This window comes from Chenopodium album, chromosome 14 (genome assembly GCF_948465745.1).
Source record: "Chenopodium album chromosome 14, dcCheAlbu1.1, whole genome shotgun sequence".
NCBI classification, from domain to species: Eukaryota; Viridiplantae; Streptophyta; class Magnoliopsida; order Caryophyllales; family Amaranthaceae; genus Chenopodium; species Chenopodium album.
In genome coordinates, this window is record NC_137847.1 from 22,805,624 (window position 1) to 22,949,802 (window position 144,179).

Here is a 144,179-nt window from a genome sequence, read left to right on the forward strand (position 1 = left end):
AGATGATATGGCTATGTATGTGTGAAAGAAGTGTGTGAAAGTGATACTAAGGTGAGGCTGCAAAGGCTATGGTGATGGAAAGAGATGTGAGAAAAGTCGAAATGGTGGCTCTTTAGGCTAGGTAGGCTAAATGATGTGGGTTCAAGCCCCCAAGTCTAGCTCTAGATGGATAGGGTCATAGGGATAAGCATTGGATATTCTTCGACTCGATCATGCATATGAATGTGGTCGCACCTCAATGTGAGGTTGCCTACGTATCCGTTAGGTTTCAGGTCGAACGTAGCTCTAATCGAAGTTTGCACAAGTTTGTGTACACCTAAAAGAGGTCTTTCAAGGGTTGTAATGGTTAAGCTGATGGTTTAAGGAAGAAAAGGGTAAAAGGCTCAAGACCCGAGAGAAGCCCCTAAAATATGCAATTATGTATTGGACTTTGCAAGTTTTATTTTTCATATATTTTTTTGTTTTGAATTTCTTTTCGCTCTTTTTTTTTATTCTTTTGAATCAATGTAGGCAATCTCAGATCATGCGGTCCATCACTCACTTAGAATTCATGTTTCTCAGGCACGGTACCAAGCACTCGATGAGAGACGCAATTTGAGACGTGTTCATATCGAAGACATTGGAACACTTGCTTTTAGACATTGTTTTTTTTCCTTTTATTATTTGAACTTGCTTTCTGACTGTTACACAAATTGCACACCTTCCCATCCCAGGGTTAAGTGAATGTGGGTTGAATAAATAATAAGGTCAATTGTTAGTCGAGGCTCAAAGTGGTTGATGAAAAAATGGATATGTGATTGAATGGTTAATAGGGAATGACAGGGTTGCAAAGGTGCCTCAAGTCACTGGTGTACCTTGTGTTTAGTTCGATAATTGATTTTTTTTTTTTTTTTTTTTTTGTGAAAATGATCGAGATGTAAAGAATACTCAATTTATTGATGAAAATGGTGAATAAGCTAACAAAATTATCAAATTATAGACAGGGAATCTATGCTAGACTTGAATTAGGGAAAAGGAAGCTAAAAAAAAAAGAAGAAATCATGAAATATCGCGCGAAGAGCTCGCAGTGCACCTTGTCTTCATTGCTGCTTGTCACTTCTTTCCACCTGGAGGGACAGGAAGTTTGTTGGCATCTACTAAGTCTTGAATGGCGTCCTTCAAATTCCAGCATTGTTCAGTAGAGTGACCCCTTCCTTGATGATACTTGCAATGGGCATTGGGATTCCATTTGGCACTCCTTTCTTCAGGTTTTGGCTCTAGAAATTGCCCAATAGGTGCGATCAAGCCTTCACTACTAGAAATAGGCCTATTTTCGACGGACTCGTAAATCCGTCGTAAAAATCGGATATTCCGACATATTTTTATTCCGTTGGAAATTTCCGACGAATTTTAACAATCCGTCAGAAATTTTCAACGGACTCATAAATCCGTCGTAATGTATTGCCTTTCTAATAGAATATTCTGTCGGAAATTAGAATATTCCGTCGGGATAATTTTTTTTTAAAAAAAAAACACCTAAACCCTAAACATCCAACCCCCCCTATATTTCAGTAGGAGCCGCTTTTCCTCCTACTTCTTCCTCTTTTCATTCTTTCTCCTCTTATCTTCTATTTCCTCTCTTCTTCTGAATCTCCGCCTTCTCTGGGATCTTCTCTGATTTCTCATCAAGCTTCCTCCTTCCTCCTTCCTCCTTCCTCCTCCCTCTTTTTCGGTCTTCTTCTCCATCTCCCTCCTCTTTCTCTTCTTCTCCTTATGTTCTCTTCTTTCCTCTCTTCTCCTTCATACATGAAATACTCAAATTCAATATGGAGTTTTTTTTTTTTTGACAAGCATTACGGAGTATAAATTTTTTAAGGTTTTTAGGGTCAAATTCGACCATCAAAAACTCTAGATCTAGATTTTTTATGGTCGAATTTAACCTTATTAACCTAAATTAAGTGAAGTTCGAAGCCAATTACATAATTTAAGGTATGTTTTGGTGTTTTTTTATGTTCTTTCTTTTGTTTTTAAGTTTTTTTTTAAAAAAAAAAATGGGATGTGCTGGTAGTGGCGGCGACTCGTTGGTGGTTGTTTGGTTGTTGTGGGTGGGTCGTCTTTGGGTTAGGTGTGGGCTATGGTCTGGGTCAGTTTGAAGGTTAGGAGGGTGGGAGGGTGGGTCGATTTTAGGGTTAGGTGGGTGGCGGCTGTGGTTAGGGTTCGGTCGAGTCCGGGTTAGGGTTTGGGTGTTTTAGGTCGGGTCTGGGTTAGGGTTTGGTTAGGGTTCGGTCAGGTCTGGGTTAGGGTTTGGTGGTGGTGGCAGTGGGTGGCACTGGTTATTGGTGGTCTGATTTAGGTGGTAGTTGCGGTGGTGGTGGTCTGATATGGTTGGTACTGGTGGTGGTGGTGGTGTTGTGGTGTTGTGGTCTGGGTTAGGGTTTGGTTGGGGTTGACAAGGGCGTTTTGGGTGGTTGGAGGTGGTGATACGACGTGCCGGTGGTGGCGCGACGTATTTTTTTTATTTTCATGAAATTATTTTCCAACGGAATTCCCATCGGAAATTTCCGATCGAATTGTAAATTCCGTCGGAAATTTCCGACGAATTTTTCCGGTGCCAGAACTTGTCTCACAACGGAAATTTTCGTCGGAAATTCCGTCGGAATAGTGTTTCCGACGGAAAAGGTCATTTTTCCTACAACAGCTTTTGTGACAACCATTTCCGACGGAAACGTGTTTCCCAACGGAATTCAGGGTGTTTCCGACATATTTTTTCCGTCGAAAATGGCCGGTTTTCTAGTAGTTCTTGACCGTAGAGGCGATCAAAGGTTGCATCGTAAGTCATTCCTAAAGGAGTGTAACTTTTCTTGGGCAATGGAGCATCAAGAGCTAACACCTCATTGAGATCAACTTGGCTTATATTGTTGGTAGTATTTTCGTGCTTAGAAGACGAAGAAGAAGGAAGGTCGATCTTCTTGTTTTTCCAAGTGTTATTATTGTTACTACCAGCAGTCTTTATTAGCTCATCCTCGATATTGATGCCGATGTAATATACAGCTTCGAAAGTGTTCAGTGGAAGAAATTTGAGATGTTCCCTATACTTGTGAGTCAGATTTTGGATGAAGAGGCGAATCATCTCTCTTTCTTTGGGAGGATCTACCAAGTGTGAAGTCGTTTCCCTCCACCTATTCAGATAAGCGGTGAAGCCTTCATTCTCTTTCTGTTTGAGAATGGAGAGTTCACGTTCAGAATTTTTGGTTTGAATATTACACTTGTAACGATTCATGAAACTGTCGGTGACATCTTGCCAAGTTGCAGTACGCTTGGCATCTAGGGAATAAAACCATTGTTGGCAAGCATGCTCTAAGGAGAGAGGGAACACCGTAAGGAAGAGTGTTACGTCCAATCCCTTAAGAGCCATGGTTGCAGAGAACTGCCTTCAAATGGAATATTGGATTGTCAGAAGGCTTGAACTTTGGAATATCAGCAGTGGAGAACTTTTCAGGGAGCCTATCTTTCACATCCAAAGGAGTGGGAGGCTGATCCACATAAGTGAAATCCTCAGGAATCTTACTCATCTGTTCCTTCAATTTGTCAAGGGTAAAAACAGTGACCTTGTTTTGTTTCATAGTAGTGACCCTAGTGGTAAGGGTTTTCATGATGGCAGACATTGCCTCGATGGAGTTGTTGACGTTCTCAATATCTTCCTTAGTGGCCATTGGAACAAACTGAAAGTAGTTTGAAGGTGAACGCCTCTTAAATGTAAGAGATTGTTGCGGTGATGACTCGAACCGTATTAATCTACCCCTACTCCTTGACCAAGTACTAAAATAAAACAATTCACTTAATTATTTGACTCATTACTCAAGATAGTAAAGGAAGGGGAAAAATAGACATTTGAAAACATGTGAGGAAAAAAAAAAACTCCACTCGTTTTTTTATTATGACGAATAAAAGGGGTGCATGAACCTAATATACTATCATAAACGACATGGTGCATGACTCGAGTCGGAAAATAAATATAGTGTGTGGACTATATTTGACTCGTGAGTGACTAAGTGATGTTATAAGACTCGTGGTATGATCATATGGCTAGACATGTGAACAGTAACCAAAATGACTGACGCGAGGACCAAATTAGCACGGAAGACTAAAAAAAATTGTAGGCATCGTTCGAAGTGCGCCTACGTTAAAGCATGTTGTGAATATGCTTGGCACTCATAGGAAGTGGGAATTAACATATACGATTAGGGACAAGGAAAGTAGGGAGCCGCCAACAAGTTTTTAAGGAACTTGTAAACCGTTCACGGATCATTTAAGGCAACCACGAATAAGGGACAACGATATGCAACAACGATTGACTCGTGAAGGTTACACCCCATTCATAATCCATGAGATTACTAACTCCATATGGTTCGGAACCACGAAAGGAGGAACGGGGATGATGGTACGAAGTGAGTCATGGAGTCACATTCGCCGTATTGGCCTCTACTCGATTCTTATAGTGCAAAGTGATTCATGCGATCTCAAAGGCATCCAAACAAAGATTCAATTCGCTCAAAACTATTATTATGCTAAATTAGTTGAATATTAATGCAACACATAATTCTAAAATATTTGTGATCACTTAATTAAACAACAAGATTAAAAAGGAACCTAAGCCGGTCGTCCAAATTATCTTATTAGTCGTGATTTTTCAATTACATATTCCCTTTAACATGCAATATGGTAATCTATAAATATATAACAGAATAAACATTAATATTGGAAGAAATTCAACAATAAATTGTTAGTCAAATCAAATATAAATTAACCTAATCATGATACTAGCAATATAAAAATAAAATAAGTTCCTACATGCCTCAGCAGGTATTTACGTTCTTAGAATTTTCCAGATTTCGCAGTATTATTTCGATTCTAGTTGTGAAAGATATTTCTCAAATTTCCTACGTGTAAAAATCCTATGTCTTTGACTCATTTCGGATGGTCTATCCAATGAGGACTTTTTTTATGCATATGACAATAATGCTAATCAAAATTACGCACATGAAATACTTAGAACTTTTCGAGTCTCATCCACTCATTCTAAATCATTGTCGAAATAAATTTCAGGAATTAAAATAGAAATCCTCCCCAGTGGAGTCGCCAAAAACTGTAGGGAATATTTCAAGCCATTAACCCCAAGCTTGAACCCCACTATGATCATACACTTAAGCATGGTGGCGTCCAAAGGGAAGGAAGCTAGAGCAAAAAAGTCGCCAACAAGTTTTAGGAACTTGTAAACCGTTCACAAGGTGAAGATTACACCCCTTAACGATCCAGGAGATCGTCAACTCCAAAAGGTCTTGAACTAAATAGGGTTTGGGGATGAAGGTACAAATCCAGCCTAAAAGAGATTGAACTTGCCCTAATAATAGGCCTCTACTTCATTCTTCTCGTATTCATGTGCGCTTTCTGACTAGCATGCAAACATTAGGTTAACCCTAAACCCGTTTATCTATGTTGGTTGAATTTAATGCACAAGCAAAACTATTATTGGCGATCACTTGGATTATAATCATATTAACCCTAAACAAGATTATTAATTATCTTATTAGGTGTGATTACAAGTACAAATTCCCTTTAAACATGCAAGAGAGGGCGTGATCAAGCAATAACAATAATAATCAAGCAACATAATAACAATCATCATAATAATCATAACAATTATAATCATGTTAATAATAAAGCTTAAATATAATAGCAAGATCCTAGGCATGATACTAACAAGATTAATAACAAACCCTAGCATGTCACTAAGCAATAAAGATCAAAGCTTTAGCCCTAACATGATACTAACATGATATTAGAAAAGAGTAAAAGGCACCCTAAACATGATACTAAAAAGCAATAATAACATCCTAACATGATACTAGGAATTAATAAAATTTAAACATGCTTTCTACAAGAATAGAGCAATAAGATTACATACTTTGATACCTCGTGCCTCTTTCTAATAACAAAATACACGCGATAGTAACTTCAAGGAAAATATAAATCAAAACAATTAAATTAAATAATTGAAATAGAGATTTGGGACCAAACCCTCAGAAATTATAACCTTTCACGTCTAGGGCAAAGGCAACTTCGAACTTGACTAGGTGTGTCTAGTGCTAACGTATGAGGAATTGTGAAGAGGGAAGGTTTAGAAAAAGAATAGAGAGAAGGAAAGCTTCTAGCTTTAGAGAGAGATGATGATTGTTGTAGATGATTGTGAATTCTAAATGAATAAAAACGGAGGTTCAGGACCCTATTTATAAGAAAACAGTCCGGAAATAGGTAGAATTTAATAAGGAATAAAACTCCACTCTGTCGTTGCAAAACCGACCTTGTCGCCAGGCGACAGGGTCTGTCGTGTGGCGACAGCCTGGATTTCTACGCGCTTTCAAACACGGAGTCCACATATGAATCAAAATTGATTTGTAAAGTCCGTATGAAAACTGAAATCGTATTTTCCATAAAATAATATTTTATTCCAAATAAAACTTATCAAAATATAATAATTAATTCTAATTCTATTAGGATTAAAGAGAACCTTCTAAAGAATTCTAAAAGACTATAATTAATTCTAATAACTTTAGGAATAATAATTAACATTGGGCCCTCCCCTAGATCATTGGGCCTCATATAAAGATCAAACCGGGCCTAGTTAGTATTTTGGCCATAACTTCCTCATTATTCATCGGAATAGAGTTGTTTTCGAAAACAGAAAGAAAGAATTTTATAAAAACTAACCGCAACACTTGACTTTTCACACTTTCACCTCGTTCGATAATGATTCGACGCAAAAGGTATTCATCACTGGGTTTGGTTTTGGGGAGACACATTTGAGTTTCTACAACGCGCGTTCCTTAAAATTGCTACGTCATGAATAAATTGTTCGTAACTTCAATAAAAATATAAATCAAACTAAAATTAAATTAAATTAAAAGTAGAGTTGATTTGATCCAAACCCTCAGTTAATTATACCTTTCACGCCTCGATTTAAGGATGGAACCTCGGGTTAAGTATGGACTCCTTGGAGTGCTTAAGGAAAGAATGATGTAGATAGGAATATAATTTTAAGGCTTAGAGTATGAGAAAGAGATAAGAGAATGATTTTTTTGGTGTAGAAGAGAGGAAGAGAGAATGATTTGGTGCCCTGAACTATAGAAAGGAGGGGGGTATTTATAGGAAAAATGAGTAGAGGGAACACACGGAATCCTAAAAAGATAAAACCCTAGTTTTGGGGCGCCGTGACACGGCAGAGGTTGCCGCGACACGGCAAAACGTGCCGTGACACGGAAGAAAATGCCGTGTCACGGTGCAATAACTGCCCTAAAATGATAAAACGCGTGTAAGTTTTACGTGGAGAAAACACTGGAAAATTTCGTGACACAGCACATGTACCGTAACACGGTAGAAAATGTCGTGACGCGGCAAAGTCCACCGTAGCGCGGCACGTGGCGCCATGTCACGGTATAATTTTTTTTCGAAATGCGTGAGTAAATTCGGAAAATACACGAAAAAGGCACCGTGCCACGGCAATAAGCATCGTGTCACGGCAATATGCACCGTGCCACGTCAGCCTTTGCCGCGTCGCGGCATTTTAGCTAATGCGCGGTAATTCCAGTTTTTTTACGCATTTTTAAAACTACGATAACTTTTGATCCGTAACTCGGAATAAGGCATATAATATATCATTGGAAAGCTTATAAAGTCTAATTTTCAACCCAATTAGAATTAGGTCAAAATCACTAGTAGATTTTAAGATATGACCGTTTTAGTAAAAGGGTGTCGATTTTGGGCCTAGTTTAGTATTTTGCTCATATCTTCTTCATTTTAAATCGGAATTGGGCTTATGATATATTGTTGGAAAGCTTATTTCAAGTCCTATCCAACCAAATAATAATTGGATCAAAATTATAGGGTCACAAAATCAGTTTCTCTCGGTAGTGATGTGGACACGAAAAGTGGAAAGCAAGCTATGGTGTAGGGAAATGAGCTAGGAATCACTAGGCGAAAAAAGGGGTTGGCCACCGGTTCAAAACCCCCCTTTGCCACCGGTTTTGAACCGGTGGCCAGTGGGGGTGGCAAAACCTAGGACAAAAGGCCACCGGTTCAAAACCGGTGGCAAAATTAAGTATTGCCACCGGTTAACCGGTGGCAATAGTCGTTCCCGCAATATTTTTTTTTTGTTTTAACAACTATTGCCACCGGTTAACCGGTGGCAATGAACAAATATATATATATATTTTTTTTTTTTGTTTTTTTTACTTGAAATATAACTGAACAATCAAATCAAAAAAAAAAAATGACAGCATCTAAATATAAATCGAACAATATCATTCAATTTAATCGAAAAATTACAACATTTAATTTAAAAAAAAAATTCCAATATAATCCAACAATTATTACATCAAATAAATCAGTAAAAAATTACAATATAAATCATAAAAAATTACAACATCAAAATCACAAAAACCCCATACAACATCTAAATCAAAATCTTGATTCTTCACTTTCACATCCAAATCAATATACCTGCATCAATTAAAACAAAAATATAAATTGGATAATAATAAAAAAAAAGAACACTAATCTCGGAATAAAAAAAAACAGAACACTAATCAGTTTAAATTAAGCTGGTGAAAAAAAAAACAAACACTAATCTCGGAATTAAAAAAAAAAAAAAAAAAAAGAAAGAACACTAATCAGTTTTTTAAAACCCAGAAAAAAATCCAAAAAAAAAACGATAAATATCCTAAAAAACACAGAAATCATAAATTATTAAAACTAAAAAAAAAATTGCGAAAAAAAAACCCAAAAATCATGCATGTACCTATAAACTGTCGAAAATCAATCACAATTAAACGCAAATCAATCAAACCCGGCAAATCAATTAACCCCAAAACTTTCGAAAATCAATTAAACCCAGAAATTTCGAAAATCAATTAAACCCAGAAATTTCGAAAATCAATTAAACCCAGAAATTTCGAAATCAATTTCGAACAATATTACAACAATCAAATCCATAAAAATCAAGGCATTTACCTGTAGATCCATAAACATGCACAAATCAAGGCGAAAAGTGGTGTTGATGATGTAGATATGTCGGTGTTGTTGATGTTGGTGTTGCTGGTGTGGTGGTGGCGTGGTGGTGATTTCATGGGTTGATGGTGGCGAAGGAGGAGAACGGAGGATAGAGGACGAGAGGGAACAGAGAGGACGAGAGGGAACAGAGAGAGGACGAGAGGGAACAGAGAGGACGAGAGGGAACAGAGAAGGAGGAGAGGGAAGAGATGAGAGAGAAAGAGAAGGAGGAGAGGATGAAGGAGAAGAGGAGTTGAGGTCGAAAGAGAAGGAGGAGATCAGAGGTGGATGTTTGGTTGAGGAGAGAGGATGGAGAGAGGAGAGAGGATGGAGGAAACGGCTGGGAGAATAAAATGGTAGGGTTTGGGTATATAAAGGGCCGGTTTTTTTTTTTTTTAATATACTTAGTTATTGCCACCGGTTCAAAACCGGTGGCCTTTCACATTTTTGCCACGGGTTTGGTTGAACCGGTGGCAATAACTCTTTGCCTCATCCCGCCACTAATTTTTGCCACGGGTTTTCAAAAACCGGTGGCCAATGAGCGTTGTATTTTTCAATTTTTCTACTAGTGAATTGGATTGGTTTATGAAATGTATTGGGAATTGTAGGCATCGTTTGAAGTACGCCTATGTTAAGCATGTTGTGAATACGCTTGACACTCATAGGAAGTGGGAATTGACATAATACGATTAGGGACAAGGAAAGTAAGGAGTTGCCAACAAGTTTTTAAGTAACTTGTAAACCGTTCATGGATCATAAAAGGCAACCACGATTAAGGGACACCGATTGACCCGTGAAGGTTACACCCCATTCATAATCCACGAGATTACTAAGTTCATATGGTTCGGAACCACGAAAGGAGGATCGGGGATGATGGTACGAAGTGAGTCATGGAGTCACATTCGCCCGTATTGGCCTCTACTTGATTCTTATAGTGAAAAGTGATTCCTGCGATCTCAAAGGCATGCAAACAAAGATTCTATTCGCTCCAAACTATTATTAGGCTAAATTGGTTGAACATTAATGCAATACATAATTCTAAAATATTGGGATCACATGAATTAATAACAAGATTAAAAAGGAACCTAAACCGGTTGTCCAAATTATGTTATTAGTCGTGATTTTCAATTACATATTCCCTTTAAACATGCAATATGGTGATCAATAAATATATAATAGAATAAATATTAATATTGGAAACAATTCAACAATAAATTGTTAGTCAAATCAAATAATAATAAACCTAATCATGATACTAGCAATATGAAAATAAAATAAGTAATTAAAATAATTAATTACTCATATTTCGCGCGTTCCTTAAAATTGCTACATCATGAATAAATTGTTAGTAACTTCAATAAAATATAAATCAAATTGAAATTAAATTAAATTAAATTAAATATAAAGTAGAGTTGATTTGATCCAAACCCTCAATTAATTATACCTTTCACGCCTCAATTTAAGGACGGAACCTCGGGTTAAATATGGACTCTTTGGAGTGCTTAGGGAAGGAATAATGTAATTAGAAATACAGGTTTAAGGTTTAGAATATGAGAGAGAGAAGAGAATGATTTTTGGTGCAGAAGAGAGGAAGAGAGAATGATTTGGTGCCCTGAACTATAGAAAGGAGGGGGTATTTATAGAGAAAATGAGCAGAGGGAACAGACGGAACCCTAAAAAGATAAAAACCCTAAAAAAGGTTGCCGCGACACGTTAGCAACATGCCGCGACACGGCAAAACATACCGTGACACGGCACACTTTAGTGTGACGCGGTGAAATCTGGTGTGACGCGGGATGGAATTGACATAAAAGATAAAACGCGTGAAGGTACGGACGCGGGAAATACATGGAAGCTTCCCGTGTCACGGTATGTGTACCGTGACACGGTACAACATGCCGTGACGCGGCAGCTTCCACCGTGGCGCGGTAAATGCCACCGTGTCACGGTTAACAATTTACCTAAAATCGCGTCCAAATACATATATGTGAGGAAAACACGGATAAAACACGGGAGCAAAGTCCACCGTGGCCCCTGTTCACGGTGTACTTTTTTTTTTTTTGAAATGCGTCAGGAAATGGGGAAAATACACGAAAAAGGCACCGTGTCACGGCAATATGCACCGTGCCACGTCATCCTTTGCCGCGTCGCGGCATTTTAGCTGCTACGCAGTAATTCCAGTTTTTTTACGCGTTTTTAAAACTACGATGACTTTTGATCCGTAACTCGGAATAAGGCATATAATATATCATTAGAAAGCTTATAAAGTCTAATTTCCAACCCAATTAGAATCAGGTCAAAATCATTAGTAGATTTTAAGATATTACCGTTTTAGTGAAAGGGTGTCGATTTTGGGCCGAGTTTAGTATTTTGCTCATATCTTCTTCATTTTAAATCGAAATTGGGCTTATGATATATTGTTGGAAAGCTTATTTCAAGGCCTATCCAACCAAATAATAATTGGATCAAAATTATAGGGCCACAAAATCAGTTTCTTTCGGTTTTGTGATGTGGACACGAAAAGAGGAAAACACGTTATGGTTTAGGGAAATGAGCTAGGAATTGGATTGGTTTATGAAATGTATTGAATGGAAACATAGATTTAAGCACTCCAAAGATTAAATACTCAACCCAACCAATAATGACGGTGAAAGGTTGTTTATCATCGGGTTTGGTTTTGAGGAGACATTTTTAGGTGTCTACAGGAATGAACATGGATTTAAGCACTCCAAATATTAAATACTCAACCCGACCAATAATGGCGGTGAAAGGTTGTTCATCATCGGATTTGATTTTGAGGAGACATTTTTAGGTGTCTATAACAATATATTGTCAGAGGTCTTGTTAAATTTGTCTAATTTGTCTCAATTTATATTTTCATAATACTTTATCTTTATATTATATATTATAACATTATTCTATTCTTTTAAATTTCAGCTATTTATGTACAACTACTCTACTTATTTATGTTTTTTACTATCACAAAGTGTATTAAATGCACAATAATTTATGTTCCCATGCAATTTTTATGTTCTCAATATTTTAATTAGATTTTTATATTATTATAAAATGGAAATTATCGATTTTCAATGCTTTAGTTAGAAAAACATAATAGTATGAAACTATAGTTTAACATTTATTATAAACCCAGTCTATATATGCATGTAATCATGTACAGAGCATACTATCATATTTTGTCGGGGGAAAAAAAAAAAAAGAAAAAACATCATTAAATCGGGCTCAATTATTCCTACCTACTGGGTGTAGTATATACTTTTAATATACTTAATTGGTTGATAAAAATAAAATTATACCCATATATCATTGGATTTTCTAAGCACTTATGTAAGCTAAGATGTAGTTTTAATATACTCCCTCCGTTTCATAATGATCTTGTTAACGTAAACCGATACAAATTTTTATCCATCATTGTGGAACGGAAGGAGTATTTATTAGTCTAATCGACGCTTTCGTTATATTTAATGTTTAATTCACTATATATGCGAAATAAGAGAAAAAAAAATACAAAATATGTTATGTATTTTGTCTATATTATATATATTAAAAAAAAAAAAAATTAATATAGTGAAACATGGTGTCTGACATAGGATCTAAACTAATTTGGATTGTGTTTCATATTGTGTTACTATTACATAATACAATATATTTTAAATTACTCGAGTTATTCCTTTCTGTTTTTTTTTTTTCAAAAAAAAAAAAAAAGAGTAGGATTCACCTCCATCCATGATCCATCCATTCCCATTTTCATCTATGAACCTATGTGACTACCATGATACATCCACTTCCATTTTCATTTATGAACCTATGTGACTACGTTTACCAAAACAAGCAAAAAGTAAACCCTAAAAATTATTTGATTACGTACTCTTTTTTCCTAATATTGTAATATGGGGATATTTCACGAATTTAAGGTGAGAAAAGAGATAGAGGGACATAAAATCAAAGACTCGGTGATGAGAGAGTTAGAGAGAAAATATGCACATAAAAAAAATGTTGTAATATTTGTTAAACTTTTAAAAGTAGTATCAAAAATCTATTAATTATTACTAAAATAGAAGTTGTTAACGTCACCATTGTCCACGTGTCGCTTTTTCAATAAAAAAAATTCCGCCTAAATGCAATGATGATGTTATTTTATTTTTTATTTTTTATATAAAGCTATCATATTTAACATTTTTTAAATTTAAATATTGAAACACTACTACAAAAATTGGAAAAGAAACCCGTTGTAATATGTCTGATAGACCGCCTCAGAACGGGTCTCTATCTCCGGAGTCTCTTTGATAAAGAGACTCGTTCAATATAGGGGGTCTGTTTATAAAGATAAATAGACCCGTTGTCATTGATAGCGGGTGATTGATAATTTAGAAGGAAAAGAGACCCGTTATTTACCATTTTAAATAACGGGTCTCTTTGCTCTCTAATTTTTTTAAAAAAAACAATTGCTTTGATGTGGTATGCATTTGAATTTTGAATTTCGTTTTCCGAATTATACAAATTGGCGGAAATTTTGTAAATTGTAATTTACACTTCAAGACCACCGGGATTAACAATGGTCTACATTAAAGTTGATGTAATAATAAAATCAACTAACATACAATTCCAGAAAAATAGACAAAAAAAATTTTAAGCTACTCAGATTTACGATTATAATTACTATAATAAGGCTTGAGTACTCCTTTTTCTGTCTTCGTTGTTTGACAATTTTGTGTGATAAAATCATGCAAATCTGACAAAACAAAAACAAATTAATGAATCGTTAGTATTTAGAATTCTACCAAAAGATATCATTATTCAGTACCTAATAGTCATTGGTTGTGTTGTAAAAAAAAAAAAAAAAAAAAGAAAAAAAATAGTCATTTATTAGGAACAACAATACCGTCACCGTCCACAATTATAAAATAAAGCAGCAACAATGAAGATCTAATTTTTTGGATTTAAAAATTACAACTTGATTAATGACTTTTGCATCCCAAATTAAGAAATTAATACAACTTGCAAATTAATTCAACTAAAGATCGTTGATTGCAGTACTATTCATGAATATGCATATGAATTAACATCAAATCAACCAAACTTGACAACAATGAAGATCTAGCTAACACGGAGTAGTATAAATAATTACTCGGCGGCGACGACAAAGAACCATCAATAAAAAATTTCTCTGCATTAAAGTCAGCTGAATAATTTTTTACAGCTTTGTAGATCTAATAGTATATGTTAAATAATATGAGTACCTCGCAAAACAAAAAATTACTTAATAAAACCCATATTACCGTAAATCTGAAGATATTTTTGGAATTAAAACGATGACTGTTGCCAACATTTCAATTGCTTCCTATGAGCATTTTTTCCACATCTTCATGTAACTTGGTAAAATTCTGAAACTTGAGAAAGATCGTGCAACTATTAAAGGGAGAAAAACCCGTTTGGGATTCCCGCGTTTTACCATTATTAGAGTTTTTACTGAGGTTTAATTCAATGGAGGAAGAAAAACAATTAGTGGTTCGTGGAGGCGGATGTACCATACGCATGGTGCATCCGGTCCAAAAAAAAAAGTGGAAAGAACATTGTATAGAGATGTAAAGAACATCTAGCGAAAATAAAAAGAACATTTAGTTAAAGTGAAATGAACATGTTATAGAATTGTAAAGATTAAAGAAATGAACATAATACTATCTTATAAAGAACATCATATCATCTTCAACCTTTGTAACATTATTCTCAAATTCAACATTTATCCAGATTCATCAAATTTCAAAATAGAAAATAAACAATGAATTTTATGATTACAAAATGTTCTAATACAATCCTAAAGTAACACAATTGAAGAAAAATAAATACAAAATTTCATTCAAAAGTACCTTCAATCTTTGATTAACAAATCCACATATTCACCTTCATTAAAAATCACTCCATTAGCAAAACAATGATCAAAAGCACCACAAAACTCGATCTAAATGCACTGTCATCGTCTTCTATCAGAAGAATTTCTTTCTCTCTATAAATTTTCTATTTCTCTCTCTAAGATGTTTATTCCTCTTTTTAAAATATTCAAACAAGTGAAATTAAATATGAAGAAATATATAAATTTCTATTGAGATTGGGAAATAATTACCAAAACTCTTACAAATAATTCATTTAAAGATTGAAAGCTAGATGTTCTTAAAAAATACTACTCTGTATTATGTTCTTTCTTCTTTTTTTTTTTTTTTTTTTTTTTGAAATAAAAATAATATTCATTACATTACATTATCATGTTCTTTATTAATATTACGGATGCTCTTTACATATATACAAAGAACATAAAACTAGATGTTTTTTTTTACAAAATAGTTATATGTTCTTTACAAAACAAATATATGTTCATTACAAAACAATCATATGTGATGTTCTTTATAAAACAAAGATATGTTCTTTACAAAACAACTATATGTTCTTTACTGAACAACTATATATTCATTCCGCCTTTTTAAAAAAAAACTGGATGCACGGAGCATGGTGCATCCGCCTCCATGATAAAAATTTCAGAAGAAAAAGGGAGTGACGGCGGATTAGTTTTAAAGAGAGGTTCAGGGTTTTAATTTTGAGTTGGGTTTGAAGAGAGAGAATGACTTTTTTTTTGAAAGGGAGAGAGAGAATAACTAACACTTCCTAGTTCCTACCACAAGTATAAATAAATAGCATGTGAGTGAATTTTTAGGGAGAGAATGATGAAAATTAAAGGTACTCATTATTTAATAAAAAATAAATTTAGAGACTTTCTTTTTTAAAAAAAAGAATAAAGTTAGAGACCCGTTAACTCAGAGAATGGGTCTCTTATTTAAATGTCGTGGGACCAAATATAATGAAGAGATCCGTAGGTTTGACAACGGGTCTTTTATATCTCTTTTTTTTTTCAATTATTAAAATTATGGGCCTTAGCACACATAACAGACCCGTTATAATAAATACTGGATTTCTTTTATCAAACAGACCTGTTAGTTAAATAACAGGTCTTTCATAGGGGTTATTTATCCAAGTTTTGTAGTAGTGGAAGCTTCTACATTATAATTAAAACATATCAATTTATCGTACGAAATAAAAACAATTTTAAATAGCACACTAATAAATGACCTCTTACATTGAAGTATGAATTAGACAATGTTGAACAGATAGTTAGATATTATATCATAATTTTAATGAAAATAAAAAATTTTAAAATTACAAAATATAAGTAATTCTTATTCATATTCATGTATAATAGCAATTTAATTTTAAAATGTACAAATTTATAATAGATTTTATATAAATCGTGTATCGCACAGGTTCTAACCTACTTGTTACAATATTGTTACAATATAAGAGGAACGGGTAAAGTAATACAGAGTAAAAAAAAAAAAAAAAAGCGGTCCATTGGTGAGAATTGAACATGGTGGGGACAGAAGAAGGTGAGACCTACAAACTACAACATTGGAAAAAAAAAATTGCAAGAATAAAAGGGAATATTTTACAAGTTAACTTCAACTTAGAATGAATAACACCTTCCTCGGACACTACCGGAGCAAAATCTACCAACGTCAGTACGTCACTACCGAAAACAGTCATCGACGACCAAATGTAATAAATTTTAAATTATTAAATTGAATCAAATATGATGACTCTAGAAATATTAAATTTATTTAAAATATATTTTTAAAAAAAAACGTAACAAAATAACAGATTATTTGACGGAGTTCCATTACTCATTTATTCCAGTTTTTTAAAATACATTCATTTTACTTTTACATTATTTATGTTTTTTTTTTTTGATGGGATATTACTTTTTTTTTTTTTTTGAGGAAGGGATTTTACATTATTTATGTGTTATACTTTCTATGGTGATAAAACTTAGGGCTCGTTTGGCATTGTTGTGGTTTTCTTTTTTGATTTTTTGTTTTTCAAAATCATATGTACATGTCGTAAAATGAATAAAAAATTATTCAAACTTATCAAAAACCTGATAATTTTGAAAACTGACAACAAAAAAGTGAAAACACCTTTTTCTTATTTCCTGTTTTTGGTTTTTGTTTTCAAAAAAAAGAAAATTGAAAACCAAAAAGGATTTTGTGTTATAATAAAAGTTTTTAATTTTTGTGGTGTTTTAGTCGATCTTTTTGACAATTTGTGGTTTTATAAGTCAAAAATCCTTTTTAATATTTCTGTTTTTTTCCTCTCACACTCATTACTTTACAATAAACTATAACCTTATGATGTATCTTTACAATTTTTTTAATACTCCAACTACCCTACTTACCTCTTATTTTATACAAGTATAAGTTAATTAAATTGATTAAAACTATATGCCGATCAAAATATTAATGCCTTGTTTGGTTGATAAATAAATTTATGGAAAGTTTGATTTCTTAGGAAATGAATGACACTTGTTTGGTTGAAAATAATGTAGGAATTAAGATTTTCTAAGAATTCTACTTCTCACAAAATGGAGAAATTAACTTATCTAGTCCCCCCTAAGTAAGTAGAACTTTGAAAGGAAAGTAGAAATTCCTACTTCCAGCCAAACAAGTTTTGAAAATTGCTAGACATTATAATTTCATAGGAATTGAGAGTTTGTAGGAATTTCTACTTCCTACATCCAACCAAACAATTTTTCTTCTAATCCCGGTTTGCCAAACCCCTTTTACCACCAATAAGGCATTAAGCCTTTTATCTCACACAAATAGTATTTAACTATTTACGCATTTTTATCACTCTTTCTTTCATTTTTTTTTTGTACTTACATACTTAATCTTTCACTTTATCCACTTTTTTTCTTAAAAAAGTTACACCCAATCATCAAGTCAACATTCTCTTGTCAATTGCCTAATTTAAGTGCATATAAAATTTCTTATGAACATTCGAAAAATGGTGATATTATTCTATAATTTTTTTTTTTTGAATATTTGAAAAATGGTGATATTATTCTATAATTTAAGTCCGCATTAATACGATAAACTGATAAAGTTATACTATAATATACCCACCATTATTTATTTTTAATTAACTATTAGAATGGTATGTCTCATTTCCAATCCCTACCTTTTTAAAAGTATGACTAAACTCTTACAAATAGTGTTGAGACGATTATACCCCTAAAAATGTTTATTTACATATTTACCCTTTTTAAAAGTATTACTACACTTTTATGAATAGTGTTGAGACGATTATACCCCTAAAAATATTAATTTACATATTTTCCCTTATTAATGTTAATTATATTTTTTTAATTTTTAAAAACAGCGTGTAGACATAAATACCCCCTAAATTTTTTTTTTTTTTTTTACATATTTTTGTCTCATTAGCGCTATTAACAACGAGCTAAAGCTGTAACATAAGGCCAAATCGAAAGAACTTCCCGGACATAGCTAGTTATGACGCGCGTTACCCACCCTAGTAATATCAAAATATGCTTTCCATCCTTTTTTTTTTGGTGTTTAGAAAGCCACAAGGGCGGTGGGTGAGAATCAATCCCAGTATCTCCTGAAATCGAGAGGAAAGCTCTAACCACTTGAGCTATCCCTCACTCTCAAATATGCTTTCCATCTTTACTTTATTATATGATGATTTTATTTGACGTACTCATTTACTATTTCCATTTTCCATTCTTATTTTTTTTAGCAACAATATATGTGATGATTTATTGATTTACACTCATTTGATACCATCACTATTATATAAAAACTAAAAAGATCCATTTGAGTATACACATTTTTTTTTTTTCCTATTCATATTCAAATTTTTAATCTCTCAATTCAAACCAGGTATCTCAATTAATCTATATTTATATTAATCATTACGGAGTAATTAAATCTTTTATTCTTCAACCAAGATATTTCAAATGCATACTAATCTACATCATAATTAATAATAAAAAATTTATCACTAAACCAGAATTTTATACTTGTATATTTTTATATTTAAGTAAAATTTTAATAAATGAAAATATGTTGACCCGGGGCAATGACTAGCCTAAAAATTACAGTAGTGACTACATCAAAAGAAAACGTAAAAGGGTAAATATCCCATTCCTTTCCAAAAACCAAACCAAACAGAAACAAAGAGATAGTTCTATTATAAAAACCCAGAAAATTGTTGCCATATTCATCAATTTCACAAAAAATAATTTTTATCCAATTTAAGCTAAATCCATAAAGCTTAGTGAATATTGATCAACTTATTTATAACAATTGCCGACATATCCTGATATTTGTCCTTGTTTAGTGAAATTTTATTTCTTAATCCAAATATCAATTACACCAAAAAAACTCACATGGGTTTTAATTATTTCTATACTTCATTATTCCATTTCCTTTTCTTTTCCTCTAAATCATAAACTCCATGAAATTATCTCTTGCAAACTTTTAATCACTATAATCCCAAAATTAATTACTTTTTCTTGTTTGGATCCTTTTTTTCGGTTAATTTTTGTGGGTAAGATGAGGGTATCAAAGAGTCAGATTTGGCAGCCTTGTAAAAAGAAGAGGTTTTTGCTGTAAAATTTACCTCAATTATAATTATATTGAATAAATAAATAATTAATAATTGTAGGAGAGAGAAAGAAGAAGGTGGTGAAAATGGCGTCGAAGGTGGCAAAGGGATCAGGGAGCGTTGGAGGGAGTAGTAATGGAGGAAGAACAAGAGTTGGGAAGTATGAACTTGGAAGAACTTTAGGTGAAGGAACTTTTGCTAAGGTCAAATTTGCTAAAAATATTGAAAGTGGTGAAAATGTTGCAATCAAGATTCTTGACAAGGAGAAGGTTCTGAAGCATAAAATGATCGGTCAGGTAGTTTTTTTGCTTGTCTTTTAATCTATTTTTGATAATTTTGATAGAAATAGTTGACTTTGTTGTTGGGTTGATTTGGGTTTTTGATTTATTTCTGGGTTTTTTTGGTTTTGCTGATTTTTTGAAGTATTTAATTGATTGGTTATGTCTGTTTGTTTTTTGAAATGGAATTCCGTTTATTCAATCGTAAAAGTATTTGGTATGACTTATGCTTTGTATGACTATCAATTATGATTGACTGATGAATTCTTGTAGCTTCTTTCAAAAAAAAAAAAAAAAAAAAGATGAATTCTTGTAGCTAACCATTTTCATGATCGAGTGTTTTTTGAGGAATTATTTTTTTTGTGAAATGACTTATTCTGGTTGAATCTATTTGATATGTAGTTCCTCATTAGTGTTGAACTTTAGTGACTTTTTGGGATTGTAATGTCGCTGAAAAGGCAACTGCTGCATCACTTTCTGGTTTCCAAGTGAAAAAAAAAAGGGAGTTGGGGGGTGGGGGAGGGGTTATGTTTTTAGGTTGATGGTGCCTGGTGGCGGGTTTTAAACCGGTGTTGAAATTAACTCTCTTTAGGGTTGTAATGGCAAGGAAAGAAATCTGTTTTAGTGAAAGGGTGTGCGTGTGTTGTGAGGGGTATTGAAAGAGTGGGGGGGGGGGGGTCTTGAGTTCATAACTTTCTAGTGCTTTACTAGCATTGAAGTTCTGAGACATTTTGGGGTTGTAATGTCGTTAAAATTGCTCTGTTGTATGACATTCTGGTTTTAAGTGAATGTATTTGTACAAGATTGCTGGAAATTATTGGTTGGAGCAATGATGCTGCTGAGATAGCAACTTTGTATGGGCTGGTTTATTTGATGGCCTAAGCACATCCAAAACTATTTTCTGGAGAACTTGTTTTCCCTTTGAAGCTTTGACCCATTTATTTACAAGCTGAGAGCTTTTATACTTGTTATAATTTTCTGGTTATACTTTGCAATTCTTGTTGATATAAGATAGCTTCCCCCCTCCCCTGAAGGCTTTGTGGTTGCCCCCTTGTTACTGTATTGCATAATTGAACGCTACAGAGTTTGAATCCCTCCTCTTTAGCTTTATATGTTCATGACTCATCATTGAATGTTCTTTGCAGATAAAGCGTGAGATCTCAACCATGAAGTTAATTCGTCACCCAAATGTTATCCGTTTGTTTGAGGTTGGAAGCAAATAAGTACCATACCATATCGTTGAGTTTTTTTTTTCTTCATATTATCTTTCAAGGGTTTTTGGTCTTATTCGCTGTAGATTCTTCAAAAGTGCTTATTGAAGAACTAGTTGATGATTGTTTAGATGTAGACTGTTTAGATTTTGCCTATAGCTTATCCTAGCTGCGATTCTTGGATACTAATGACCAATTTTTCATTATTCTTCTCTATTTGCGATCGATTTATGTTCTAGTGGTACTTGTAGGTGATGGCTAGCAGGACAAAGATTTACATTGTTTTGGAATTTATCACTGGTGGAGAACTTTTTGACAAAATTGTAAGATGTCTATGCCTTTTACTTATTTAATGACACTCTACTGGCAATTATTGTGCTCTGTCAGTCTGATTATTGAATAACTGTTCTGTCTTTTGATTTTTAAAATTCTCATTCTTTGAATTAGGCAAGCAAGGGAAGATTGAAGGAGGATGAAGCAAGAAAATATTTCCAACAGCTGATAAATGCTGTTGATTATTGCCATAGCAGAGGCGTCTTCCACAGAGACTTGAAGGTGAGTAAATTATCTGTTTTGGTGGTAGGAGGCAGAGCTGTTAGCAGCTATTACTCTGTATGTGGGAACTTAGTTACAATAGTGACAACTCTACTATGTAACAACTTTGAATTTATTCCATTATTGTTCTACTTGTAAACAGCCAGAGAACCTGCTGCTGGATACAAAGGGCGTTCTTAAAGTCTCGGATTTTGGTTTGAGTGCTTTAGCTCAGCAAGTTCGTGTAAGTGTGTAGTATATTACTGTCTCCATTAGGATTATGAGAAGTGTTCCCTGCTTGGGCTTCTATATGCTTTATCAGAAGTGGACTTATGTGACTCTTTCATCATGCTTCTTTTAGGAAGATGGATTACTTCACACAACTTGTGGTACACCAAATTATGTAGCTCCTGAGGTATGATGCTTTCTCGCAATACATATATTTTGCTAATTCTCCTCAGTCTGCAAATCAGTTCTGTCAGGATTGGTTGTAGTGTCATTATTAATGTAACTATTTGTTCCGGACTGAGGGAATATTATTTTACTGCTATTTTTATGTCTTAATCTTTTGTAGGTTATCAACAACAAAGGCTACGATGGAGCTAAGGCTGATTTGTGGTCGTGTGGAGTCATTCTCTTTGTTCTTATGGCAGGTTATTTGCCTTTTGAAGATGCTAACCTCATGGCATTGTATAAAAAGGTATGGTTTTGATGGACAATTTTTCAAATTTACTTTTTAATTTGATGCTCAAATAATTTAATTTCTGAATCCAGTATACTGCACGACAAAAAAAAACGTTTCTTGTCCTGAAGTGATTAGAATACAACTCCCTCCAATTTTCAAGTTTTCCCATATTGAATTGGCATGTTTGCCATTGTGCAATTTTGAGTCTTAATATTTTTTATCGTGTAATTGTAAAATTATAGAATAAAAAAAAAATTATTTTGAAAAATATAGTGAGACTGATGTAATGGGATCCTACATAACTGTATTTTTATCATTTATAAATAGCAAATAATGCTCAAAGTGAAGATGAATAGTATCAAAAGTCAAAATGGAACAATTTTTATTTTTTATTATTATTTTTTTTATAATAAAGTATTAAAGTGTCCTGCTAATTGTTATTAAACGTGCATATTTTAAATCATTGTTAATGCTACAAACCCTACAATAATTTTAATTATCAAATTTATACAACTTATATTGCTGGAAAATCATATGAAAATTGGGTTCCTATAAAATAGTGTGCCTGGTGTAGTAGCTATCATATTTACTGATCAATTTACAGATCAATTTACAGATTTGGGAGATATGCAGTAAATAAAGGAGCATATGGATGCTGATTATTTCTGATTGAGCTATATGTCTCAATGTTTTTGTATATAAATTGGTTTATATTTATTTTTAATCTGAATTTTTTATCATGGAACTTATTTTGGTTATATAATTTTAATGTTTTGGTTAATTGCAACTAGTCTACATTAATACGTAGTATTGTCTGTTGAAAAAAAAAAAAAAAAAAAGATTTGTTTTTTGGTTAAGGTTTGGTTATTGTTTTCATATTTCATGTATAGAGTAAAGCTGGATTTGGTTTTGAAGTAGTTTTTTTCTTAAGATTTTTACGAGTGTTTCTGTGAAATTTATTTTTATTCATATGAATTAGTGGTGAAAAATACCTCGGTAATCATTGTAGGTCTGTAGACTGTAATAGTTTATACTCTTCTTAAGTTCTTAACAATGTCAGTACATCTTGGATGTTTAACGAATTCGCTGAGAAAAATTCTCTCTTCTGTTTTCATTTTATTTATTTATGGGTTTTTCAGCTTATGCCTGTTCTATGTGCTATGTCTCATGTTTGCAGATATACAAAGCTGATTTTGCCTGTCCACCTTGGTTTTCCTCGAGTGTGAAGAAATTGATCCAACGAATTCTAGATCCTAATCCTTCAACGGTTAGTTTAACTAATTATTTTTGCTTTTATTTACTTGCTACATCTGTTGCTATTCTGATTCTTTGGTGTTTGATGGTGTCAACTGTCAACCAGCGAATTACAATTGCTGAAGTGATTGAACATGAGTGGTTTAAGAAAGGTTACAAACCCCCTGTTTTCGAGGAGCCTGATATTTCAGTTGATGATATTGATGCTATTTTTGACCAGTCAATGGTTAGCCTCCTGTTTCTTTCATGATGCTCTTTAATCTTTTTGACTTTGTATGGCTCTTCTTATGTACCTATCATTCCATGGGCTCTGTCTGCAGCTCTCTGGAAACCTTGTGGTTGAGAGACGGGAGGAACGAACTGTGGTCCCTCAACCTCCTGCTGCCATGAATGCATTTGAGCTCATCTCCACATCTCAAGGTCTAAACCTGGGCTCACTCTTTGAAAAACAGATGGTAAGTCTTCATTTTTTTTTTTTTTAAAAAAAATAAAATTATAAATTTAGAGCAGCTGTTGCGATACTGAGAAAATGAGGAACATATACTCGTAACAAGTGTGCATAACTTTATGTATTTGGGTGTTGATTCTTCAATAATATCCTGGTTGATGCTTTTCCTTGACTTCCTATTGCGTATTGCCACCCTTAGCACTCACTTTCATTCTATATATCTTATGGAAAATGTTGTAGTAAGCAGTAACTAGCTGAACGGTATCCTGAGTAGTAAATAAAGTTGAGGAGATTTTAAATATATATGTTTTTGGTTGTAGGGGCTCGTGAAACGTGAAACAAGATTTACATCTAAAATGCCAGCTAGTGAGATTATCTCAAAGATTGAGGAGACAGCTGTGCCTTTGGGTTTCGGTGTAAAAAAGAATAACTACAAGGTAGAATGGCTTCCTTTCTCATTTTCACTCTGCAATCTGAATACACTGTTGTAATTTCCTGAATGTTTGTGTACTGCCAATAGTTGCTACGTTTATTTTCTATCGCTGTTTAATCCTTTACTTCATAGAAGCTTAGGAGTTCATCTAATGCTTAGTTCACAGTTTATTTGAGTTGTAGCTTTGACTCTTTATATCCCTCTTGTTGATTCTAAGTCACTTATGATGAAACCCCCCTTATGGTGATTCTCAGATGAAACTTCAAGGAGAGAAAAGTGGACGCAAGGGTCAGCTAGCTGTTGCAACTGAGGTATCACTCTGAAAGTCTCTTTGTTTTGGAAATTATAAATATTACTGTCCTTATTTTATAAATGGCAAGTTCCATGCTAAATTGTTAATAAAAGAAATTAAATGGTTTTAGTCCTTTGAGGAACATTTTAATTTGTTTAAAATAACACGTTTGTTCTTTGGAATATTTAATTATCCATTAAGCATTTTTAATTTAACAATTTTCCTTAATCGTTATGCTTTATGGGAACTGTTATTCGGAGTTTTAATGTTGGAACAGTAGAAGTGCCATGTTTTTTGAAAGTTATAGAACATTAATATCTAGCTATGTGTATCACTGCATCTTAGCACTTTTATTGTCTTTGTTCAGATTTTGGAAGTGGCTCCTTCTCTATATATGGTGGAACTTCGCAAGTCTCGTGGGGACACCCTGGAGTTTCACAAGGTATGTCTGTTAAAGTATTTTTACTTTTAACTGTACTGTTAAATTGTAAGAAATTTATATCTTTGGAAATATGAGCCTTTTTTCCCCCTGATAAATAGCATGAGTCTTTTCTTATACCAACACAAATAGCAGCAACTCATAGGCGATAGCTCTATGTTCGTGGGCAGATCTCAAGTAATTGTGCACTTTTATTGTTGACTTAGAGCAATTCTAGCAAATTGTGTGAATTGTAAGTGCTTGTTTGATTGCATTGGGAATTAAACTCTTATGACAGTTTACATTGGAAAATGTTTGGGTGACCCTAAGGGTTGCCAACCCTTAATAATAATATATGTGCAATAAATTAGAATGAGAATTAGCATAATATTAATGTTTCAATGTATTCTTGACCAATGAAAAATTAGGTGATCAATAGTATCACTGTATGATCAAATAGTACCATTGAACATTCAACTGGTACTATGTATGTATGTAGTGATACTATATATTCATTCAGTGGTACTAAGGGCATGTTCTCTTCAACTTAATTTCATTTCAGCTCAGCTTAGCTCCAATCAATTCAGTTCAGTTAGTTCCTAATTTCCTTCTCTCATAAAATATTCATTTCAGCTCTATTCAGTTTAGTTTCATTCAGCTCCAATCAGTTCAAATAGTATCACTACATATTCAATGGTATTATATAAGTTTTCAGTGGTATATTTAAAAGTGGTCCCATTTACCCATCTCTCTCCTCCTTTTTCTCACCCCCATGTGTTTTTCAATATTTTAGTATTACCTCCGTTTCATATTATTTGCAACAATTAGACATTTTTACTCTCTACATTATGCCAAATCGTTGCAAATAATATGAAATAGAGGCAGTATTTGTTATGCATTTGCAAATGCATATCAAAACTACTTTAGTACTTCCTCGTGTAGCCTTTACCCATATATTATTATTATTTTATTCTATTGTGTCTAGGAGGGTTTGCAACCCTTAGGGTCTCCCAAACATTTTCCGTTTACATTTCGTAGGAATTAACATCTTGTATTACCTAGGAATTTGTTACACTTGTTTGGTTGACATAAGGGAAAGGGAATTTGCATTTTATGTGAATTTTATATAACCAATGGAGAGTTAGGTAATTAACTTCCCATAATATAGAAACTCAAAATTCTTAGGAGTTAGGAAGTTGCAATTCTTCCATTTTGCAAATATCATGTTAACCAAACAAGGGATTTAGGTAATTCTTATCAATTTTGTTGCCTATGGCAAAGAAGAGCAACAAAACTAGCACTAAGAATCCATATGGCACTACTATGAAAAGGACTTGACCTTATCTTCGGCATTATTAACCAACTCACAGTAGTTGCAACCATTTTTTGTTTGCTACAGTTATGTGTTTAATCATAGTTGTGTGTGTGTGTGAGTTTTTTTTTTTTTTTTTTTTTTTTTTTCGGGGTTTGCTTTCATGCCTCGGTATCATTTGCACTGACTCTAATCTAATAATTATAGTTTTACAAGAGCCTTTCTACTGGGCTGAAAGACATTATCTGGAAGACGGGAGAACAGATCAAGGAGGAGGAGGAGGAAAAAAGCTAATTCCTACTTCATGGTATTATTTTAATTATAATTATTATTTAATGTATATTAGACTAATTTGTAGCCTTGTAGGGAATGTTAAGTCAGGGAAAACATAATTTAGCCGTTTTCCATCTTCCACAACATACTGTTGCCTTGCTTTGTCCAAATTCTGATGCCTTTTTTTTATTCTTTGACAGGCGCCGGCCGCCATTCTAAATTTCATACTAAGTGAAAAGGATTATGATGTTGATGCTGGTATGAGCAGATGATCTCATTGCTTCATTGCCTTGTAAACATAATGGGGTAGGCTTTCTTGGGAATTTTTTTTTATTATTTTTTATATATTTTTTTTGCCGGTGTGTGGGTGGGCTAAAGTGAGTGAAGATTGTTGTACAACAATAGAGTTGTGGAACTTGAATGTTTGAGATTGCTAACATTGCCTATAGGATCTGTATAATTTGCACATTCTCTCTTACCATAGAAAAATGAGACCTCACAATCAAGGCATTTGACATCATTAGTGTACATCATCCTTTCCTACTAAATTCTCTCTGTTCCTTAAAAGAATGTCTTATTTCCATTTTTCACTTGGGTTGGGTTAATGTAGAAAACAGATACTTCGTAAGGACAGTATTATATTACTTTTTTTTTTTTTTTTTTTTTTTTTTTTTTTTTTTTTTTTTTTTTTTTACTTTAAACATTTTTACAATGCACACGAACTAGCTCATATGAGTCCGTGGTCTGTAGGTAGACGTCTTTGGTTGTCGGATTTTTCGGCTTGCATTGTACCTCTTCTGAATTCTGATAGTCCTATGAATGAATGCTAGTTGCCCTGTGGGGGTTTGCTTCAAAAAATAAATAAAAAAATTTTAAAAAAAAATTAAAAATTAAAAAAAAAAAAAAAGTTCGAATTAAAAAATGGATGAAGTATGTACTATATATTACGGACCTTAGGGTCTTGGTGTATGTGTATAATCTTCTATGAGTATAATAATTTTGTATATGAAAAACATGTCATTAATGACTAATGGACGTTAACATCGTTAGTCATTAAGGCTAATAAGGTTACGTGGCAATAAGGGTGAGCAAGACCGGGTACCCGGTCAAATATCTCGGACCCGGAACTAGATCCAGTCACAACCGGGTCTTGAAATTTGGAATTGGTCCCAATTCCGATTATATCAAGTCCTATTTTTCTAGAACTGGTCCCGGAACTGGTGGGTACCGATTCATAATCGGATACTCGATTTCAGCGAAAATAAATTAGGAAAAAAAAAACTGCACCGAACACTTGTCTGAGTTGTCTCATCGCACCACCCACCACCACTTTTTCCCCCCAATTCAACTTCACCATGCCAGACTACACCATAATGAATCCATACCAAATGAAAAAATACCCCAAAATTCTCAAAATTTCAAATCAACTCAAGATTATCAGTGACGCATAAAAAACTCTTGCTCCCCAATAACCGACGCATAAACCGCGATGCCCAAACCCCTTCCTTGTGCCGGCGAGCCCAATTCGCCCCTCCCCCTACCATCTCCACCCCTTTTTCCCCCTGGAACCACCATCTTAAAACCCTAAAACCCCAAAATCAAAATTTAGTGTTTCGATTTTGGGGTTTTAAGTTTTCGATTTTCAGGTTGTTGGTCTGGGAATTCGTGGTTGTTTTCGACAATTTGGGCGGCAGTGACGAGGTTTTGGGGTGGTGCCTAGGTTTTTGGGTAAGGTGGAAAGGCAAGGAGGGGGGTTTTGGGTTCAAGGCGGAGGGAGGAGGGAATTCGGCTAAGGTGGTGGTGGGGGAATTTGGCTATGGTGGTGGTTGGGTTTTCGGTAAGGTGGTTGCTGGGTCGGGGTTGCTGCTGGAAGGGGAAGGGGGGATGGTCGCCGGCCAACCGAGAAGTAGACTAGGCACTGGCTAGCTAAGGTGGGAGTTGGGGTTGGGCTGCGGTGGCTAAGTTGGTGGTGTTATTTTTTAAAATAATTTTTCTAAAGTTAATTAATTAAATAAATAATATTAATAAGAACTAATTACAAGTTGCCACGTGGCACAATTAACGTTAATGACTACCTTAGTTAAAAAAAATGGCATGTTGTGACATTTTCATAAAACTGAAGGGTATATGGCGAATTTGAAAGTTTTTTATGGTGTATGGTAAATTAAGTTTTTTATGGTATATGATTGCCTCGTGAATCATGATCTATAATAATTTTGTATTCTTCCTAGGATGATTTTAGTAGAGTATTCCATCTGTAATATATCACTTCCTCTACTTTCCTTTGTATTTTATGGGGGTTGTTAAATAACGCCTACATTTTTATCAAAATCGCCCACAAATTAGGGATGAATTTACGTTCTTACCCCTACTTAAAATCCTAAACTCTTTCTCTCTTTCACTCTCTAACATCACCTCTTTCTCTCTCCTCGCTTAAAACCTCTCAAGAAAACTTAAAATCACCACCACCACCAACCAACACCACCATTGCCGCCGCTACCGCCGCAAAACAACATTCACCACTTTAAATCACCACCACCACCGTACATTGCAACCACCACCACAAGGTCCACCACTTCAATATCACCACCACCACCGCCCATAACTTTGAGAATGCCACGGTCGAGGAACGCAGCACGCGCGAGGGAGGAGGAAGCAGCCCAGGCGGAGCGGGTATATTTTTTTCACCGGAAAAGTACTCAAACCGCCCTGTCTGTGCGATTCAACCGTGGTACAACCGTCCAAGTTAGACGATTTGACCATGGTCAAAACGCCCAGGGTATACGGTTTGACCATGGTTCAATCGTGTAGTTTGGGCGGTTTGACCACGGTCAAACCGTATTTTTTGGGCGGCTTGTCTACCGTAAAACCGTATTGCCTGGGCGGTTTGACCACGGTCAAACCGTCTTACTTGGGCGGTTTACGTAATTAAAAAAAAAATTAATTTAATTATATATTTATTTTGCATATTAATAAAATTATATATTTGTTTATTTTAAGTGCATATTAATTAGAAATATGTTTAGGAAATAAAATTATGTAATTGTTTATTTTAAGTGAATGTTAATTAGAAATATGTTTAAGAAATTAAGTAATATAATTGTTTATTTTAAGTGAATATTAATTAGATTTATTTGTAAGAAATAAAATTACGTAATTGTTTATTATTAGTGAATATTAATTAGATTTATGTTTAGGAAAATAAAATAATGTAATTGTTTATTGGTAGTGAATATTAATTAGATTTATGTTTAGGAAAATAAAATAATGTAATTGTTTATTTTAAGTGATTATAAATTAGATTTATATTTAGGAAAATAAAATAATGTAATTTTTTATTATTAGTGAATATTAATTAGATTTATAGAATTGAGTATTAATTATTTGTATTACATTTTTTTATTAAATAATAGCCACAGACCGTTAGAAGGCTAAATATCGAGTTCACACGTGTCGAAGGATCGGGTCCTCGACATACTCGATCTCGTGGTGTTGATGCTTCTGTTAGGAGGGAGAGGGCAGCTTCTCGCACGGCGGATGATGTCCTGGGTTGGCCTTCGGATGCTCAGCACGAGCTAGATCAGGTCATGGATGATTATGATTCTGATCATCATGACACGGAGGATGCCACGACTTCCGAGAGTGGGCGAGGAGGATTCGAGCACGGGGAGTCGTCGTCTGGGATTTTCGTGAGGAAAGGTAGAGGAGGGAGGTTTGTGGGTTCTACGACTACGACTTCGAGCACCGACCGTACTCGTAGGTCTCGTGGTTCTCGAGACTCAGATACGTCTTGGCTTGTTCACGAGGCGATGCCAGGTGGTCCAGCTGATGGCAGTCTTATCCCTAGCTATGCAGCTCACGTTGCTTCTCGTGTTTGGGTCGGGGATGATCGTGATCCGTTGAGGTGCCACAGTAGGATTCAGTGGTGTAGGTCGTTGCAGGAATGGGAGACAAAGCTGAGTGCGGATTTACGTGCACGCCTTAGTGTCATTGGACTACAGCACTTGCCGTCTATCATGCATTTGCACATTGATTGGCCTCTGATCTCTGCGTTCGTTGAACGGTGGCAGCCGGATAAGAACACTTTTCATCTCCCCTTTGGTGAGATGACGATCTTGCTACACGACGTCGCTTATATTCTGGGGATCCCCGTTGAGGGTGACTTGGTTGACACGGTTAGCGACAGTGCATCTCTCCAGGTTGACTTTCAGGAGTTGTTGGGGCTGAGTAGGGATGCGCTTTTGGTGAAGCCGAAAGCTATTTGGGAGAACGGTGCTGTAGCGGTGACTAGCATCTATGAACGGTGCAAGTTGTTGGATCGGGTCCCAGACGTTGAGTTCATGGGTTCTTTGTCACACAACTTGGTAGCACCTTGTTCGTTGACAAGAGTGGTCACCGCCTTCTTCCCTCCTGCATTTTAGAGGTGAAGAAGTCTTATGACGATCTTCACCGATATTCTTGGGGGTCAGCTACACTTGCTTTCCTGTATCGGCAGTTGGGTATCGCCTCCCGTATTGAGTGTAAGGCTATCGAAGGTTGTCTCACGCTGCTGCAGGCGTGGATATACGAGTACTTTCCATGTTTTCGGCCTTGTCAGGGAGCTTTAGTGGTACAGCCAGGTGAGGCACGGGCCTCAATGTGGGATCCACACTCAGAGTCGAGGGATCACCAGCGACTTATATCTTTCCGTACCCGACTTGATAAGATGACTGATGCTGAGGTAGTATGTGAACTTAGCTTGTGTATAATATATTATTATTTAACGTCTTCAAAACTAATGTAACATTCTTCTTATGATTGCGTGTGCAGGTTAACTGGCGGCCCTATACACTTACCCCCGCACAGGACGTCCCGAGAACCACGTACATGGGATGTATACAGTTTCGGGACATCGTCGAGCCGTATAACCCAGACAGGGTTTTACGGCAACTTGGTCATGTGCAGGGGATACCGCGGCCCGGTTTTAGGCCTGACAGCGCGTACAGACCTGCTAATGTCCGGTCGTATAGCGTTACTTTTCGAGGTCAGGGGTTATGGGATAAGTTTGGTCCTGGGAGCTGCTGTTTCGGCCTGTCGTTCCATCCACCTCTATTGGATGGACAGCCCACATGCACACCTGACTACTTGGCCTGGTTTTACACGTACTCCCATCCTCGGCTTATCAGTGATACCGCGGTTCTTGCCCTCCCACCAATTCCAGGGAGGACGAACACTGATTACGTAAGTATTTGTTACTTGTTTTCCATAGATTACTGTGCAACTTAATATTGGTACTGATTATTTTTTGTATTTTTCACAGTGGATGGGTCGCTCCATGCATGTTATACGACTATTCATTGCTGAAAGCGGCGGTGAGGTTACCCAGACAGTGGTTGAGGCCCAGGACCTTATTGCGGCGTGGGACGCAATGATGAGGATGTAGTTGATTTCATTTTCTTATTTAGAAACTAACTTCATTTGTTTAGGTTATGTTGTAAAATTTTTTAAATTTATTATTTGAATTTAAATTTGCATAATACATTGCTTAATTCTACAACTATGCAAAGTTCTACAACTAAACATTGCAAAGTTCTATCACTAATTTGTAGCTAAAGTATGCCATGTTGCTATCCGACCTACATATCGTTGATCCCAGTCTTGCACACTAAAATTGCCCACGTCGTACCAAAAACCTGCTACAGGAGGGACTGGAAAATTAGGTGACATGTCCAATCGAACATAGTGATAGTTTGCCACTGTGAGGAGTGCAAACTCCCTATATGGGCCCGTGGCAGTGGACGGGGCACTCCATGGTAGCACAGTGATGCATGGATACACACCTATTCTATCTACGCCAGCACCGAAAAGCATAATGGCAGTGTTGAATAGGTTAGCGATCGGAAACAAGTCCTGAAACACTACCATCCAATGTTCCCTTGTGCATCTCCCACCAGTCCATCTGATACGACGAACCTCGTTCTCCAGTTGATCAGCATAAATTTGAGAGTAAATGTTAGGATGCGCGGCAACCTCGTTTGCAACCATAGTCCTGGCCAACATCCACTGCTCCTGGTCACCCAAAAAGAAATCTACAATACATCGAAATCCGCAATTTCCGTCACCTATCGGGTCAAGCCAACCTTCCAAAAACGGCAACATGAATTTCGGAAAATGATCGATGTATAAAAAATCATCGATGTTCATCTGACTACCTGTAATAATCACCAGGAAAGTATTTTAGCATTATAAAAACCCGACAACATCCGCACTAATTAAATCCCAAAAGAATTAATTAAATGTAAAACATATTAACAACAACAACAATAATAATAATAATAATAATAATAATAATAATAATAATAATAATAATAATAATAATAATAATAATAATAAAGCATATACCAGAAGGCGTTTCCATGTTTATTGATGATTGTGATCAACCACGTCCGGAGCTAGATGTAGAAGTAGCACGACCCCTACTTCGACCGCGACCTCGCCCACGACCACGACTACAGCCACCCGGAATATGCTCGAAGCCACTTGGATCACGCCTGGTAGATGAGGACCACTGTTGGCCTTGTGGTCAACCCCTGGTTGTCTCATTTATCTCGGGCTCTTCATAATCTACATCTTCAGGGTAAAGCTCCGCAAACAACACTCGGTTCACACTTCGCACAAAACTGGCATCACGAAGTAGTACCTCATCAACCAGGGATCTAAACTGCGTCGTGTCTTGTTCCAACTCATCCTCAAAGATAGGAATGTCAACACCGTCTCCAATGACTAGGGTTTTCCAAAAAGGATGGACTTGATCCAAATACAACCCCGTACCATCCTGAATCGAGGTGTGTATAGTACAAGCGCATGGGAGTCCGTGTGTCATCAACATCGCACAACCACAACGCTCGTACACATCATCAGATAACTCTCTCATCCCGTTCACCTCCTGCTTAAGAATTTTGAGAGCATGGAAGGAAACATAGCCACTGAGATTGTGCAAGGGCATTCCCCTGTACTCCACTCCAATTCGTCGTCTGGAGTCCTCCAAATGATGACGAATTTGAATAAGCAAACCCTTAGTGGCGCGGTGTACACGCTTGAAGATAGAATACATTGACCCTTTGGAGCTTCCGAGCCACTGTTTAAGCACAGAATGTTGACTCTCCACTCTACACGTGTTCACGTTGCCAAAGTGCAGCACCTTATTTGTCCAAGCCGGAATAAACTTGTTCTTGTGCACAAGCCAAGTTTTTTTCACATAATCCACAATGGTATGCCTTGACCTTCCCCAAGTATCCTTCATTTGTTGCAACTCAAATTCATATTCATCCTCAGTTGTCGCATTCATGATTTTTGACCACCTCCCATTCCTAAATTTCTCGGCAGTCACCATGTCTTTCTTACACAAATGGTATACCTTGGCCAACACATCTTTATTGATGTGCCACCTACATAGCAAGTGAGCTGTGTTTGGGAATATCTCTTTCACCGCCTTCATAAGTCCCAACTCTCGATCAGTTAGTATCACCTTAGGAGTCACTTCAAAACCTATATACAACTTCAATTTCTCCAAGACCCACTTGTAACTCTCATAGGACTCTGTCTTCATTAAAGCATACGCGATCAAAAAGTTTTGATTTGTCGGTGTGATCCCAACAATCTCGAAAAACGGCATGTTGTATCTGTTTGTCTTGTAAGTGGAATCCATCCCTATGACATGTGGATATGTTCGTAACATATTCGCCATCTCTGGATGTGCCATAAAGGCGTGGGTGACAACACGTGTGTCGGGGTCAGCAGCTACCCAACTAACTTATTTGCGCTCATTGGCCAAGTGAAGGAACTGGTTGACGACATCTCTCCCTTCACTAGCATCAACCCTAACACGACTTCTGAAATTGTAGATGTGTCTCATGTTAGGGTTCTCAGTGGGAAACGCATCTTTCACTGCCGCCATTATGTGACTAGGTTTAGCACATGCTGAACTCATTTGACTAACCAATTGCTTCGCAGCCGGACTTAGACCACTCACTTGCCGATGACCCTCTCGATATACCATCATTGGGTGGTTATGCAAGCCACGCAAACCTGATGAAGGAATGATTTTCCACCCTTGATCGTCCACCATACATGTGACCTTGATACGAAATGGACACTTAACACCCTTTCTTTTCGTGTTTTTCCATACAGCATTCTCCATATCTCTATCTTCGGCTGTGTTTCTATGGCCACGATCGCACTTAAGATACTTGACCGGTCGACCATCTCGTTGTTTCTTATACGAAGACTTTGTAAGGAAAAAGCCATAACGTATGGAAATGTTTTGTGCCCATTCAAATGCTTCTTCAAAAGTCGGGAAGATCATTGACGTTATAAAATATGAACTGTAGTCGATGCCATCGCCACCATAATCCGGTAGTGATGCCTATTAAACATCCCAATAAAATATTTTTAAAATAATAATCAAAATAATAATAATCATAATCATAACAACAATAATAATCATAATCATAGTTATAGTAATAATAATAACAACAAGAACAATAATAATAATAATAATAATAATAATAATAATAATAATAATAATAATAATAATAATAACAATTAAATAATAATAATAAAAACAATATTAATTAAAAAAAAAACAAACCGGGCATGGTCAAACCGCCTGGACTACACGGTTTGACCGTGGTTGAACCGCCCGGATTGCATGGTTTTACCACGGTTTAACCGCCCGGTTTGCCCGGTTTGACCACGGTGGACCGTTTTTTTGGGCGGTTTGAGTTCCGGCGAAAATAAATTACCTCGCGAAGTGGATCCGGCGGAGTACACGGCCTGCCGCTATCACTTTCCGTCATGTTGGCGCTGGTGGCGACGGTGCAATGGTGGTGACGGGCGGTGGTGGTTGTGTTAGGAGAGAGAGGAAGAAAAGGGTAATGTTGGAAGTTTACATAAAAATGTGGGCGATTTCGATAAAAATGTGGGCGATTTCGATAAAAATGTGGGCGTTGTTTAGCAGTTCACTATTTTATTACTTGTTTAATTTTCTTTTTTAGAAAATTTTAACAATATTTTACTATTTTAGTATTTTCCTCATTAATTTAACTCTTATATTATATTTTAGTATTTTTTTATATTCTCTTTTCTCCTCTTGTACTCACCTTTACTTTTTTAAGATTTTTTTATTCTTCAACCGAACTCACTTCCATCATAAAATTATACTTTTTCCTATTATCTTAAAACTTCGTGTTCGGAGAAATGGAGCAACTAATAACATATTGAGACAAAACTACTACTAGCTAGTTTAGGTCTCATGCCATGCATGCACAATAATTTTCATAATTATCCTCGTTACTAAATTTTATGAAGTATATAGTGACAAAATTGCATTACAAATTTAACAATAATTGTACATCATTATTTTTATACTTATACCAATGTCAAGGTTAAGTTTGTGGGGTTTTATATTAATAAAATAAATATCTAGTTTGATATGCCTGTCCTATTATTAATACTATTTTTGTAAATGTAAAAAATAAATGTATACTTGTACATATACAGAGCGATTTCCCTCAATAATGTTAAAATAAAAACAAATTCCCATTATGCACTTATTTAAAAACAAATTTCCAAAATACCGTCCATGTAGGATTGGTATTTGGTTTGGCTTAAAACCGCTAGCGACATTAGCGGTTATGGTTTTTTTTTTAAAAAAAGCAAAGAGACCAGTTATTAATGAAATTAGGTCTCTTTGAACAATGATGTGGGTGCTCTCTTTCGTGATGTTGGCTAAAGCATTTGTTTCAGAAAAGAGACCCCCTTTTTTGGTTGACAGGTCTCTTTTTGACTCAAAAAGGTAAGGAAGAAAAGAGACCTGTTACTTGAAAAAGGGGTCTCTTTTCTATAACCGCTAATAACAATAGCAGTTTTATGCTGAACCAAATCAAAAAAATTACACCGAAAACCGATCCTACATGGACGATATCTCGGGAATTAGTTTCCAAATCGACGCACAAAGAGAAGTTATTTTTTTTTTCTAGCAATATTGTGGGAAATTACTCTACATTTATATGTTACCACCATGAATTTTTTCTAATTGAAATAAACTTTATTATATTAAAAGTAATAAAGTTGAAACAAAGGGGAAAAAATGATAATATTATAAAAATAATTTTAGATAAAAGTATTAATTCAATATTTACTAATCTTTGTTCATTTTTTCAAAGAAAATAAATAAAATAAAATATTTGAAGACGTGTAAAAATATTCCAGTTCCTTAAGTGTATATGGAAAAAAATATTATTGTCCAATTGGAAAGAATACATTATATATTTTAAATTATTTTCTTCATATTTTGCAAAAAAATAATGGAGAATTTTTTTTTAATATGACACATGTAAGTCCTAGTTTCACTTTTAATACTACCTTTGTTACTTTTTAGCTACAACAAAAGGGTATTATTTAATTGTGAGACATAAAAATTTCTTAGTCGCAACTAAAAAGAAACGGAGGTAATATAAAAATTATTGATTTGAAAATATAATATAGAAAAAATATGTTAAGGAATAGTATTTTGGTGATATATTTAGATATTTGCTATAATATAAATGGCGTGAATCATTTTTATTGTTTGAAAAAAAATTATGGTGTTCAAATAGAAAGATTTAATTATAATTATATATGGTAAATATATTTTGAAGGAGATTTGATGAATAGAAAAACAACAAAAGAAAAAATAAAAGGCGATTTTGGAGGGAAACCACAAAACCAGGAAGTGATACGTGTCATTCTTGGTGTTTGTTTTAGTATTATGTTATTATTAATTAGTTTATCACTATATTTAAAGAAAAATTTTTGTATACACCTGGTTTACACTAATATTAGTGTATATCGAGCAGTATAAGGATAACTTTGAGCTAATTTAAGGGAAACTTTTTGCTCTTTTTTGAGTAACTTTAAACATAAAACAATTTTTATATAAATAGACAACAAGAAAAGTTTTTTAAAGATAATTTAATTACGTTCAATCACTAATAATTGATTTTTAGTCATTTAAAATGTGATTCTTTACTAACTTTTGTTTATTTTTTAAAAAGTTTGTCATATTTACATATAAAAATATACATCTAATTACAAAATAAGATGAAAGTATTGCATAGCTTTAAATAGAAGAATAATATTCTTGTTGAATGTTTAAAAATGAAATATCTATACCTATTAACCCTTAAAAGCCAAATTGGTGAAAAAATGGGTATCTCCTTATGAACAGAGTGCTGACGATTCTACCCCTAAAAAACTAAAAAAAAGTTTATTGACGTCTTTACCCTTTTACTAATTAAGGCAGGCTACTTTTGTTTTCTTTGAATCAGTCTTTTTTCTTTACTCACTTCTCAGCTTTCTCTCTCCTCACCTTTGTCCATGTTCTCTGGTAACACAACAACTTTCTCGCCTCCTCCAATCTCATCTCCCTGGCGACGACTGCACTTGGTGGACAATTACAGGGGTTGGTACGACGGAAATTTAGCTACAACAGTCGTATAGTTGTAATGAGTCTTCTTCAATCCTGTGTTTGATTGAGTTTTTGTCGATTTTTTTTTTCAGGTCTCAAGTTTCAGGAATTATGGCTCGAGTCTGAGTCGGTTTTCTGGATTTGGGATGAATTTCAACTTTATGGTGTTTTTCACAGGTTCTGATTTTTGAAAAAATATCTTCTAGGGTTTTTTAGGTAGTTTTGTGGTTGAATTTTGATCTGGGTTCTTCAATCCTATTTTTTGTGTATGCTGCTTGTCCTTGTTGATTGAATCTGTTTCTGAAGCGGCTTTTAGGTTTTCACTCCTCCATAGAAATAGCTTTTGAGGTTAAATTATTTTCTTTTTATTATTAAATCATCGAATATGCGACTTTCTTTTTTTTTTTTTTCTCCATTGAAGCAGCTTCCGAGCTTTTTCCGTTACTCCATTAAAGCAAATTCTGAGCTTTCCCATTTATTGAAGTAGCTTACAAGGTAATGTGTTTTTCAATCATCAAGTTTCCATTTTGAAATCGGATTTACTCTTTGTGAATTATTATCAGATTTACTTCGATCTATTTTGAGAAAAAAATGGAAACCAATTTTATTAATATTTGTGGGTTGAATATTTTAGGGTTCAATTTGATCGAAAATTAATGTCGGGACCTCTTGATCAATTTGCTCGCTTGCATTCTGGGTATGTCAAATTCTGATTTTATATACTCCTTAAAGCGGGTTCAGGGATTATAATTTGAGTGTTTCATTGTTTCTGGGTTTGTGTAGAGCTTCAAGCTCAGATCTTTAGGTAGTGTCAGTTTCATGATTTTGTTAATTCCTAATTTAGGTAGTGTCAGTTTCCAATAATTTCCATTGCCCTCAATTTTTGTTGTCAACTAGAAGGCAAGAAACACTGTAAATGGTAAAAAAGTAAAGTGTTTTTATGGTACTTAAAAGTGGGGGATATAGATTTTCGTGGGAATTATTTTGTATCAACTCAACAATTATCCTTAGAAATGATAAATACCCATGAAATGCATACTTGGAGCATGAATCTTATACTCTGTATGATGTATGCAGGACCTGCTGTAAAGTGTTAAGCTACGGTAAATTATCTTGTGCATGTTATTTGATCCTTGCATAGTTGGAGCATTATATATAATAGGATGTGGCTTCTATCATACTTTTGTTTTTGACACACATGGCTCTTTTTAGCTTCTTTAAAGTAATTAATCATACATATTCTACAAAACAAGCTCTTCCCTTTATTTGTGTTGCCCTCGATTGTTTATATTATGCTTCCTAAATTTATACTCCATAATTTTCTTGAAATTTATCTTGCATTTATAGTGTTTGGAAAGGGTACTTGTGAATTGTTTGATTTCTTTCTGATTTTTCCCCCTGATATTTATAGTTTGGGGGCTTTGGGCAGTCTGAAATTATGTGAGGTTTGTGTTAATTTGTTAATGGGAAATTACATGTTTGTTTGGCCTGCTTCTACCTCACATGCAACTTCATAGAGCCATATTTCAGTTTGAAAAGTTTTTTGGAGTATGATAGCCCATTAGCCCCCAATTGCAGCATGCTGGTGTAACTGGTGCGGATTAATGTGTACTTTTTTTAACCATTGAACACTGACATCAACAGCATAATCCTACAGGAAGCTCGCAGACAAAGTTGCTGCTGCTGGTTATTATGCTGTTGTCCCTGATTTCCTCCACGGGGATCCTTACAATCCTGAAAACACCGAGAGACCGATACAAGCTTGGATAAAGGACCATGGGACGGTAAGTTTGTGTTTGTGTTTTATTCTGGTCTAAGTTAATGGAAGGTAAGAAAATTTTAGAACAAAATATCCGTTTGTTCTATGATTGTTTTTGGCTGATTTGTTCATTTAATACAGTATGGATTGGCCAGCTATGACCTCGTAACTAAAAGGAAGTAGCCAGTAGCTTATAAGCCTAACTCTAATTACTTCGTACTTTTTAATTATTTTTGCTAACGTCTGATCATTTCTTATAATTGCATTCATGATAGCATGGTTATAGACAATTCTTGCTTAGTCCGTTAAATTATTGCCACATTAATTCAATCTCTATGTATAGGATATAACGTGATTTTATTAGAAATTCTAATTAGACCATTTTGGCACCTATTTTAATCAATCATTGATGCATTGACCCAATCTTAAATTAAGGATATGACATGAATGTACTAGGAATTTCCTTATAATATTTAGATTATTATAATATCTAATCCCTCTCTATGTAAGTTGGGTCACTTAATTATATCTAATTATAAACCATTTTAGATAATTAGATATAGTTAAGTGACCCAACTTACATAGAGACGGATCAGTGTTCTTCGAAGTGGTGGCCACTTAATTTTTCCTACATTTGTTTCTGAATATTTTGAAATGAATCAGAATTTTATTGATACAATGAATGTTCTTGTGAGGATTCTGAGCAATTTCAGTATGGATTGTTTTCATGAACCCTGTACAACTTCAGGGTAGAATGAAGTATTTTGTCCCAGAGCTCGAGTTTTGAGATCAAAATGATGGATTTTATTCTTAAGTATGTAGTTATTTTGAAATGAAAATGATCTGTTTTTGTTGGTTGGCCTCCTTTAGATCATTCCAAAAAAACACGTTCGCCACCACTTTGAAGAGCACTGATCCGCTTTTTGTCAAGGATGGATGGTGCTCCCTAATTATGAAGGTTGATCTCAGAACTTAACCACTTATCAAGAACTTTCCTCTAGCCTTGAGAAGATGTTTAGTTGCTTCACACTAGAATATTTTCCGTTACCTGTAATAATGATCCTTATAGCTTTGCTCCAGCGATTTAAAATTGCCTATGAATTAGTTTCTTTACAACATTCATTGTCTCTAAAGCCTCGTGGTATTATAAAGAAGATTTGATCGGATTTCAAATGCTTTCAGGTCAATGTGGATCAAACATGACAGAAATGAAATTGAGGGATCTCCTGCATGGATCAGAATATGTTCTCACATACGAGGACAAGGATGGTGACTGGATGCTTGTTGGAGATGTCCCATGAGAGTAAGTTTCTTTATTTGAATTGTTCTTATACACTAATCATGACAGCATCCCAACCACCTAAACTGAATGACCAGCCTAGATGAGAGGAATGTAACTTGATGATTATAGTAGGGACTAAAATATTCGTTGAATGGATTATATAATTACAGCTTCAAACTGCTTATATAATTATCAATTAAGACTAAGCTTTAGAAAATCTGATGTTTTGTTGTAGATCTATCATATGTTAAACTTGAGTCTTGAATCTATGTTACTGTAAATGGATTTTTTGATGTAGATATGTGGGCATGGTATAAGATACAATGCAAATCTGTAAAAATCTTGGGTGCTTGAACTTAAAATTGAGAAATTTTCTTGTGAATGAATTGAAATTATATTAATCGTTTGTATGTAACTGAGCTATAATGTTAGTATATTGAGTAAAATATTTCTGGGTCGCTGAGTTTTTTTCGATTTAATGCAATTGAGCAATAGAATGTCACATTTTACTCTAGATTATCTTAAATTTCCTCGGATATTGTTGGATTTTGCATATGGTTTGACTTTGTGTGAACATGAAAAGGCTCAGATTTGTACGCTTTGGTCTTATATTATACTCTGTATTAAGAATTTATGATACTTTGTATCATCATAAAGGTTTTTGTTAATTGGGCACTGATGTGTAAACAAGATGAGAAACCTTGTTACAAAAGATGAATTAAAGAAGGTCAATCGAATTTTAAGTATTGTTTTAGGATGATCAGTTTAGTTAGGGGAACACTCACCCTAAGCTAAGGATATAGCAAAGAGGAACTCTCACTCAATTGCTTGGGGTAGTTTAGACAAGGGAACTCTCACCAAATCACAAACTACAAGTCTTAACCTTGGGAACTCTCACCAAAGTTAGTACTCTTCAAATCTGAACACTCAAATTTGGACACAAAAAGTGAACTAAACACAAGTCACTTCCATTAAACAAACTCACGTTTTAGGCAAAATTTCTTGGATGATTTTTCATTCATTCAAAGTATGCTATATATAGCATTTACATCATTCACTACAACCTTTCACTTGCCCATTTTAATTAACAAAACAAAATAAACAGAACGAAATTAACTAAGGGAATAAGTGGCTCATAACCGTCCAACTTAACTCCCATTACACACATAATTAAACTACCAAATTATGCTAAAGACTAGGCTTGAAACAAGGGAAAATGACCAGCCAAAATAAGCATCCAAAGAGCATCAAACACACGCCCAAAACAGCCCCATTCTTCAAGCTTGTAACTCCCATTTTAATTCCTTGATTCACGCCCCTTTATTCCAGCAACAACTCTGAAATAAAACCCACATAACCCCCAAATAATGAGGTGCAATATTCAGCCAACAAATCCCATAACTTACGCCTAACAAGTGCCACAAATCACGCCTCTTTAATCAGCCCCAATAAGCTTGAAAACCGTCACTTGCTAGATGCTTGTTACAAGGTTAATTACACTAAGTGAAGTGCAACCCTTTGTAAGAATATTTGGACCAAAACCGTGCATAGGATTAAAGAAAGATTTGGACAAAAATAATTCTTTATCACCTTGAACACTAACACCGTTTTGAACCTCTTCATCTTGGACAATTGACCCTTGACTATCTTGAACATGATCATTAGAGTCTTGACCATATTGGTCATCCTCCTCTTCTTCAAAAGGAATTGCCCTCAATTCGTCATCATCAAAGTAAGGAGCAAGATCACCAACGTTGAATGTACTTGAGACACCAAATTGGCCCCCCAAATCAACTTTGTATGCATTGTCACTGATCTTCCCCACGATCTCAAATGGACCCTCGGCTCTTGGCATTAGCTTGTTCTTTCTTTTGCTAGGAAATCTTTCTTTTCTCATGTAGATCCACACTAAGTCACCAACTTCGAATTGCTTCACATTTTCAGTCACCTCACACACAATGGCAAGCCTATCAAACTCTTTGATATAGTCTTCTACAGAGTCACCATTCTGTTGCAAAGTACTCCACTTCACATATTGACTTTGCTTGTAATTGTGAGGAATGAAACGATCTCTCATTCTTTTCTTCAGCTTTTCCCAAGTGGAAATGTGAGCCTTACCCCTAAGGGTACGTGCCCTTTGCTCTCCTTGCAACCAACTGTCACCATAGCCCTTCAGTTTGACTTTGGCTATCTTGTACTGTTGGACTTCCTCATGGATGCCCTTGTACTCAAAGTATCTTTCTAAGGATTTCTCCCACTCCAAGTACTTCTCAGGATCAAGTGAACCATCAAAGGATGGAACGTCCACTTTGAGACTCCTATCTTCCCTCCTAGGTGGAGGTTCTTCACCTTGTTCTCTTCTATCTTGCTCGTTCATGAGTCTTGCCATCAAGGCAGCAAGATTCCCTTGTAGATTGGCATTGGTTTCGGCCAACCTCTCTTGACTAGCAATGGATCGATTGAGAGCATCCAAAGCCAACCTCAAGTCTTGATTTTCCCCCATGGTATGTAGGTATTCGGCCCCTTTGGAAGAATTTGAGAAAACTCTCCCCCTACCTGACGCGCCAAATGATGTGTAAACAAGATGAGAAACCTTGTTACAAAAGATGAATTAAAGAAGGTCAATCGAATTTTAAGTATTGTTTTAGGATGATCAGTTTAGTTAGGGGAACACTCACCCTAAGCTAAGGATATAGCAAAGAGGAACTCTCACTCAATTGCTTGGGGTAGTTTAGACAAGGGAACTCTCACCAAATCACAAACTACAAGTCTTAACCTTGGGAACTCTCACCAAAGTTAGTACTCTTCAAATCTGAACACTCAAATTTGGACACAAAAAGTGAACTAAACACAAGTCACTTCCATTAAACAAACTCACGTTTTAGGCAAAATTTCTTGGATGATTTTTCATTCATTCAAAGTATGCTATATATAGCATTTACATCATTCACTACAACCTTTCACTTGCCCATTTTAATTAACAAAACAAAATAAACAGAACGAAATTAACTAAGGGAATAAGTGGCTCATAACCGTCCAACTTAACTCCCATTACACACATAATTAAACTACCAAATTATGCTAAAGACTAGGCTTGAAACAAGGGAAAATGACCAGCCAAAATAAGCATCCAAAGAGCATCAAACACACGCCCAAAACAGCCCCATTCTTCAAGCTTGTAACTCCCATTTTAATTCCTTGATTCACGCCCCTTTATTCCAGCAACAACTCTGAAATAAAACCCACATAACCCCCAAATAATGAGGTGCAATATTCAGCCAACAAATCCCATAACTTACGCCTAACAAGTGCCACAAATCACGCCTCTTTAATCAGCCCCAATAAGCTTGAAAACCGTCACTTGCTAGATGCTTGTTACAAGGTTAATTACACTAAGTGAAGTGCAACCCTTTGTAAGAATATTTGGACCAAAACCGTGCATAGGATTAAAGAAAGATTTGGACAAAAATAATTCTTTATCACCTTGAACACTAACACCGTTTTGAACCTCTTCATCTTGGACAATTGACCCTTGACTATCTTGAACATGATCATTAGAGTCTTGACCATATTGGTCATCCTCCTCTTCTTCAAAAGGAATTGCCCTCAATTCGTCATCATCAAAGTAAGGAGCAAGATCACCAACGTTGAATGTACTTGAGACACCAAATTGGCCCCCCAAATCAACTTTGTATGCATTGTCACTGATCTTCCCCACGATCTCAAATGGACCCTCGGCTCTTGGCATTAGCTTGTTCTTTCTTTTGCTAGGAAATCTTTCTTTTCTCATGTAGATCCACACTAAGTCACCAACTTCGAATTGCTTCACATTTTCAGTCACCTCACACACAATGGCAAGCCTATCAAACTCTTTGATATAGTCTTCTACAGAGTCACCATTCTGTTGCAAAGTACTCCACTTCACATATTGACTTTGCTTGTAATTGTGAGGAATGAAACGATCTCTCATTCTTTTCTTCAGCTTTTCCCAAGTGGAAATGTGAGCCTTACCCCTAAGGGTACGTGCCCTTTGCTCTCCTTGCAACCAACTGTCACCATAGCCCTTCAGTTTGACTTTGGCTATCTTGTACTGTTGGACTTCCTCATGGATGCCCTTGTACTCAAAGTATCTTTCTAAGGATTTCTCCCACTCCAAGTACTTCTCAGGATCAAGTGAACCATCAAAGGATGGAACGTCCACTTTGAGACTCCTATCTTCCCTCCTAGGTGGAGGTTCTTCACCTTGTTCTCTTCTATCTTGCTCGTTCATGAGTCTTGCCATCAAGGCAGCAAGATTCCCTTGTAGATTGGCATTGGTTTCGGCCAACCTCTCTTGACTAGCAATGGATCGATTGAGAGCATCCAAAGCCAACCTCAAGTCTTGATTTTCCCCCATGGTATGTAGGTATTCGGCCCCTTTGGAAGAATTTGAGAAAACTCTCCCCCTACCTGACGCGCCAAATGATGTGTAAACAAGATGAGAAACCTTGTTACAAAAGATGAATTAAAGAAGGTCAATCGAATTTTAAGTATTGTTTTAGGATGATCAGTTTAGTTAGGGGAACACTCACCCTAAGCTAAGGATATAGCAAAGAGGAACTCTCACTCAATTGCTTGGGGTAGTTTAGACAAGGGAACTCTCACCAAATCACAAACTACAAGTCTTAACCTTGGGAACTCTCACCAAAGTTAGTACTCTTCAAATCTGAACACTCAAATTTGGACACAAAAAGTGAACTAAACACAAGTCACTTCCATTAAACAAACTCACGTTTTAGGCAAAATTTCTTGGATGATTTTTCATTCATTCAAAGTATGCTATATATAGCATTTACATCATTCACTACAACCTTTCACTTGCCCATTTTAATTAACAAAACAAAATAAACAGAACGAAATTAACTAAGGGAATAAGTGGCTCATAACCGTCCAACTTAACTCCCATTACACACATAATTAAACTACCAAATTATGCTAAAGACTAGGCTTGAAACAAGGGAAAATGACCAGCCAAAATAAGCATCCAAAGAGCATCAAACACACGCCCAAAACAGCCCCATTCTTCAAGCTTGTAACTCCCATTTTAATTCCTTGATTCACGCCCCTTTATTCCAGCAACAACTCTGAAATAAAACCCACATAACCCCCAAATAATGAGGTGCAATATTCAGCCAACAAATCCCATAACTTACGCCTAACAAGTGCCACAAATCACGCCTCTTTAATCAGCCCCAATAAGCTTGAAAACCGTCACTTGCTAGATGCTTGTTACAAGGTTAATTACACTAAGTGAAGTGCAACCCTTTGTAAGAATATTTGGACCAAAACCGTGCATAGGATTAAAGAAAGATTTGGACAAAAATAATTCTTTATCACCTTGAACACTAACACCGTTTTGAACCTCTTCATCTTGGACAATTGACCCTTGACTATCTTGAACATGATCATTAGAGTCTTGACCATATTGGTCATCCTCCTCTTCTTCAAAAGGAATTGCCCTCAATTCGTCATCATCAAAGTAAGGAGCAAGATCACCAACGTTGAATGTACTTGAGACACCAAATTGGCCCCCCAAATCAACTTTGTATGCATTGTCACTGATCTTCCCCACGATCTCAAATGGACCCTCGGCTCTTGGCATTAGCTTGTTCTTTCTTTTGCTAGGAAATCTTTCTTTTCTCATGTAGATCCACACTAAGTCACCAACTTCGAATTGCTTCACATTTTCAGTCACCTCACACACAATGGCAAGCCTATCAAACTCTTTGATATAGTCTTCTACAGAGTCACCATTCTGTTGCAAAGTACTCCACTTCACATATTGACTTTGCTTGTAATTGTGAGGAATGAAACGATCTCTCATTCTTTTCTTCAGCTTTTCCCAAGTGGAAATGTGAGCCTTACCCCTAAGGGTACGTGCCCTTTGCTCTCCTTGCAACCAACTGTCACCATAGCCCTTCAGTTTGACTTTGGCTATCTTGTACTGTTGGACTTCCTCATGGATGCCCTTGTACTCAAAGTATCTTTCTAAGGATTTCTCCCACTCCAAGTACTTCTCAGGATCAAGTGAACCATCAAAGGATGGAACGTCCACTTTGAGACTCCTATCTTCCCTCCTAGGTGGAGGTTCTTCACCTTGTTCTCTTCTATCTTGCTCGTTCATGAGTCTTGCCATCAAGGCAGCAAGATTCCCTTGTAGATTGGCATTGGTTTCGGCCAACCTCTCTTGACTAGCAATGGATCGATTGAGAGCATCCAAAGCCAACCTCAAGTCTTGATTTTCCCCCATGGTATGTAGGTATTCGGCCCCTTTGGAAGAATTTGAGAAAACTCTCCCCCTACCTGACGCGCCAAATGATGTGTAAACAAGATGAGAAACCTTGTTACAAAAGATGAATTAAAGAAGGTCAATCGAATTTTAAGTATTGTTTTAGGATGATCAGTTTAGTTAGGGGAACACTCACCCTAAGCTAAGGATATAGCAAAGAGGAACTCTCACTCAATTGCTTGGGGTAGTTTAGACAAGGGAACTCTCACCAAATCACAAACTACAAGTCTTAACCTTGGGAACTCTCACCAAAGTTAGTACTCTTCAAATCTGAACACTCAAATTTGGACACAAAAAGTGAACTAAACACAAGTCACTTCCATTAAACAAACTCACGTTTTAGGCAAAATTTCTTGGATGATTTTTCATTCATTCAAAGTATGCTATATATAGCATTTACATCATTCACTACAACCTTTCACTTGCCCATTTTAATTAACAAAACAAAATAAACAGAACGAAATTAACTAAGGGAATAAGTGGCTCATAACCGTCCAACTTAACTCCCATTACACACATAATTAAACTACCAAATTATGCTAAAGACTAGGCTTGAAACAAGGGAAAATGACCAGCCAAAATAAGCATCCAAAGAGCATCAAACACACGCCCAAAACAGCCCCATTCTTCAAGCTTGTAACTCCCATTTTAATTCCTTGATTCACGCCCCTTTATTCCAGCAACAACTCTGAAATAAAACCCACATAACCCCCAAATAATGAGGTGCAATATTCAGCCAACAAATCCCATAACTTACGCCTAACAAGTGCCACAAATCACGCCTCTTTAATCAGCCCCAATAAGCTTGAAAACCGTCACTTGCTAGATGCTTGTTACAAGGTTAATTACACTAAGTGAAGTGCAACCCTTTGTAAGAATATTTGGACCAAAACCGTGCATAGGATTAAAGAAAGATTTGGACAAAAATAATTCTTTATCACCTTGAACACTAACACCGTTTTGAACCTCTTCATCTTGGACAATTGACCCTTGACTATCTTGAACATGATCATTAGAGTCTTGACCATATTGGTCATCCTCCTCTTCTTCAAAAGGAATTGCCCTCAATTCGTCATCATCAAAGTAAGGAGCAAGATCACCAACGTTGAATGTACTTGAGACACCAAATTGGCCCCCCAAATCAACTTTGTATGCATTGTCACTGATCTTCCCCACGATCTCAAATGGACCCTCGGCTCTTGGCATTAGCTTGTTCTTTCTTTTGCTAGGAAATCTTTCTTTTCTCATGTAGATCCACACTAAGTCACCAACTTCGAATTGCTTCACATTTTCAGTCACCTCACACACAATGGCAAGCCTATCAAACTCTTTGATATAGTCTTCTACAGAGTCACCATTCTGTTGCAAAGTACTCCACTTCACATATTGACTTTGCTTGTAATTGTGAGGAATGAAACGATCTCTCATTCTTTTCTTCAGCTTTTCCCAAGTGGAAATGTGAGCCTTACCCCTAAGGGTACGTGCCCTTTGCTCTCCTTGCAACCAACTGTCACCATAGCCCTTCAGTTTGACTTTGGCTATCTTGTACTGTTGGACTTCCTCATGGATGCCCTTGTACTCAAAGTATCTTTCTAAGGATTTCTCCCACTCCAAGTACTTCTCAGGATCAAGTGAACCATCAAAGGATGGAACGTCCACTTTGAGACTCCTATCTTCCCTCCTAGGTGGAGGTTCTTCACCTTGTTCTCTTCTATCTTGCTCGTTCATGAGTCTTGCCATCAAGGCAGCAAGATTCCCTTGTAGATTGGCATTGGTTTCGGCCAACCTCTCTTGACTAGCAATGGATCGATTGAGAGCATCCAAAGCCAACCTCAAGTCTTGATTTTCCCCCATGGTATGTAGGTATTCGGCCCCTTTGGAAGAATTTGAGAAAACTCTCCCCCTACCTGACGCGCCAAATGATGTGTAAACAAGATGAGAAACCTTGTTACAAAAGATGAATTAAAGAAGGTCAATCGAATTTTAAGTATTGTTTTAGGATGATCAGTTTAGTTAGGGGAACACTCACCCTAAGCTAAGGATATAGCAAAGAGGAACTCTCACTCAATTGCTTGGGGTAGTTTAGACAAGGGAACTCTCACCAAATCACAAACTACAAGTCTTAACCTTGGGAACTCTCACCAAAGTTAGTACTCTTCAAATCTGAACACTCAAATTTGGACACAAAAAGTGAACTAAACACAAGTCACTTCCATTAAACAAACTCACGTTTTAGGCAAAATTTCTTGGATGATTTTTCATTCATTCAAAGTATGCTATATATAGCATTTACATCATTCACTACAACCTTTCACTTGCCCATTTTAATTAACAAAACAAAATAAACAGAACGAAATTAACTAAGGGAATAAGTGGCTCATAACCGTCCAACTTAACTCCCATTACACACATAATTAAACTACCAAATTATGCTAAAGACTAGGCTTGAAACAAGGGAAAATGACCAGCCAAAATAAGCATCCAAAGAGCATCAAACACACGCCCAAAACAGCCCCATTCTTCAAGCTTGTAACTCCCATTTTAATTCCTTGATTCACGCCCCTTTATTCCAGCAACAACTCTGAAATAAAACCCACATAACCCCCAAATAATGAGGTGCAATATTCAGCCAACAAATCCCATAACTTACGCCTAACAAGTGCCACAAATCACGCCTCTTTAATCAGCCCCAATAAGCTTGAAAACCGTCACTTGCTAGATGCTTGTTACAAGGTTAATTACACTAAGTGAAGTGCAACCCTTTGTAAGAATATTTGGACCAAAACCGTGCATAGGATTAAAGAAAGATTTGGACAAAAATAATTCTTTATCACCTTGAACACTAACACCGTTTTGAACCTCTTCATCTTGGACAATTGACCCTTGACTATCTTGAACATGATCATTAGAGTCTTGACCATATTGGTCATTCTTTGTATCATCATAAAGGTTTTTGTTAATTGGGCACTGTGCTCTTGTTGAAATAGCATCGTAGGCTTGAGCTAGAGGAATGTCCGATAAATGGTTTTTAGGTAGTTAGAAGGCTTTCTTACTACCTAAAAATGGGGTTAATTTCATAATTAAACTCATGAAAATAGAACGAAAATAACAAAATTGTTCTTAGCTCTTTGTATCCTTATGAAAGAATGATATTGTGTGACATTAATGTTAGTTATTAAATTTTGAAGCTTTTGTTATGCATTGCAATGAGAATTTGATTGTTACATTGGTCATTGCATTGTAGACCCGCTCTTGTTACATTGGTCATTGCATTGTAGGCCCGCTCTTGTTACATTGGTCATGTCAAAGATCAAAGAAACAGCTGAGAGGGACGGCACTCCTTTGATGGCTGATGGTAAACCCGTAGTTGTGAATGAGCAATAGGCAGAGAAGTTTCTTTACACTACTTTGAAGTTGCTAAGATACTCAAGAATAGCTGTTGTAGTACTTGTTAGCTTACCGCCACCTCCTCCATCACCCATCTATATTTTATATGGAATACTTGGATCTTTTGGTGGAAAACATTCTGAGGCTTTTAATTGTAAGAGGATACAAGAAAGATGTAGTCACGTTGTTTACATAACTTCTTAGACCCCTAATTTTTGCTACGGTATAAACATGGTGTACTTAAGGACCAAAAAACTTGAAACTACCTATTTGTTCACATCTTCTGCTTTGACAATTCATTGTATCTTTACAATTTTGTCGATCATTCTTTTTGTAAGTGTAAGTTTAGGCAGCCCGTTTATTTCTTTTATATTAAGAATATGTAGATAAAATTCTTAATATAAAAGGATAATGTTTGTGTGTTTAAAATAAGGAATTTGTTCAGAGGAAAAAAAAAAACATTTATAGCTAATCAATCAATTTATGCTTCAACTAACAACTCATGGTATGATTAATGAAGGGCCTTAAAGATTGTTATTTACTTTGGATTATCAACTTATTGATTAGCTCTCAATAGTATCAAAGTGTTTTCCTTAAAAGTATGATGGCATCTGGCAATATAAAATAGTACGTTGTATAGAATATGAAATAATTCGTACAATATTAAAATCATGTCAATCTAAGAGAGGATTCAAGACAAGATGGAAGTGATAAAAGGAGAGATTAGGAGGGGAGATAATGAGAATAAACTTCATAATATTAACAAAATTAAAAACTATGAGAAAGAGTAGTAAAAAAAAAAAACTTTTAGGACCACTTTTAAATTAAATTTGATGACAAGATATTGATCATTTTTTAAAAAAGAATATCGTTAGTGTATGGTTTATTTTATGGACAAACCGGCAATGAAATTTGCTATGAAATAGAAAGGAAAAAAATCATGTTGAAAAGAGTTTTTGAACTTTGTAAAACCTTAGAAGACGGGGAGAAGTTAAAGGAGAAAGAAAACAATGAAATAAGTAAGAGATGAGGTAAGGTGGGGTTAAAAGACAACAACACTAATAAGAGTTTTTGTTAGAATCATTCTAGATTTATATATAAGTGCTTTTTATTAGATTGAAGATTGTTTATAGCTTTAAGACCTCTTTCGTAAAATAACACAATAAGAACAAGCTATCTATGTTATAATAAAAGAAAAACCTATAAGATAATTGTTCAACATTTAAAACTTATAATAATTACTCGGTCAGAGGTTACTCGAGTTACTCGGTTAATGGTTACTCGAGGGGTTACTTGGTCATGGGTTACTCGAGCTACTCGATCAGTAGTTACTCAAGTTATTTGGTAAGGGGTTATTTAAGAAGTTCGGTTAGTGGTTACTTGAGGGTTCAGTCAGGATTACTTGAGGGGTTACTCAATCAATGGTTACTTGAGGGGGAGGGGTTACTCGGTTAGGGGTTAATCGAGGGGTTCAGTCATGGATTACTCGAAGGGTTACTCAGTCAGGGGTTACTTACGGAGTTACTCGATAAGGAGTAAGTCAAGTAACCCCTGACCAAGTAACTTGAGTGGCCCCAACAACTCGAGTAACCCCTGACCAAGAAATAATTAACACAAAGCAAGACAAAGCTCAAACATGTGATCCAATCTAAGCAATGATATTAACTTTTCTAATTTTCTATACTCCATATCAACATGAGTGTCAATGCTTATCAATTGTTTGTGATCAAAATAATTGCTAACATTAATATATTTCGATATGAAATAATTATATCTTACACACGCATTTCAATAATTTATATTTCATACAACTACAAATTTATGCACAAAATTACAAAAACTAAACCAAATTGATTATTTTAACGATTCACTAATGGTTTCCTAAATTATATTAACAAAACGGTGCGCGCGCAAAACGCGCGTGCAAACAAACTAGTAATTACGAAATAGGAAGTGAAATACTATGCATAATATTAAATATTCAATAAAAAGCTTTTAAAAAAACTTTTGGTGTTAATATTTTTAACTAGAAGATGACACGTGATTAATTTATCCATTTATAATTTTTAATCACTGTATATGTGTCATGAGACTTTGTTGCAACTCTTGCAAGAAAAAAAAAATAGAGAGAAAGTAGTAAAAAAAAAAAAAGATAGGTATTATAAAACTTTATATTAATAGCTACTTTGTGTCTAGTAATATTTTGCTAATAGATTACAACACATGATTTCAATAATTTACTTAAAGTTACTGTTGAACTTATTACGTTTCGAAATAATCGCATCGCTTTTCATTTACACATCCGTTTAAGGATTCACTATTCTTTTTTTCTCCTTCCAACCCCACTCACCATACTTTATTATTATTATTATTATTATTATTATTATTATTTATCTTTTCTATGAATAACCAAATATCCCCATTAACTATACTTTATATTATGAAATTTTCTCTTTGGTCCATATGCTATAAATCCTAAAATTGTAACACCCAGTTACAATTGTTATGAATTAAAAAGAGTATATAAAAAGCGAAAAAAGTTAAATAATGTCAATTTCTACAAAACAAAGGAGAGAATAGAACGAATAAACAAAAAAAAAAAAAAAAAAAAAAAAAATTAACGAACTAAATTGCTTACTAAAATGCAAAGAACCAAGTTTATAAATATGCCCCACTTAGCCACATACACTTGATCTTAAAATGATCTTCCACCAACCAATAACACATCCACAAAAGGCCATGTCACCATTACCAAATGAAACTCAAAGATAAGAAACAACAATCACCAATAACCACCATTGTTTATTTTACATCCATTTCTTCATTCTTCCCTCCATTTTTCATCCAACCAACTTTCTTCTTCCAAATTCTATCATAATGAAAGCAATTGCATCAGCCCTTCATTCTTCTCTTTGTTTATCACCTCCATTAATCCCACCTTCAAATCCAAATTTTGATCAATTAACCCCAAAATCCAAAAGCATTCTTGTTAATAACCCCCTTTACACCCAAACTCATCCCAATATCTCCCTCCAATTCAAAGAAAAAATCCTCTGCCTTGAAATCCTCGGTATCGATTCCGGTAAGGCGCTCGCTCTTAACCCGTCCCTCCACTCGACTTCTCTCGACTCGATACATGCCATTATATTATACCTTCAATCTAAAGGGATCCTACAAAAAGATTTACCCAAAATTTTTGGGATGTGCCCTTTAATTCTTACCTCCAACATAAAAACAGAGCTCAACCCTGTTTTCAATTTCCTATCTTATGATCTTGGAGTTCCTGATCATAACTTTCGAAAAGTGATCAATAAATGTCCAAGACTATTAGTTTCAAGTGTTAATGATCAACTGAAACCTGCTCTTTCTTATCTTAGAAGACTTGGGTTTAAAAATTTTGAGGGGTTAGCTTATAATGATCCAATCTTGTTGGTATCAAATGTTGAGAAGACATTGATACCGAAACTCGAGTATTTGATTGAGTTGGGTTTTAGTAGAAAAGAAGCTGTTAGTATGGTTTTAAGGTGTCCTGCTTTGTTTACTTTTAGTATTGAGAATAATTATAATCCTAAGATTGAGTATTTTCTTGAAGAAATGAAGGGTAATTTGGAGGAATTGAAGGAATTTCCGCAATATTTTGCTTTTAGTTTGGAGAAGAGGATTAAGCCGAGACATTTGGAGGTTTTAGAGAGTGGATTAAAGATTCCTTTATCAGCTATGCTCAAGGCTACCGATGAAGAATTCAATGGGTTGATAGCACATGGAAAGAAGATAGAATTTTGCTCGATAGTTGGTTAAGGTTTTGAGGTGGTGCTAAAGACTTCCGATTAAAACCCGTCTACATCACAATCCTTTATGGTTCCCATACGGCCATACATCAAAAGCCTATATTTGTCACGATTTTTTTTCTTGATGTGCAAACTAGGTTAATTCATCTTCACCTTCCTAAATTCAAAGAAGTAACACCGATATTCAGATATTGTTATAGTTGTAATTTATTCCTTAGAAATTTACAGTGTAACTTTAGATGATTGTACATAGATCATAATCCTTTCTCCATTGGAAAAAAGCAACACTTAATATTTCACCTTGTTCTTTTGTCGTTTGGGCGAGAAGTATTTTAGCTGGCAACTTGGCATGTAACACGTATATTTGACCAATCAAATAATAATATGTGTACCTGACTACGACCCATCCATATGGTTTGCTTTTTTTTTTTTTTTTTTTTTTTTTTTTTTTTTTTTTTTTTACAGAGAAAAAAATATGGTTTGCATTCTTTGCATCCACATTCATTTCACTATAATCTCCAGAATCTTCCCATTTCTTGTCTCATTCAATTCCCTACATAGAGAGAGCATAGTATATAAATCTTTTAGCCAAACACCTAATAAATCATGCTAAACACTGGCTAGCACAACATAAGACACAACACGGTGTTCTAGTATGAATGAATTAAGATTTATTTTTGTCTATTTTAAATATTTCTGAAAAATTTCTGATTTGACTTAACATTCACCGAATTTTTACGTTTTATTTTTTATTTTTTTTTAACAAACACTGAATTTCTACTTTGTTTAGTGGGCTATTGTTAAATTTGTCTGATAATTGTGTATTTTAATACATTAAATTTTCTTGTCTTAAAAAAAAAAAAATTGTCTTTAAAAAATAATACATCAAATTTTCTGGTCTTTAAAAAAAAAAAAGTCTTCAAAAAATGTGTATTTTAATAATTATAATCCTAAGATTGAGTATTTTCTTGAAGATATACAAAATATATATATATATATATATATATATAGGTTCAGGTTATAATGAGTACCAATTCTATAATAAGAACTAGAAACTAATCTGGACCGTCAAATTTTAGAGAAGAGGCGCGCGATCTAACGGCCCAGATTGAATCACGCATAGTCAGTTCATTTCCCAGAACTCATGCGCTCTTTCTCTCTCCTCAGGCATTTTCTCTCTCCTCCATTACAACGAGCCTCTGAATTCTCCATTAAAGCGGGCTCCGAGCTTTCTCTACTCCATTGAAGCGACTTCCGAGCTTTCACTACTCCATTGAAGCGGCTTCTAGGCTTTCTAGATTCCATTGAAGTAGTTTTTGAGGTAAGGTTTTTTTTTTTTTTGGTTAATCACCGATTTTAGTTTCACTATCCTTGTTCATCGTTAATTTTATATTTTGTATAGTGAATTTAGGGTTCTTAATTGTGAAAATCGAATTCTTATATATAATTTTTGAGGTTAAATTGTGAATGATTATAGTGATTGATTTTGTTGCTAGAATTCCTAAAATACCTTGATCGTAAAACATCGACATTGAAATTTATGTGAATGTTGGTGAGTTTGTGAACAAATCTATGTGAATTGAGTAAATTCTCATGGTAATTTTATGACAATTGAGTTTTATGATTTTTTGAATGTTAGTTTTTAGCTTATAATTTTGCATAAATTTTGAGCTTCTACTCTAACCACAATTAGCTAGTACTCAATATTATGGTAAAACTGAAAGGAGAGGGTTCTTTTGTTTGTGTAACATTGGTAATTATTTGCATGCTGTAAGATGAGTTGAATATTTCTCAGATGTATAATTTTTTTGAAACAGGTTTAAAGTGTTAAAGTATATTAACAAAACTTGGTTTCAAGACTGAAGTTACACTTGGTGATGTATTGGCAATGCTTCAAACTTGGAGAACGTTGGAGTTTACATTCACAACCAGGTAGTAATCTATTGCAGAGCTCATCACTTTTCTGCCTATTCTTGATCATTGGTTGATATAAAGCTGCTCATTTTTTTGTTCTTAATCTTAATTGTTGACCTGTTGATTTGGAAATTCATTGTAATCTAGCCCCTGCATATTTCACAAAAACTTAAGCAGTCATTCAAATCAATGTGACGTTGTGGCTTTGTAAGAGAGATTGAACAACCTTGTCAAATTTTACCATCTAAAGAAGTTATAAAGCTAAATCTTACGAAGTATATTACTTGCTGCTTACACACTGTGCTATTATTGAACTAGTAATGTCTCCTATGAGTATTATTTTGTCAATTTCAAAAGTAGATAGAAACCAAATAAAAGTAAACTAATTACATTATAAAGTAAATAAAAAAACTAAACCTATGATTAGAATATGAGCAGTCACAAATGTAGGTTGTGTTTGCTCTTATCAAATTAGAAAATATATGGGTGTAGCACTGATATATATTGGCCATTAGCAAGAGCATATCTGGTTTCATTGAAATTCTATGGTGGTAGGAACGTGGAAGTGCTGATGCTCTAAGGGAAATGCTCAATAACCCAAATTCCTATTTGACCATGACGTGGGAAACATTACAGGGACGTTGCTCATCTTCTTTAATGAAACTGGTCTGTTCCTATTCTGTATGCTGGGAGGGCAGTCAACAATTTGGCTCATCAACTAGCTTCTCTTGGAAGATGTCAACCTCAGGTAAGAATGTTCCATCTCTGTCCTCCTAATGAGATGTTTGACACATACACTGCTAAAATTCCAGATCTTGAAGCTGCTTGATCAAGGCTTCTTTGCTGCTGTTCCTCGCCACACATTCTTACTAATATATTGTATAAACTCTAATGTAATTGTGTAACATATTGTTATATCAGTAACTACAAATTTAAATAATACTTTTATTGATATCAATCCTTGTATTATTATTCGTAGCATGACCATGAATAAGATGAACATATGCCATTTTGGCAAGTTTCTATTGCTAGACATAATTCTGTGTAATAATAAGGCTACAGAATATTAGTATCCTTTTTTTTATAGCTACTCTAGCTTTTCGCTTTATATAGATTTATTCATACTGCTAACTGTTCTTTTCCTTATTGTACTCGACAGTCAATCGATCTGTTTTCCATCAGCAAAAGCCTACACATTTTCTGATCAAGGAAAACAGATGCCGTAAATGACTTAGACTTGTAAGTTCAACTTGCCTCGATTCTTCTGAGTTCTGTGTCGTATGCTCACAAGTTTCTTCTTCTATTATAACTTCAATTGCAAGCTTTTCCGTTGCCCTGCATTCCAAACTATTTTTCTCATGGTGCTGAGACACAATATGGTGATTCTCTGGGAGAAGAGGCAAGAAGTGATTAATTACATTTGTGGTCTGGTTTGTGCAACATATATCTTCCCATCCTTGACAACACCTTCGATGTCTTGAGGAGAACCGTACAACTCCTCAATTGCACTTCCTGTCTTTGCAATACCTGACGGCACTGATTGAAGGAAGTTGCTGTCATTCATTAACTTGTCAACTGAGTAGTCTAGCACAACTTTCTCTTCTTCATCCATTGGAACACTGTCAATGTATGGTGCTTCTTGGAAGAATGAGAATGGTGCTTCTTGGAAGAATGGGCTGTCAACCTGTCAATGTATGGAGTTCGAGTCATCTGTTGTGAATTTGAATCATAGGTTTCATTAAACCTTTTGTTCTAACTACTAGCAATTGTCATATTTCCTAGAAAGATCATAATCCTAATTAGTGAATAGTGATCTCTAAAGTAAATAAAAAAGAATCTAAAGTAAATAAAAAAGACTTTAAGTTAAACCTATTTGCTCACGTGGTAGAGCACTATGCAGATGCATAGAGGTGTAGGTTCGATTCCTACATAGGTTATCTCTAGAAATATATAATACATGCTAAAGTAACTCAAATATTCGCAAAAGTAAACAAAAATAGCAATAAAGTAAATTAAATTAGCTTAAAAAATCAGAATTTAAAACAAGTTGTGTAGTAGCAGTATGCAGGAAGGGTAGACTCTTCCCAAATACCTTTATGCAAAATTTCATAGTAAGAATGAGAGAGAGAGAGAAATTTGTAACACATGCCCTCTCAAATCATACTTTGAAGTCATCCTCCAATATATCTCAAAAGTAGAAACAAAATACTAAAAAGTAAAACGAAATATTCTAAAATTAAATAAAAAAAATGTCAAAAAGTGGAGTAAATAAAAAATAACCTTATATGTAATAAATAAACCTACGTGGGAATTGAACCCACATATTTTGTCTACTGCACAATACTCTACCTATTGAGCTAGCTAATATATTAAAAAATCAAAGTACAGAAAAATAACTCAAAAATAAATAAAAAAATCATAAAAGTAAATAACTCAAAAGTAAATAACAAAGATAGTAAAAGTACATAATATATCTCAAAAGTAGATACAATAAACACAAAGGTAAATCAAAATATCTATAAAGTAAACCGTAATAGCTCGAAAAGAAATCAAAATAGCTCGAATAGAAATCAAAAGTTGATAAAATTATCTCAAAAGTAAATCATAATAATTCAAAAGTAAATAAATAATTCACTTTTATTATCTGTTAATATTACAACAAGGCCCTATGAAACAGTTTACACATAACTCACTTCTACTATCTCTGACCAAAAGAAGAAGAGTTGTACTAATAAGCTTATATGAACCTACGTGGGATTCGAACCCACATCTTTGTGCAATTACACAATGCTCTACCTGTTGAGCTAGTGGGCTTGTATTTTTAACATTGAAAGTAATAAATAATTGCTCTAAAGTAAACAAAAGAAAATCAAAAGTAAATAAAAAAAATATGCCCTGATTTATAACTGTGAATGTATATGGAGGAGGGGCCAGGGAGGGAAGTAATAGAAATTAGTATCTTCTGCACATTGTAAAAAATCTTTAATATGAAAGCTAACCTCTTTCCACTTACTTCTAACATCAACTATCCTACAAATTGTATAATTGCTGAATATTTGCATACAAGAGATCTGGATATCTAGCTTTAAAGTAAATAAAAATGGCTAAAAAGTAAATTAAAACATCATTAAAGTAAATAAATAATATTACTTCTACTCATGCTTCTGCTGCTCCTCACAGGTTTTAAGGTGCACATGCTGCACTCTTGCTTACAGCAGCTTTTGGTTTTGCTCAACTCTAAGAACTCCCGAGTAGCATTTACAGCGGCAGGCAACAGAGCACAAGTAGCATAGCAGCAGCAGGCGGCAGAGCAGAAATAGCATAGCAGCAGGCAACAGAGCACAAGTAGCATAGCAGCAGCTGCAGCAGCAGGCCATGTCGGGGCAGCAGCAGCCTTGGCAGGAGAGCAGCTGTAGCAGCAACCTTGGCAGGGCCTGCAGGGCAGCAACAACAGCCTTGCATTGGTAGAGTAGCGGCTGCAGGCTTGGCAGGGCCTCCAAGGCAGCAGCTGCAGCCTTGGCAGGGCCCGCAGGGAAGCATCATTAGTTGCAGCCTTGGCAAGGCCTGCATGGCAGCAGCTGCAGCACTCAACTTGATCATTTTTCGGGCTGATATTCACATGTTCAATTGTGAATAATCAACTTGATCATGATGACGTGATCAACATCAAGCGAGTGAGACATTGCAGCATTAATGGGCGAGCCATCATCATAACTAGAAGACGCAGAATACACTCTCTTCTAAGGAAATTTTACAGTAATTCATTATAAATAAATCAAAAGTAAATCAATATATCTCAAAGTAAATCAATATATCTTTAAAGCAACTGAGGTAATGTGTCGCCGACTTACAAACTCAATAATACAAGTAAACTATCTTCCTAATTCATCAGTGAACACCCTTCGGTTTCCTAAAAATCTGATTCTAGGGTTGAAATGTTCGACTAAACTAGCATATTAACTAAAACAGTGAAACCTGACTGTTAACAACCATACAGGTCAGGGGTTGTAAGCACTTTTCTACTTCCATCATATTGCAATCCCAACCAAAATATGGTCTAAGCAACTGATTATGTCTTGTTAGTTGCTGATTAAACTTACTGCCTACCAAAATTTAGCTGTTTCAGATCATAAATCTGGCATACAATAAAAGATTTACCTGTGTTGAGATGCATAGAGTATGTGCTAGCTGAGTTTTTCCAGAGCTGAGCAGAATCATTTATCAAGCCACGAGGTCAGAACGAAAAGTAGATAGGTAACTGATTAACTAGTCAGCATAATCAAATTTGCTTATGAAAAGTATATAATCAATCACAAAGTCTAAAAATGTAGTCGATCAGTCATTAACTAATGATCCCAGATGAGTTAATAACATATTAACTTACACGGATGAAAATTTTTTAGCCCGGTAATATGAAAAATAAGCATACAGAATAAAAATAATCAACCCTCATACACAACACACCACCATACACATACAACATCAAATTTATGATTGTAGCTAATGATCCCACTATCTAGTTCCTCCACTGACCTTTAACTCTTTAAGCACCTGTAAGAATATACTATCATGAGATCAGATCAACTCCAAAGAAAAGCATGAGATCAGATCAAAGTAAAGGTATTTCAATAAAAAGTAAATAGAATAATACAAAAAGTAAATAAAAAAAAACCCCAAAAAAATTCATAAACAAGAAATTTTTGTAAGACCGTGATGCAAAATCCCAGTAGTTTTTTAACAAAATCAATTCTTGAAATTCACTTAAAGATTCAACAAAAACAACTCAAATATCAAACAAAATAATTGAATAAATCGTAAATTATGGGAAACCACAGCAACAACATAGTAGTATTATACAAATTCTTAGGATACAACCAGGGAAATCACAACAACAACATAGTAGTACTATACAATTCAAGCGAAAATCCTAATCAAAACAATTGAATCAACCAATTTAAAATAATTAAATAAATCGTAAATTCAGAAAATTACTTTATACGATGTCAGCAGCGCTTTAGGATAGCTAAGATCCAACTCCTTCTCCTTTATATCATCATTCGACATGATTCTTCAGCAATCTAATAATCAAAGTGTCTATCACTTTCAGTCGCTGGAAAATAGCAAAAACCCTAATTTCAATAAACTCGAATCAATCAAAACTACAAAACATAAACCCTAATCGAATAAAAAAGAACAAAAAACATATAATAAACAACTTACTTGTCTAGATTTAGTCACAGTAGCAACAAAGATCGAAAAACAACTTCAAGAATTCACAAAATCACAAAAAGTATAATAAATCAAAAAGAATTACCTCAAAAAATGACGAAAATCAAAGAATCATAGCAAAAAAATTGATCAGCGAAGAACAAAATCTCGATTTGAGAGTGCAAAAGAGGAGAGATTTGAGAGTAAAGAGAGAAAGTGCAAGAGAGGAGAGAGAAACAAATGAGCTGCGAAAAGAACAAAAGAAAGGTCATTCAAGTGGCGAAATTACCAAAATGGCCTTGAAACTGAAAAAGGCGGGTGAAACACAAGCCGTCGATTGAGAGCGATCAACGGTCACGATAAGTTCCTACTTCCTATTAAGACTTGGCTCTTACATATATATATATATATATATATATATAGAAAGACTAATGTAAAAACCCTCCTCTATATAAGAACCCAATCTTATGTAAGAATCAATCTCAGCCCTTTATTAGTTTTGATCTAACCATCTAAAATGATTCCTTAATGATGTCATTTCTGTAATTTTGAGGTGTTCATATTTAGAACATAGAAAAAAAATTTAGAACATAGGACATAAGCAAACAAAAATTTAGAACATCAAAAAAATAATTTAGAACATAAGTTGAAAAAATAATTTATAACACAATAAAAAATTTATAACATAAGCTGAAAAAATAATTTAGAACATAGGAAAAAATTTATAACATAAGCTGAAAAAATTTATAACATAAGCTGCGTAATTAGAATAACTTTATAACATAAGTGATACAAGTAATTTAGGAAAGATTTATTATCTATAATAAAACAGAGGACACTAGAAACAAACTTGACACATGTCACTATCTCATTGAAATTTTTCCTGCTCATTTTCACAATCCTAAATAAAGCAATTTTAATATAGTACTAGGTTAGAACCCGTGCGATGCACGGTTTAAAACCTATTTTTAATTTGTACATTTTAAAATAAATCGCTATTATACATGAATATAAATAAGAATTACGTATATTTTGTAATTTTAAAATTTTTTATTTTAATCAAAATTATGATATAGTACTGTTCAACGTTGTCTAATTCATAGTTTAATGTAGGAGGTCATTTATTAGTGTGCTATTTAAAATCGTTTCAATTTTCTACGATAAATTGATAGATTTTAGTTGTAATGTAGGAGATTCCAATATTTAAATTTCAAAAATGTTAAATGTGATAGTTTTCCAAAAAAAAAAAAAATGACATCATCATTGCATTTAGGCGGGAAATTTTTTATTGAGAAAGCGACACGTGGTCAATGGTGATGTCACCAACTTTTGTTTTAGTAATAGTTAATAGATATGTATCTTACATCTTTTTATTTCCTATAAAATCTTAGGAATATATTTTTTGGTTGAGGAAATGATATTTACCTAAATAAATTTCGATCCTATTTGACAACAATATATAATCATATATAATATAATAATCTTATTTAAACCAATAATATATACTCCGTATTTACTAAAAGAATTTGAAGTACGAAGTTGTCAAAATTCATTTGGCCATTATTTAATCGTTTAAATTTTGTAAATGATTATAAATAAGAGAATATTACTACATACGAAGATAAATTTTTGGTGTTACTTCTATTTTCAATGATTTTTTGTGTTCATCTTTTTACAACTACGCGTCGTTCTTTTCTTCAGATTTTTATTATGTATTGAACTACTATTATATCTATCTATCTATATACTAAAACAGCGAATACTCAAGCTAAACCTAGATACGTATCACTATGTGATTAAAAATTTCCCGCTTAATTTTTTACCCATAAATATATCAACTAACTTAGGCCCTGTTCTTTTGAGCTTCTGGGCAGAGCAGAGCAGATTTCAGCAGAGCAGAGCAGATTGAAGCAGAGCAGAGCAGAGCAAAGCAGAGCCGAGCAGATTTCATTAATATTAATATTATTATAATTACTAATATTATTATTACTACTATTATTATTATTATTATTATTACTATTATTATTATTATTATTATTTTTACTATTATTATTATTATTATTACTATTATTATTATTATTATTATTACTACAATTATTATTATTACTACTGCTGCTGCTACTACTACTACTACTACTATAATCATTAAATTTTATTATTAAATATTAATTATAATTAATAATATTTATATTATTAAATATTAATTATATTATTATTATTAATATTATTATTATCAAATATTAATTATGTTATTATTAATATTATTATTATTAAATATTAATTATATTATTATTAATATTATTATTATCAAATATTAATTACGTTATTATTAATATTATTATTATTAAATATTAATTATATTATTATTAATATTATTATTATTTAATATTAATTATTATTATTATTAAATATTAATATTTAATTATATTATTATTATTAAATATTATATATTATTATTATTAAATATTAATTATATATTATTATTATTATTATTAAATATTAATTATATATTATTATTATTAAATATTTATTATTATTATTAAATATTATTTATATATTATTATTATTAAATATTAATTATATATTATTATTATTAAATATTATTTATATATTATTATTATTAAATATTAATTATATAGTATTATTATTAAATATTTATTATTATTATTAAATATTATTTATTTATTATTATTATTAAATATTAATTATTATTATCATTAAGTATTAATTATTTATTATTATTATTATTATTATTATTATTATTAAATATACATTATTATTATAATAATTCAATATTAAGTATTAATTTTAAGCAGAGCAGAGCAGGGCAGAGCAGAGCAGATTGAAGCAGAGCAGAGCAGAGCAGAGCAGAGCAAATTAGAGCAGATTTCAGCAGAGCAAAGCAGCTCTAAAGAACGGGGCCTTATCCTACTTATTTTAGTCAAGGTTATATTACATTTTAGTAAAAGATATTATTAATTGTATATTAAATGTAGGCTAATCCCTATATATGACTAAAAATATAATTAAAAATATTAGTCAACTAAAAATTTCTACGCTTAATTTTTCGCCCCTAAATATATCAACAAAATCAAATATTATATGTAATGATATAATATAAGATTATAAATATATTTTATTATTTTATAATTTACCAAATACTTAGGGTGAAATTTGAATCCTTTGACATTTTTGTTTCAATATTTTTGATATAATGTCTCTAAGAAAATAATAGAAGTTGATAATTATCTAATTTAATAGTTCAAAATTAAGGAAAAAAAAATATGATAAAAACATAAATAACATATTTATTTTTAAATCTCAGTTCAATACTAAGAAATTTCAAAGAGAAAATACTTACTTTACCAAGAATTGGATCAATATTTTCATCACATGTGTAATTGAGAAATGAAATACTAGGTTGTACTAGAACGGGTACGGGATCGAGTACGAACACAAAACGGGTACGTAATACAATTGCTAAAAAAATAGAGGATACGGGTACGACTAGTTTAGTATGGTATAATATATTCTGTAACAAAAATATTTTATAAAATCTTCAATAGTATTTGAGAAAATTTTCTTTATACGATGTACATTTCAAGAAGACAAAAAAATCATTCAAAAATTCATCAAAAAGCAAAGCTTTAACAAAATTATTTGAAAATATAATAAAACTATGAATCAATATACTTAGTACCCATAAGGAAACGGGTGTAAATTGCATATTCAGTACGGGTATGGGTACGATGATATTAGAGGTACCCATGGTAAAAGAAATACTACGGGTACGCCGAAATGGGGTTGAGTACGGACACGAAACAGGTATGCAATACGATTGCTTAGAAAATAGAAGAAATGAAATACTAGGTTGTACTAGAACGAGTACGAGATCGAGTATGAACACAAAACGGGTACGTAATACGATTGCTTAAAAAATAGAGGATACGAGTATGACTAATTTAGTATGGTATAATATATTCTGTTAAAAAAATATTTTACAAATAGTATTTGATAAAATCCTCTTTATACGATGTATATTTTAAGAAAACAAAAAAATCATTCAAAAATTCATCAAATTTAAAGCAAAGTTTTAATAAAATTATTTGAAAATATAATAAAACTATATATATCAATGTACTTAGTACCCTTAAGGACACGGGTGTAAATTGCGTATTCGGTACGGGTACGGGTACAATGATATTAGAGGTACCCATGGTAAAAAAAAATACTACGGGTACGCCGATATGGGGTCGAGTACGGACACAAAACAGGTATGCAATACGATTCCTTGGAAAATAGAAGATATGGATATGGCTAATTAAGTATAGTAAAATATATTATTTAAATAAATATTTTATAAAATTCACATTTTTAATTATTTGAAAAATTTTACTTTACAGAAGTACATTTTAAGTAGACAAAAAAAATCATTCAAAAATTTATAAAGGTCATGCAAAATTATATCGATTTTTAAACTTTTTTTTTTATTCAACATTGAATTATATTTACGATATGCGATACTGTGATAAAATTGGGTACAATTTATTGTAATGAATAACAAATTAATGTTAAGTATTTTACTATTATGCACTAGGTTAATCTTAATTGATTTTGTGAGATTTGATATTTAGAGTTTTTAAAATCGTGCAGTTGCACGGGTACTAAACTAGTATTTACTAATTGGTAAATAAAGATATTCCCTTTTTTTTTTTTTTTTTTTTATATATACGAAATAAATAAAGATATTCATTTCATACAAAAATAGTAAATATAAGGATTTCAAGCTTGTTATGCACCAAATTAGTCGTGTCTTGTTGGCATAAATCATTTGCTTGGTTGCACAAGGTCATGGGTTCAAGGGTTGGTAAGAAAGAGAAGGGATGTGAGAACAAAAAAAAAAAAAAAAAATCATCTATTCTTGAACAAAGAAAAATTTAAAAAGTTTTACCCATTATAAACCTAGCTTCACTCTATACGTGTAATTATTAATTTATTATCCCTCATCCCATGGAATAGGTGAACCAGATCCGCCTTTAATTTCATAACAGGGAAAATAATAAATCATCATTCATCAAAGTAAACACTTTAAATTATCTTTTGCTCATGTTCATTTGTACTATGTTACGCATGTATTTACATAAAGCCAATGGTGCAAGTAACAGAACAGCGTAGGTTATTTAATGTGTTCTACCCTCAAGATTGCATATTCCATGCAATTGTTCAAGAAAATCCCTGCTAGAACTGTCACTCAGTGTAAATATTTCATTTCTTTCTGAAAATTAAACATACTTTTACAAAAGAAAACGGAGCAACTCTAGTAAACCTGAGGGAAAAATTAAACTCAAAAATTAAATCAAATGTTATTAGCAGGCACAGAGACGCTAAATATTGTAAAACTACAAAAATTCTATTAATGGTATTAGAAGCAACTGTAATAGAATTAAAAAGGCATTAATTTTGCTATGTTCATTACTCGTACATCTGTATCCACTATTGTCTAACTAAAATTTTTATGCGTACGCCTTTGCTTTGAACCGCAGCAACAGAACATAATTTCAACCTGTGAAAGAATATTGAGGCTAACCTTGAGACTGCCCCATAATACATGAAGACAGAAAGAGATCAAACAAAATCGTCCATATCTTTATTCACTTAGTTCTGTTTATGACTCTGTGTGTAAGATCTACAAGTGCACGCCTTGATCTTCTAACATCCTCGTCATCACTCTCAGGAAGGGAATCAATAGCTTCAGCTGCAAGGTTTGCATGCTTCAGTGCTAATTCCTTTGCTTTCTGTATCCCTTGACTTTTTCCTAGGTAATCGAGAGCCTAAATGGGAAAAAAGAAAAAAAAGAAATCAGATTATACATATACGTAACATTCCTTAAATAATAAAGCGAGCTGCTGGTGCCTTCTACTGGCAATTATACTAGTAAACTGACAAGGACGCGCAAGCAAGCAAAATTCTCAATATATACTAGTATGAAGAGAAAAAAAAAAAAAAAATTTTCTCTTGTGCAAAAGAACTATCTACATGCTTATGTGATTACCCAAAACCTGATAAGGCAATTAGGTTGGTTCGTATTTCAAGCAAATGGGTATTAAAATAAGGACACAAAAAATACTTCCACCCCCTTTTATCTGGCACATGACAAAAAAAAAAAAAACACCCAACTAAGAACTAAACTGCTTTATGATGTTTTTTTAGGAATTAAATCTTGCAAGGGAATGGTAAGTACTTCCCTTATTATACCATGGTATGAAGAGGTTCATCCATCATCATTATATCAAGAGGATAACAAGAGCTATCATTGAATTAGTTTGTCCCCGTTTGCAACTTTGTGCGTGCAGAAAAAGCCACAAAGGTCAATAATGATGTTAACAAAATTCAATCAAACTTATCAAAGGTCATACTCTTAGGTACCACCCCCCAGGACTTAAATCAACCAACTCTCACCTTTAATAATGCAAAAGATAACCTGGATACTTCTAGATCAACTTTCAGACTTGCATGACAAGCATTAATCCTAGACAAGACGTACTAAACCATATACTGAAAGAACGTTAATAAAAATATTAAGGCTCCACAATAAATTAAAACTCCGCCAGTGGGTTTCCCGCTGCTAGTCCAAGCCGGGATAAGGAGGAGGGTTACGGTAGGTCAGTGACAGCCAGTGTAATACTTTGTCACATCGCTTGACATGAGCCACAATGATTGAGAGTATTACTAGGATGGGTGACCTGGGAAGTCTTCGTGTGGGTTCATGTAGCCGGCCCCACTTATACGATTAAGGCGTGCAAGCAAGTATAGAAAATGACCATATTCCTTCACACACCATAGATGCATATCCTTGGTCACACTAGCACATCCCAAAACCCCAATCTCTTACCAATTATAAGTACTTTTCTTGCACAAGCCAGCCTCTTTACAGCCTTTTTTATATTAAGGTCCCGAGGACCCCTTTCAATTTGGAAAATAGAGCTCTGATATACTTGAAATCGACTCCTGAACCTCAAAATATTCCAAGCTAATATTGCACAAGACTCAGGTCACTCAACATCACTCCCAAGAGAGAGACCAATCAGAATATAAAGACAGGTTAAAAAAAAAAAGAAGAAGCCTTTTGCTGAATAATATTTAAAAGCTTCTTTAACCAACTTTGTACACTAAATATGCATGGTGATATTCAAAGATGTTTTTTCAACCAGAACTTAAAATTTCAGGATACTATCAAATGACTTGATACTCTAGCACTCCAGGCATTCAATTGGATTAGACAGTGAATTGGAGGGAACTTCCTAGGACAAAATAACACAGCATATAATTAGGTGGGGAGGTGAAAAGATATGCTGAGATAAGTCTAAGAAATTAGTACACCTCAAACATGCTAGCGAAAACAATTGCAAAGTCACAATAAAAATATCTGATTGATTATTTAGGAGCCCAACCTAAATAAAAGCATTCGTTCATGCAAAATTAATAAAACAAGAAACAAAGTGGGATTTTAAAATGAAGTTCACTTATAAACATACCAGATCTATATCTGCAGGGTTGTCCAAGCCTCGCTGCACAACTTCACCTAACTGTGGAAACTCTTCTATGGCAAACAATAAAGGAGCTGTGACAATCCCCTGTTGAAATAATAGCAACATGTAGCACTTAGTGACTGAAGAAATAAAAGACAAACTATAACCCTTTAAAAATAATCAGTGGGGCCTGGGGAGGACCAGGTGCAGCCCTCCCCCCTAGACTGAAAATTTTCTCAAAGAGCGCATATGTAAATATAAATAGTCGAAAAATAAATGGATGTATGCCAACCTAGTTCACACACACGCATATATAACTCTGTGTGTGTGTGTGTGAGAGAGAGAGAGTCTGAATACATCAATTATAAGGATATTATTATTCTATCACTTATAGAATGTGATATAAATAGCTATGGAAGTTTTGCCACAAATTATAACCGAGAACAGTATTTCTGTACAGTAATGCAAAAAATGTATTGCCACAATGGCCATTGCTGATTGAGTGAATAAATTGCAACATGAGTTTCTTTTAAGTTAACCAAAATAAGAATGAGGAAGAAAAAGATATCAAGATGTAAGACTCTTTGTCAATCTCCCACAAAGTTGATAGTTTGATACCAAGCTAAAGCTACAAAAATGTTTTGCCTTTTCAACTAAATGTGGCCTTAAGAGTTCAAATACTATCGATATGTGTAGGATTCTTGGTTCCTTGAATAAGAACTAGATCTAAATGCATGCAATGCATGCGTGCTTCATTTTAACAGAAACGTAAAAAGTTTGGACACTTTATAGATTTTAGATGGACACTAAACTCCATAAGAGTTGGCTTACAGAATAGAGATTTTTGACAAATATCTACAATTCTCTCTAACAGAAAAGGAGGTAAGAGATTACATGACGAATATCAGAAAGTGAGCCCTTTCCAAGTGATGCAGATGTGCCAGTGTAATCAAGGACGTCATCTATCAGTTGATATGCGAGTCCCTGGGGAGGAAAAAAATGGAGATGTAATGAGCAATATCTACTGATCTTATCTAACAGAAAGGGTTACTTAAATATAAAATTATCTCATACTGAAACAATTATTAGATGAACTGCAAAGCAACTGCTAGCCTTTACCTATCAATAAATGCAATAGATCTGAACATTATGGTATTAAAAAGGTCAGGATGAATCAATACATTAAAAAATTAAAGAAAACTGGAAATGGGTTCCTCAAGGTGTACGACTAGATAACTGGAAATGGATTCCTCAAGGTGCAACTTTATCACAAATATCCAATCCATAATGAGTACCTGAAGAGGTTCTTTAGAGTTTAACCCGCTAATTTAACAAATGCTTTTCTATCAGCAATATGTAAATAAAATGGTAACCTAACAGGTGCAATGGGTCCCCTTACAATAAGTAATATCATTTCCCTAACTTGTCACTTCAGACCTAAGGTTAGGCAGGCATAAGGAGCACAAGGCCTTTGAAATCAACACTCATCAGTAATAGAAACAAGGTGCTCTCTCCGTCCCTTTTTTACATTCCTGCTTTCCTTTTTGGGTATTTCAAAATTACATTCCTACTTTCCTTTTTTAGTAAGTAAATTTTTACCAAATATCCCAAATTATCCCTATTTTTCTGTTTTGTAATTAATGCTTACTCTATTTTCTCACTTCTTATTTTCTAATTCTCACTCTTATTTTCTCACTCCTCCTTTAAAAAATTCAGAATCCATGTGCATCAATTTAGATGAATATGATTGGTCCTTTTTTTTCCCCCAAAAAATGTTATTAGTCCTTTTTTTTTTCAAAGGATTGATGACATGTGCATCATTAAATATTATTCTATCTTTGTTTTATTCAAAGACATCAATTATTGTCTTGTAATTCCCATTGCACTTTGTTTTATTGTTCTTTGTTTTAATCCAAGTTCCTTAATTCCTGTGTAATTTTACAAATAGGAATGTAAAAAAGGGACAGAGGGAATACTGAAAAATCATAATGCTAGCCTGAATCAGCAGTAACTTAATTTCCAAAACAATAAATCTTCCAGAAATACGAACAGAAACAACCACCCCTTTTAAGCAAAAAAAAAATTAATCTTGTAATGATTGAGACATGCATTAAATTGTATCAAAATGACTTTGTAATCTTGATTCCATAATTTTTATATTTATCTTTGTTGGATCTTAAAAATCATGGATCAGATCTGGAATCGGATACAAAAATTCAAATCTGGTCCATATTTGACCCATGGCCTCCCTTGATACTTTGATAGGTTCATATTAATCCAACAGACACTATTGGGCTTTTAATTTACTTAGCTACTTAGCATAGGCGTATTTATTTACTGATGCAGTGATTGGCAGTTTGGCACACTACTACACTATAAGGATGATCTATCCCCAAACTCTTTATTTGACAACTAATCGTTCTTTTTCCGTTACAATCGTAATGTATGCAGAGAAAACATGTCTCAATATTTCTTTCTACAAACAGAAATTATAGATGGTGACAACTATACCACTCACCAGATTTTTCCCATACTCATAAGCTAATGTTGCAGCTTCTGCAGTTTGCCCCGCAAGAAGAGCAATTGCCTTGCAGCTATTTGAGATCAATGAGGCTGTCTTTAAGTAAGTCTTGTCCATGTAATACTGCATGCTGCAAGCAGAAATGAACAAAAATATCAGCCCTGCATACAGGATAAAGCATAAATCAATATAACATAAAGCAGCTACTGAATAAAATAGTATCAGGTCAGTGCATTACCATTCTATCTGAACCTAACAAGAAATGGTGTGTAAAACAGTAGCTTGAGGAAATAAAAAATCCTATAGTTGGACATTAGGTGCCTGAGTGCCTCAGCAAAAGCAACAAATGAACTACTTGAAGCGATTCTGATGAAGCATAACTGAAGGCACACAGACGCACTGAGGTGTTCCAAGGCGCACAACATTTTTTTATTGTTTATTAGGTGTGCATGCGCCTCACTTCAAGAGGTGCATAGGCACAAAGAACTCTGAATTGTTTTGGTGTGCCTCGACCATTTTATACATTAAACCATTCATCTCAGGCTAAAAAATTCTCCAGAATCTCCATGGCACTCCAAAGTGTCTTTTGATTCTTACTAGTTATCACTACCAAAGCCCACACAAATTTATTCCCAATATTAACAAAGAAATTTTTTTGACTGACCCAATACTTCTCTGTAACACATATAACCTTCCCCATGAGTAAAAAGACACCCCACAATACAGAAAGAAGAAAAGAAATCCAATAGGTAAACTGTACATACAAATATGCCCGCAATGAAAGCCCCTAAGATCTTTAGAAAATAAACAAGCCCCACATGCATAGCTGGCAGCATTGTTCCTTGAATTTCCTTGAATTATATGTTGTATACTTAGATTCGAAAAGTAACATAATTAGGCTCCCTTAAATTTAATATTTACTCCCTCCGTCCCTAATATTTTGCCCCATTTGACTTTTTACGGTCCCCAAGATGCGTCTTAAAACGATTTTATCTCCATTTTTATACGTGTAACAATTATAAAAACTCAATATTAATAATATATGCAATGAGACGGATTGAGAAAAGATCCCACATGACTATATTATCTCTTACAGATAAAGCGATTTTATGGTCAAGATTTTAAAGTTTGACCCATATTATTGCAATGGAGCAAAAAATTAGGGACAAAGGGAGTATATATATCACACACGCAGCGCCCACACACACACAGAGAGAGAGAGAGAGAGAGAGAGAGAGAGAGAGAGAGAGAGAGAGAGATAGAGAAGCATACTTGCTATAATAGGTCTCTTGGCCAGGGACCAATTTCATAAAAGAGTTCATATTGTTGGGTAAGATTTTGTTTGATTGAAAGTTAAAACTGTTAGACAAGACTGTTCTTATCAATATTTTGAAAAAGATTAAAAATAAAAGGGAATTGTAGTTAAAGACAAAATTTCCTACTAAGTAATCCACTCCATAAGCAACTACATTAGAATTTTATTTGGAACGGGTGAAAGAACTTTCAAGGATTTTAAATTTAACAAAATTAACACCACATGGTAGCATGTTATTGCATACGGCTATACGGGAGGCTGGGAGCGAAGACCATGATAACACATAGTACTTGTTTCATAGTCTTAAAAGCTCACACATATCTAAATTAATTTCAGTATAGTTAGAAAAGTCATGAGAATAAGTGCCTCTAGGACATTTATGATTATTCAATAGAGTTACCAACAGATATTCCCCTCTAATATTTGATGTCCATATAGAGATCTTTATTTTTCCCTTTGTCTCCTGATTTATCTTCTTCTCCACGATTTTTTAAAGTTTCTTCACCTTCAAAACATCAAACAAGCAAGAAATATTGACATAACATGTTGAGGTTTTAATTCCTGTATCGTATCAGGAGAGCTTGACAAGTTGGATCTCTGTGCAGGAGATAAGAAAACAAATATGCAATCATCAACGTACGCATCCATAGGGCTAAATAACCACCTTTGATTCAAAAATTTGGCAGCCAATTTATGAACATAAAGAGTTAAGTTATCCCTTCCAAACAAAGCACGACTGCAAAAGGTACACAAAATATAATACCAGGAGAAAAACTACATACTTTAGACGCTGCTCAGATGTTGTTGTCATCTGCATTGTTTCACCAGTGACAAGATGCTCTACAACCTTAGCTAGTAGCGTTACAACCTGCAAAACACATAATCATTTGTAAATTGCCATTGCCCATATATTTGAGTTTCTCACAAAGAATTATGAAGCAACCAACAGGCAGTGGGGGGAAATACAATTCAGAGCTACAATTTCAAATGTCTAAAAAAACTTAAAATTTACCTCAGTATTATGTAAAGAGGCTAGAGCTACACAGGCCCTAGAGAGCAAGAAATCACCTGCTAGAACTGCCAACTGCACTGTATGAAATAGACTAAGTCATGGAACGTGCTTAAGAAAAGCATTTATAATATCATACTTATGCTAAGATTTTATATCAAAGATTGAGGGAGTAAAAAAAAAAAAAAGAAAGAAATATGTTGGCTGCGCCGAAGCTTGTGATTTATTACGTGTTGGAGTTTGAATTGTTACCCTTATTTGATGCCTCATGTCGTAAACAAGATCTGATAAATGAATGGTGGTCGCTTAATGTTGTAAGAATCTAACGAACAATAATGGCATAGGATGAGGATTTAGGAAGTTGTGAATTTCTAAATTGTGATGTGTGATTACAACAATGCCATCAAGATCTACTTTTAGGGATTAAGGCTGAAAAGAACAAAGATATTATTTAAGAAAATTTCCATTGATGACATGGGATGGATGATGGTTGTCAATTAAAGCGATCTGATGGAGGGGGGCACTTTTGAACCTATATATAAAACATCAGGGAAGGGTTTGCTAATAAGAAAGGATTGCAAAGATAGATAAAGGACTTGAGAAGAGGGGGGGGGGGGGGGGGGGGGCATTTGAACCCTATATAAGATAAAGGATTTTTTTTTTTTTTGTTGGGGGGGGGGGGGGGGGAGCCTCAATATTCAATAATATGTGATGCTCTCAATGTAACCGAAAATGGATGTCATGCACATATCATATGAGAGCAAAAAAAACACAGTAAACAAAAACAAGAATTTTCAAATTATACCCATACTCATGTATCCTGGTTTCAAATGTTTTACCCCCCACCACAACTACAACAGAAGCCTTGAATACGACCACAAAAATGTCAATTTTTCAGATAACACTAATTTAAAATTGGAATTATCCTTGGACAAAACTCCAATTTATCATCAGTTAGCTTGCGGTGGCCAGAAAAAGTGCCTAGTACTCTATTCAATGGGGTCGGATACTACAACTGAGATTCGAGGAACAAGGGAGAGAGGAGGTATAATTTGAATGAGAAAGGTAGCTTAACTAATTTCACCAACCTAATCATACTCCATTAACGTTAAGTTGAGAATTGTAAGAGAGAAATTTTTAGAAATGGTTTAATTTTTCAATACTTGGAAGGTGCAAAAGAACCATAAAAATGTGGAAGCCCTTTAAGCGAACATCATACAAGAAGACTCCATTTAGGGGTTGTTTGGTTCGTTAAAATGGATTAGAGTGGTACGAAATCTAATGCTAGGGATGTATGGATCAAATCCCATAGTTGTTTAGTTTATATGGAGGTTTTTACATTTCATTAACGAAATGAAATGTGAATCTTAGGGGGGAGGTGGGTATGGGATTCTAGGGGGTTGGGGTAGAGTTAGAAGTTAGAACCATCTTGGTATCAGGTTTCATACCTAAAAAGCCTAACCAAGCAATAAAATGAATGGAATGGATTTTAACTCCATTCCAAAAGATCCAACCTAATGACCCCTTAGATGTACAAGACTTCTCTAAGCAATTTATGATGACAATGGAATTTTCTAAACACATACATCAAATGGTACAGTTTGGATACAATTGGAGATGGTCAAGAACATCCTTAATCCCTGCCAGCCCACCTTGACCGGCCCGTATGCTTCCTTTATAATTCTTTAATTTAATTGGCCTCCCACTCAATGGGTAATTCCAACACTCATGAGCTAAGGATTTTCTCTCTTTCTAAGCCAGCAAATGATAATGTATTGGAAATTTTGGTGGTTAGCAGATTAGAAGTCTAAATCTAAGAGTAAAATGAATGCCAAAGACAAGGTCACGTGGATTCATTAGAGAAAGCTAGCCTTGAAATATTGGTTATTCAGTGATTATTGAATCAAATCTCTTTCTAGATAGTAAATTCAGAGTCATCTATACATTGTCATACCTTGTCTACAATTCGTTCATCATGCATTGTTGGTAACTTATATCCTTGAAGCCTTGACTGTGTTCTTGGTAATTTATTTTTTTAGAGAGCATAGTTGTGGCGGTAAAGCTACGTTTCTACCTTAACCCAAGCATCTATCTCCATCGAAAACTACCTACACAAATCCCCTTCCACTAATTGCTGTCCCATGGCATTTTGCTATCCAGATCTACACAATAACGCCCCTATCAGATTTTTGTTGGTTGTACAGCAATATTGAGCTCCACAGTTAAATCAGGGGTTGGAGACTTGGAGGATATGGAAAGGGCAGATCAATAATGGTATAGTAAACATATAGTTATATACCTTTTAGCCATAAAGCAAAAAAGAAAAAATATGAAGAAGATCACAACAAAAGGTGCCAATACTTTCTGAATACTACAGTTTAGCAAACAGTACAGAGCAACTGCATTTTTTAATTTATAATACAAGTAACTAAAGTGGCATATAATCCAATAGTACAATAGCCACAATCTGCCAACTTTGACATGTGGCACAAGAAGCTGAAAACATTACCTTATTCCCCATCACCGAGTTCAATGAACTAACACCCCTTCTTGTATCAGCATCATCCAATACATCATCATGGAGAAGACTTGCCACCTACCACAACACAAGAATATCAATTAAGAACTTAAGACCAATAGAAGATACCCATTTCAACCATTATTTCCTGAAGCTCTACACACTGACAGGTAAGAATTAAGAGAATGCCTTCAGATAGCAGATACAGTATTTGATAATTCATGATTAAATCATATTATCAAATCTTGATGGCCTTAGTTCCGCATTAATACTGAAAACAAAGGAGTAAAGCCCACCTTTTTTTTTTAATTATTGTAGAGACTAAGCTGAATATAAACCAAGGAGAACCCTTGAGTACAAAAGGAATCCAGCTTGAAGACTGGTTTAAGCCTAAAGTTAACAGAACCATAATAAATTTCAGGATACTAAAATCTTCTGAAAACAGGAAAATAGACTGCGAATTAACTTCCAAGCTTTATTCACTTATCTACTTAAATAACCAATAACTATCTCAATCATAGATGGAATTTCATAAGAACCATAAGAATCAATCTCAAACATCTATGCACAAAATGGGAAGCCATTATTTAATTTCAATAACATAAATATTTACATTCACTTTCTACATACAAAAGAATAAAGAAAATCAGGGAAACAAGACAATAATCTACTACTCGATAGTGCAGCAAGGAGGTACATCCATTTGTTGACTTAGCCCGCGCCTAAGTACATTTCCCAGCACCTAGCCCAAAAGTTGGCCTAAGTGTAAGGTTATATCATTACCAATTTCTACCCCTTAGATCTAGACAACCCTAAAGCTTTCCAATGTTCACAATTCTCATTACATTGTTGTCTCATAAGTACTGTGAAGTGTGACTACATACACCACGCTTCACAAACCTCTAAACTTTAGGCAGGAGTCAAGAACTAGTAAATACAATTTACCTGACACCACAAACCAGTGTGTCAGGTAACTTAAACTTTGGCAAAAATAACAAATTTGAACAACAATTAACAAAAACACAAAGGAGAACATCAAGAAGAACAAATGTACTAAGTAATTATATACTGACATGGATCATCTCTGTGATCTCGGCAATGCACTGTTGTCTTCGACGAAGTTGTGTTTCCCAATTATCAACTACGCTGGCAGGTGATAGTCTTTCAGCAGAAGACACTGATACAGGCATGTTCAATGCTGTAGCCATCAATAATAAAACCTGCGAAGCAACAATTCAATTCTTAAGAAAGGCAAGCTAAGAATTTAAGAAGAGCAAGTCATATGTTAAACTAAGCTAGAATCCTAGACCGTATTTAAACTCTACAATACGTGCAGCAGGAAACTTATATAGTTATATCCTAATTCATACAACCTGTTTCAGAACACCCAAAAGCAAGCATAAAGATCTAAGACCAGGCATCTGTCTCATCCAGTAAGCCTGAACATTTTATTATAATAGATAATATAAATATATATTGAGAGACCTTTTACATCAGGGTTACACCTAACTTCTACACCTCTAAAGTAGAAAAAGTCACAAAAAACAAAAATTCTACAATACAAATTAAATAAGCAATGTCAGCATTGAAGATAGCATGCAGTAAATAATGATGATATTGATACACCGGACTGACTTTACAGATACACAGATATAAAAGAAAAAGAGTGGTTTCAAAAAAAAAAAAAAAGAAAAAGAGTGATTCAAATTGTTACATGTTTATTTTACTTCATGCTTCATGGCAAACAATGTAGGTATATCCCGTCTATATATGCAACACTTACTGTGGGGCGAAATCGCTTTCCTTCTACTCCCATTTTGAAGAAATATTCAGCAGCAGATGCCAACTTAGGGACCTGCAAGAAGCAATAACATGAACATCATACAATGTCTAACTTTCAGCGCGCATTCCATTCAAACAGTACTAACAGTACATAAGACAACTGTTGCACCTCTGTGACCACCATTGACCGTAATCTATCAGCTAGGATTGATAACTCATCAGCAACAAGGGAAAATGGATCCGATTGATCCTGCAAAAGTAAATTGGCAACTTTTAGCACAAATATACAATCACAGAGACAATAGAAGCATGATTAGAATTAAATGCCTCTGCAGAAGAATAAGACCAACTGACCAGAACGACATGAATCTAAAAATCCATTCTGAACAACTAGAGTTGTAACTTTAAAACAGTTTTTTGTTAACCCCTTCACCTCCTGACAACAGAACCATTAACATGCATACCTATCATCTGCATCAATAAGCAAACTAACACATGCCTTAATATGTATTCTATTAGCAATTACAGCTCCATGAAATACAATACAAGCATAGAGAAGCTCTATGGAACTCTCTTACATGGAAATTTCCAATCTATTAATCAATTTGCATATAACGTTGAGCATAGGATATATAAAACTTGGATCCAGACAAACATCTAGTATCCTTCATTCTACCAAGAGGGGTGTTTGGTTCAATGGATTGGTATGGAATCTCATACTACAGAGGTATGGATTCTAAAACCCATACTAGTCCAAAGTTGTTTGGTTATATTGTTGGAATGGATTCCACACTTCATTAATAGAATGGATTATAAATTTTGGGATGAGAGATGGGTATGGGGTACAGTTAGAACCCCTTGGATATGAGATTCCATTACTAAAAACTCAACCAAACAAAAAAAAAAAATAGATGGAATGGATTCTAACTCCATTCCAACCCATTACAAATGATCCAACCAAACGACCCCCAAATGTAATCATCCAAGAATAAAAAATGAAATTAAAAAAAATAAAAAATAAAAAAATGCAGCAGACCGTCCGGAGAAAACTCAGGAAACAGAAGAGTGTCTTTTGATGAACAACAATATGGATACAGAAGTATTCTGCTAACAATTAACCCAAATTCCATCCATTATTGATAATAAAGTATATATATAAAAAGAAAAAAAAAAGAAAAAAAAAAAAAAAAAAAAAAAAAGAGGAGCTTGGGAATTATCAAGGAAGTTAGCTACAGAATGCTGCTGGGGGCTTTATGGTATTCGGTATTCATAATAAAGTTTAATAGAGGTGAGATAAATGGAGATGTGTTCTGGCAAAGAAGAGGAATTGAATACAGAAAGAGGCTAGTGTAACTGTGTGACGGGTGTTCGGACAAGCAGAGAAAGAGAAACTTAGGGAGAGAATTCACCTCTTGAATGTAGATGATTGTATTTGAGAAGCCCCAAATAAAATACATGAGTATTTATTCATCACCAAATTCTACTTTCTTTAGAAATGTTCATCTCTTTATTTTCTTTGAATCTATTCACTACATTTTTGTGCTCGTCTCTCAATATAGTTTAAAAGACAGCTCAAACCATCCCCACTCTGGCACTCTATACTAAGTAAATCACATATACAATGCAAACAAGTGGCTAACGGTTTCCATAGACACATATACAATCACATATACAATGCAATCACTAGACACATGCATGAGGAGAAAAACACCTTTTGTAGTCATTAAACTTGCAAATCCTCCTGAGTATTAAGTTCCCCAAACAAGAAAATTACAATATTTTTTCCTTGGAACAATAGCATTCCAAGTATTCAGTTCCCAAAATTAACAATCCACAAAAATTCTAAGACGGTAGCTCTCCACTTGTTCCTATCTATCAGTTTGGTTGAAAGAATTATGAATTTCATTATTGTGGAGCAATCAGATCGACACAGTGTTTTTCTATGTTCATAAAAATATAATTAAAAATTCAATCTGCTTCACAACCAATCAATAGTGGATTTGCCTTCTGACTAGTCCATAATAAATAGGTGAAAACTAATAGTAACTCCTTTTTGTTCCAAGAGTGGCTAATATCTTTCATTTTTCTCAATGAGATCCCTTACTAGATAATTTTCCAAGCTCTTGTATAAATATTTATAGAAGCATCTTTGGAGCATCACCAGATTCCTCACTACAAAAGTAGATTTAAGATTCTGTTTCATCCCATCCCCACAAAGAGACCAACTTAACTCACTCCCTAACAATACATAATAGCACGAGTAATATATACAAAGTCTAGTTGGATACTGGATCTGCAAAAGTCACACCTAACCTCAACTGTGGACGTTGCACTATTATGAATATGATGTCTTGCGTCATAACGAAAACCGCAAAGTGTATGTTCTGTAGATCCCCAAGCATACTGCATAAGGAATACAATACAAAGTTATTACATGCACAATGTAATCTATAATGCCTGTCGTATAAAATTTACAAAAATGATAAGAGTCTACAGTAATTAAGGATACCCATATCATACCTTGAACATGGAAGGAGTAATTGTGGGATTAGAGTGGGAGAGCAATTTATAGTATGCAGCAACAGCTGAACTAGAAGCAGTTACACAAGGATAACGCCGTCGGAATGGATTCAACCCAGTCCTTGAAACCCGGGAACATCCTCTAGAAAACATCATCTCTGTAACACCAAAAAAGGAAAAAATGGAAGATTATAAAATAGTGCAAACTCCAAAATTTTCAAATTTTTTACATACGTGTTTTCCCCAAATTGATCAGAAAACGAAAATTTTTGCCCCAAATTTCAATTTAGCTGCTGAATAAACATACTAATTTGGCAGTACTTAACCCAATTAGCTCGGCCAGCTGATGTGAACCCATCAATTTAAGCACAATACTTCTAAACTATAATCATTCATTCATCATTTTCGGGTTTCGAACAATCAAGCGAGTGCAGAAGAATACATGAACAGCAATAACAATTAACAACAATCATAAATTCAATACCCAATATAACAGATGGTCATTTGACAAAGTGGGTTTGAATTATATATATGATCGACATTCAGCTAAACCCCACATTACAGAATTATCATAAATCAATCAATTATGTCTCTAATTACTTCTTTATTAATCTATTAATACAACAACTGAACCCATTAAATCAAACCATCAAGCAAAAAATACCCACTATCATAAATTTGCATTTCTCAACAAATTTCAAACAAAAAGCTGAAAAATCAAAGCATTGAAAATTGAGATACCTGGAGTAATAAAATGGCGTCACTTAATAGAATGAAGGCAGGAAGAAGAATTGAAATGAAGGAGAAAACAGTGGGTTTAATTGTTTAAGGGTTTTGATGTTGTTGAGTAAACCGACCGCATTGACTCAAAAGAGAGGTGACGACGCCAAATTATGTACCATTAATTTCTTCACACCAAAATTAGCCACTATTAAACCACAAGCACACACTTGTTCATCGCAAACGAGTATTCCTTCTTTTTTATTTATTTTTCAGTTTTTACAGAAAGAGATTCAAGTTTAGAGGAAATACTATTGGACGTTTGGACGGGTAACTTGTTGTCCAAACTAAAAAATAATTAGATAACTAGTGTGTAATTCAGGCGTTGCCTTGAGATATTACTTTGAATATATTTTTGTTTTTATAAATTGTTTGAATTTGTTAGTATTAATAATTTGGAAAAAAAAAAATTTGAAATATAATGTTGAATATCGATGAGCATATATAAAAAGAAACATGAGTATTTAGATTGGATTTTTTTTTATTCTACATTTAAATACATTTATATAGATTAATAGAGCATAAATCAATCATCAATAATCAATAATCAATCAATCAATAACTATATACTAAAAGACACACCAGCAATGACATGTGTGTCCTTAAGTGTTTTTTTTTAAAAAAAAAACACTATAAGTAAAGTTTTAATGAGGTTAAAAAAAAAATTGACTAATAGGTAAATTTCCTTAATTGTTCAAAATTAATTGTTGTCTAAATCTATACTTATAGAAAAAATAAAAAAATCAACCACAACACTAGAAAAAATATCATATGGATTATAATACAATCCATAATACTAATATTTTTGCAAAGCTAATTACCTTAATAATCAACAACTACGTACGAGTAATAAACATCAACAAATAACTACATAATATATTGATTGATGACGCATAATTATTTTTATTTGTATAAGATATTGCCAAAACATAATTTAAAACATACCGATATCCCATTAGAGTTCATAACAAGAAAAAGGTTGAATAAAGAAATAATACGTTATTCGGAAGATATGGATTAATATTGTAAATGGCTTGATTTGAGATTAAAAAAAATAGCGTGATTTTGATAGTGAGTACAAAGGGAATTGAATTATTTCGTGAGGTAGATATATAGCTTTAAAATTTATTTAATTAATAAAAAATAATTGTACCACACTAAAATACATATATACAATTATATGTCCGTAACTTCATATGCATAACTTTTATATACATAATTAGCTAATTGGATCTTCCATGATCATTTCAATAAATATTTTGGTAGTTTAGTTCACAATATTATTAGACAATTTTCTTAAACTAATTGTTATTACACTAATTAAAATAGTGTAGAATTGATAGTAATACAAAAAATAACCGTGCATGGCACGGGATCCAACCTTGTTATTGTTAATTAAGATGACAATATGTGTGGTATTTATTCCATGTGGTTAGGAGTTCAAACCTCTTTGGTCTGATTTTTTTTTTTTTCATTTATTTGATCAAACTATACACTAATCATATACCATTTATAAACAAGGTCGAGTCCCATAACAAGGCCATGAAACAATGACACTCGGCATTCCAATTTTTCGCCCAAAGTATTGTGCAATATAGTTAACAACTATTTTTTTGGTGTTTCGAGAGCCACAAATGCGAGTATTGAGAATCGATCCCAAGATCTCCTGGAATTGGTAAGGGAGCTCAAACCATTTGAGTTACACTTCATTCTCCTATAGGTAACAATTATGCATATGTAGGTTTTTAGGTACTTTGAGAGGAATTTCATTGAATCATATTCATAGGTACCTAAACAGGATCTCATGCATATACAATTAAAAGGCCATGATCACATAATAAAGAGCCTCAAGTGTGACTCCTCTATTTAGTCCATCGCCTTGAATCAATGATCCACCAATGCTAGTTGGACGAGAGAACCTTCCACTTTCTTGGAGTTGAAAACCAATTTATAAAGAGGGAATATGGAGAGGAAAATATTACATTGTTTTGTGAAAACTAAATATTGTGTTTTTTATTTTCTAAAACCTTAAATAATATAATCACATTATATTAATTAAGCTCTTTCCCTAAATAAGGTTGGGAAAAGCTCAAATTCCCTAAATACAACTTCTTATTCTTTTATTCTCACATTACCGTCCACGTAAGCAAATTTTTTTTTTGTTTGTTTTACTGATACAATGAAAAACCGCTACTTGAAGTAATAGTTTGTTAAAAAGAAAATCACCACTCGAAGTAGCGGTTTTTATTTTAAAATCACTACTTGAAGTGGCGGTATTTACTAAAGATAACAACTACTTAAAGTGGCGGTTTTTTTTAACTAACAACCGATATTTCAAGTAGCGGTGTTTAGCTATATAAAATTCTACTTCAAGTATTGTTGAGTAATTAGGTTTTGATGATTGTAAACTAATGATGATTATCTATCTAATGTGTTTGTTAAGTTGTCATAGAAAGAACAAGTTATGCTTGGAACAGGATACAAGGAACCTGAGCAATGACAAGTATATATATAAGGAACTTAAGCAGTATATGATAAGCAATAGAAGGAACAAGAACAATGATGAGTTATGGTTGATAAGCATGATGATGGTGAAAGAACCGTGAAGGTAATTATATAAATAGGTGTTTGCATATGTTAGCTTCATGAGGTAAGCTAAGTACTCTATGCATACATGAGTTGTATATGTGTATGAGTATTTATGTTGCTTTAAGTTTAATTAGTTCTCTCACTTAAAGTTTTTTTATGACAAACAAACTTCAATCTAATGTTCTCTTAAGTGTTTATGTGAAGACAGGAACTGACTTAGGTGAAGTCAAGGGGTTGGAACATAAAAGACTTCAAGAGAAAAAAGAGAGAATGAATGAACCTAAAGCAGGTTCTTTTATGAGAACCAAATCACGAAGGACCTGAAGCTATTCTCCAAGGAGGTCTAGAAGGAACCTTTGGCAGGCTTTCCCACGAGAGCCGGAGCATGTTCCCTAACAGGTACATGAGGTGTTCCCTAACAGGTACACACAAGGAGCTTCCTAACAGAAGCATGACAACAAGCTTAGTGAAGTTTGGTCTACGAAGATGAACAAGTTCCAGTTAGGAACTTGGTCTACAGTTCCGAAAGTGGAACGCTACCCTGAGATCTAGAATACATCAATACTACTGTAACACCCCAATAATTCTCCATTTTTCAAACCACTTACTTTAAATAAAATAGTGGAGAACTATTGACATGTTACCGCCACGTGTTAAAACGTTAAGGCTTTATCAAAGTATCACAGCAGAAAATCAAACTTAAGTCTTAAGATAACATAGTTTAGAAAACAAATAAGTCAAAGCTTACAAATTGGAAAAAGCCCTTATTTAAAACCAAACCAATAATCAAAGTCCAAAACATAAACGAAATAGCAAAGCATAAATAAGTTTAACACAAAGAACGAATACTCTCAATCACACCAATCCCTTGACAATGCGTATGTCAAATCCCCGAACTTCACATCATCAAGCTAACCTGTGCAATACTGCTCCCCAATAATACAAGTGTAATAATTGGATCATTACAGGGTCATTGAAAGGCGAAGGCCATGACCAAAAGAAAGACACACACAAAAGCACGCAATCAGCAAAGCTGAGTACATACAAGCTACAACGTACAAAACCTAGCATGCTCAATTAATTATAATAAATAAACATACAACTCGAATTCATTAATCAAGACTCCACACTTAAACAATTTAATTGACTCAACATACTTTTTGACCAATTCTAAACACTTGACTCTTTATATTTAATTCATTAATTTAGTTTGGAGTAAGCAATCGACGAGGTTGTCCAATCCACCAAATCATTTTGGTCCCAAACGACCATTTGAAATAAAAGTTTAGCGCGATGCAAGAATGGGCGCGACTCCATTCTCACAAAGTTAGTCTAGGATCCCATCTAACTTTCATTATAAAATAAAATGTAAATACCAAAAGAGAAGAGGACATGTTGATCAAACAAGCCTCGAAAAGCCACGGGCTACCACCGTGTACCCCAACCCATAATTGTCAATACTCTAGAAGTGCACGCTTTCCAGAGTTTTATTGCTCATCCATGTTTCACTTTACGTGATTACAATTTTAATTAATAGCCGACTCATTCAAGAAGACCATACATAACAATCATACATCAATTCATTTTTAATCTTATTTAGGACAATGGTGATCACAACACAAATTGACTTTTAATTCCATTAAACTTCCAAATTATCCAAAATTGTTGAACATAGTCAACCCACCTAGCCATTTCGGCTTAATAAACCACCTTTACTCAACATACTAACAAGTCATGATTGAGTAATAAATAAATAAATAATAACATTGTGGAATAATTAATAAATTCATTCCACCTAAACCATTCAATTCCAATCCTTTAATAATCCAAATGTGGTTAACAAACCAATCCAATAAAATATGTTTGTATCAACATTCCATACAAATAATTAATCCAATATAATTCAACATACTTGCATCCATAATTCCATACAAGCATAATTAATTCACCAAAAGATGCCTCATAAACATAAATACATGAATTAATTAAATATTTAACCAAACAATTTCCATCCAAGTGTTCTCTAATCATGAAACTAAGTTCTTTTCTTTGGTACCTAAACATGATACTACTTACAACGAAGTAGACATGTACGTACCTCGTGTAAACAATCCTTTGCGCCACTTTTAATTAATTAAAAGTCTCCTAGAGAAAAATCACTTCCTAGAAAACAACCCATAACAATAAATTAATACTTAACCAAATTTCCAGCAATATAATTTAGATTAAAAGTCCTTAAAACTTCATTAAAAACATGTTTTTATGGTTAATTAATCATTATAAATATAATAGGAACAAAAGCCCCAAATTAATTGCTCATTAGAACCCTAAAATCCCAATTTGATTAAATTAAAACCCTAGGTTTATAAATTATAAAATCTGAAAATTTATAACATAATTAAAATATGAAATTATAGGTTTAAGCTATCAAAAACATGATTTTGATACTAAAAATATAATCTTTATACTACAAAATCAAAACCCAAAACAATTACATATAAAATTATACAAATTAATAAAAATAAAAAGGAGGAGCCACGTGGGCCAGCTGCTGGTGGTGGGTCGCCGATGGTCGGTGGTGGTCGGCGCCGATTTCCGGCGTGCAGGGGTGGCGGCAGTTGGTGTTGGCGGTGGTGGTGACCGTGAGTGAAAACTCACGTGAAAAGGAAAAAGAAAGGAAGAAAAAGAAAAGAAAGAAAAAGGAAAAAGAAAAGAAAAAAAAATAAAGGGAAAAAAAATAAAGGGAAAAAAAAAAAGAAAAAAGAAAAAAAAATAAAATAAAGAAAATAAAGAGGAGGAAAAATAAGACTAACCTTTTGTGTGGGGAAAATTTTGGGGAATAATGGGGTATTTATAGGAGAGAGAGTGGTGTAGGGTTAGTTTTAAGATTGGGCCTCATAAAATTAATGGGCCAATTAGATTAATGAAATGGGCTAGATTTGTTTAATATGTATGACATAAATTGTAGAATGGACAATTAAAAAAATCATTTTAGAACAAAATCAATTATCAACCCAAAAATAATGGAACTTTAAAACTTAAATCCCGGAAAAATACGCATAAATATTATAAATAAAATAAAAATTCATTTATAATATATTTATAAATACGGGGGATTACAACTACAAGATTCCAGAACAACAGTTTCAAAGAACAACATGAAGACGGAGAAATCGAAGTATATCGCTCTAGGATTTATGTAAGTATGTTGGACATAAAAGTCAGTCTGGAACAAGTCTATAAAACCAAGGTGAACTCCTAATAGTCAATGAAATTAGAGTTACGGACTTTAGGAATGTCAATGGGGCGGGGCGGATGTTGGCCTTTCCATCCCCATCCCCATCCCCATCCCCGCGGCGGGTCCAATATTCATCTCCATCCCCACCCCAGCAGGTACAACTCCAAAACCATCCCCACCCCATCCCCCACTTGGATATCCATCCCCACCTAATCCCCACCAAAGACCCGCCTAATCCCCACCCAAGACCCACCTAATCTCCATATCTCAAATACACAATCTTATATAATTAATACGGATTATAATAAAAAAAAACATTCTTAATATTACACACATTTTTATTTATAATATAAGTGTAGTACAAAGTATTATAATTAATATTTTATTTCACGTGATTATTTTATAAAATAGTATAAAAGTATATAATTTTGCTTTTAAAGATATATAGATGTGGGTATGAGGTGGGGATGGGGCGGGTACAACTTAAAATCGATCCCCGCCCCATCACCCGTGGCGGGTATGATTTTTATCCCCATCCTTGCCCCACCAACCACCAAACCGAGACCATCCCCGCCCCACCGGGGCGGGGATGGGAGGGGTCTCCTACTTGATCCGCCCCACTGACATCCCTAACTGACTTGTCAGGAACTAAGAGACTGTCAGAGTTCCGGAACCTAATTGGAACTTAAGTCTGCACGTCGTTAAAAGTCGGTTTTAATGATATATATTTTTGCCTAATACGTGCATATCTTTTAGTGATTTGGTTTTACAGAATAAAGATATTTATTTTCTAATAAATCCTTTTTGGAAAAAGATAAGTTATTTTTGAAAAGTATTTTCAGCAAAATAAGTTTTGAATAAAATCTGATTTTTATGGTAAGTATATCTTTTGGGAAAAGGTAAGCTATTATATTTGGAAAATATAAGTTTGAAATAAAATCTGATTTTATGGTAGATATATCTTAGTATTATTGATAGAATATATTCTTAACAAAAATATATTTTTGGAAAACTTATTTTTGGAAAATAGCTTTTAAACATATCTTTTGATAAAACTTATCTTTTACGAAAAGAATGATTTGGGTGTACTATATATATGCTCATATGTATTCATTCAAAGTTGAGACTGACGAAGTGTAGTGGTCATGCTTAATGGTTTTATCCTTCACCACGCACGAAGCTAAGTTAGTCCTCCAGGTCAAAGTTCCTATCAGGTTTTGGTTACAGTACGTCCAATGAGTTTCAGACAGATCTCGAGTGTCCAACATATTAGTTTTATCTCTTTATTCATTGATATGTATTTAGAGTTATTCTTTGAGATCTTGTAAAGGGAAAAGGGTTTTGAGTGTTTTATGTATTGGGGTGTGAGAGTTCGTGAGGAGTCTCGTTATCATAATTGTATGAGTGCAAAGTGTGAGTTCTAGTGTGAAGTCGAGTGAGCTTCTAGTAAGAGGCCGAGTGAATAGTACTCTAGGAGTGTTGTGTGAATCTAAGTTTGGGACTTAGGTTGGGTAGGATAAGGTCCTATCGAGTAGCAAGTTCAATCAGGAACTTGTGAGAAAGGTCTAATTGTAATAGGTCGTAACTAGGAGTGTTTGGCCTATGGATTGGTTTGGTTTGAAATCCCTTAGAGGGTCAAGGTTTTACTTCCAGTTAGGTCCTGAATGGTTTTCTCGTAAAATCCGCTTTGCATTATCTAAGTTCCTAACATCAATCAATTTTATATTCTGCAAGAAGTAGGCACTAGGAACATACTACAATTCAACCCCCCTTCTTGTAGTATATCATCAAAATAACAAGTAGCGATTTCTACAGTAATATTTTTTTTTTTAAAAAAAAAGTTTGCAGTTGCAAAGTACCCTATATAACCTGCTACAGATCACCATGTAAAAGCTTCAATTTCAATATGCAAAGCAACCAAATCACATACACTCTAATCTCATCTACACATCCATCACGAGAATAAATTATCAACTCCATTGTTTTATTCTATCAAACTCCAATTATAATTCAAGTGACTTTACAAGCGATGTCAAATGCCAATCAACAAACATTTGCAAAATATGTATGATTGTTTTAGCAAAACAATATCAATCTCTGCACCTAAATTTTACGCTTCTTCCTAAGAAGTGATGATGCTGAAGATGGCGAAGCAGATTAAACCCTTCCTCTGGAATTTCATGTAGAGCAATCCACCTAGAGAATCAATAATACCTTGTCGTCAAACTTTATGATATTGGAATTGCACCAATGGAGATGATGTGACAATAGTATGTCGAGGTGTAGGAGTAGCTGCTATAGGTCTTACAGTGGGCATGAGGGGGAGTAGGACAAGCAAAAGTAGAAAGAGAAGGAGTACGAAGAGTAGGTCTCATGGTGTGAGGAGTAGGAGTATGTAAGGGAGGTGGCACGATTAGAGCGGGTGCACAAAAGGCACGTGAAGATTGACCCACCACGATGAGGTGTAATCGGTTGAGTTTGCACAGAAGAAGCAAATGACACTTGAGGTACCTCAATAAGGCGTGAATGTCCAACCCTAGATAAGCTTTACTAATGTTAGTTAGTCATGACTGAAAGCTTCAATCAAGCTTCTACGGAGAGGAGAGGAACGAACTAGCTAAGAACCACCACCACGAAGCACCACGCGCCACCTAGGGGTGGTGGTCGTGTGTACGGATGGCGAGGGGGGGGGAGGGCGTGCGTGAGGAGAGACAGAGAGCTTAGGGTTTTTGGGATTGGTTGACTTGATGTCCAATTTACTGTAAGTTAATTGTGACTTAATTGCAACCCTAAGTATGGATCTTATTTAAAGATCACATCTCTAAATAAGAGTCCATGTCAAGCCCAAAATCCTAACTCTAACATAACTACTCTAGCCCAATCCTATTCATGGTTAGTCATTGTAGGGAATATTTCAAGCATCCCACACTTGAGCCCCACTGTGATCATACACTTAAGCATGGTGGCGTCCAAAGAGAAGGAAGCTAGAGTAAAAGAGTCGCCAACAAGTTTTAGGAACTTGTAAATCGTTCACAGGGCGAAGGTTACACCCCTTCACAATCCATGAGATCGCTAACTCCATATTGGTCTGGAACCATGACTGGATATTTGGGGATGAAGGTACAAATCCAACCTAAAAGAGATTGAACCTGCCCTAATAATAGGCCTCTACTTTATTCTTCTCGTATTCATGTGTGTAATACCTCGTATTTTAACACGTATTTTAATTAAAATAAGTATTTTGAGAAGTATTTAATTAAATTGAAATGTTTTATTTAAAGTATTTTAATTATTTATTTTAATAAGTTTGGAAATATTTATAAAAGGAAAGTTTATTTAATTAATTAATTTAATTAAGTTGGGGTTTAATTTAAGGAAAGTTTTATTTTAGTAAAGTTTTGTTAGGGATGGAATTAGGAAAATTAAAAGAGGAAAGTTTAGGGAGAAGGGCCTTAGAGAAGGGGTATAAATATCCCACATATGAGGCAAATCAAACTTTGTTCAAAGTGGAGAAAACCCAAGGTAAACTTCTCTCTCCTTTCTCCTTATTTTCTTTATTTTTCTTTCTCCTTTTTCCCCTTCCCCTTTTCTTTTTTTCGGCTTCCCTTCACCACCACCGGCCGACCACCAGCAGCTCCAACCGCCGGCAGCAGGCAGCCACCGGCGCCGGCAGCAGCCAGGTGGCTGTCGGCTGCCATTTTTTTCGAACAAAAAAAAAAAAATTTAAATCTTTAATGTTGAAAACTAATCTATGCTTAAATCTAATTGTTAATTATGAGTTTTGGGATTTGATTTTTGATGTTTGATTATAAGTAATATGTTAATTAATTTTCAGATTATGTTTTTAATTAAAAAGCCCCAATTTTTGAAACCCTAGGTTCTTGATTTGTAAATTATTGAAGGGTTATGATGTATAATGGTTTAGACCTTTGATTAAAGTGTTTTAAGGCTTAATTACAACAAGTTTTAATTAAAATATAGTGCTGGAATTTTTAGTAGAGCATTTAAAATCAAGTTTCTTCAAGGAATTTTAGTTACCCATTAGTTAGGATTAAAGTATGATGTTTTAAATATAATTTCAATTTATTTTAATTAAATTATGAGGGGTTTTATAATAGTATATATTGCTGGATATTTGTGTAGAGAGGATTTTAATACTCTTCTATGATTTTAAATTGTAGGAGACTTTGAAGTGAACGATTTTTATTAGTCGTGGCGATTTTAAGATCATATACAAGGTACGTTCGCGTACTTAGCATAATTATATTGATGTAGTAGCATGTTAAATGTGTTTGGTTGATTACAAGTAGTATCATGCTAGGTTTGGATTGGAAATTATGATTTGGATGTTATTGGTGATTGGATTAAGAAGCATGATTTATTTGTGATGGATTATTGGATGGAAAATAATAGTTTGGAATATTATTCATGAACCACATATTTATTTATGGCATGTTAGAGAGCATGTTTAATTAAACTAAATGTTTAATTTGGTTTGGAATATTGAAAAGGAATTTTATTATGGTTCATATAATTTTTATTGATGCTTTAAGCATGAGGAAGAAGTTATATAAGTGTCTATGTACACGAGGAATAAATTATATTTTTGGTGCCTTGTGCACTTAAGGTGTTTTCAACACCGAGGGATAGGATTTGTGGCGCTTTATGCGTTTAAGGTGTCTTTGACACCGAGGTAGAATTAAAAAGGGTTCAACATTAGATTTTATGTGGTCACTAATTACTCAAGAATTAAATTGGTATGTTTGATTGTTTGAATAATTATTGTTAATTGAATAATTATGGTTTGAGAGTCATCACCAAGTCTAATAATCGGTAAATAACGTAAAGTGAAAGAGAGTACGCACCAAAACTCTTGGAACGTATATACCTTGAGTGTGAACATATGGGGGAGATATGTGACTTTATATTTGATCATAACTTCTACTGGAGTACAGGACGCTGTACATTCCTTTTATTATTATTATGCGCAGGAATTCCGCCACCTATGTGTGGTTATTGATGCTGGCACGGTTAGCTCCCGTGTCAGTAACCTTAATTTATTTGGGGGAGGTTGAGTGGGAAACCCGTTTGATGCGTAGTCAAAATTAAATAAATTATGTAGTGTCTAGTGAGAACTTTTATTGAATGTTGTATGCTTGAAAAACAGGTGCAACGAGGTAAGTTGTGTGTTGATAGGAAATTATGAGTTAGTGTGTTAATCACGCATATGTACTCAGCTTTGCTGATTGTGTGTTTTGTGTGTTTGTTACCCTTGTCTTTATTTTGGCCCTATGATGACCCATTTTTAATGGAGAGTAGTGGGAATAAGTAGAGATAAACTTTTCAGGTGATGAAGCATATTCATGAATGTGCATGAGTGAAGAGCGAATCATGCTAGTTTCTATAAGTATACGATGTGTGTTATTGCTTTAATTATTTATGATACTATTATTATGCATGACTAACGAAAAGGTTTTGAATTTGGTTTGGTTTTAATAAGGGTCTATAATGGTTCCAAGTTGTAGGTTGATTTTATTTTACTTCGTTTGACTTTGGTTTGACTTTACTTCCGTTAATTGACTTTTCAAAGTTGACTTCGTTTGAATTGTTTTGAAATTAGTCTTCCGCTCTGTGTCTTTGATAGTTTCCTTAGCCGTTTTCACGGTGGCGGTAATGTCTTAGATATTCCTATTTAAAGTCTTAAACAGGGCACAACAGGTATTTTAAAAGAAGGGAATTTCTAGGGTGTTACAATGTGCGCTTTCTGACTAACATACAATCAATAGGTTAACCCTAAACCTGTTTAATCTATGTTGATTGAATATTAATGCACAAACAAAACTATTATTGGCGATTACTTGAATTATAATCATATTAGCCTAAACAAGATTATTAATTATCTTATTAAGCGTGATTACAAGTACACAATCACTTGAATTATAATCATATTAGCCTAAACAAGATTATTAATAATCTTGTTTAGGCTAATATGATTATAATTCAAGTGATCACCAATAATAGTTTTGTTTGTTCATTAATATTCAATCAACATAGATTAAACAGGTTTAGGGTTAACCTATTGATTGTATGTTAGTCAGAAAGCGCACATGAATACGAGAAGAATAAAATAGAGGCCTATTATTAGGGCAGGTTCAATCCCTTTTAGGTTGGATTTGTACCTTCATCCTCGAATATCTAGTCATGGTTCCAAACCACTATGGAGTTAGCGATCTCATGGATCGTGAAGGGGTGTAACCTTCGCCCTATGAACGGTTTACAAGTTCCTAAAACTTGTTGGCGACTCTTTTACTCTAGCTTCCTTCCCTTTGGACGCCACCATGCTTAAGTGTATGATCACAGTGGGGCTCAAGTGTGGGATGCTTGAAATATTCCCTACAGTTTTTTTGGCGACTCCGTTGGGGAGGATTTCTATTTTAATTCCTAAAATTTATTTTGGCAATAATTTAGAATGAGTGGATGAGACTCGAAAAGTTCTAAGTATTTCATGTGCGTAATTTTGATTAACATTATTGGCATATGCATAAAAAGGTTCGCTTTGGAAAGACCATCCGTAATGCGTAAAAAACATAGGATTTTTACACGTAGGAAATTAGGGAAATATCTTTCACAACTAAAGTCGAAATAACGCTGCGAAAAAACTGGAAAATTCAAGAACAAAAAGTTGCCGAGGCATGTAGGAATTAGCGATGAGAAAACAGCGCCATCGCCTGGCGACAGTAATTGTCGTCCGGCGACGGTGCCATCGTCTGGCGACAGGCACTGTTATCTCGCGCTGAATTCTTCCAATACCGAGCCAGGAATCTACTTTCTTGTTTCGACTAGTTTCTAGTACTGTTTGCTCGGTTTTACTTCCTGATTGAGTTTTTTCCTTTTTTTTGAACCCATATGTGTTCTACATATGGCCATAACCCTCTGGGAATTCACACTCCATCTACCCAATCGAACGCTCTTGGCAACGAAGGGTACATCCGAGTTTGTTGAATTCACCAAACTATGGAAGCGAGTTTAACTCGCGGGGTCCTATCCACTCGCGCTAACCTTTCCAAAGGTAAGGCTTTCGCGCGGTGCATCCGGACTCATAACCATGGACCCTCTTTGACTAACCCATATCCTTGAACTTTAGAGAACTAGAGCCATGGTTAGGTTGCAAACTCATTGCATCATATTGTGCTTACTTGACTACTTGTGCATTATTTGCTTGTGCATACCTACATGTGACTAAACTAACCGTTTGGTTTGACTTGTGATCATAAATATGCTTAAATAAACTAACCAAGGACTAAAGGACTTTGCTTAGTTAATTAATTAATTAATTTGAGCTAATAAATATGTCTAAAATCGAGTCATAGTTCCTTTGAATCAACCAGGATTTTTATTCCTATATACTGCACAAACGTCAACTTGTTTTGGTCATAGCCGGAGTTCTAGGAAGAGTTACGAGTCGTACAACCTATGGATCTGTAGCCCCGAGTTTTATCTTTCATTTTCCGTTGGTTTTGTCCAATTCGGATTCACAGATCAAAAGTTATGACTAAAATACTACAGCCTGTCCAGTTTAGTGCACATACGTGAAGTTTTAGCTTAGTCTTTGTTTGAGTCTAGTCACATAGTCTAGTCACATGGTCATGACACGAGTCAAACATGCCACTTACGCTCATTAATCTTAGCACACACTTTGTACACCATGACCATGTCTTAGGTTCATGCATGAGTCGATTTTTCCGTCATTTGAATTGGGGGTCCACTCTATTCCTAACTTTTCCATATCTCTCCATCTACTTCACCTTTCCATACATATCTCACACTTTCCTTCTTAAACACTTTCTACATTCACATTCCTTCATCTTACATGCTTCCTTCATACATCATTCACCTCATTATATTCTTTTCCCATCCATGCATGTTGAATCGAGTCCGAGTCATGTGATTGACAAACAAAAAAAAGTAATGATGAAACAAATGCACAAGGCAAGCTTCTCACCAAGATTTCATGCTTTCTTCTTCTTTTTTAAACCCTTCCCCAATAAGTCTAGCATAGGCACCCTTTGTCTAACTTAGATTTATTACATAAATTTTACCCTTCACCTTTTAATAAAATGAGCATTTCTTTTCTTTGCATATGATCATTACATTCATTAAAAAAAAATGTCGAATTAAGCACAAGGTATACTAATGATTTGAGGCACCCCTTGTAGCCTATCATATCATCTTCACCCTTTCAAATATACATAATCCTTTCTTGATAAACCACTTTAAGCCTCTTCTATTGATACACCTTTCTTTTTTCAACCCACATCTACCTAACCTTGGGATGGGATGGTGTGCAATTTATGCAATTTTTAAAGAACAAAAGCTTGAGTGATTCAAAAGATTAAAATAGCGAAAAAATAGAAATAATAAAAGTGTACAAAAGGGCAAGTGTTCCAATGTCTTTAATATAAACATGTTATAAATATGAACACGTCTTAGATTGCGTCTCTTATCGAGTGCTCGGTATCGTGCCTGAGAAACATGAATGCCAAGTGAGTGATAGACCGCATGATCGGGATTGCCCACTGTAGGGAATATTTCAAGCATTACCCCAAATTTGAACCCCACTGTGATCATACACTTAAGCATGGTGGCGTCCAAAGGGAAGGAAGCTAGAGCAAAAGAGTCGCCAACAAGTTTTGGGAACTTGTAAACCGTTCACATGGTGAAGGTTACACCCCTTAACGATCTAGAAGATCGTTAACTCCAATAGGTCTGAACCAAGACTGGCGTTCGGGGATGAGGGTACAAATCCAACCTAAAAGAGATTGAACCTGCCCTAAAAATAGGCCTCTACTTCATTCTTCTCGTATTCATGTGCGCTTTCTGATTAACATGCAATCAATAGGTTTACCCTAAACCTGTTTATCTATGTTGGTTGAATATTAATGCACAAACAAAACTATTATTGGTGATCACTTGAATTAAAATCATATTAGCCTAAACAAGATTATTAATTATCTTATTAAGCGTGATTACAAGTACAAATTCCCTTTAAACATGCAAAAAAGGTGTGATCAAGCAATAACAATAATAATCATCAAGCAACATAATAACAATCATCAATCATAATAATATTCTCAATCTCAAAGCATAATAATATGACACTAACATGATATTAGGAAAGAAAATAGGAAGCATTTTTTTAATCCTACTTGATATTAGAAATTACCCTAAACATGATACTAGGAAGCAATAAAACATCCTAACATGATACTAGGAATCAACAAAACAATCTAAGCATGATTTCTATATCAAAAGATCAATGAAACAATTAAATTACTTACTTGGATGCCTCGTATCTCTTTCTAATAACAAAATACACGCGTTAGTAACTTCAAGGAAATTATAAAACAAACAATTAAATTAAATAATTGAAATAGAGATTTGGGACCAAACCCTCAGAAATATCAAACCTTTCACGTCTAAGGCGAAGGCAATTTCGAACTTGGCTAGGTGTGTCTAGAACTAATGTATGAGGAATTGTGTTTGTAAAAGGGTTGGTTTAGAAAAAGAATAGAGAGAGAAGGAAAGCTTCTAGCTTTTTTAGAGAGAGAATAGAGAGAGATGATTGTTGTCGAGAGTTGATGATTGAAAACGGAGGTCCAGGGACCCTATTTATAAGAAAATAGTCCGGAAACCGATAGAAAAGAGTTAGAATTTGAATCGGAATAAAGCTACACTTTATCGCCAACGATAGGGCTCGTCGCCAGGTGACGAGTGCATCGCCAGGCGACGAACTTGTCATTTGGCGATGCAAGAGGTTTTTTACGGATTTTGTTTTTATCATATCTTTTGATCCAGAAGTCCAAATAAGTCATATAATATGTATTTAGAAAGATCTTGAAGTCTAATTTCCAACACAATTAGAATCAGATTTAAATATTTTATAGATAAAAATATATGGCCGAAATAGTGGAAGGATGTCAGTTTTGGATAGAGTTTCGTATCTCATTCATATCTTTTTCGTTATAGCTCGGAATTAATATTATAATATATCATTGGAAAGATAATTTCAAGATATATCCAAACATATAAGATTCGGATAAAGATTATGAGGCACAAAAATAATATCTGAATATATTCCATTTTGTACAATACAAGGATTCTCAGAAGGAGTAGTTTTATTCAATTTCAAACTCTTTGAAACTTAATTATCAATCCTAACTCCATTAGGATTTAAGAGAACCTTCTAGAGTATTCTAGAAGACTATAATCAATCCTAATAGCTTTAGGAATGATACTTAATAATAGGCCCTCCTCTAGATCATTGGGCCATATGTAAAAACCAAACCGGACCCAGTTTAGTATTTTGGCCATAACTTCCTCATTATTCATCGGAATTGGGCTTATAATATATCGTTGGAAATGTATTTTTGAGCCCTATCCAACTACACTATTATTGGACCCATATCATGGACCAAACTAAATTGGAATGCACGTTTTTCATAAATAGGGTAAGAAAAGAAATATTTTCAAAAACAGAAAGAAGAGATATTTTAATAAAAACATCCTCATCACTAGACTTTTCACACTTTCGCTTTGTTCGATAATCAATGACATGAAAGGTATTCATCACTGGGTTTGGTTTTGGGGAGACACAAATGGGTGTCTACAGAAGCCCCCACTTTGACTGAGTTTGGAGAAACGCAAGTTTCGAAAACAAAAGTCAAAGTAATGATAGGGACGGAGAATGATTCAGAACGTTCTGCGATCCTAAATCATTCTTGTAATGCCGATACCTGTAAACTAGAGTTAGTTAAAACAAATAAAAGAGTTAAGAAACGCGTATCTTGCACCGTCAAGCACACGTCTCTGGGGGTAACTGATTTTTGTTGCATCTACTGTTGTGACTGAAGGATTTATGTCTTCGTCGTGTGCAATTACTAGTTATATAAATGGATCAAATTATGGAGATAATTAAGTTCGGACATTTGGGTCGTCGTTTTATCATAGCTAGAGGTACTAACCATCTTTAGGCTAGTAAAATAACCCAAAGCCAATTGGACGGATCCTATAAGGTCACACAAAGGGTCTAGATCGGGCACGAGAGGACAAGGCCCATGATGGGCCTCATCCTCTAGTATGGCCGGCCACATGGAGTGGATTGAAGGGTTTTGGGCTTCCTAACCCTAGTCTAATTATAATGGGATTATAAATAGACTAGGTGCCTAGGGTTGCTAGAAGTATGCAATAATCTGATCAGTGTGATCAAACCCTAATTAGCAAACACGAGACCAACCCCTCTCATACTCCTCTCTATCTCACGGCTCTCTCCTCCTCCCTTGGCGCCAGTGTGGTGGTTCGTGGTGGTGGTAGATCGTGGTGGTCGGTTAGTTCAATAAAGGAGGTGATCGCGGTTTTCCTCAATCACTCGACCAATCTAGTATTGGTGGACGGCTCGTTTGAAGCTCGTGGACTAAGTAGAGGAGAAACACTTGGGGCTCTATTCTTTCCCTGATTTGTCAATCAAATTGCTACGTGGAATTCACGCTTCAAAGGTATGATTATGTGTCTTGTGTGTTATGCATGTGTTCTTGGGATTAGGTACTTTTATGAATATGATTCATGATTTTCCGCTGCGTAGTACCTATAAACTCCTACAGTGACAACCTTCCACAAGCTAGGGAATGCCATCTTGCTATTTTGATGTTCACTCGTCTTTGAAAAATGGAGTTTTGACGATCTTCCTCAAGCTAGGGGATTCCGCCTGAAGACTGCTACGCCTGTAACTGCCTCCAATTTCCGCTGTGATAGTCTTCTGCAAGCCAGAGAATACTATTGAAGATTGCTTTGCCTGAAATGATCTTCTACCGCCTTGTGACCATCTTCCACAAGTCAGGGAATATGATCGAAGATTGCTTCGCCTGAAGCCATCCTCAGTTGTTGCGATAATATTCCAAAGAAAATTACCAAAGACCAACGCTTGTTGATCCTTAAAGCTCACTTGAACTTTTCTGTTGATGCTTTGGGTGATGACAATCCTTATTTCTTTGGGAATAGTTGCCAACACAACTCTTGTATGATGTATGACAATCTGATTTAGGGAAAGTTGTTAATGCTTCGTAACAATCCATCCTTGGAAATATTGCTGCGATGAAGCGACAATCCGTATCTCGGAAAATTTGCCAAAATCCAATTTTGGGAAAAGTTGTCAATGCTTCGTAACAATCTGTCATAAGAACTTTTCTACGATTGACAATCCACATCTTGGAATATAACTCTTGAAAGCAATCCACCTTGGAAATTTGCCAACGCTATGCGACAAACCTTTTAGGAAAATATTGCCACTATTGACAATCCGCGTCTTGGAACATTTGCAAAAAAGAGTTGACCGACAATCCACTTCGGGAAAATTTGCCACTTACTGAAATGAATGACAATCCACATTGAGGAACCTTTGCCGAAATTTATGATGAGTAGAGATCTACAACAATCCTTTGGGAAATTTTGCAATAGGGAACTGGGTGTATGACAATCCAATCTCGGAAAACTTGCCAGAGATGACAATCCAAACTTGGAAAAATTGCCAAACAGAGCAGGAGCACGACAATCCACGCTTGGAAACTTTGCCAGAGATGATAATCCAATCTTGGAAAAATTATCGTTGAAGAAGATGCGCGACAATCCACTTTCGTAAATATTTTCAGTTGGGGATTACAATCCAATCTTGGAAAAATTGTCGTTGAAGAAGATGCGTGACAATCCACTTTTGGAAATATTGTCAGTTGGGGCTGACAATCCAATCTTGGAAAAATTGTCGTATAAGTGATGCGCTTGCTTTTGAACCGATGCCTTGGTGCTTGTAATGAGCCAATGTTTAGGCGCTTAAGCTAAGTGAGACGATCGTCGTCAGGTCAATCACTTACTGCGGTTGTAATCGAGCCGACTACTAATCATGTCAATTTTCTTATAGGGGCTAACTGGCGTACCAAGGAACCCGAAATTGTTGTATGAGGTCCGCATAATCCAATATGGGACCACGTATCTCATCGCTGCACCGGCGCTCGCCAGAACATATTGTCGCCGCGTTCTCGCTCTGTCGCCAGGCGACAACCTTGTCGTCTGACGCTGGAGTCAGGTTTTCATTCGCGGCTTTTCGAAAAAATCCGGGAATGTTCTTGCTCATTGGAATGTACCTGCATTTATATTTTGGACTATAGGACTTTGCTTATCTTTCTTTAGGGTTGACCTAAGACTTAGTGTTGCTTGACTCATTGACTTGACATGACTCAAGGTATAAACTTGACTTAATGATGACTCACTTCGTGTGACTCGTGTGTGCATAGTGTTGACTCATGAAGCTTGATATGTACATGACTCGAAATGCAGAAAAACAAAAATTTCCGTCATTTTTGTGGAGGGTACCAACTTTCTCCCGAAAAGGAAAGACGCAAAAAGACATGAAGTGAATTTTTTGAAGGTGCATGTTGAATGAGCTTAATCCGTTAACGTTGTCTCTCATAGAAAACAAGGATTGTAACATCTTAGACTATCCTAGTTGACTTGATAATGAAAGTATTTAGGTAGCTTAGGCGCGGAGGCTAATTACTTCATACTTTGTGATGCAACGATGATTGATGTTGATATGACAAGGCATGCTTCAGCGTTGTGTTAAGATTTCATGACAAAGGGTTCCTAAGGGAAGGACTATTTGGTCATGTATCTGTGCAGTGTGTGAAAGTGACACTAAGGTTAGGCCGCAAGGGCTAAGTGTGTGGAAAAATATATTGAAAGGAGTCAAATGGTGGTGACTCTTAGGCTGGGTAGGCTAATAATGTAGGGATCAAGCCCCCAAGTCTAGCTCTACATGGTTAGGGATGAGCATTGGAAATCCCTTGATATGATCAATTATGAACGTAAATATGAATGCATTTTTATTACGGCCGCATCCCAATGTGAGGTTGCCTACGTATCCGTTAGGAATCAGGCCGAACGTAGCTCTAGCCGAACCTCGCACAAGTGTGTATACCTCAAAAAGGTCTTTTGAAGGGTTGCAACGTGGTTAGGCTAAAGGTTTGAAGAAGAAGGGGATAAAGGCTCAAGACCCTCGATAAGCCCCGAAGGTGTGCAACCTTGCTTTTGAATCTTTATATTTTTATGCTCGAGGCTTTTAACTCGTTTTTTAGCTCTCTTTTCTTTTTTTCGTTTATATTTGGCTCTCTCTTTTGCTTTTGCATTTATTTTATTTTTATAAGTGTGGGCAATCCCGATCATGCAGTCTATCACTCACTTGGCATTCATGTTTCTCAGGCACGGTACTGAGCACTCGATAAGAAACGCAATTCGAGACGTGTTCTTATCAAAGATATTTTCATATCAAAGACATTGGAACACTTGCCCTTTTGTACACTTTTATTATTTTGCTATTTTAATTCTTTTGATTCACTCAAGCTTTTGTTCTTTTGAAAAGATTGCATAAATTGCACACCATCCCATCCCAAGGTTAGGTAGACGTGGGTTGAAGAAAGAAAGGTCTATCGTTAGACGAGGCTCAAAGTGGTTTATCAAAAAAGGATGGTATATTTGAAAGGGTGAAGATGATATGATATGCTACAAGGGGTGCCTCTAATCATGGGTGTACCTTGTGCTTAGTTCGACATGGATTTTTTTTATTTTTTATTTTTTATTTTAATGTTATGCAATGATCATATGCGAGGGAAGAAATGCTCATTTTATTAAAAGGGAAAAAGAAAAAACCTATAAAGTAAATCTAAGGGAAAATAAAAGGTGTCTATGCTAGACTTATTGGGGAAGGGATAAATAAAAGAAATAGAAAAAAAGAGGTCACGAAAACTTGTCGTTGAAGCTCGCTTCGTGTCTTATGTTTTATCATCACTCGGTCTTCTTTCCAATTGGAGGTATAGGAAGCTTGTTATTGTCGATCAAATATTGGATGGCCTCCTTTAGCTTCCAACAGCTCTCAGTAGTATGACCCCTACCTTGATGGTACTTTCAATGTGCATTTGGATTCCAACTAGGCAATCTCTTTTCAGGTGCGGGATCTTGAATAGGTCCAATGGGAGTAATGAGTCCCTTAGTATGGAGTCGATCGAAGGCAGCATCATAGCTCATCCCAATGGGGGTGAAGTCTTTCCTTAGTTGCTTCTTAGATCCTTGGTTATCCATGGCTAAGACTTCACTGAGATCAAAGGTACTAACATTGTTACTAGAGTGGGCGTTTTCGGAAGAAGAAGGATTGTCGTTCTTCTTTCCTTTCCAGCCACCGTGGTTACTATTGTTAGTAGCTTTTTGCTTTGCGAGGTCATCTTCAATCTCGATGCCTATGTCATAGACGGCCTTGAAAGTATTTAAGTTGTGTTGATATTTTAAGTGCTTTGAATACTTTTCTTGTAAATTTTTGATGATCATCCTCACGGATTCTTTTTCAGTAGGAACTTCTATCATATTGGCGGAAGTTTCCTTCCACTTGTTAAAAAAAGAAGTAAAGCCTTCATTCTCTTTTTTTCTTAAGATCTCAAGTTGTCTATAGTCGGTTTCGACTTGAATATTACACTTATATCTATCAATGAAAGCATTTTTTATTCCATCCCAAGTAGAGGTCTTCTCTTTATCAAGGGAGAAGAACCAATGTTGACAAATGGTTTCAAGAGATAGCGAGAACAAAGAGTGAAAAATAGTCTTATCAATCCCTTTAATGTTCATTATAGTTTCAAAGGCCCTTAAGTGAAAGTAAGGATTGTCAGTTGACTTAAACTTAGGGATGTCAGTGGCATTGAACTTCTGCGGAAGAAGCTCCTTGTCCACTAAGACCCCTTGCGAGCTAATGCCCTAGAATCTATAGTCATTGGATATTTTGCTCAAGCTTTCTTGCATGAGCTCCATTTGTTGTTGTTTCACAGGGTCATTGATTTGAAGGGTTAAAGCCTTCAACACCTCAGTCATGTTAGCCATTTTCTTCTTAAGTTCATTGACTTCTTCTTAACTTGTCATTATCTTCTTAGCTTTTCTTTTTTGACGAATCGGTTTATCAAAAAGTTGAACTTGAACGAAGGTGTTGTCCTTGATTAATCGCCCTTCTCTCCTTGACCAAGTACCGTGGAAAGGGAAGTTAGGGATAAGTTTTTTTTTAATTATTTATTTTGACTCAAGCTTTATTCAACATGGAAGAGAATGTGGAAGAGAATGAGAATAGATTGGACCCCCCACTCGAATGACGGAAGACGACTCATGCATGAACCTAAGACATGGTCATGGCGACATATACAAAGTGTGTGCTAAGACTAGTGAGTGTAGGTGACATGTTAAGACTCGTTTCATGACCATGTGGCTAGACTATGTGACTAGACTCAAGCAAAGACTAAGTTAAGACCTCACATATATGCATTAAACTGGACAGGCTGTGGTATTTTAGTCATAACGTTTGATCTGTGACTATGATTGGGACGAAACCAACGCCAAATTAAAGATAAAACTCGGGCTACAGATCCATAGGTTGTACGACTCGTAGTTCTTCCTATAACTCCGGCTATGACCAAAACAAGTTGACGCTTGTGCAGTATACGGGAATAAAAATCCGAGTTGACTCAAAGGAACTATGACTCGATTTTAGACATATTTATTTGCTCAAATTAATTAGTCAATTAATTAAGCAAAGTCCTTTAGTCATTGGTTAGTTTATTTAAGCATATTCATAATTACAAGTCAAACCAAACGGTTCGTTTAATCACATGTAAGTATGCACAAGCAAATAATGCACAAGTAGTCAAGTAGTCACAACATGATGCAATGAGTTTGCAACCTAACCATGACTCTAGCTCTCTAATGTTCAAGATATGGGTTAGTCAAAGAGGATCCATGGTTATGAGTCCGGATGCACTGCGCGGAAGCCTTACCTTTGGAAGGGTTGGCGCGTGTGGATGGGACCCCGCGAGTTAAACTCGCTTCCATGGTTTGGTGAATTCAACATTCTCGGATGTACCCTTCGTTTCTAGGAGCGTTCGATTGGGTAGATGGAGCATGAATTCCCAGAGGGTTATGTCCATATGTAGAACACATATGGGTTTCAGAAAAGAGAGAAAAACTCAATCAGGAAGTAGAATCGAGCCAATAGTGCTAGAACCAGTCAAAACAAGAAGGCAGAGTTCTGGCTCAGTATTGGAAGAACACGGCGCCAGACAACAGAGTCTGTCGCAAGAAAATGACTCCGTCGCCAGACGACAAAATTGTCGCCAGGCGACGAGGCCATTTTTCAGGCGACGCACTCTGTTTTCTAGACGCTAGTTCCTACATGCCTCAGCAGCTTTCTGTGTTCTTAGAATTTTCCAGTTTTCGCAGTATTATTTCGATTCTAGTTGTGAAAGATATTTCTCAAATTTCCTACGTGTAAAAATCCTATGTTTTTGACTCATTACGGATGGTCTTTCTAATGAGAACCTTTTTTATGCATATGACAATAATGTTAATCAAAATTACGCACATGAAATACTTAGAAATTTTCGAGTCTCATCCACTCATTCTAAATCATTGCCAAAATAAATTATAGGAATTAAAATAGAAATCCTCCCCAACGGAGTCGCCAAAAACTGTAGGGAATATTTCAAGCATTACCCCAAACTTGAACCCCACTGTGATCATACACTTAAGCATGGTGGCGTCCAAAGGGAAGGAAGCTAGAGCAAAAGAGTCGCCAACAAGTTTTAGGAACTTGTACGTTCACAGGGTGAAGGTTACACCCCTTAACGATCCAGGAGATCGTTAACTCCAATAGGTTTGGAACCAAGACTGGCGTTCGGGGATGAGGGAACAAATCCAACCTAAAAGAGATAGAACCTGCCCTAAAAATAGGACTCTACTTCATTCTTCTCGTATTCATGTGCGCTTTTTGACTAACATGCAATCAATAGGTTTACCCTAAACCTGTTTATCTATGTTGGTTGAATATTAATGCGCAAATAAACTATTATTGGTGATCACTTGAATTAAAATCATATTAGCCTAAACAAGATTATTAATTATCTTATTAAGCGTGATTACAAGTACAAATTCCCTTTAAACATGCAAAAAAGGTGTGATCAAGCAATAACAATAATAATCATCAAGCAACATAATAACAATCATCAATCATAATAATATTCTCAATCTCAAAGCATAATAATATGACACTAACATGATATTAGGAAAGAAAATAGGAAGCATTTTTTTAATCATACTTGATATTAGAAATTACCCTAAACATGATACTAGGAAGCAATAAAACATCCTAACATGATACTAGGAATCAACAAAACAATCTAAGCATGATTTCTATATCAAAAGATCAATGAAACAATTAAATTACTTATTGGATGCCTCGTATCTCTTTCTAATAACAAAATACACGCGTTAGTAACTTCAAGGAAATTATAAAACAAACAATTAAATTAAATAATTGAAATAGAGATTTGGGACCAAACCCTCAGAAATATCAAACCTTTCACGTCTAGGGCGAAGGCAATTTCGAACTTGGCTAGGTGTGTCTAGAACTAATGTATGAGGAATTGTGTTTGTAAAAGGGTTGGTTTAGAAAAAGAATAGAGAGAGAAGGAAAGCTTCTAGCTTTTTTAGAGAGAGAATAGAGAGAGATGATTGTTGTTGAGAGTTGATGATTGAAAACGGAGGTCCAGGGACCCTATTTATAAGAAAATAGTCCGAAAACCGATAGAAAATAGTTAGAATTTGAATCGGAATAAAGCTACACTCTGTCGCCAACGACAGGGCTCGTCGCCAGGCGACGAACTTGTCATTTGGCGATGCTAGAGGTTTTTTTCCGGATTTTGTTTTTATCATATCTTTTGATCCAAAAGTCCAAATAAGTCATATAATATGTCGTTGGAAAGCTCTTGAAATATACTTTCCAACCCAATTAGAATCAGATTTAAATATTTTGTAGATAAAAATATATGGCCGAAATAGTGGAAGGATGTCAGTTTTGGATAGAGTTTCGTATCTCATTCATATCTTTTTTGTTATAGCTCGGAATTAATATTATAATATATCATTGGAAAGATAATTTCAAGATCTATCCAAACATATAATATTTGGATAAAGATTATGAGGCACAAAAATAATATCTGAATATATTCTATTTCGTACAAAACAAGGATTCTCAAAAGGAGTAGTTTTATTCAATTTCAAACTCTTTGAAACATAATTATCAATCCTAACTCCATTAGGATTTAAGAGAATCTTCTAGAGTATTCTAGAAGACTATAATCAATCATAATAGCTTTAGGAATGATAATTAATAATAGGTCCTCCTCTAGATCATTGGGCCGTATGTACGAACCAAACCGGGCCCAGTTTAGTATTTTGGCCATAACTTCCTCATTATTCATCGGAATTGGGCTTATAATATATCGTTGGAAAGGTCTTTTTGAGTCCTATCCAACTGCACTATTATTGGAACCAAATCATGGACCAAACTAAAGTGTAATACACATTTTTCATAAATAGGGTAAGAAAAGAAATATTTTCAAAAACAGAAAGAAGAGATATTTTAATAAAAACACCCTCATTACTAGACTTTTCACACTTTCGCTTTGTTCGATAATCAATGACATGAAAGGTATTCATCACTAGGTTTGGTTTTGGGGAGACACAAATGGGTGTCTACACCCACACTTATCAAAAAATGCAAAAGTAAAAAAAGACAGAAAAAAAAAATAAACAAAAGAAAGAGAGTTAAAAAGTGAGGAAACTTTAAGTATAAAAATATAAAGATTTCAAAAGCAAGGTTGCACATCTTAGGGGGCTTATCTAGGGTCTTGAGCCTTTATCCCTTTCTTCTTCAAACTTTTAGCCTAACCACGTTACAACCCTTAAAAGACCTCTTTGAGGTATACATATACTAGTGCGAGGTTCGGTTAGAGCTACGTTCGTCCTGATTCCTAACGGATACGTAGGCAACCTCACATCGAGGTGCGACCGTAATAAAAATGCATTCATTCACATTCATATTTACATTCATAATTGATCATATCAAGGGATCTCCTATGCTCATCCTTATCCATTTAGAGCTAGACTTGGGGGCTTGATCCCTACATCATTAGCTTACCTAGCCTAAGAGTCACCATTATTTGATTCTTTTCAAAAAAAAATTCCATACACTTAGCCTTTGCAGCCCAGCTTTAGTGTCACTTTCACACACATCACAGATACATAGACAAATAATCCTCCCCTTAGGAACCTTTTGTCATGAAATCTTAACACAACAATGAAGCACGCCTTGTCATATCAAAATCATTCATCGCTGTAAACATCATCGCATCACAAAGTATGAAGTACTTAGCCTCCGCGCCTAAGTTACCCAAATACTTTCATCATCGAGTCAACAATTGAGATAGCCTAGGATGTTATAATCCTTGCACTATGAGATACAACGTCGACTCATGCATTTGACTAAACTCATTCAACATGCACCTCAAACACCCACTTCGATTCTTTTTTGTGTCTTTCTTTTTCAGGAGAAAGTCGGTACCCTCCACAAAAATGACGGAACATTTTTGCTTTTCTGCATTTTGAGTCAAACACATCACAATACAATGCAAACGCGAGTCATGCACATTGAGTCATGTCGTGTCCAAACACATTGAGTTAACCTCAAGTCAGTCAATCACGATGAGTCAAGTATAACAAACCTTAGGTCAACCCTAAGAAAAACATGAGCAAAGTCCTATAGTCCAAAATATAAATGCAAGCACACTAAGTCCCAGACGGACAGGTGATCTTTACAAAAATTTTGAAGCAAAAGGACGCAAACAACTTAGCAAATCAACTAGAGTCAAATGGTCATATTGATTGATTGGGTTCTTTGGTACACCAGTTCGCCCCTATAAGCAAATTGACATGATTAATAGTCAGCTCGATTACAATCGCAATTAGTGCTCGGCCTGACGACGATCATCTCACTTAGCTTAAGTGCCTAATCATTGGCTCATTACAAGCACCAAGGCATTGGTTCAAAAGCAAGCACATCACCAAACCGACAATTTTCTAAGATTGGATTGTCATCTCAAACTGACAATATTTCCAAGAGTGAATTGTCGCGCATCATTCTTCAATGATAAATTTTCCAAGATTGGATTGTCATCTTAAACTGACAATATTTCCAAGAGTGAATTGTCGAGCATCATTTTTCAACGACAAATTTTCCAAGATTGGATTGTCCCCTTTGGCAATGTTTCCAAGTGTGGATTGTCGTGCTCCTTCTCTATTTGGCAAGCTTTTCCAAGTTCGGATTGTCATACATTCATAAAATCTTCGACAATTTTTCCAAGATTGGATTGTCATCTCAAACTGGCAATGTTTCGAAGCATGGATTGTCGTGCTCCTTCTCTATGTGGCAAGTTTTTCCAAGTTCGGATTGTCATACATTCATCAAATCCTTGGCAATATTTCCGAGATTGGATTGTCATACATCAAGTTCCCTATGGCAAAATTTCCCAAAATATTATCGTAGGTCTCTATTCATCTTAACATTTCGGCAAAGGTTCCCCAACGTGGATTGTCACTCATTTCAGTACGTGGCAAATTTTCCTGAAGTGGATTGTCGATCGACTCTTTTTTTGCAAATGTTCCAAGACGCGGATTGTCAATTGTGGCAATATTTTCCCAAAAGGATTGCCGCATAATATTGGCAAATTTCCAAGGTGGATTGCTTTCAAGATTTATATTCCAAGACGTGGATTGTCGATCGTAGCAAGGTTCTTATGACAGATTGTTATGAAGCATTAGCAACTTTTCCCAAATTTGGATTTTGGCAAAATTTCCGAGATAGGGATTGTCGCTTCATCGTGGCAACATTCGCTAGGATGGATTGTTACGTGGCATTGACAACTTTCCCTAAATCGGATTGTCGTACATCATTCAAGAGTTGTGTTGGCAACTATTCCTAAAGAAGAGAGGATTGTAATCACCCCCAAGGCATCAACAGCAGCGAAGCGCGACCACAACTTCAACAGCAGTGAAACTGAAGATGGCTACAAGCAGTCACCTTCAACGACGTTCCATAGGATATGGAGAGTTGCCATAAACAATAGAAGATGGCTACAAGCGGAGCAATCTTCGATGGTGTTCCCTAAGATGTGGAAGACTAAAACAGCAGAAATTGAAGGCAACTACAAGCGGAGCAGTCTTCAGGCGATGTCCCCTAGCTTGAGGAAGATCGTTAAACAAAATTGGTTACTCCAGAGACGTGTGCTCGACGGTGCAAGATACGCGTTTCTTAACTCTTTTAGCTATTTTAACTAACGCTAGTTTGTAGGTATCGGCGTTACAAGAATGATTTAGGATCGCAAAACGTTCTGAATCATTCTTCGTCCTTATCGCTACTTTGCCTTTTGTTTTCAAAACTTGCGTTTCTCTAAACTCAGTCAAAGTGGGGGCTTTTGTAGACACTCAATTGCGTCTCCCCAAAAACCAAACCCAGTGATGAATATCCTTCACATCGCTTGATTATCGAACAAAGTGAAAGTGTGAAAAGTCTAGTGAATGTGGAATTTTGTAAAAGGGGAAGCTTAGAAAGAGGGAGAAAGAATAAGCTTCTAGCTTTAGAGAGAAAGAAAAGATGATTGTTGATTGTTGGTGATTAAAAATGGGGAGATACGACCCTCATTTATAGAAAAATAGTCCGGAAATGATAGAAAAGAGTTCGAGTCCCATTCGGAATAAAAGACCTCCTGTTGCGAAAAATAGTCCGGAAGAGACAAGAGGTCTTTTATTTCGAATGGGAATCGAACTCTTTTCTATCATTTTCGGACTATTTTTCTATAAATAGGGGTCGTATCTCCCCATTTTTAATCACTAACAATCAACAATCATCTTTTCTTTCTCTCTAAAGCTAGAAGCTTATTTTTTCTCCCTCTTTCTAAACTTCCCCTTTTACAAAATTACACATTCACTAGACTTTTCACACTTTCACTTTGTTCGATAATCAAACGACGTGAAGGATATTCATCACTAGGTTTGGTTTTTGGGGAGACACAATTGGGTGTCTACAGTCATATCCTCATTAGACCCATTAATGGGCCTCTAACTTGTTTAACCCAATACTCTTGTAGTGTGACCTCATAGGATCCATTCTAAAGAGCTTTGGACTATTTGACTAGCCCAAAAATCATTTATCATAATCTAGCAATAGACAATGACGACCCAAAAGAATGAACTTATTATCTCCCTAATAGTGATCCTTGATATATCTAGTAATTGCACTTATCGAAGACATAATTCCTTCAAAGAGGAGAAGAGAAGGGGTAAGAGAAGAGGAGAAAAGGTGTGAGAAGAGAAGGGGGAGGAGGAGAGGAGAGAGAAAGAGAAGATGAGAGGAAGAGAGGAGAGGAAAGAGCATTTGAAGAGAGGCTGAGGAGAGAGAGAGAAATGTGAAATGAAAGGGGAGGGTTAAGGGCGCCGTTTAATTAGGGTTTTGTGTGTTTTTTTTAACTAAATTTCGTCGGAAAGGGGGTACGAAATTCCCTCGCAAACTTCCGACGGAATTAATTTCGGTCGGAACTTTTCTACAGATTTTATATCCGTCGAAAAATATAATATTTCCGTCAGAAATGGTATATTTTCCGACGGATTAAAATTCCGTCGGAAATTCCCGACGGATTTTCGTGTCCGTCGGAACGGTTCCATCGAAAATGGCCTGTTTTCTAGTATTGACGGCCGCCTGATTCCTCTCTTCTCCATGATTTCTCTTCTTTTGTCGGACAAGCTTGATAGTTGGATTCAAGGCCAACTTGCGAACGGCCAGATCCGGATTGATGTGTGGCATTTCATGGACTTCGAACGCAAACACATCTTTTAATTCTCTCAATAATTTTACTAAGTCATCTCTAAGAAAACCCATAGCCATAATGCCCACGTTGACCGTTCGATCAAGCTGATTAGGATCGAGCAATATGTCTTTTTTATTGCCGGCTGGCTGTGGCCTCAACTCTTCTGGGCGGCCGACGGTCATTAGCTGTTATGCATGCTCCTTCTTGATCGACTTATGCTTCTGGCCAACCGGGTATGTTTGGAGAGACCCTTCTTCGAAATTTCGCTCAGATGCTTTTCCATGTCCGCGCTCTGTTGGCTTCATAACCAGCTGAATACATTCCTTAGCCATTTTCTGATTTCCTTGAATTGATCCTATCTTTCTATCCATCTGTTCAAACTTCATCAGCATCAAGTGAGGGACAATTATTGCTTTTGCTGCTATTAAAGTAGGGCGGCCGAGGATTACATTGTAACCAATGAGTTCTTTGACTACCAGGAAGCGGACGACTATGTCCTTTCCTTCTCCTTTCTTCCCGTTCCAGACAGGCAGATCAATTCATCCAACCTGGTGGATCACTACTAGAAAAACATTTATTTATAGCGGTTAAAAATCATTAATTTGCTGCGTTTTTCAGGTGGCAGCAAACGCCAGGGCAGCAAATCAATTGATTGATTTGCTGCGACGCCATCCGCTGCAAATCAATGCATTTATTTGCGGCGAATATCTATTCTAACCCCCGCAAATAAATACATTCTACTAATAAAATGATAAATTATTTGTTGCGCTTTATGTGTAACACCCGCTGCTAATTAATAGTATTTTTTTAAAAAAACCATTATTTGGTAATAAATAATTAATAAATCAAAATTTCGACAGCACCTCCTCTGTTTTTACGTGTAATATACCCATGAAGGACCTGTATTCCTGAACTTTATGAACAAAATACTTTAATTAGCCCAAAATTAGATTACCACAATACATATGATAAATTATATGGTACGATTCAATTTTCTACATAAAAAAAATATCAATCCAAAACAAAAGTCAAAATATTGACGCGAAACTATGATCACATGCAATAATCAGTGAAATATGAGGCCCATATGTTCCGCACTTCTTCAATATCATCATCAGTGTAAGGATCTTCATTTAAAGACATGCAAACCTATGAACATGATAAAATATATATAGTAAGTCATCGAAGTAATTTTAATAACAATAATAATAATACTTCACTTATATACTTCACTTATGCAAAAATTATGGCATTTGGACAACAATTGACTCACATAGGTTCAAAAGTGGTTATATATGAATGAAAGAGTCAATTTTAAGATATATTTTTATTTGTACTCCCTTCATCAGAAATTAGTGTCACATTGTTCCTAGTCCCTCCTATACCTCTCAGAAGGATATGACACAGAAAGACCCTTATGAGTAAAATAAATATGTATATCCATATACTTCCCTTTTTCACCAATTAAATTTATTGGGGGTTAATAATAAGAGATTCAATCAGGCATAACCCAACACCCTTTTAGGAAAGGTTATCACTTTTTCCAAACATCCTAAAATTATATTTGACTATTAATTCAGGTTGAGGGAGTATGATTAGTAATTATGAGTCATAAGTTTAGTTAAAGGAAACTGTTGATCTGTTATAGCATCTTAAACCTGTTGAATTTGATTTGTATTTGCAATACAGCTTACAGGGTCAACTGCTCAAGGAGCAAAGCAGAGCAGAGAGTTTGTCAGCAGAGGTCATGCAACTTTCTGTGTTGTACTTGATATCACAGAGACAATGTACAATTGACACCAAAAGAGTAGATATTAAAGGAGCTTATGTTTTTTGTTTTTAGTGTATTCTTTACTAGGACTACAATGTTGTGTTATACTCCTTACTACAAAACTTGAAGAAAAGAAGTTGTTGTATTGATTTTGTCACTTCTTTTTGGCTTATTGCAAATTGAGATCAACTCTTCAACATCTGAAACAATAGTTACCCCCCCCGGTCATATAGCTAAGTTGTGTTCTAAGCCCCGTCACACCCGAGCAGCCATGCTAGCTTTGATGCACAAAAACAAAGGATATCTTGATTAATGCACTAGTAGAAAAATATTAAAGGCCACCGGTTCAAACCCCCCATGGGCCACCGGTTTTGAACCGCTGGTTATTTGGGGGGTGGCAATACCATCTTCATAAGCCACCGGTTCAAAACCGGTGGCATAAACAAGCTTTGCCACCGGTTAACCGATGGCATTAAATATTTTTGCCACCGGTTAACCGGTGGAAATAATACCTGCGCGCAAATTTCCCAAACTTCAAATCAATGTTCTTCCATTACGGGGAGTTAGCTGGATGCTTCAGCATTCTGTTTTTCTTTCTTCCATCTCCATGCCACCTCAAGTATTTAGCGTCTTTTGGTGTTGAGAATAGACGCTTAAACCTTGGAATAATAGGAGGATACCACAACACCTTAGCAGGAGGTCCCTTCGTACCTGGATTGCAACTCATGCGTTTGTAGCACGACCGCTTGCATCGCGGACACTCCTCCAATTGTTCATACTCATTTCAATAAAGGATACAATCATTAGGACATGCATGTATCTTCTTATACTCCAAACCAAAGGACACATGAGCTTCTTTGCATAATAGTAAGACTTAGGAATTTCATTCCCATTAGGAAACATCTCACTTAATGCGGTCAACAAAGCAGTAAAACTAATGTCCGTCCACCCATGCTTCGACTTAATGTTAAAAAGTGTTAGCACGGCTGATAGTTTGGAGTATTTTTTGCACCCAGGATACAAAGGCTTTTTGGAAGCCTCTGATAATAACTCAAACACGCCACCTTCAACACTATGCAACATCTCATCCACGTTTTCATCCTCGACCTCATCCACCTGATCATCATCAGCTCCATCCTCACCATTATCAATAATATATTCATCATTCTCGTATTCCTCGTCCACATGAATCTCATTGCTTCTATCATGCACATCATTCCCATCAACATCCCCACTGTACTCTCCACCTTCACCGTGCCAGATCCACACATGGTATTTAAGCCTAAACCCACGACAAAGTACATGATTACTAATGATTGAAACACTATTGACCACCTTCACATTATTACAATCAACATAAGGACAATATAGGCCTTCGTCACCCATTTTTCATTGATAAGATAAAGCCCTCTTGCAAAACTCTTGAACCCCATTCTAAAATTCCAATGTATCACGTCTACCATACATCCAACACGATCCTTCTCCATTTATTAAATTGTCTCTAAACATATACAACAACATATTATGAATAATGTATAATTTCTACATATTTTATGTAAATCAACTTCAAGTACACACCGTGAATATACCATTCATATAGTGAAAAAATGCATGTTTCCAAAGTGTCCTTATCACTCCAACCTAACCATCCTTGAATGTCTACTCTCACTAGTGAATGTATGTCAACTTTCCAATTTTATGGAAAATCCGGCAGCACTTCCCCCTAGTTCTCCAAGTACACGATGTAGATAATTACTTACCCACATATGTACCCAGAAAACATGGTGAGGAAATGGAAAGCCAAGATGTTCCTTAAAATCGAAAAGAAGACATACATTCACCACCTAAGTGAGAGTAAACATTCAAGAACAGTCCCAACCGTGGACTATTCAAGACTTTCTCCTAATGAGAAAGCCTTGAACGGGTATCTAGGCATATGATGATGCAAGCATTCTACATATTGTTGTATTTATTTGTAATTAAACAATACACAAGTTGTAATATCATGAAAAAACTTTTATTAAATGGATAAATAGAAAGAAATATAGCTTAGTAAAGTTTATAGTTCATACTAATATAGCAAGTACAATGGATGTAATGTCTCAAACTTCCCACTTGAGTAGTTAATAAACTTGTGCTTCAGTACATATGAATCTATAAAAATAAAAAATATAACAAAAAATAAAAAATAAAAGTTAGTAATTATTTAATACCCATTAAAACAACCTAAAATTACACATTAAAACATACCAATAACCCTTATCACAATTACCGAATAAAGAAGCTAGGTATCACTAGGCCTAGAACAGACATTAGGTTAAAGAGCCAAGAACTCAACCATTATCAAAGGTCCAAAGTATAACATAGCTACAGCACAAGATAATCACAATCAAACAAAATTCAGCTTAAGAACAGCTTTCCATCTATTTCGATATTCACATTTTTAAGAGATATATTTATTCAAAGCCAAGTCATCTGCAAACTACTACCAACAACCGCAAATAATCTGATAATAAAATTCAATTATGTCCACTTTCAAATTCAATCCACTTTGTTTGACTCATAACATCTAATCTAATCAATTTCAATATTTTCATCATTTAACACCCTAATTACAAAAATAACTCGTTTCCCCTCTGAATTAACAAATCCATGAAACCAAATTGTTATTACAAAATATACCCATCATTCAAACAAAATCATTAGCAAAAAAGCCAGAAAACAGTAAATCCAAGAAATCAAATTGTTACAAAGAAACCCATCATTCAAACAAAATCAATAGAAAAACCTAGAAAAAAGTAAATTCAAATCCAAAAAACATGAAAAAATAAAACAGAGAATAATAAGAAAAAATAAAGAACCTTGATGAAATCGATTTCCAAAAAAGAAAGAATACGGAAGCAATGTCTGCAGCACATCAATCCATACTTGCGAATAATTGCATGAGGGTTGCCGCAAACTCGGCTGTAACAAAATCACAACAAAAAAACAATTAAAAAAATTAAAATGAAACAAAAATAATCTGGAAAAATGGTGAGAGGAGACAGAAAAGAGTACCAAGCAAGAGATCTAGGGCCGTAGTTCTTAGGGTCTTGTTCTCTGCTCGTGCATGCTGCTCGGGATAAGAGAGGTGAAGGCAGTGCAGGGTGGCGAACCTCGATTGTGGTAGAGGGTGGCGAACCTCGGCTGTGGTGGAGGGAGGCGAACCTTGGCTGTGGAGGGTGGCAAACCTCGTGCTTGCTGTGGGAGAAGAGGCAGTGGTGGCCGGCGTCGCAGGTGACGGCAGTGGCGGTGCTCGTGCTTGCTGTGGCAAAGAGAGGTGAGAGCAAGGGAATTGGGATTTCAGTGAGCTTGGAGGGAATTGGATTTGAGGTCGAAATGAAAATGAAAAAGAAAAGGGGAAAGAGAAGGAAGGTGAATAAAGGGCGGGTTTTTTTTTTTAGTATTGCCACCGGTTTGAACCGGTGGCCTTTAACATATATGCCACCGGTTCGGCTTGAACCGGTGGCTTTTTTAAAATGCCTTATCCCGCCCATTTTTTTGCCGCCGGTTTCAAAAAATCGGTGGGTAAAGGTCGGTGCCCTTTTGTATTTTTCTACTAGTGATGCCTCCTTAATATGTGGTACTAAGTATAATCCCAAACACCAACTGAAGCATTAAAAAAATTATTACTTTAACAAAGGTTCAGCGGGCACATAAATTAGTTAGCACATTGTCTTGAAAACAGGCTAGATTCAAAATAATGCAACTGTGAATTACCAAAAAAAAAATAAAAAAAATAAAATGATGCAACTGTGAAAAAAAAACCCCCCTATAATTTGTAGGATACCTTTAATTGGTGTGAATAAGGTTATATATATATATATATATATATATATATATATATATATATATATATATATATATATATATATATATATATATATATATATATATATATATATATATATATATATATATATATATATATATATATATATATATATATATAAAAGATTCATTTTGAAGACATTAGTAATGATAAGAATGAAAGGTCATACTCATACCTCATCAATATCATTTGCTTCATCGTATTTGGAGAGTCTGTCATACATGTATCTCATTGTGTAAAAGCCACACTCGGTATCACCTCTTTGTTGAGCACACTAAGTAAAATTCAATAAAAAAATTAAAAAAAAAAACAGATTAAGGTGTATAATTGTTTTAAGGTTACCAAAATAGATTCCATATGATATCATCTAAAACATACTATTTACTTACCTTCATATGTTTCCATAGAGGTTCTTTTCTATTCACACGGTTTCCATTTAGCTTAAACCTTGTTAAAAATCTATTCATTTTCATTACAAAGGTAGAATTATTAGTATATTACTTGTTGCGTATGTCTTACATATAATGTATATATAGAAACAAGAAACAATAAAATAGACTTACAAGCTCACAATAGTCTTCATTTTAACATTTCTCCTTGTCGTTGTTGGGCGAGCAGAGTCAAATTGATAAATAGTGCAAGTAGGTACACAAATTACCAAAAGCATCCAATGTTCCCTACGCCAAAAGGTAAGAATATTAAATTATCACATGCATGTATACTTAAGTGGTACATAATATGGAACTTTGTTACTACGTACTTACTCTTAAAAAATTGGTGCCATGATGAATTTTACCCCATTTTCAACTGATTTGCTTACTGCTTTGAAGACATAGTCATGAATTTCATGCAAACTCTTACGGATTTTGGTTTCACAAGTTTGCTCTAGACACAACCACCCAACCGCAAAAGCTCTGTCTTTTGATTTCAAATCTTGTTGAAGTAACCTGGATATACAAAATCAACTTAATGTTATGATAACAGGTTGGTGCATATAAACGCAAAATTTGTAATCACTATGACACAATGACTTGCTTATTACCTATGAATACTTGAATAATTGATATGTTCAGCTTCGCTCCTCTTAAGAACTGAGAGGCATCCTCCTTATTTACCCATGCAATCCCATCTTTTTCAAAATGGAATACAGTGTGATCTAATATTATAGCAACGGGTTCCCCATCTGGCAAGGAGTCAAATGTTGCCAGCCACTAACAATCTAGGCTAAGAGATTCCATCAACATTTGGGGAACAAGTACGGTTCTTTGGGTGGCCTCTCCAGAGCGTAAGTCATTACTTGCGATCTCTGGTGACAAAGGCTTGAGTTTCTTTAGTTGGAGTGATTCCTAAAATGTGTCATGTTGTAGACACCCATTTGTGTCTCCCCAAAACCAAACCCAGTGATGAATACCTGTCACGTCGAAACATAATCGAATGAGGTGAAAGTGTGAAAAGTCAAGTGTTGCTGTTAGTTTTTATTAAAATCCTTCTTTCTGTTTTCGAAAACATGCTCTATTTTTATGAAAACGTCCAATTCAGTTTATTTTGGTCCATGATAAGGGTCCAATAATGGTGTAGTTGGATGGGGCTTTAAAAGACCTTTCCAACGATATATTATAAGCCCAATTCCGATGAATAATGAGGAAGTTATGGCCAAAGTACTAAACTGGGCCCAAACCGGATTTTACCTACGACCCAATGATCATGAGGAGGGTCCAAAGGTTTAATCCTATTCCTAAACTAATTAGGATTGATTAGAATCTTTTATAAGTTTCTAAAATATCTTAATTATCCTTTTTTGAAAAGATAAGATCATGGAATTTGATTTGAATATAAACTTTCCTTTTTTAAAACTTTCCTAATTCTATTCGGATTTAAAGATGTTCAAAGATAGTCAGATATTATTTTCGTGCCTCATATATTTTATCCAAATTTTATATGGTTGGATAGATATTGAAATTATCTTTCCAATGATATATTATAATAATAATTCCGAGCTATAACGAAAACGATATTAAAGATATACGAAACTCTATCACAAACTGACACCCTTTCACTATTTAGGCCATATATTTTTATCTACAAAAGATTTTAATCTGATTCCAATTGAATTAGAAAGTATACTTCAAGAGATTTCCAAAGACATATTATATGACTTATTTGGACTTCTAGATCATAAGATATGATAAAAACAAAATCCGCAAAAACTGTCTCTGTCGCCAAACGACAGGTTTGTCGCCTCGCGACAGACTCTGTCGCCTGGCGACAAGATAAATCTTTGGCGACAAGGTCGGTTTGATTAGCGACAGCATGGAGTTTTATTCCTTATCAAATTCTATGATTTTCCGGACTGTTTTCTTATAAATAGGGTCCGAACCTCTGTTTTTATTCATCAACAATCAACAATTCTCTCTATCAACTATCATCCTTAATTCTCTCTATTCTCTTTTGAGCAATATATGCTTTCTTTCTCCCTCTCTTTCTAAACCAACCTTTTTACAAAATACAATTCCGCATTCACAAGACTTAGAGTCACCTAGCCAAGTTCGAAGTTGCCTTCGCCCTAGACGTGCAAGGTTGATAATTTCTGAGGGTTTGGTCCAAAACTAGTCTAAACTTTATTTAACTTGATTTCAATTTGATTCTTTAATTATTGTTTATTATTTTCATTGAAGTTACTAACTTGTGTATTTTGTTATTAGAAAGAGGTACAAGGCTTCAAAGTATGTAATCTTATTACTCTCTTTCAATGTAGATTGCATGCTTATTATTGTTTATGATTCCTAGTATCATGTTAGGATGCTTTTAATGATTCCTAGTATCATGTTAGGATGTATTTAATTCCTAGTATCATGTTAGGATGTTATTTTATGCTTTCTAGTATCATGTTTAGGGTGCCTTTATCCTTTCTAATATCATGTTAGTACCATGTTAGGTTTAAAGCTTTGATCTTTATTGTTCAGTGACATGCTAGGAGATGTTATTAATCTTGTTAGTATCATGCCTAGGATCTTGCTATTATTATTAAGCTTTATTATGCCTTTTCATGATTATAATTATTTTTATTATTATCATTATTGTTATTGATTATTATTATTATGTTGCTTGATATTATTTATTGTTATTGCTTGATTACACCTTTTATGATTGTTTAAAGGGAATTTGTACTTGAAATCACGCTTAATAAGATAATTATTAATTTGGTTTAGGCTAATGTGATTTTAACTCAAGTGATCGCCAATAATAGTTTTATTTGTGCATTAATATTCAACTAACATAGATAAACAGGGTAGGTTTAATATAATGTTTGTATGTTATTCGAAAAGCGCACATGAATACGAGCAGAACAAAGTAGAGGCCTATTTTATAGGGCGGGTCCTTTCTTTTGTAGATTGGATTCGTACCCTCATCCCCGAACCCTATTTGGTTCAAGACCTTATGGAGTAGTTGACGGTCCTTTTGGATTGTCTTTTGGGTTTACAAGTTCCTAAAACTTGTTGGCGACTCTTTTTGCTCTTTTTCTTTCCCTTTGGAACGCCACCGTACTTTAGTGTATGATCACAGTGGGTTTCAAGTTTGGGGTTATCGTAATGCTTGAAATATTCCCTACACATGTAAATTAAGTTACTTAATTTCATAAGGGTCTGAAAATGTTGATTTGCTAGAGTAATTTCAGATTTCAGTTAGTTAATTTATTAAGGGTCTGGAAAAAAAAATTAAAAGTATGTCAGACATAAAAACTTACCTCAATCTGGAATTTTATCAATGACAACGGCCATTGTACATATGTATTAATCCCATGTTGTAACACTTCGATCTCAAACGTCGGGATAGGAACGGGAAGTGGTAGGCCATAAAACTCCTCATGTATAGTATGAATTTCCACCTTCACATTACCAGGTAAGATGGCCATAAGATGAACCAATTCATTCTGAACAGGTGGATATGCAGTAGCACTCCCCACGTCATATATCGATAACGTTTTAGGATCCTTTAGAAGTAAATTACATAAATTCTTACCTTACAATTTAATTAAACATAGTAAGTCAATTTCTACCTACAACCAAGAATGTTAAGTATTAAGTTCATTGCAAAAGTATTAAATCAACAAGTAATTAATAGTAGTTACCTGTAGGTCGAGTGGCAGAAGCTCGTTCTCCTTTGTTGGTGAAGTAGAAGGCACACCAGTACAGGTATCTTGCCCGGTTTATAGGTAGTATCATTAGGCAACTTGAAACCCATGTCTAGCAAGTATGAAGACATTTTGTCCCTCATGATTGCATCAAACTCCTCGTTCAACTCTTGACGAAGTTCATTTTTTAAAGCTTCTCGCTCTTCAGTTGAAGTTCTAGTTTGGCTACACTTGGTCCTTCCTACTTCCTTGCCAAATGCCTTCTTGATCCCGACGTTAACACCTCCAAAACCGGCCTCTTGCATGACCCGAATGATCTGGCTTCTGCCCAAAAGCCATGAATAATGCATCCTTGTTTCGGTGTGGAGTAAATTCTCCTTTTTCTTGCTTCTCTCTATAGTCAAGCTGTGTAAATTAAAAATCAATTATAAAGCCTTAATAAAACTTATCAAAAAAATTAAAAATTAGCCTCAGCTGACTACTTTGAAATCACCAAGTCTAGGCCAAGAAAAGCGCTGAACCCTAACCACCTTTCACCTTAACTCCTAGGCACAACTTTTTTTACATTGTTCACATGTAAGATAGAGAGAGTCAGAGAGATATGAAACACCGTTTCTATCACCAATTAATTAATATATCAGGCACGGAAATTTTTTTTAAAAAAAAAACTGATTCACATTATATATCTTCCAATCTATAATGTGAAGTAGGATCACTGGACCCAAAGCCTGTTGGTCCACCAATGTCAGTATAACTTGCCGATTGCTATAGCTGGAAAAGTGTTTTTTCTTATACTACCTTATGTATTTACTCCGTACTCGAATCTAGTATCGTACGGTCATCCCAGTAGACTCAAGTTTGGTTTTTCATTGAATTTCTTATTTCAAATATGTGGCTTTTACAATACTGCAGAACCCTAAGATGATTTCCATGAAACTGGTTTGACCATGAATAACAATTATGGTGATTCCAGTTATTCCAAAGGAAACTTTAACCCTAAGAATTTAGACATGACCAAGGAAATAAGGACAAATTTAACGACAACTGAAGAAGGAATAAAAAAAATGCATAAACATGAGGGATGAAATCATCTTCAAATAATAAAAGGCTTAGGTAAGATCCTGAATTGTAATTAAGTTATTAGCAGCCTCATACAAATTCATTAACATGAACAGTGATCTACCAACTAGTATTACGTAAAAACTATACTTACATATGCATCAGCCACTTCCTTAGTTTTGGAGTTCGGGATGTATCTTTTACCAGTTGCCTTGTCCTTCCTATGCATTGCACATAACCAATCATCACCTCGATTGATTTCAATTGTAATTTCTTTGGTTTTTTCCTTGCATGATTTCGACGACGTGGATTTGCGAGATGGATAAAAACCTTCCTCAATCCAAATCTTTCTGTTGTCCTCATAGTTTCTCTGCCCCATACCATGGTGATGAATATTCATACTCGCACTCTTCTGGGCCTTCTCTCGCTTTGCCTAATCATGAATTTTGTTTTGGTTAAATTCAAAACTTTATCTATTAAATTGCCAATAAATTAAAATAATGATATTACCTTTGCTGCATCGGACATCTTTGTTTTTTTAAATAATTTCCAATCTCTTCCTTTATGTGTTTGTAAAGTTGGTATGGCTCGCGACCTTCCTCTTGTTTGGACTTTTTTCGCGTGAAAATTATCCATCCAGACACTAGTTTAGCTTTAAAATCTCCAAATCTCTTAACTACTGCACTTAAAAACACCTTTTTATCTCTAGATCATTAGGTGTATGGAATTGGGCCTGTGAGGAATAATAATATAAGTGGAGAAACACATCAGTTTATCATTTACGTAAAGTTATTCACATTAGCAGTCATCAGGCTAAAATTGCAATATAATAGCATCCCCATTTGCATAATTCAGAGGTGACAACAATAAATTTTAGATAACTAGTTAATAAAAGGTGATAGCTTTTGATTTAGAGTTACCTGTGTCTCTTGCCACAAAGTATTCTTTAAGCCTTCACTGATAGTAGTACACCATTCCCAATTGATGTTCAGCTTGCATATACACAAGCCAAGCTGCTGACCATACTTAAACCTCCATTTTCCAGTTAGACGCAATAAACGATCAAATTTAAGGTGCATGGGTTCATTTCACTCTTAAACCTCTAGTCGGACATCTTCCTTTACCAGTGCCACGACCTCTTCCTGTACGCATCCTTTTCTTAGCATTTTTCACAGCTTGATGGGTCGTATTTGCAGCAGTAGAAGGTGTTGCAATTGTCATAACGACATCAGACAGAGAAGCCGCATCAGCCCTCCTTTCATAATCATCAAACATTTGCTCTAATTCATCATTAGCAACGTCTTCTGGTTCACCCTTATCAACCTCTACTTCAACATCATACTCGGGATCACTCTCAGATTTATTAGACAACTCTTCGTCATCATCAGCTTCCATATCACCATCAAATTCAGCATTACAGGCCATGATCCTTAACCTACAAGTGTACAAAAATATTCAAAAACACCTCGCAACATCATAGGTAAGAAACTGGAAATACAGGATAAGTTATTTTTGGGGACTTGTATGTGGCTGAGATTAGCCTCCAATTCCATGTTACTATCAGACATATGTTGTGAAATACATATGTTGTGCTTGAAACTAACTCATCAGGATTAGTGTTAAGAATAAAATTAAAAATAAATAAAAAATTTCACTAAAACTGGCAGAGAAGTAAGATAATCCAAATGTAGAGGTCTACTAGACTAATTTGAAATACATGGTAACTGAAGTACACAATAATTACAATACAGAAACAATCAGAACTGTCACTGACACTAAAATACACAAAATATCAACTGAAGTAATAATGCTCTATGATCAACAGGAACTTATCATTAAGGTTTTTCGACAGTAATGCCTTCTTGTTGATCTACGCGCATATAATTAGTGTCAACATCTAGTCCTTCTAGCACATTACAATATGGAATTGAGAATGGTGGCGTGTCATCAAACTTATCATACTCTTCTTCATCATCTATATCACCTATCCCTAGAATGTATCTCTTCCCTTGAACAATAACATACCATTCATTATCAACGATGTCCCTTACGTAGAACACTCGTTTAGCTTGTGATGCTAATATAAATGGCTCTGTAGTGTCACAGAAACGACTCTTGTTAACTAAAGTGTAATTGAATGGTCCATCCTTTTTTACACCACGTCGCCCTTTATTAGACCACTTGCATTGAAATAGTGGAACTTTGAATTCTGTGTAATCAAGCTCCCAAATTTCCTGGATTACTCCATAGTATGATAAGGTTGCATCAATTGGGGACTTATCCTTGGCACTTGCAAATTCTCTGGAAGAAGCAACAACCATAACACCACTATTTTGCACAGTCCTTGACTTTTTATCTTGGCGTTCAATGTAGAAACTATATCCATTGATGTCATACCCTTCATAAGAGCGTATAGTTTCTTGAGGACCATATGCTAACCATTTAATCGTTTCAGAGACGATGTTTCCTATTTCAGACAACTCATGCATCACTTCATCACGAAACCAATCAACAAAAAGGTGATTATGTTCTAACATCAGGGCCCTTTCACCTTTGGAAGGATTTTTTGATCTCAACTCACTCATATGCTTGTCAAGGTAAGGATGAACCTCCGTAACATGATGTAACACAAAGAGGTGAGCTTGCATATACTTGTCTGGAGGGGCAAATATATCTTTACCACCAACTATACCCTTACCTTCAAGCCTCCCTTCATGTTGAGTTTTTGGGAGTCCAATAGGTTGAGCTCTAGACACAAACTCAACAATGAAGTTACCAACCTCCTCTGCCACCGTCCCTTGAAAAATACAAGCTTCCGGTGGAGCTGGATTCCTCACCTTATGTTGCATGGATCCTATATGTCTTTCAAATGGGTAAGCCCATCTCATAAAGATCGAACCACAAAGCTTAATCTCTCGTACTAGATGAATGACCAAATGAACCATTATGTCAAAGAAGGAAGGCGGTAAATACATTTCAAATTGACACAATGTTACGATGACCTCTGATTGCAAACTATCTAACTTTTTCGGATCAAGCACCTTATTGCATATAGTATTGAAAAATGAACAAAGTCTCGTGATGGCATCTCTAACATGCTTAGGCAATATCCCACGAATTGCAATCGGCAAGAACACTTGCATCATGACATGACAATCATGGGATTTCATGCCAACCAATTTCAAATCGGTCTTGGAGACGAGTCTTTTAATGTTAGATGAATATCCACTAGGAACCTTTATGTCATAAAGGCATTCACATAATTTCCTCTTCTCCTCTCGAGACAATGTATAACAAGCGGGAGGCAAATACGATGAGGTGCCCTTTCCTTTCCTTGCATTTTTCTTAATCACGGGCCATAACTCTGGTCGAATCTTCATTTCCATCATATCTTTGCGAACCTTTACCCCATCTTTTTTCTTGTTTGGAATGTTAAACAATGTACCGAGAATGGCATCACACACATTCTTCTCTATATGCATGACATCAAAACAATGTCTAACAGGTAAATGTTGCCAATATTCAAGCTTCCAAAACACTGACTCCTTCTTCCAAATGACCTCGGGATCGGTGGCTTTATTCGGTTTCCCAAACACTGTTTCAATACCTCTAACTCGATCATAAACTTCTGTTCCTAATAATGGCCTACAAGCTATCCCCTCTTCTACCTTACCATTAAATGCAGCTTTTTTCTTTCGGTAAGGAAGCATCCTATCAAGGAACTTTCGAGTAGCTCTATATACATACTTCCCAAAATTTGGAAAATAGGTAGATTCTATATTGTCTTCACGTATTGGACATGCCTTCTTTCCCTTGATCTTATACCCTGATAGATTACCATAAGCTGGAAAGTCATTGATTGTACAAAAGATCATAGCTCGCAAGGTAAAAGATTCATTACAATAATGAGCATCAAAAACCGAGATTCCTTCGTCCCACATTTTTTTCAAATCATCGATGAGTGAATCAAGGTAGACATCAATATCGTTTTCGGGCTGCTTGGGACCTGATATCAGCAAAGGCATCATCATATATTTCCGCTTCATACATAACCAAGGAGGAAGGTTATAAATAACCAAGAGAACTGGCCATGTGTTGTGTTGTGTGCTCAAACTACCAAATGGATTCATTCCATCCGTACATAGGGCAAGCCTAAGATTCCTTTCTTCTTTGCCAAATTCTGGAAATTGATTGCCAATAAGAGCCCATTGTGGAGAATCTGTCGGGTGTCTTAGAAGTCCATCTTTCTTCCTACGATCAGCATGCCACCTTAAATTTTTTGCATCATTCTTTATTGAAAACAATCGCCGAAACCTTGGCATTATAGGCATATACCAAAGCACTTTGGCAAAAAGGCCTTTACTTCCCTCCCCGGATTGGACTCCAGAGTGAAGTAGAAATGCCCTCGCCTGGGAGGCTACGGTCAAGATAAAGAATAATACGCTCATCGGGCAACTTGTAACGAGACTTATGGCATCGAGGAAACTTATCCAAATGTGCAAATTCGTTTCGATACAATAAACAATCATTCGGACAAGCATCTATTTTCTCATACACCAAACCAAATGGGCACATCAACTTCTTGGCATAGTAGGTCGACTTAGGCAATTCATGACCCTTCGGAAGCATATCTTGCATCGCTTCCAGCAAGGATGTAAAGCTTGTGTCAGACCAACCATGCTTTGATTTCAAGTTGAATAAGGTTAGCACGATGGATAACTTGCTATATGCAGTACATCCAGGGTAAAATTGCTTCTCAGCTGCTTTAGACAATTTCTCAAATAAATGAGGTCGTTCATCAAATTCATGTTGAGCCCCCTTTATCATTTCTTCTATATTGTCTTCCTCAATATCATACTCCTCATCAACATAAACCTCATCAAAGTCATTATCCTCATCTAGTTCAGATCCATTATCCCTTACCCCAACCATCTCATCATCATGAACATAAGGATGTTCAAGTTCAAGTTCGAGTTCGGCATTAGATTGCACATGTCGGTCATGCATTGAATGTAATGTAGAATTTCCCCTGAACACTCCACTCTCACCGTGCCATAACCAATCATGATATTGTTGCCGAAATCCACGTCGAATAATATGGTCCCTGAGTGTAGTGATATTATGCCCCTTTTCAACATTTTGGCAATCGACGCAAGGACAATAAAATTCATCATCCTCTATGCTAGATTGATGATCTAAAGCACATTTGCGAAATTCCTCTACCCCACTCAAGAACTCGATCGAATTTCATGGACCATACATCCAACTTCGATCCATTTCTACAGACCAACCACTACAAACACAATATTTTTGCAGAAGTAATATGTTACAACATTGCAACTAATTCACCATATTTCAAACATAACCACAAGTAAGTTTCAAATGGGCATATAAGCTTATGCAATTTTTACCAAACATAACATTTATTTTTAAGAAGCATATAATTAATACATAATACAAAGCCACTTGTAATAAGCATATCACAGAAATAGTAGCTCACCAAGGATTATAATAAATATGTACATGACCAATACAAACTTATAAAGAAAAATATGAAAGGAAAGGTAAAGTACCAGAGTCACAATTAAAGGTAGTTGGTGCCAAGCTAGCAAGGACAAAAGTGATCAGATGTTTGACCTTCACTTCTCATTTGTTCAACAAACTTCCGAGTAAAAAAAATGCATTAGCATAAAAATGTAACCAATTAAACTAAATCATATCTCTTTTTAACGAAAAAAATGAAAAACAGAGAGGAAATGCATCATTTAAAATAAATTAACTACAAGCATTGAGTCTTGAACTAATACCTTGGAGATATTAAGAGATAATTCTATCAATGATTCTCCAGAGGTTTCAAGTAACGCAGCAATATCATCATCACTGTCACAGATAAAATGGAGTAATCAGGGAAATACAGCAATAACAAGGAGAGGCAAAACTGATGCTTTGAAGCTAGGCAATATAATCCATGCCTAATACTAAATCCTTGTTGTGATACATTGACCCTTGAAGGCAAGGACTTTACTCAACTCCCTCTTTCATAACTCATACAATATAATACATACACCAGATACATCCTAATCATAAGCAAACTCAATTCATGAAATCAATGGAGCAATAAAATGGGTTCCTAATATTCTCAATCACCAATGCAACAGTTCACTAAACAAATCTAAAATCACACGCAAACCCAGTTCATTGAATCAACAGATTTAAATGGGTATCAAAATTGTCTAACAAAAAATTACCAAATTCACATAAGCAGCAAATTGATAAAAATTAAAACCTAGAACAAGCTAGATTGAGGAAATTCATAAAAAATACTAAACAACCCAGAAGCAGCGGACCAAGCTAGAATGAGCAAAATCATGAAAGAAATCAGAACAACCTAGAAGCAACAAATTGATAAAAATAAAAACTTAGAACAAGCTGCAATGAGCAAATTCACCAAAAATTCGAACAACCCAGAAGCAGCAAATTGATAAAATTAAAACCTAGAACAAGGTAGAAACCCAATTCACAAAAAAATTAACCCAAAATGAGACTTTTTTTTGCTTCAATGAGTCATTTTTTTTGCTTCAATAAACCCAACGATTGTGAAATTGACAGTCGATGAATACTAACACAAATTGATACTCGACGATTTATAAAAAAAAAGGTATTTACCTAGATTGTGAAATTGATACTCGACGAATTCAGAATTAGACTTCGTTTAGGGTTTCATCCTACACTTCAATGGTGAGGCTACGCACCGGCGGCGGCCGTTTGTAGAGAGTGAGGCGGAGGAGACGGTCGGTGATGCTTGTGGAGAGTGAGGTGGTGGAGAGTGAGGCAGGTAGAAGTTTGAGCAAGAACGTTTTTTTTATTTTTTTTATTTTTTTTTATTTTTACAGAAGAAGCAAGAACGTTGAAAGAAGGAGGGAGAGTGAAATGAATTAGGGCGGGTAAGGATGAGAGGGTTTTGTGTAAGGGGGAAAATATTGATTTCCAGTGTATTCTTTAAAAAAACCCCTGCAAATTAATATTTTTGATTTATGTACATTTAAAACCCATTTTAATTTGTAGCGTTTTAACAAAAATGCAGCAAATTAATAGCAGCAAATTAATATTTTTCTAGTAGTGGATAATAATCCCTCCAAATCCAACTAATGGATGAGAAATATCCTAGAGAGCATCTTTTGGGAACTTCAAAATTTTCAAACATCTTAACCTGATTATGTCGGACGAGCTGCCAGTATCTACCAACACTCGGCCGACCTTCAAATTTGCCACTTTCAAGATGAACACCATGGGATCATTGTGGGTAATTTCCCCTCAGTCTGACTCGCAAACCGTGACCTCCGAAAAAGGTTCTTCCTTCACCCCTTCAATGTGCATCACATTCTCAAACTTCCATGCATCTTGCTTAATTCCTTTCATGGTTGGGCCGCCTGCAGCAAAGCCGCCTGATATAACGGCCACAAACCCTGAATTAGTGTTGTTCCCATCATCTTTTTCTTTGTCATTTTTCTTCTCGGATTTGTTATCTGTCCGAGTGTAAGTGAACTTAGACTTCATGACGTACGAGTTGAGCATGCCCTTCTCGGCCAGCTTATCTAGCAACCTTTTCAAATTGTTGCATTCGTTCGTGTCATGCCCCACATCTTTGTGGTAATGACAGTACTTGTTCTTGTTTCTGTATTGGGCCGAGCCTCTCAACGGCTGAGGCTTCTCAAACTTGAACTTGTCACTGATTTCCATCAAAATTGAATAACAATCCTTGTTGAATTAATACCGGGGTTCATACGCCTTAGCTTTCTTTGATTTTGTCTGTTGGCAGTCGGCCACCCAGACTTCTTTTCTTTTGTTTCTTCCTTATTTTTTCTTATCGGCCGAGTCTTGCTGAGAAGATTATTGCTTCTTCTCAGCCCCCTTGGCTGGCACTTCCGCTTTCGTAAGCAAACAGAAATCAGTTGCCTTAATGTAGGCTTCGACTTCTCGCAGAAAGCTTGCGTATATTCGAACCTTTTTTCTAACCAAGTCAAACTTGAAAGCATTATGCCTTAATCCCCGGAGAAATTCCGAGTAGGCCATTTCATCCGGCAGATTATTAATTTTGGCTTTTTCTTGATTGAACCTCTAGACGTACGAGCGTAACCCCCCATTCTTTCCTTGGACGATAGTTGCCAAGTTAAGATTGGTCTTCCGAGGAGGTATATTGTAAGAGAAGTTTCCAATAAACAATAGAATGAGGGTTGTAAAACAATTGATGCATCCGCCCGATAGGCTATTAAACCAATCATGTGCCACGCCTTTAAAGGTGGCCGGAAAGCATCTGCACCAAGTGGCATCATCCACACTTTGTAGGTACATCAAATTTCTATACGAGGTGACATGTTCTTTTAGGTTGCCCGTACCATTATAGGCACCCACAAGTACGCTCTTCACCCTCCCTAGTTGAGGAGAGTTGAGAATTTCTTGAGAAAACGGAGGCGGCTTGTCACCAAGATTTAACAAGCGCATTTGCCAATCAATGGGCTGAGGTTGTGCAGCCGATCCGGCCAAGTAAGCTGCCTGGTCGTACGACTAACCATATTGCATGTACTATGCCGAGGGATTTGGCGGCAAAACTACATTGAAATTCTAGGGCATCTAATATTGCAATGGTTGAACCACTATTATTAGAATAAGCGTACGGTAAGCTTGGTTTCTGCTGGTCCTGACCGAGCTGGTATGCTTGGAGAGAGTGTTGTTTGAGAAATCATCCGGCATGGTTAGAGCAGAAGCAATGTCCGAGTAGGCAGCCTACTCCCGCTGCTTATGCCGAATGTACTCCCTTGCATCCTTCCAACGTCGAGATGGCTCAGTTACTTCCTTCTGAGGCTGTTTAGTCTACCCCCCCAAGTTGATTGTGTTTTCTCGAGGAGCCTAGACATATTCGTCCGTGGCACCCTCGGCGAACGTCCGCATCGGCGGAATGGGGTATTCCTAGCATCTTTAGCGTTGGCCGCTTTGCTCTGAGCTTTCCTTTGAGGGCCTTCTCCTTCTCTCCTGGCTGCTGCCTAGAACAAGAGGGCATCTTGCTCTCCAACTCTCTTCGGAGTTTGCTCAAGGCAAGCTGGAGAGAACCAGCAGTCACCGGAGGATACTCGGAAACTTGGATACCTGCAAAATAACGAATGTTTTGTTTACCGGAATATTCGCCTTCGACGGTCAATTTAGTAACCGGAAAACAAAAAGGCTAGAGAGAGAAATTAGAGAGAAGTTGGAGCTGTTTTAATGCTCTATTCAATGTTATGTTACAATCCACCCCTCCCATGATAAATGATTGGGGTATTTATAGGGGTGGGGAATTGTGCCCTTTAGAGTTGTTGACTAGAATTACGTGTTCTAATTGGCGGCGCAATCTGGTGTTGACATGTGTCCTAATAAGGGCACCATTTTGCGTCTTTCTCGGGATTTGGGCCTCCTGATGTAAGGAGGCCCTTTACTCTATTTTTCAGGTGCTCTTTGTAGGGCTTGTACACATGTCATCTTCCTATAGGGACACATGTCGCCCTTTGATTGGGCCATGTGTCGCTATTGGACTGGTCCACGTATTATGGTTATATTTACCTTAAACATTTGCCCCTCAGAGAGGGTGACTCGTACTCAACAACGTCAAAGAAAATCAAAGGGGATTGTGTACGCCAATTAGGTTAGGTTTTCCTCTCCCTTTTCCCCTTTTTGTCGGCCATCCTAAGGCCCACTTTGAGCTTCGGATTTCTTGATTGATCCAAACCTAAATGTGTGACCTTGTAGGATCTGTTTAATTGAGCTTCAGTTTTATTACTTTTTAACCCAAAGGTCTATAGTATTTTATACTAGGTTAGATCCTATGTCATGCACAATAATTTCCACCATTTATCATTAGTTTAATATTATATTTAATTATAAAATTTTAAATGTATTACAAAAATAAAAAGAAAATTATATTATACTAAATAAATACACTAAAACTTTGAGAGTATTACATGCACGACTAATAAAAATGATTAAATTACATACATCAAAAAGTTATATATAGGAAAATATTATTGTAAAGTATTAAATGTAAGAATAATATATATGTGGAATGTGTATAAACAAAATATACTTACCAAAAAGGATGGGAATACTTAAAGTATAGTATTAAATATTCTCTAGGAAGATTTGGCAAAAAAACACACAAACAAACAAACAAAAAAACTTATGGAGGGAGAATTTTTAACAAAAAGATGACGCGTGTCATTTCTGGTTTCCCTTTTAGTATATAGTTATAGATTATAGATAGTTATTGATTTTTTTTTTTATTTTTTTTATTTTTAGATAGATATTGATTATCATGGTAATTTACTTGGAAAAAAATTAATAAAAATCTTATGTAGATAATCTACATGATATTTTCCTTAAAGATGTGATTGTTTTTTCAATTCTTTCTATAATTAAAGATCTAGAAAATAATTAATTTATTACAATTAGGGTTATGTACATTTTAGTCAACTTTTTTTTACCTCCTTAAAACTTTACTTAAAGAAAATTTTCTCCAACGAAATAAAAGAAAAAATATATATTATTTAAGAGCACACCAGACAATGACATGTGTCATTGCTAGTGTGTCTTTTAGCGTATAATTATTGATTGATAGCAAGATGTAAAGACGACCCAAATAAAAGAATTATTATTTCCATATACGATCTAGATAATACTTAGTAATTGGCTAATTACACTGGAGTCGAAGGCATTATTCTTTTCAACATAAACATATCAAATTTCATGTCAGCATGCCAGATTAATTTTTTAGGACAAAAAAGTTAATTAATAATTTTTTAAATTTAATCGAGTATGTATAGATTAAGACCCCGTTCACTTTACCTTATTTTTGCTGAACTGAAATTATTTTTACTGAACTGCTATCATTTTTTTTTTAATTTTTGAAAGAAGTCCCAAAGGACACTAAATTTCATTAAATAAAGTCATACGACATCTACAATTGACATTTAACAATAATGAAAACGAATTTAACAAGAGATTGACAGATTTATGGCATAAGTTTGTGTTGATTGTATGATCCAATACTCTCTCTTCAAAAAACCCTAAAATTTTCTCTGTTCTCTCTCTTCAAACCAGCCACCATATTAAAATTTAGGGGCTGCCATCGATTTTTATCGATGGTAATCCCCAAATTCTTCTATATTTTAATGTCTTTAGTCAATAAAGATCACCATCAGTATGGTGATTATAGTTAGTCCCTCCATGTAGGGTTTAGTCAGTCCCTCCATGTAAGGTTTAGTATTGTTTGTTTGTTTGTTTTTAGTGTGTGCAGGGATACAAATTTGGAAGATTCGTTTTGCAAATTTGTGGAATTACGGGTCTGTTGGTATAGAGGTGCAGATTTAGAAGATCCGCCTTGCAAATTTGCAGATCTTATGACCAATCAAGTTTTATCACTTTTTCTATTATACATCAATGGAGCTCCGTCAAGAACGATGCAAAGACATCTAAAATTATCCAGGAGCAGTTCAGAAGCGATGCCAATAGTTTAGGGGTGTTTAATTCTTGTATTGAGAATTTAGATCTCTTAAGGGATGATTGTAAGTGCCGAATGGCTGTTATTATTTAATGAACTCACCCTCTCCTTATTCCATTAAAAAAAATGAATTTAAAAAAATCAAACAAGAATTAATCGGGAAAGGGCTAAGAATCCAAATACATGAATATAACAATTCGGCACATTCTTGATTCGTTGTCTCTTATAACTTTTTGAGTGCGTGGATCTATCGTCGCTTTGCAATTTTGGGAGAAAGTAAATTCTTGTGCTGATTTGATGAGTGTCATTTATGGCACTCATTTAGTCTCTTTTAGAATGAATTTTGATCGCTTTTACAACTCTTTTATCCCTTTTTCTTTAGTTTTATATGACTTTTTCTCTAATTTGTGATTTCTTATTTGTTTTTCCTGTTTTCTTGCATTTCTTAGGTTTATTTTGCTTTTTCTCTTTTATTTATTTGCTTTTCTTTGATTTCAGGAGATTGGTGATGTCTAAGAAGCTCAATGGCTTTTTCTTGGGATTTGTAAGGCTCAAGATGCAAGCCGGTCTCTCCCTTTGAAGCTCAAGTTTTAAGGAGTGCAAAATCCAAGTCTTCTAGGTCACGCTCTCGAACTGCGTGGGCATAAAAAATGGTGTTGAACCCATCGTGGAGGCCTTTGGAAACTGCCACCCCCAACATTCATCAAGTGGAGCGCACGGAAGCATCAACGGACGTACGAGAAGAGTAATCCTGCTCCCAGGCGCGGGCGCGCAGAGCAGGGGCGCGGCCGCGCAGCTCTGCTTTCCCGTAAGGTACCCACTTCTTCGTGGCCGCGCATATTGAGGAGAGGGTGCGCCTATTGGGGTTCTTTTTGGACGTCTAACTAACTCCTCCTTTGTTAGTTTTACTATATATAGAATTTTTTCCTTTTTAGAGAGAGAATTAGACTAGAATTTGTTTTTAGATTGGATTTTTAGAGAGAGAAGCTCAATTTGGGGAAACTTTTGTTCTTAGATTCTAGAGAGAGAAACTTGGTGATTTTGATGTATGCTACTTTCAATATTCTTCCTCTTTGATTTTGATCAAAGTTTTGTAAGAATTCTTTACTCTTTAATGCAATTTTAGTATTTGATTCTTGATATTTGGTTGAAGTTCTAGTTGTTTGTTTGATTTGATTTTTGATAGCTTGAGTATAATTTGAATACAATGTTGATTATAAAATTGGTGATTAGTTTAGTTTTGCTATTCAATTTTGCAATGTGTAGTGAGTAGATTGCTTGTTAGGGATGTGGTGAAGCATGTATGAGTGATAATTCATAGCTAATTAGGGGATTTTGATTGATCAATATTGTGATTAAATTGGTTGGTGAAATTTGTGCATGTGTTTGATGTCTTGAGGAGTGATCAACCTTAACTATCAAGCTAGATTGCATAGTAACTTTCATTGATACGACACATTGATTTGGAGGCTATTATTATCGATTGATCTTGTTTTGCGATTTTCCTTTGAATGTCATTCGTAGAGACCACTAGCTTAACCCTAGGAAATAGCTTTACAAGTGATTTTGATTGTATTTGCTACCTTCCCTCACATTATTCGATTGGTTGAATTCTTGCCCAATTAGTATGATTGTCGTGAATGCATGTGAATCCTAATTCCCTAGCATCCTTAATATCGTTCTTCATATTCATTTAGGAGAATTGATTAGTTTGTTTAGACCAACCTTTACCTAGACTTCGGGATAGCTTAACTTGAGACTATAGTTTATACCTCATTCCCTTGGATTCGATCCGGACTTACCCCTATACCTAGGGTTGGGTTTGGTTATAAATTTGGTTTGATCGGGGGAGTCTTAGAACTCAATGACCTAGGTTTTCCTCCCATCATGATTTTGTAACCCGAATTCGAGCCATAATCAACCGTAACCCCTCATAACCGGAGACCAAATTAAACACAAATAAAACCTTGTCTTTTGAAGGAGTTCGAAAAACCTTGTCTTTCGAAGGAGGTTGAAAAAACCTTGTCTTTTGAAGGAGATAAAACCTTTCTTTCGAGGGAGACCTCATAGTAACCTAAGAAACAAAAAATTAAAAGAAAATAAAGATTGGGGCTTTCCACCGGTGAAATCCGATGGAAGCCCCTTAAAATTGACAATGGAGGCTAGAGTTTACGAGAGAGAAGGCTAGAACTGCTATCATTTTTGTTGAACTTAAATTATTTTTAATGAACTGTAATTAATTTTACTGAACTGAAATTATTTTTACTGATTTTTTTAATTATAGTTCTTCTTCGGGTTTATTGATTTTTACTGTACTGAAATTATTTTTGCTGAATTGAAATTAATTTTATTGAAATAAAATTATTTTTACCGAATATTATTTGTTTTAGGTGAAGTGAATACTGAATAGGGCCTAAATGGCTAATTAGGCTTATTTCATATTGATGGACCCAAATCGGGTCCAATCCAATAAAAAGTGTTGAATGGTAAAATGGGGCAGTGGAAGGGTTAGGGTTTTAGGTTGTTTCATACATCGGAAAACCTCTTCCTTTCTCCATTATACTCTTAGCGCCTCCGACGAACCAATCTACACTCTGCAACTTCGAGGTTTTTCACTCTCTTCCCTCTCCTCTCTCTCGCTCTATTCAATTTCATACTTTCATGTTTTTGTAATTGATTCATACATTTCAGGTTTATTACTTGTCAAATTTGTATCAGATAAATTTCATGATTTATCTACAATGCTATTACTGTATTTAGGGTTATTGAAATCCACAATTTGAAATGTTATTCATATATACGTTTTCGGGTTTTCCTGTAATTGATATTATCATCCGCTCAATTTGAAATCTTATTGAAATCGACAATTTGAAAAATTATTGAAATCGACAATTTTAAATGTAATTGGAAATGTTATTGATATATACGTTTTAGGGTTTTAGCTTATGTTGAATGTATGCGTTAAACTGGCTGTTTTGTTTTTTTTTTTTTCCTGAAAATTTGAATAAATTAACTGTATGCGTGCTATGATTAATTTCACAGACGGATCAATTCTTTTGGCTTAGGTTAGGGATTAATAATACGTAGTGTATATTAACATATGATAAAATCATGGTTATAATGCCTTTTGGTTTGTGGATTAGTCAAAGCGATAACATATGTAGTTTACTCTGCTCATAAATTTAATCATCGCTTTAATGTCCGACTTTCTGATTCTCGGGTTGCTCGCATTATTTACAGGATAAGAGAAGGTTTGCATCAATTTACCTACAATGTCTGGGTATGTTCTTAACTATCCAATTTATATGTTTTATTTTGCTTCTAAGAGAAGTCCTAAGTACTTGAATGAATGTGTCAAAAAAAGTACTTGAATGAATGTGTTTGGTGGCCCGAGTTTTTATATGGTTATATTGAATTGGTTTTAGCGAGGAGGTTGCTGTTGCTGTTCCGGCTACTGAGACCCCTTCTCCATTGGGGGAGACCATGGATCTGATGACTGCTCTGCAGCTTGTTCTCAAGAAGTCTCTGGCACACGGTGGCCTTTCCCGCGGACTTCACGAGGGTGCCAAAGTCATTGAGAAGCATGCTGCTCAGCTCTGCCTGTTGGCCGAGGACTGTGACCAACCTGACTATGCCAAATTGGTCAAAGCTCTATGTGCTGAGCACAACGTTAACTTGCTTACTGTTCCAAGCGCCAAGACCCTAGGCGAGTGGGCTGGTGTAAGTTACTCTACTATTGAATTTCTTGATGTTAATTTTCATTTGTTGACCTTATTTTGTCGTCTGGATGGGTAATGGGATTATTGTTTGCAACTCACACATACTTTACAAATGTTTAACTTTCTGGTTGAGCGTTGTTATTTGATGCCAGAGGTATCTTTCATCTTTAGAATAGCTAGCAGTTAATTTGGATATCTTCCAAGCATAGATTTTTTCTTTTATATACCACAACTTTGTTGAGTTTTTGAGAAATATGCACAATGATGACCTTTCAATAAAGCTCATTTATGCTAATTTTTTCCCCAATACTTCTGCAGCTTTGCAAGATTGATTCAGAGGGGAAAGCAAGGAAAGTTGTTGGCTGTTCATGCGTAGTAGTTAAGGTAGATGCCTTGTATTGTCTTTGTTGGTTGCTTTAAGTGCTACAGCTTTTTGGTGGGCTAACCATTTTTTTGCTTGCTGTTTCAGGACTTTGGTGAGGAGTCAGAAGGGCTCAATGTCGTGCAGCAGCACATCAAGTCTCACTAAATCGCTCACATAAGAGATACCTTATCAGTTAGAGGGCTTTAGCTCTGTAGTAATTTTTGTTTTGGAGTTGTGATTTGCGTCAGAAAATTTTTGAATGTTTTTTAATACGTTTTGCATTTTTTATCTCAGAAGCAGTTGCACTGGTTTTTATATTTTGTTGATTCTGTTTATCTGTTCAATTCTTTGAGGTTCTGTTTGTTTGCCAGGTTTTGTGAAATCTGCCTCATGTTTGGTGTTTTCTGTTTGTCCTATGTCTTTTGCTGTGGGTCTATAACTCTATGCTCTTTCTTATTATCGAAAAAAGATATTACAGCCTATAAAACTCCCCAATCCATCGAGATTTTCACTTAAGTTCATTGGTTTTTCTTAAAGTTTTTTTTTGCTTGTATAGAGGGTCAATAATCCATTAATACTTGCTGGTCCTTAACTTGCCAAATAGTCAAATACCCAATATGTCGATGTCGCCATGTACGAAGTACTATGGAGATAACTCCTTAAATCCCACCCCTGCTCTTAACGGCATTCGAAGCCTCTTCCATTCCAAAGTATAAGCCCTGAACTCGGTAAGGTTATACCCTCAAATAATAAATGGCTTTCCTTCCCCACTCTTACGGTTTTACCTACTACCTAGCATCTTTATGTAAGTACTCTCTCTAATGCTCCCTCTCACTTTGAGAATTCTCACCAGAGCTAGTGCTAGTAATGAATAGTTGCTTCCTTGCTGTGAGCACCTCACACAATTCCTCCTCTTTCAGCATACCCTTTCTTGTGAAGCCTCGAGTCATCTTTCCCATCCCAAATTTTCATTCTTAATTTCCTAAGACGCCATGCACCATCTCGTTTAGAATGCCCTATAGCTCCATGCGCATAACAGAAAGATTCTTTGTTACATACACTCGGTTTACATTAAAATTAATGTAAATTCGGATTTCTTACGAGTTATCCGTACCTTTGCATTACATTTTTTTTCCCCTCAAAAACCAACAAAAACACATAGCCAAGTACTTTAAGAAAAAGCTTAAAGCTCAAAAGCATCAACTATGGAGAAGAAGAATGGAAACTCTACTTCCAGAAAAAACATAAAGATTGAAAGCACCAAAAATAGAGAAGAATAGACGAAGAGTTTCCAAGAAAAAAAAACTTGTTAGTACTAAAGTTGCCCTTTTTTCTGAAACAAATTGCCAACGGGAACTAATTAGTCATTAATCAAATGTAAATCATCCAAGACAAGCTTACATACAGAATGAGGAAAATTCTCATGCCAAACAGATTTACCAACACTTCAACGCTGCACATGAGCTAATTCATGTGCCGCACGATTACTCCCTCTTCTCACCCATGCCCAAGAAATTGAAGAAAAGCAACCAGCTAGGTGAAGAATATCATCAATCAGCAAACGGAAAGAACTACTGCCTTGTTCTTTATTATTTATAGCTCTAATGACCGACTCATTATCATTCTCAACCATCAACGATGCAACAATTATGATTCAAAGATCAACAAAAAATTTATATTTAGAAGATGTTTCTAATGAAATATGGTTGCCAGCCTATAATCTTGATATTAGTATCATCAATTTATTTGTTGTCATCCAATAATTTTAAGTTTTCAATAATTGCGGAAGCCTAAACTTTTTTATCACTATTTTTAGAAAATAAACATATATAAAATAACTTACCTCTTTTCCTACAAAAAAATAAAGAGATTGAAGATCTAAATCCCCTTCTCCTCTTTTAGCCAAATAGATGTCCATATCTTTTAAACTCTTCAAAATTCAAAATGATGAAGGAAAATTTTGTTGAGGTAACACCTTCTATGCTTTTTGCTCCTCAAAGAAAATCAAATTTCTGTAAATTAGAGACCATCATATAAGAAATACCTCAAAGATACGATGTGATCGTTCAATTCCTAAGAGGATTTTTGTTGCATTTCCTATACTTTTGTCAATGATAATGTATTTTGTGTTCTACAAAAATGTTGCTTAAGGTAAAGGAAGCATTGTTTCATAAGAATATATGTATAATGTAAAAGATTTGGATGCCTATTGTTTTATTAAGAGGTTTGGAACCAGCCAAAGGATGAAGGAATATGTCATTCTTAGAAATTAGAGTAGGTTTAAATTTATGTGACTATTAGCCATTCATGATTGTAGATGTCATAAATGGAAGGATTTATACAATATAATTGTTGTTTTTATCCATTGGCAATGGGAATTTGCTATTAGTAAAATTTCCCATGAGTTTAATAATGTAAATAGTAAATTTTTGTTTTTAATTTGAGGAAAATGTAAATAGTGCACTTATTACCTCCAGTTTTTTACTTCTCATTTTTTGTCTAAGAAATAAGAATTGTTGGTCAAAGCACCATGGACATCATTGAAACTACTTCAATTTCCTTATCATGCTGATTACTTGCAAATTGAAACATTAGCAAAGTTAGTATGATGCTTCACACCACTAGTCTTCTTGTTTTTTTTTTTTTTTTTTTTTTTTTTTTTTTTTTTTTTTTTTTTGGATTCAAATGAGGTTACAAACCGAGAAAAAGCAGCAAAGTAAAAAACATAAGACAAGGAATAAACCAAAGAAACTACCTACGGAGGTACGAGACGTGGAAAAGCCACACCTCGAACATCCTCCTCTAAAATACGCTTAAGTTCTACCGAAATATTATTAAAAAAATCTAGTTGAGAGTCTTGAGAAGCTCCGCGGTTGGCCAACCAATCCGCCGCTTTATTGCCTTCACGATACACATGAACAACTTTGATTTCCCAATGATCAGCTTCAATTAGCCTCTGGCAGTACCTAATGTCATGAACATTCTCACCATAGGGTACCTTCATCTTATGTAGAGCCTGCACGCAAGCAATGTTATCCAATTGTATTTCTAATTTGTCAATTTGCAGGTTCTTTGCAAGTTTAAGACCTCTAGTCAAAGCTAATACTTCAGCTCTAAATGCGGAGCAATAACCAAAGTTCGCAGCAAAGGCTGTGATATGGTTGCCTTCATAATCTCGAATGATTGCACCTCCTCCAGCAGGCCCTGGTGAGCCCTTGGCTGATCCATCGCAGTTGAGCACGTACCATCCATAGTTTGGGGCATGCCATGTTATGTTAACAGGAACTCTGTACTTGCTTTTTGCTGAATTCTCATCAAGAATTCCCCATATGGCTCTTTTCGCCTCATCATACCGAACCTGCAAAAATGCCACAAAATCAAAGGGTATTTCCTCTCTTCGATTGAAAGTGAAACAGTTACGCCAACGCCATATCCACCATACTGTAATTCCAAAGAACATTGGCCAAGACACATCTTCACCTAAGTTATCTTCTTTTAAATTTTCCACCAGCCAATCTCGAAGAGTACCCTGGCAAAATCTATTCATAATGTTCGAGTCCACCGTTTTTCGCCATATGACCTTGGCTGCTGGGCAAAATATGATTGCACCATTGTTGTTATTGTTTTATTTATTTATTTTTATTTATTTTTCCAATTTATTTATTTTTTAATTATTTATTTTTATTTTATTTAAGCCTCCATATAAAGGGTACATTAGCTTATAATTTGACTATAGGCAACGCACAAACTCTTTAATACCCTTAAACTCTTCTCTTGAAAAAACCAATAATATTTGTAATACATGCTTTAGAGAGAAACTTAGGGTATTATCGCCACATCAATATGTAAGACTTTCCAAAAGACGAAAGAAAACCTTAGGATTCTTTGGCATTGCTATTGTTTCCTGTTTTTTGATTTTCTATTTTTTTAAAATCATATGATACATGTCATATAATGAATAAAAAATTAGTCAAACTTATTAAAATCATGATAATTTTAAAAACTCACAACAGAAAGGTGGAAATAAAAAATTATGCCAAATAAGCCTTGAACTATATTAAATATTTATAATAATTATTCAAAAATTTCTCACAACTATTGGCACTCGAACATATATAAATCGAAGCGAGATTAAAACCCTAGACTAGCCGCTTATTCTCAAACTTCCCAAATGAAGCACCTTGTGTCAATCTACACTTGAACATACTCACCATAAATGGCAAGCTGGCAAACCAAAACAAAAACAAAATATGGATTAGTAAAAATGCAGTTGCAAAATGCTTTCAGAATACTTAACTTCAAAATTCATGGTTAGTTAGACCTTTCACTAACAGAAATCTCCACATTTAGAAAATTCCATTGTAACACTTACCAAAATACTTTCTAATTCAAATAGCTAGAAATCATTCTTTTCTTAACCCTTTCAATACCAAGTGCACACCCCTGGCTTGCGCTTATACTCCTTCACGAGCTTATACAATGGAGTAAGATGATCAATATATAAATGGCCCTTGTCTATTAGTGGCCCTCGACTTACACCACAAATGATGCGTATGTATTAATAATAACAATAATAGATCATATAAGATCATACAATTTTAATAATAGCAACCTTCTTTCAAACCTCAGAAATTGAAAAATTCCTCTTATGAAACTTCACTTTTATAAACATTCCATAAATAGGTTCCATATATAACATTTTTATAACAAATTTTCCATAAATCAAAACATTTCAAAAAATAATATGCTTTAATTTCGAAGTTAACTAAACTCATAAACAACTTTTGAAATAAATTATTCGTGCTTACAAATATTCAAACTTTTATTCTCCAAGGTTCATCCATACACTTTATAATCATAATATATTCAAACACACACACACATATCAAAATCATCTTTGATAGATTTAGCCACCCACGTGTAAATACTTTTTATCTTTAAAAACAACTATATCACTTAGAATTACAACCACGAATGATCTTCTAAGAAAATATTATAATTTTGTTTGAAATAAACTTAAAATTAAATATCAAAACTATGTAAAAAACATATATTTGTTTCATAAAGGAAAAGTGGAAATTAATAATCCCACCTTTGCATTCTCAGCTCAAAACTCACATTTTCAAAACCTGGAAACAAGGCCACCTTATACCCCATCTTCTTATAACAAAGTCTTTTTACAAGTTACCTATACAATAGGTTAACCTTTTCCATCTTCTTCCATCTTTCTGACTTACCCCTTTCTTCTTCAACGAACACTATTCAATTTCCATGGCTGCTACTTGAAGTAAAAAGAAAAAAAATTGAAAAATCTAATAGAAATCAACCATTACATACTAAATAATTCAGTGGAAAGGTGGAAGCTTTTGCAAAGGAATTGCGTTATGGAGACAGAATTACAAGCGTCAGTTAATTGGTGTTTGTTGTTGAATAATTGAGTGTATATGAGTAATTGAGGTGAATTAACCGATGAAATGGAGATGTTACGTTGATAGTGCTAATTATTTCATGAACCCTAATTTGCGATAAAACCCCTTTTTTGATTTCAAATTGATATGGATTGTGTTAGTCTGAAATTTTATCATGGTGGTGCATTTAAGAAAGACAAAAATGGTTTTTAGGTGTATTTGGGAGGTATGTATAGGACATTTGCTGTTGACCCTGATGAACTGTGTTGGTTTTACTTGAAAGAGTTAATTGCTAAATGTTGTTTGTAAAGTGGTGATTTGAAGGTGTATTATTTGATTCCTAGCCTTGATTTTGAATCTGGATTGAGGAGTGTGTATGATGATAATGAGGTGAGAACAATGGGTGAGATAGTTTTGGGAAGTAGATTCCTTGACTTGTATGTTGTGCATGATGGTAAAAGCTTGACTTTTTGACCTCACAAACTAGATCCACAAGCATTACCCAACCCATGAACAACCCAGTTGATGCCCTTAGACCAAAAAAACTGACTTTAAGAAGGTCATCAAGGTTGACCAAGAAATCTCGTGAGGTGTCAGACAACATGCTTCAACTGTCCCAAAGCACCAACAATAATTCAAACCCCATAGTGGTCCTCATGGAAAAGAAAAAGATAAAACCAACCTCAATACCAGCCAATTATTGCTCTAAGGCTTTACATCTTGTCTCTTCCACCCCTTTTATCCTAAAAAACCCTACTGAAACACAAATACCTGTAGACACCCATTTGTGTCTCCC

At 35.0% G+C, this 144,179-nt stretch overlaps 7 protein-coding genes, 1 long non-coding RNA gene and 1 pseudogene across 14 annotated transcripts; 4 read left to right on the forward strand and 5 right to left on the reverse strand.

Moving 5' to 3' along the window:
• Window positions 1–19,230: 19,230 nt before the first annotated feature.
• LOC145579094 (CBL-interacting protein kinase 23-like) lies at window positions 19,231–27,266 on the forward strand. Its single transcript, XM_081636371.1, has 15 exons — window positions 19,231–19,907; window positions 21,035–21,097; window positions 21,352–21,423; window positions 21,548–21,655; window positions 21,798–21,878; window positions 21,996–22,049; window positions 22,209–22,334; window positions 23,497–23,586; window positions 23,680–23,799; window positions 23,894–24,028; window positions 24,342–24,458; window positions 24,709–24,765; window positions 25,114–25,188; window positions 26,684–26,783; window positions 26,950–27,266. The coding sequence occupies exons 1-14, from the start codon at window positions 19,698–19,700 to the stop codon at window positions 26,768–26,770; spliced, it is 1,395 nt and encodes a 464-aa protein (XP_081492497.1). The 5' UTR covers window positions 19,231–19,697; the 3' UTR covers window positions 26,771–26,783; window positions 26,950–27,266.
• A 5,060-nt stretch (window positions 27,267–32,326) lies between these two features.
• LOC145577909 (uncharacterized) lies at window positions 32,327–33,146 on the reverse strand. Its single transcript, XM_081635328.1, has 2 exons — window positions 33,131–33,146; window positions 32,327–32,940 (listed from the first exon to the last, which is right to left on the reverse strand). The coding sequence occupies exons 1-2, from the start codon at window positions 33,144–33,146 to the stop codon at window positions 32,327–32,329; spliced, it is 630 nt and encodes a 209-aa protein (XP_081491454.1).
• A 165-nt stretch (window positions 33,147–33,311) lies between these two features.
• On the reverse strand, window positions 33,312–34,475 carry LOC145577910 (PKS-NRPS hybrid synthetase cheA-like). Its single transcript, XM_081635329.1, has one exon. It carries the CDS (start codon window positions 34,473–34,475, stop codon window positions 33,312–33,314), a length of 1,164 nt encoding a protein of 387 aa, XP_081491455.1.
• A 66-nt stretch (window positions 34,476–34,541) lies between these two features.
• Window positions 34,542–35,586, reverse strand: LOC145577911 (uncharacterized). The gene is made up of 2 exons (XM_081635331.1): window positions 35,533–35,586; window positions 34,542–35,153 (listed from the first exon to the last, which is right to left on the reverse strand). Exons 1-2 carry the CDS (start codon window positions 35,584–35,586, stop codon window positions 34,542–34,544), a joined length of 666 nt encoding a protein of 221 aa, XP_081491457.1.
• A 2,512-nt stretch (window positions 35,587–38,098) lies between these two features.
• Window positions 38,099–51,443, forward strand: LOC145580156 (uncharacterized). Of its 6 annotated transcripts, XR_014099310.1 has the most exons (8): window positions 38,099–38,235; window positions 38,330–38,414; window positions 38,662–38,732; window positions 38,872–38,934; window positions 39,895–40,021; window positions 40,867–40,954; window positions 41,179–41,299; window positions 50,851–51,443. It is a non-coding gene; the product is annotated as an uncharacterized LOC145580156 (long non-coding RNA). The 6 variants fall into 6 exon arrangements; XR_014099307.1 differs by having other exon boundaries at window positions 38,330–38,732; window positions 50,885–51,442; XR_014099309.1 differs by having other exon boundaries at window positions 38,099–38,231; window positions 38,330–38,732; window positions 50,851–51,441.
• Window positions 51,444–53,800: 2,357 nt separating this feature from the next.
• LOC145580159 (transcription termination factor MTEF1, chloroplastic pseudogene) lies at window positions 53,801–55,080 on the forward strand (annotated as a pseudogene).
• Window positions 55,081–67,294: 12,214 nt separating this feature from the next.
• Window positions 67,295–82,090, reverse strand: LOC145580160 (solanesyl-diphosphate synthase 1, mitochondrial-like). 2 transcript variants are annotated; one of them, XM_081637546.1, is made up of 13 exons: window positions 81,839–82,090; window positions 81,098–81,255; window positions 80,891–80,980; window positions 78,747–78,827; window positions 78,579–78,650; window positions 77,869–78,015; window positions 76,787–76,873; window positions 74,281–74,352; window positions 74,051–74,136; window positions 71,951–72,083; window positions 70,327–70,416; window positions 69,439–69,537; window positions 67,295–67,734 (listed from the first exon to the last, which is right to left on the reverse strand). In XM_081637546.1, the coding sequence occupies exons 2-13, from the start codon at window positions 81,251–81,253 to the stop codon at window positions 67,555–67,557; spliced, it is 1,293 nt and encodes a 430-aa protein (XP_081493672.1). In that variant the 5' UTR covers window positions 81,254–81,255; window positions 81,839–82,090; the 3' UTR covers window positions 67,295–67,554. The 2 variants fall into 2 exon arrangements, with proteins under 2 accessions (XP_081493672.1, XP_081493673.1); XM_081637547.1 differs by lacking the exons at window positions 81,098–81,255; window positions 81,839–82,090 and having other exon boundaries at window positions 80,886–80,948.
• A 42,110-nt stretch (window positions 82,091–124,200) lies between these two features.
• LOC145577912 (uncharacterized) lies at window positions 124,201–126,687 on the reverse strand. Its single transcript, XM_081635332.1, has one exon. The coding sequence runs from the start codon at window positions 126,685–126,687 to the stop codon at window positions 124,201–124,203; it is 2,487 nt and encodes an 828-aa protein (XP_081491458.1).
• A 9,692-nt stretch (window positions 126,688–136,379) lies between these two features.
• On the forward strand, window positions 136,380–138,292 carry LOC145580161 (small ribosomal subunit protein eS12-like). The gene is made up of 5 exons (XM_081637548.1): window positions 136,380–136,499; window positions 137,133–137,172; window positions 137,318–137,612; window positions 137,930–137,995; window positions 138,081–138,292. Exons 2-5 carry the CDS (start codon window positions 137,165–137,167, stop codon window positions 138,138–138,140), a joined length of 429 nt encoding a protein of 142 aa, XP_081493674.1. The 5' UTR covers window positions 136,380–136,499; window positions 137,133–137,164; the 3' UTR covers window positions 138,141–138,292.
• Window positions 138,293–144,179: the final 5,887 nt, after the last annotated feature.

Coding starts and splice junctions, on each gene's coding strand:
- LOC145579094 (XM_081636371.1), top strand. CDS start 19,698: ATGGCGTCGAAGGTGGCAAAGGGATCAGGGAGCGTTGGAGGGAGTAGT. Junction 21,656..21,797: donor TCTTCCACAGAGACTTGAAG/GTGAGTAAATTA, acceptor ACTTGTAAACAG/CCAGAGAACCTGCTGCTGGA. Junction 21,879..21,995: donor CTTTAGCTCAGCAAGTTCGT/GTAAGTGTGTAG, acceptor TGCTTCTTTTAG/GAAGATGGATTACTTCACAC.
- LOC145577910 (XM_081635329.1), bottom strand. CDS start 34,475: ATGGCGAATATGTTACGAACATATCCACATGTCATAGGGATGGATTCC.
- LOC145577911 (XM_081635331.1), bottom strand. CDS start 35,586: ATGACGGAAAGTGATAGCGGCAGGCCGTGTACTCCGCCGGATCCACTT. Junction 35,154..35,532: donor CGCCGGATCCACTTCGCGAG/GTAATTTATTTT, acceptor GATGTTTAATAG/GCATCACTACCGGATTATGG.
- LOC145580160 (XM_081637546.1), bottom strand. CDS start 81,253: ATGATGTTTTCTAGAGGATGTTCCCGGGTTTCAAGGACTGGGTTGAAT. Junction 70,417..71,950: donor ATGAGTATGGGAAAAATCTG/GTGAGTGGTATA, acceptor TTTCCTCCCCAG/GGACTCGCATATCAACTGAT. Junction 67,735..69,438: donor ACCCTGCAGATATAGATCTG/GTATGTTTATAA, acceptor TTTCCCATTTAG/GCTCTCGATTACCTAGGAAA.
- LOC145577912 (XM_081635332.1), bottom strand. CDS start 126,687: ATGCCAAGGTTTCGGCGATTGTTTTCAATAAAGAATGATGCAAAAAAT.
- LOC145580161 (XM_081637548.1), top strand. Junction 137,613..137,929: donor CCCTAGGCGAGTGGGCTGGT/GTAAGTTACTCT, acceptor ATACTTCTGCAG/CTTTGCAAGATTGATTCAGA. Junction 137,996..138,080: donor GTTCATGCGTAGTAGTTAAG/GTAGATGCCTTG, acceptor TTGCTGTTTCAG/GACTTTGGTGAGGAGTCAGA.